Source organism: Felis catus, chromosome B4, assembly GCF_018350175.1.
Source record: "Felis catus isolate Fca126 chromosome B4, F.catus_Fca126_mat1.0, whole genome shotgun sequence".
Classification (NCBI taxonomy): domain Eukaryota; kingdom Metazoa; phylum Chordata; class Mammalia; order Carnivora; family Felidae; genus Felis; species Felis catus.
Genome location: NC_058374.1, coordinates 44,294,073 through 44,414,509, shown reverse-complemented (window position 1 = coordinate 44,414,509; position 120,437 = coordinate 44,294,073). Strand labels below are relative to the sequence as shown.

The 120,437-nt window shown below is 39.8% G+C and overlaps 4 protein-coding genes across 12 annotated transcripts in view; 2 read left to right on the top strand and 2 right to left on the bottom strand.

Moving 5' to 3' along the window:
• Positions 1-44,839: 44,839 nt before the first annotated feature.
• Positions 44,840-57,672, bottom strand: CLEC12A (C-type lectin domain family 12 member A). Of its 3 annotated transcripts, XM_045061354.1 has the most exons (7): positions 57,460-57,605; positions 55,138-55,371; positions 52,160-52,258; positions 51,675-51,863; positions 50,344-50,495; positions 48,859-48,965; positions 44,840-46,084 (listed from the first exon to the last, which is right to left on the bottom strand). In XM_045061354.1, the coding sequence occupies exons 2-7, from the start codon at positions 55,154-55,156 to the stop codon at positions 45,907-45,909; spliced, it is 744 nt and encodes a 247-aa protein (XP_044917289.1). In that variant the 5' UTR covers positions 55,157-55,371; positions 57,460-57,605; the 3' UTR covers positions 44,840-45,906. The 3 variants fall into 3 exon arrangements, with proteins under 3 accessions (XP_044917289.1, XP_003988454.1, XP_044917290.1); XM_003988405.4 differs by lacking the exon at positions 55,138-55,371 and having other exon boundaries at positions 57,460-57,672; XM_045061355.1 differs by lacking the exons at positions 52,160-52,258; positions 55,138-55,371 and having other exon boundaries at positions 57,460-57,672.
• Positions 57,673-69,143: 11,471 nt separating this feature from the next.
• Positions 69,144-78,419, top strand: LOC102902233 (early activation antigen CD69-like). Of its 3 annotated transcripts, none has more exons than XM_006933507.4 (5): positions 69,146-69,324; positions 69,853-69,942; positions 75,447-75,634; positions 76,534-76,640; positions 78,259-78,419. In XM_006933507.4, the coding sequence occupies exons 1-5, from the start codon at positions 69,249-69,251 to the stop codon at positions 78,371-78,373; spliced, it is 576 nt and encodes a 191-aa protein (XP_006933569.2). In that variant the 5' UTR covers positions 69,146-69,248; the 3' UTR covers positions 78,374-78,419. The 3 variants fall into 3 exon arrangements, with proteins under 3 accessions (XP_006933570.2, XP_006933569.2, XP_019690053.1); XM_019834494.3 differs by having other exon boundaries at positions 69,147-69,324; positions 69,823-69,942; XM_006933508.4 differs by lacking the exon at positions 69,853-69,942 and having other exon boundaries at positions 69,144-69,324.
• Positions 78,420-80,512: 2,093 nt separating this feature from the next.
• Positions 80,513-99,276, top strand: CLEC2A (C-type lectin domain family 2 member A). 5 transcript variants are annotated; one of them, XM_045061353.1, is made up of 5 exons: positions 80,513-81,301; positions 91,645-91,719; positions 94,575-94,744; positions 96,642-96,745; positions 96,989-97,022. In XM_045061353.1, coding segments are annotated over exons 1-5 (405 nt in total). In that variant the 5' UTR covers positions 80,513-81,246; the 3' UTR covers positions 96,990-97,022. The 5 variants fall into 5 exon arrangements, with proteins under 5 accessions (XP_044917288.1, XP_019690046.2, XP_044917286.1 ...); XM_019834487.3 differs by lacking the exon at positions 96,989-97,022 and adding an exon at positions 98,761-99,276 and having other exon boundaries at positions 80,526-81,301; XM_019834493.2 differs by lacking the exon at positions 96,989-97,022 and adding an exon at positions 98,761-99,276 and having other exon boundaries at positions 81,270-81,301; positions 94,660-94,744.
• A 5,320-nt stretch (positions 99,277-104,596) lies between these two features.
• KLRF2 (killer cell lectin like receptor F2) overlaps positions 104,597-120,437 on the bottom strand; it is a 16,357-nt gene continuing 516 nt past the window's right edge. Inside the window, exons 2-6 of the mRNA XM_023256764.2 lie at positions 117,434-117,532; positions 113,320-113,367; positions 108,804-108,952; positions 108,423-108,538; positions 104,597-105,652 (exon numbers count right to left, since the gene is read on the bottom strand). Of these exons, the coding sequence (XP_023112532.1) occupies positions 105,535-105,652; positions 108,423-108,538; positions 108,804-108,952; positions 113,320-113,367; positions 117,434-117,532 (530 nt within the window). The 3' untranslated portion in view covers positions 104,597-105,534. The remainder of the gene's footprint in view (positions 105,653-108,422; positions 108,539-108,803; positions 108,953-113,319; positions 113,368-117,433; positions 117,533-120,437) is intronic.

Genomic DNA, 120,437 nt, shown 5'->3' with positions numbered 1-120,437 from the left:
CTCTCCCTGCCCCTCCCCTGCTTGTGCTCTCTTTCGCTTTTTAAATAAACTTTAAAAACATATATATATATATATATATATATGTATATATATATATATGTTTTTACATATATGTTATATATATATTAAATATATATATTTTAAATATAAAAACATATTTTAAAAATATTTTTATATATTTTTATATATTTTAAATATTTTTTATATATTTGAAATATAAAACATATATATGTTTTTATATATTATATATATTTTTATATTTTTATATATTTTAAATATTTTTTATATATTTGAAATATAAAAACATATATATATATATATATATATATATATACACACACACACATATTTTTTTTAGGTGGAGAAATTCAAGTCATGAAAGACCAGAAAAGGCTTCTAAGCTGCACCAGCAGGAGGCAGCAGACTGTCAGTGAGAGGGACAGGTACGCACCAGCTAAGGAATTTGAATTTTGTTGTCTGACATTCCGGATGTTTCTTCCACTTCTAAGGGATTCTCATAATCGGAGAGAGGAAGGGGTTGTGGGATTTTTTTTCAGCATAAACCAAGATTATAACAAAAACAGCCATCTCCGGACTGTTAAACTAACAGCCAAGGGGAAAACTTCCAGACACTATGCGCTGTTTTTAATCCGAGCCCTCAAACAAACAGTACTGGGCAAAGGTAAATTATAATTGGCATGATAGAAAGAGCATTTGTTTTTTTTTTTTAATTTTTTTTCAACGTTTATTTATTTTTGGGACAGAGAGAGACAGAGCATGAACGGGGGAGGGGCAGAGAGAGGGAGACACAGAATCGGAAACAGGCTCCAGGCTCTGAGCCATCAGCCCAGAGCCTGACGCGGGGCTCGAACTCCCGGACCACCAGATCGTGACCTGGCTGAAGTCAGACGCTTAACCGACTGCGCCACCCAGGCGCCCCTAGAAAGAGCATTTGAATTCTTATTGGATTCGTTTGGTGATGATGACAAGTTATGAATTTCTGGTCTATCTCCTTGATTCTCAAGTCTTTTATAATTGTTTTTATTACAGGAGTAATATTCCTTAAGTGCTTTGCTCCATCATTCAATCAAGTAATTTATAACGGAATAATCAAAATAATCTACCCTCACAAAATCAGATAATTCTCCATAAATACAAAACATGTGAGTACTTAGAGGAGGCCAATAATTCCTTTGAAAACATAAACACATATCTTTGACTCAATTCTTCCATGATATTTTGTGATTTTCATTCAGAGAAGAGAACTTAAAAATATTTCAATTCATGAACACAATTTAAAAACTTGGTTGAGGGGCGCCTGGGTGGCGCAGTCGGTTAAACGTCCGACTTCAGCCAGGTCACAATCTCGCGGTCAGTGAGTTCGAGCCCCCCGTCAGGTTCTGGGCTGATGGCTCGGAGCCTGGAGCCTGTTTCCGATTCTGTGTCTCCCTCTCTCTCTGCCCCTCCCCCGTTCATGCTCTGTCTCTCTCTGTCCCAAAAATAAAATAAAAACGCTGAAAAAAAAAATTAAAAAAAAAAAAACTTGGTTGATAACTTGCAGATGTCATAGTGTTTTATTTTGTTCATTTCTAAGTAATAACTGTAGCAACAACCGCAGCCTGTGAGATAAAAGATTTTTTTTAGAAATAAGAGAAATTTTTAAAAATTCTTTTTATTGAAGGAAGAATTGTGATAGACAAATTTTAATATCTGTGCCTTAGAATTTTGGCTGTTTAAATATGGATATTACCTCAGCCTTAAAAAAAAAACCCTAAAATTTACATATAAATGTGGTTTACTGCATTATTAATTCATCTTTTAGTTTAGTGTGTGTTTGAATAGAGATTCAACCTAACAGACAAGTATTGATTTTATTCTACGGATCCAGATCTGAACTTTATCTCTTGGCAAAAAGTGGTTGGTCCAAGTTGTGGACATGTGACCCAAGCGAGATAAATCTGAGTTCATTGATGGGTATTGAGGAGGGCACCTTTTGGGATGAGCACTGGGTGTTGTATGGAAACCAATTTGACAATAAATTTCATATATCGAAAAAAAACCTCGGAGTTCATGAGTTGATAAATGGAAGTTGAGAAATAGATTTTTTTTTTTAAGTTGGGGTTTTTAGTTGGGTTTGCTACTTGCCGTAACAATCCTCCCTGGAGAAGGTTAACTACAGTAAGCGAGCAGAACTCAGATTCAAACAGAAGCAGAGAATAGCACAGTGCAATTTCATCTGCGGAGACCTGAAATCCGTAGCTTTCTTCAGTTTTCTGTACCACCCTAATCACCTTCCCCTCTGTGAGATAACAGATGCCTTCATTTGTCTAGGCTATTTAAATGGACTCAACTTTCTATTAACCATAACTAAAGAGACCTGACCAATAAACAATTTTTTTAGTGTTTCTTTTTGAGAGACAGCGAGAGAGAGAGAGTGCCTGTGCAAGTGGGGGAGAGTCAGGTAGAGGGGGACAAGAGGATCTACAATGGGCTCTGTGCTGACAGCAGAAAGTCTGATTCGGGGCTCGAACTCAAGAACTGTGAGATCATGACCTGAGCCAAAGTCGGATGCTTAACCGACTGAGAAACCCAGGTGCCCCCTGACTAATACAAATAACAAATAATAGGGGCGCCTGGGTGGCGCAGTCGGTTAAGCGTCCGACTTCAGCCAGGTCACGATCTCACGGTCCGTGAGTTCGAGCCCCGCGTCAGGCTCTGGGCTGATGGCTCGGAGCCTGGAGCCTGTTTCCGATTCTGTGTCTCCCTCTCTCTCTGCCCCTCCCCCGTTCATGCTCTGTTTCTCTCTGTCCCCCAAAAAATAAATAAACGTTGAAAAAAAAAACAAATAACAAATAATAACATACAAATAACAAATAATAACAAAACCCTTTCCCAAATTCCATGGGAGCAACATTTAGTCCAAATCTGCCTCATCCTTCAAAGGTATGTAGGGATTATTACCGATATCAAATATTTTACTACATTCTATAGCCTTTTGGTTATATTACACAGTCGTATTACAGTGTTAACATATACGTAGCTTTCTGTCTTCTATTCCCGTTTAGATGCCAGTGGGGTTGTAATTCATTTGGCAGAAATCCAGCACACTGTGAATCTTACATCTGTGCTCTAACTTTAGAAATTCTGACGGCAAATAAAGTATGAATATAGCTTTTCTTCTGGTTGTCTGTGCCAGAGGAGAAAGCAGGCCTTAGGAGACAATTACACATCAGAATTGCCAAGACGTTACATGCTTAATCATGAGATGAACGAAAAAGATCACATCAGAATTGCCAAGACGTTACATGCTTAATCATGAGATGAACAAAAAGGATCACATCAGAATTGCCAAGACGTTACATGCTTAATCATGAGATGAACAAAAAGGATCACATCAGAATTGCCAAGACGTTACATGCTTAATCATGAGATGAACGAAAAGGATCACATCAGAACTGCCAAGACGTTACATGCTTAATCATGAGATGAACGAAAAGGATCACATCAGAACTGCCAAGACGTTACATGCTTAATCATGAGATGAACGAAAAGGATCACATCAGAACTGCCAAGACGTTACATGCTTAATCATGAGATGAACGAAAAGGATCACATCAGAACTGCCAAGACGTTACATGCTTAATCATGAGATGAACGAAAAGGATCACATCAGAACTGCCAAGACGTTACATGCTTAATCATGAGATGAACGAAAAAGATCACAGAAAATGTCTTCTGAGGTATGTGTAGGTGTCTCGATTGTAGGTATTCTAACAGCCCCAACCTCGCCTCCAAAAATGTTCCCAGGAAAGCACACTTCACATTCTGCATTTTCCCAGAATTTGAAATCGAATGGACCAGAACTTTAGAAACTCAGTCTCAGGCACTTTGTGAGAAGAGAGGTAAACTAGTGTCGTACCAATGATTATCATCATGGCCAAAATAATCTTAGTGTTCCCCTTATTTTCATAAAATATAATCTGTACACAGAACCTTCTACTTATTCAGAGGACTAAATAGCAAATCTATTTTACGACAACAAACCATAGTGGTTGAGAGAACAGACGTCAGTTCAAATCACAGCTCAGCAGCTTACTAGCCCTGTGATCTTGGGGAAGTTACTTAACATCTGTTTGCTAATTTGTTTTCATACTCAAAATAGACATGATAGTAGTTTTTTTTTTCTTTTACAAGCTTCTTGTTAAGATTAATTAAGTTAATATTAAGCTTTGAGAAAATCGTCCAGCAAACACCAGGCACTATTTGTACTATGACTGTTGTCGGACATTCCGGACAAAATAGAAGTTTGCTGAATGAATAAAGTTGGGTTTCCTAATCAATGTAAACTCTGGCATTTTTTCACTATTTGTCTAAAACAGCTGTCAAAAGATTTCTTAAAACTGTCTGCTTATTTGAGAGAGAGCGAGCAAGCGAGCCGCAGAGGGGTAGAGAGAAGGAGAGAGAAAATCCCAAGCAGGCACCTCTCTGTCAGCGCGGAGCCGGGCTCAGGGCTCTGTCTCGTGGGGCTCAGGGCTCATGAGATCATGACCTGAGCTGAGATCAAGAGACAGAGGCTTGACTGACTGAGCCACCCAGGCGCTCCAAAAAGATTTTAAACTTTGCGGATTTTCACCCAGCAGCACGGAATAGGATATCCTGTTGTTAATGTTTATTTATTTATTTTGAGAGACAGAGAAGGAGAAAGCATGAGTGGCCGGGAGAGAGAGAGACAGAGAGAGAGCACGAGAGAGAGAGAAAGTCCCAAGCAGGCTCCACGCTCAGTGTGGAGCCCGAAGGGGGACTTGATCTCATGACCTTGAGTTCACTACCTGAGCCGTTATGACCAGATGCTTACCGGACAGTCACCCAGGCACCCTGAAATAGAGTGTTCTTGAAATGCAGTTGTATGTTTTTATGAAGTAAAATTGTATCACAGTGTGGCCTGTAGATAAATGTTTCAAAAATGTATGATAGATCTTTATAAGGTTTATACTTGAAAGCATCAAGAGTATACATTTGTACTACTTTGACAAAACAGTTTCATGAACAGTGTATTTTCTACCCAGTCTACCAATCTAGAAGAATTCTACCTTTTAGGAGGTATTTTAAATTCTAATTGTGTGTGTGTGTGTGTGTGTGTATATACACATATATACATATATATATACATATATATGTATATGTATATGTATACATATATGTGTATATATATGTATATGTATATATATGTATATGTATATGTATACATATATGTATATATACATATATACGTATATGTATATATATGTATATATACATATATAATATATGTATATATATGTATATGTGTATATGTATATATGTGTATATATATATACACACAAATACATATATATAATATTCATACACGAACATACATGATTAGAATATATATATATATATATATATATATGGCACATACATATGACACAATTGGCTCAGAAAATACCATTCACACACGCACACCCACAAATAGTTGAAAATAGAATTTGTGTAATTCGCTTCCCCCCCCCCCCGCCGCCCCACCCAGTTCTGTGTATGTTTTTTTGTCCCCTAAAGAAGAATGTTTTGTGAGGCTGGAAATTCCCAAGAAGCCTATGTCCCTTTAAAATATTTCTGTTTTAGAAGGGCCTGATTTCTCTCTCTAGCTCTCTCTCTCTTTGTGCTTCCTCTCCTCCGCCTCCTTTTCTTTCACCAGGGACCCTGGGGAGGGCAAGGAGCGGGAGAGGCATGATCTTGGGAGAACAAGGCATCTGCCTTATTCCAAGCCCTGTCCTACATGCACAGTTGGGCATGCACCACTGAAGGCAGAGCTGGAGGAAGTCGGACTGCCTGCCGGAGTAGAGGTTGGGGGTTGGCTGCGGTATTCTCCAGTAAGGAACTCCCGAAAGCCCTGCTTGCTAGAGAGTCGCAAGAGCCTATCAGGCAGCAAGTTCAGATAGGGACAAACGATTGCCACTTTGCAGCTGCCAGCTGAGAATGATTTTCATGGGGTAGGTCCCCTCCACCCCGGAGGCTATGCAGATGGTTGTGATTGGGCTCTACCTCCATAGGTCTAGAGAGGCCCTTGCTTCCCAAGGCCTACTGAAGGGTTGCCATTTCTCCCCTATGCCTACTCTGCCGTGCAGTTCAGTGTGGCCAGGGACCTGGAATAAGACAATGGTCAGGAGAGACTGGGTCACAGGAGAAGGCTCTTGAGGGATGAGGTGCATACCTACTCCAAGCCCCAATCTACCCAATGGAGAATGTTCCCCCTGAAGACAGAGTTCCACTTTACCCAACCCTTTTGCCCAAGAAGGGCCAACCTAAAATGGTCAGAAAGGCAATAATTAAGCAAAAGTGTTTATCTGGGATCATAAGCTGCAATTCAGGGTACACGAGTTTGGGTAGCAACCCACATAGTGTCTACTAGGGGGTGAAAGTCAAAGATGTTTATAATTTTTTTAATGTTTATTTATTTTTGAGACAGAGGGAGACAGAGTGTGAGTGGGGGAGAGGCAGAGACAGAGGGAGACACAGAATCTGAAACAGGCTCCAGGCTCTGAGCTGTCAGCACAGAGCCCGATGTGGGGCTCGAACCCAGGAACTGTGAGATCATTGACCTGAGCTGAAGTTGGGTGCTCCACTGACTGAGCCACCCAGGCGCCCCAAATGCCAAAGATGTTTAAATACAAAACAAGAATGCTTATATACATTGCTCAAATAATTCTTTTTTTTTTTTTTTTTTTTTTTGAGAGAGAGAGAGAGAGAGAAAGAGAGAGGGGCACCTGGGAGGCTCAGTCAGTTAAATGTGTGACTTCGGCTCAGGTCATGATCTCGCAGTTGGTAAACTTGAACCCCATGTCAGGCTCTGTGCTGACAGCTTGGAGTCTTGTGCCTGCTTCGAATTCTGTGTCTCCCTCTCTCTCTGCCCCTCCCCTGCTCATGCTCTCTCCTTCTCAAAAATACGTAAACATTAAAAAAGTTATTAAAAAGAGAGAGAGAGAGAGCATGCCCAAGAGTGTGAGTGGGGGCAAGGCAGAGGGAGAACAAGAGATAGTATCTTAAGCAGGTTCCATGCCCAGCTCAGATCCCGACATGGGGCTTGATCTCACAACTGTGACTTCACCAGCTGAGCCAAAATCAAGAGTCGGTCACTTCACTGACTGAGCCGTCTAGGCGCCGCTGTTCACAAAGAATTTTGATGGACTCTGGCAGCAGAAAACTAATCTTGACTAAAAGGTGGCTAGGGCTTTCGCCAAGCAAAAGTTGTAGCAAGTGGCAGATTGTTGTGCAGAGTCCTTGGAATATTTGCGGTTTGGCCCAGTTCGGGAGGACGTGCATGAAGCCCACATCCTTAATGACCTCCCAGGTCAGTTTCAAAACCCCTTGACATAAGTGACTCCATTTTATTTCATCTTACACACACACACACACACACACAGAGAGAGAGAGAGAGAGAGAGAGAGAGATCTGGGAGCCCTAGTTGCTGGAGAATCCCAGAAACTCCATCAGGCAGCAAATTGGGACTGTCACCAATTTATAGTCGCTGCCTGGAGCGATATCCAGGTGGGGTGAGTGGGAGGGGCCTCAAGCACGCCGGAAGCTCTCTAGTTGTTTTGGGGGTGGGCCTTAGCTCCCCGGTCTAAGAGGTCTAGGCTGCCCAAGGGCTACTAAAGGGGTGCCTAATGCACGTGCAATTGCAGTACAGTTCGGCTTAGCCTGTGACAGGGCAAGGGTCAGGAGAAGCCTGGTCACAAGAGGCTTGGGAAGAAGGCATCTACTTAATTCCAAGCCCTACGCTACAAAAAGTGTGCCTATTCCCCAGGAAGGCAGTGCTGGAGAATGCTGGACTGCCTGGCTGGGGTCCTGGCTGGGGTTTCCTTTATATTAAATTTCCAATTCTGATGAATGTATCTACTCATTTCTAGCTGCTGGCATGAGTTCCTGGGCGTGCACTGAAGAGTTGATTGAGGTTGGGGGCAAAATTTGTCTCCTGGGTAAACTTCCGATTGTTGGAAATCTGCTTTTCAAAACACAAGACACATCTCCCGTCTTCAGTCTTCTCGGGCCAGGGGTATTAGCAGCCAGCAATAATAACCTTTAAAAATAAATCGCAACACTTTATTTCTTAGGGAAGTTTTAGCTGTAGAGGTTGATCCTGCCCTAAATGGTGTCTCACACTTCCCTGGGACCCACGGAGCCCTCGAGCCAGTGAGAAGCACCGGGCAGAATTAGCAGAGAAGGGCAGTCACACGCTGCAAGGTGGAGGACATTGCAGAGGTGACAGGAAATGAACAGGGGAGCAAGAAATGGCCACGAAGGCCTCCTGAACAAACCCTCAGACCTATGAAAACTCTGAAGTATCCAAAAGCTACCAAAATATCGTCAATGTATGTTTTCATTGTATCCTGATTCAGCCAGAGGAAGGGTTAGCATTTAGATCCTATTTAGGGAATAGGATCAATGTTCACCAGCTGAAAAGTGAGCCTTCAAAAATGTATCCCTCACCAGAGCTACTAGTACATTTACAAAATAGCACCGCGATAGTTTGTGATTCAATCACTAATTTCATTATATACTTGTATTTTTATTTATTTATTTATTTATTTATTTATTTTTAATTTTTTTTACGTTTATTTATTTTTGAGACAGAGAGAGACAGAGCATGAACGGGGGAGGGTAGAGAGAGAGGGAGACACAGAATCTGAAACAGGCTCCAGGCTCTGAGCGGTCAGCACAGAGCCCGATGCGGGGCTCGAACTCACAGACCGTGAGATCATGACCTGAGCCGAAGTCGGACGCTTAACCGACTGAGCCACCCAGGTGCCCCATATACTTGTATTTTTAAAAAAAGGAAGAAAAAAAAAAAGAAGATAGTCTCAGAACTCATGGATATTTCATTTTAAACCCCTTTGGCACTTAGCAGACATAACACATAACCAAAACATATTGCTTTTGAGATAAGGAACCAAAGAAAGAGAAACAAAACAGCAAGTAATGTTTAGTTTCGGCTTCACGTCAGTTCTGGTTAATCTATGACCGGTGCTTAAACCACAAGACCTGTGAACTTAAAATATTTTAGGAAAAAATCTTTCCTTAATAATTTAACTGATGGGGGCGCCCGGGTGGCTCAGTCGGTTAAGCGTCCGACTTCGGCTCAGGTCATGAGCTCGCGGTCCGTGAGTTCGAGCCCCGCGTCAGGCTCTGTGCTGACGGCTCAGAGCCTGGAGCCTGTTTCAGATTCTGTGTCTCCCTCTCTCTGACCCTCCCCCGTTCATGCTCTGTCTCTCTCTGTCTCAAAAATAAATAAACGTTAAAAAAAAAAAATTTAACTGATGAAGAGACATCAGCAGGATGGCAGAATAGGAGGTTCTTTGTCCCTTAACAGCAACACTAATTTGACGACCATCCGCACATAAAAACGTCTTCACGAGTGCTGTAGATTCCGGGGTGAGAGATTATAGGAAGGAGCATGGAAATAAGAAAAGACGCATTGATGGGAGTAAGGAGGACAGCCTCACTTTGTACACATCAGCCTTCCCTGTGCCCAGGAAGTGCAGTATAAGAGAGACCCCCTCCACCTGGTAAAATACCGGTAATCACCTCTAAAGAAATAGAGACATCCAAACTGCCTGGCGAAGAATTTAGAAGGGATGGGAAATGTTTTTAAACATCGTGCATTTGGTGAAGGAACTACCTAACGGAGAAACTGCTTTTTGAGAAATGCTTGATTGGTGGAAGCTACTCAATTCCCTGATGTTGTTCAGATGAACTGTCATTCTCTTTGAGGAGCCTTTCCTTTAATCCTCTTCCCAGAAATTTGTCGATTACATTGGGGTTTCCTACCCTGGACCAGTTCTCGTGGATTTTCCATTCCTGGGCCTGTGCTCCCGGAAACTTAGATTCTCTGTATCCATTTTTCTACCTCTTCAATGTACTGTGTAGTGACCTGTGACCTCAGTTCCCTCATGGATTAAAGAAGAGCTGTTAATTTTTAATTTATTTGGCTTTTTTTCTCGTTGTGTGGATGGCAGTGATCATTTCTAAGCTCCATATTTGCCAGACCAACACCCAGAAGTCCATTGCTAATTGTGTAATCTCAGGCATAATCATTTCTGCAGTTAGAACAGGCTCATTTATTGAATGGATGGACACTGAATAACTAAAAGAGTGATGGGGCGCCTGGGTGGCTCAGTCGGTTGAGCGGCCGACTTCGGCTCAGGTCACGATTTCGCGGTCCATGAGTTCGAGCCCCGCGTCGGGCTCTGTGCTGACGGCTCAGAGCCTGGAGCCTGTTTCGGATTCTGTGTCTCCCTCTCTCTGACCCTCCCCCGTTCATGCTCTGTCTCTCTCTGTCTCAAAAATAAATAAACGTTAAAAAAATTTTTTTAAATAAAAAAATAAAAAAAAGAGTGAGTATAGTAAGAATTAAGTAAAGTGGAAACAGCTAGAGTCATGACGTGACAGAATGTTTTTATTCCCCTAAAAACAGCATTCAGTGGATCCATAAAACAATCACTTTAGTTCGTTTGTTTTTTTTTTTTTTTTAATAAGTAGGATTCGTTAGGAAATAGACTCTGAAATTCTGAGATTTCTGGGTAGAAGCTTTAATGCTAAATGCTTTTGAGAATGAGAACACTGAGGGTAAGGGGAACCATGCTGGGTAAAGGAAGAAATTGTGCATCCACACAATGTAGTTGCAACAGAGGTCCCAGCTGATCCCATGGGGGGAATTCTGGGACTTGGCTGGTCCTTCCAAGTTGCACTTCTTGAAATAAAAGGGCTGGGTCTGCATACCCCCCCTCCCCCAGCTTAACCAGTCATTTGATTTGGGCTGTCCTGAGACGGTGACTTTCTTTGGCAGAGAGCAATTCCCAGTAAGAGACTCAATTGAGAGAATTCATTTGCCAACACTCCCAGGAGCCTGGGAAGTAAATACCTCAGTCCTGAAGGGGGTAGTCGGGCAACACACTAGAACATCTACGGCAACCTACTCTTGCACTGTTTGGATCTGCTTGGCTAGTATAAAAGTGTTCCATGACTAGCTCCTCCAGCATTCTAGTCAGTCTCTTTTCTTGGTGAAACTTACTAGTGAGACAAACTCTTCACCCTGTCATTGCAACTAACATTTACTACCTTCTTACCTCACTACCCATTCTAGACGCCGCTCACCCTTGACCGTGCTCTCAACTAGTCTAGGTGTTTTACCTAGTGGGGTGACCATGATACTCATTGCTAAGGTATCTAAGACTCTGACTGCCAAGTTCTTCTCAGATCACTTCTACTGAACTTACCTATTAACTGTCAAAGTTTAGCGGGGAGCTTGCAAGAGATATCCTAGTGGGTCACCTTGATGACAAACATATGCTTCACCTTCCCTCTTATGCAACAACAGCCCGACATTCTCCTGGTAATCAGACTGAATTAACTTTGTCAGGATTGTGACTCATTGCTTTTCCTGCTGGGCTCTTGGCATAAAAACCCCAGACTAGCAGCCATAGTTTATGCTTTAATGAGATTCTGATTGTTTGCCTGATGAAAATGCTCCCGCTGTGGAAACCAGTGCTTTCAGACCTGCATATCTTCAGATATGTTCAGATTATGTTCAGATATGTTCAGATAAATTCAGATTATGTTCAGATATGTTCAGATAAATTCAGATTATGTAAACAAAACACAAATTCCCCAAACCGATGGGAGCAGTGGTAAACAGGGTCAATCCTATTTCCACCATTGGTTCCCAGATCTGTGGATTCTACTTACTGAGACATAGAAACATGTGATAATTGTTGATTGAGAGTGTTTTCTGTTAATCCGATATTCTTCATGTGACTCATGAGTCTTAAAGACTCTAAAACTGTTGAGAAAGGAGGTGACCTTCTAAGTAAATAACCCACAGTAACAATTGTAACAGCAATGATATTTTCCGTAGTGAGTTGTGATAGCTAATTTTATGTGTTAACTTGAGGACCATGGGGGCACCCAGACATTTAGTTAAACATTATTCTGGGTGTGTCTGTGAGGGTGTTTCTGGATAAGGTTAATCATTTAATTGGTAGCCTGAGTAAAATAGATCGCCTGCCCTAATGCGAGTGGACCTCATCCATTCAGTTGAAGACTAGAATTTTTTTTTTTTTTTTGTAAAGACTGAGTAAAAGGGAACTTCTCCTGCTTGATTGCTGAGCTGGAACACCAGCCATTTTCTACCTTTGGACCGAAACTTACAACATTGGCTGTCCTGGGTCTCTAGCTTGCCAACTGCATAGCTTGACACTTTTTCAGCCTCCATAGTCATATGAATCAATTTCTTGTACCTATATCCTATTGGTTCTGTTCTTCTAGAGAACCCTGAATAATATAGGTCTTGGTACTAAAACTGGTTAAGAGAGACAGAATGTTGAGGATAAAGTTTCTGAATTAGTTCTGGAGTTTCTGAAATTGGCTCTTGATTTGATTAGATTTAAAGACACTAATGACTCTTTCCAGTTGTAAAGGGGGCGTTGATAGTCCACAGTGTGATGTGGCAATGGATATACAAAAGCATCACCACTGGATACTCATCATCAACCACTTAAAAAAAAAAAAAAAAGAGGAAGCTGGGTGACCATGAGACTTTCATGTTTTTTTTTTTTTTTTTTTTCTAATCAAACTAACAAATGTAACAAAACTGGTTGGTTGTTTGTACTGGACAAAGTGGAGAAAGAAAAGGATGAGCTCAGGGATTTGAACTTCCAACTCAACTGCTGCATAAATGATCTCAAAACCTTATGTATGCCGTGAAGGACACCCTTATATTCTCCAGACACAGGGTCGAGATTGTTGAAAATCCAACCTAGAATCTCATCCTATGATTATTGAATTACTACAGATATTGAAGTCCCAGCTTCAAAGAATATCTACTGTTAAAGAGAGAGTGTTGAGTGAGGATGAATGGAGTCCTGAAAGTTGGAATGGGGACACATGGGAATATCCCAGTGAAGCTGGGGATATTGAGCCTCTAAATTCTGATGGATCTTATTTACCACTGGAAGAGATCTCCCCATCCCCAGAGGGAGCAGCCTTTCACCCCCAGTGGGAGTAGCCTCTCTATCCCCTTCTGAGAGGATTCACCCTACGATGCTGAGGAAACTGTACAGACTCCCTGAGACAGCTGCTCAGCAAGACAATTCTGAATATCCTCCGGACCTCCCTTTCACTCTTCCTTACTTCTAAACTTACAACAAGACTCAAGTCCCAGAAGGTGCCTAACGGTACAAAGTATGATCCATGAGAAGGTGAGCTCTACTTCAAAAGAACAACTGGAGTTTTCTAATTTATGCAGATGAAAATCTGGGAAGCATGTGTGGGAATGAATACTAAGGCTGTGGGATTTTCCCACTAGATGAAAGGAACATGAAGTTGGATTGGGTCAAATTTATTAATATGAGCTCACTAAGCAGAGATTCTGCATTGAATATCGCAGTTTGGAGAGTTAGAAAAGACTCTAACAATTTGTTTAGTTGGTTGACTAAAATATGGACCAAAAGGTGGCCTGTCATGAGAACATTGGAAATACTAGAGCTGTTTTAGTTTAATATAGAAAAAGCTGAAGGAGGTTGGAATGTGAGAGTGGATTTGTTATTTAAAACCTACTCACCCACACTGGGAGGGTCTGGAAGACATACATCCCTTTCACCATGGGAGATAAATTTGTGAGGGGAGTCCCTAGCATCCTTGAAGAACGCTGAGATCGCTCTTCTCTGGAAACTAGACTTACTGTAGGAATTGCAGTCACTGAATTGGGAATAAAAGCAAGGAGGCTAATTGGATCCAAAGTGGCAGTGGCCGAATGGCAACATTCAACTGCGAAGGAAAGCTGAGTGTGGTTACCATGATGGGCAGCACAGCCAAAGCAGCCATCAGAATACTCTGACTCCCATAGACCTGTGGCCTTGCACAATTAACTAAGGTGTTCCTAGAAGTGAAACAGATGGGAAGGCTACTAAGTCGTCACTCGATCCGTATAAGCAGAAAAGTTCTAGGTCAAGTGAACCAAAGTCTACCTGGATCATTAAAATATAGAGTCACGGTTCTTCAATCGATTTCCAGACTTACGCCAGTTTACAGACCCAGAATGAAGAGGAGGACCGGTCCCCATGAGGAAGGGTTTCGGTATATTGTCTAAAATTTATACTGTTAATCTTTTCCCCAACCTTCCTCAATGAGACCTACACCTTTTTACTAGGGTAACTGTGCACTGCGCAAAAGGAAATAATCAGAACTTTCAAAGACTGTCTGTTGGACACTGGCTCGGAACTAATTCCAGGAGACCCAAGACCTCACTATAACCCACCAGTCAGAGTAGGGGCTTATGCAGATCAGATGATCAATCGAATTTTAGCTCAGATCCCACTCACAGGGGACTGGGTGGGTCTCCAAACTCATCCTGTGGTTATTTTCCTTTTCTGGAATGTACAATTGGAATAGATATACTCAGCAGCTGGCAAACTCCCCACATAGATAGGTTCCCGGACTTGTGGAATGAGGGCTATTATGGTGGAAGCTACTAGAACTGCCTGCACCTAGGAAATAGTAAACCAAAAGTAATACGACATTCCTGGAAGAATTGCACAGATTAGTACTACCCACCATGAGGGACTTAAAAAATGCAGGGGTGGTAATGCCCATCTCATTTTTCCTATTTGGCCCGTGAAGAAGATAGATGGATCTTAGAGAATGACCAGAGAGTTTTGTAACCATCTGGGGATGATTATTCCAATTGCAGTTGCTGTACCCGATGTGGTGTCATTGCTTCAGCGAATTCAATACACCCCTGGTGTTTGGAATGCAGCTACTGACCTGGCAAATGCCATTTTCGCTCTTCCTGTCAATAAGACCAATCACAAGCAGTCTGATATCAGTTGGCAAAGCCAGTAATACACTTTCACTGTTCTACCTCAGGGGCATATCAACTCTCAAGGTCCATATCATAATTTAATGTGCAGAACCAATGATTACCTTTCCTTTCCACAGATATCACACCGATCCATTACATTAATCGCATTACATCATTAAGTATAAACATTTCTAATCTGTAAAAAAGAAAAGAAAGTAAAGAAAAAAGAAAAGAAAAGAAAAGAAAAGAAATTGTTCTTTCCAATCTCTTATATTAAAATTTTGTAGTTTTAATACCCCAAAGAAAATTATTTTGTTCACTTACTGTATTTGAAAGCAATACGAATTCATTTCCAAAAATTTGTGTACATATTCCCTTTTAATCTAGCCTTAAGTATTTGTTCTCCTCTCTACTTATTCTAAACTATATACAGACAAAATTAAGATAGTTGTTATGAGAAAACGACTGAGTCATCAAAGGCGTCCTCTGTGCTAATTTCATACCAGCTTGAGTAAGTGTCTTAACCATCCTTTGAGAAACCACAAGTATTTCTAAAGGATTCTGCTAGACTGAGTGAGGCAAACATATACCAGACATTTCCTGGACTGAACTTAAATGCATGTTCTATGTTTCTCTTTCTTAAGAGTTCAAGTATTAGCAACCAAAATTGTATTTAGGTATTTGTTTATAATCAGCAAGCAGCTTGCCTGAAGTGGATGGAGGGAAGATAGATATGTAAAATTAAAATATGTAAAAATCTTCTTTATTGAGAAACCAAAAGTGAAATATAGCATTTTTTTTTTCTTTCTGTTGCTGTTGCAAGGGTCATCACTCTCTTTCTTCTCTTAAGCAGTAACAATGTGACTTAAGTTTATTTTGATTGGCTACAGGATTTCGAGATGTTCCAATAACATTAAATCACCTTCGCTAGGTGTGGAAGGATGATTAGGAATTAATCAGGAAAATATCAATATAATATTAAATATAATATGTTGCAAGGAGCAACACAGACAAAGGCTTGGAGGTAAGATATCTATCTGGTGGGTTTTAGAAAAGCAAGCATGATAGGAACTTACATTATGAAGCCATGTGGTACATAATAGCATTGGGGATTTGTTTCTTTCCCATATGATTGAGGGCTTTATATGCAAGATATGCAGAATATTCTGGGAGAGGAGACAAAGGGATGGAAGACATAAACACTAATGTTTTTAAGTTTATTTTTTTTAGTAATCTCTACACCTAACATAGGGTTCAAACTCACAACACCAAGACCGAGAGTCACATGTTCTTCCAACTGCACCAGTCAGATGCCTCAACATCAAAACTATTTTACGCGAGAAGTGTACGTGGGAAAATAGGGAATAACTGAAAAAATTAAGGAGGTGTGAGTTATCTCAGATGAATGGTTTGCTATGCAAATAGTATAAAGACATTAAAGAGTAAGAGGGTCATGTGTCCAGATCGTGGACGTTTATATAACTTAATATGCTTAGGCATAGTTCTATGTATTGATGTCATGGTATATAATTAAAGTCCTTATAAAACATGCTAAAAAGCTCATTGACTAGGGATTTGAAATTTTCTCATGTTCTAAAGAAAGATTAATCTAATAAATAGGAGTTAGGATGGCAGAGATATGGAAAACCGCATTATTGGTGGTAAGAGGATTAGGACCTAGAATGAGCTAACATGGAGAATAGAATAGAATAGAGTTAGAATAGAAAAGTTCCTAAAATAGAAATTATTTGGTTTTACTAGAGGAGGGGGTATTGAGGTAGGAAGCACAATGCTTCTCATATTTCTACACTGATATATAGGAGTTGGTATAACACATTTATCTTTATTTTGTCTGTTTTTTTTTTTTTTTGATTAATCAGAGAAAACTGTTCAATTGGGTAGATAAAAAGTTTGCTCTAGAGGTTAGGAGTGAGGTCTACTTGAGATAATGATGTGGCCTTCATCCACATTTAAATAAATGTTAATATATTTGGCATATGAAGAAAAGGGCATATATAAAAAGAAGGTCTAACATAGAACTTCAAAGAAAAACATTGGAGACAGAGAGAGAGAGAGAGAGAGAGAGAAAGAGAGAGAGAGAGAGAGTCCAAAGAGATAGAAAACTAGTCAAGAAGCAATATGACCACAATGGGGGAGGTTAAAGATGAGAGCATTTTCAAGAGGCATTAGATATCTATACTGTAAAATGCTCCAGGACTATAAATTGCCTAGTTAATTGGCAGTTTATGATCAATGGTGACCTTAAGTGTGACTGAAGTCCCTTTACTGTTACTTTTAAGAATTTTACAATTTTTAGTTAGCTTTTAGTATTTTTCAGATTTTTATGCTAACATAGCCTGTCATTACTAAAAACTGAAAGTGTCTTTAGAGACCTTCAGTTTGTTAATGCACATTTTTCATGAATATTATTTTTAAGTGTGATACTGTGGTTTATAATAAATATGCATTTTGGTCCTCCATCTACAGTTTCTGGCTTACAGCGCCTAAACTCCTTGGAATTTCCTAACTGATAAATACAATGGGAACATCTTTTATTATAACATTTGGTCTCTGGTCCTCAATTCCTGAAATCAAGCCACTTCAGAGCCCTAAAGGTAAAAGGGGTATTTTGGTATTTGTAACAAGTTCCTTTCAACCAGGAAGGCTTGACAGAGTTTATGTTAATGAGTTGTCTTGAGGAAATCCCCAGGCCTGGGGGGGAGGGGGTGGTTGCCAGGGAAACCAACCACGAAATGAGGGTTGGAACCTTCAGCCCTACCCCTGGACTTCCGCAGAGGAGATTGAATCTACCAATGGCCAATGATTTAATTAAGCCTGCCAATGCAGTGAAGTCTCTGTAAAAACCCAAAAGGAAGGAGTTTGAGAGCTTCCGGGTGGGTAAATCAGAAAGTTTCTACCTGCCATTATGCCTGGCCCCAACCCCAAATGCCACAGGAACAGAAGCTCATTTGGTCGGGACCTGGCCGTGTGCATGTCTCCATCGGGCTGTTGATTTGTATTCTTTAATATTCTTTGTAATACACCAGTAATCTAGCAAATAAACTGATTTCCTGAGTTCTGTGAACCCCTCCAACAAGTTTATTGGAAGCCAATAAGGGGATTGAGGCACCCTTTGATTTATAGCAAATCGATCAGAACCACAGGTAACAGTCCAGGCTTGCAATTAGCATCTGGAGTAGAGGCAGTCTTGTGGGACTGAGCCCCTAACCTGTGGGATCTGATGATATTTCAGGGCAGTGTCAGAATTGAGTTAAAAAAAAAAAAAAAAAGAAAAGAAAAGAAACAAAAGAAAAGAATTGAGTTGAACTGTAGGACACCCAGCTGGTGTCCAATTGCTTGGTGATATGGGGGAAAAAAATTCCACCACATTGTAATTGGTGAGCAAAATCGTAATAAGTATGTTATATTTTTGTGGTTATTATTATTACTATTGTGAAGGACACTTCAGGAGTCCTGAAGATAAGAAAAGTGTTTTGTTCCATCACAGGTCTTGTAGTAGAATCATTTCTATGAATATATTTTCTAATAAATTGTCCTAGCATGACTAGAATAAAGCACGTGTGATAATATCTTAGTCTTCTATGATTCTGAAGGGTTGCATTTGCAAATGCAGCAGAATCAAATTTTCACTGGAACAAAAGTCAAATGTGTATGTGTGAAAATACATCTTTCATTTACCTATAATTTAACCTACCTTTCAAGTCCTTATTCCCGTAAAATACCCAGAAAATTCAACTATGCCAATTTGCCAGACAAATCAGATTATATCTGGCCTGTTGTCAGTATCTTACCTCTCATTGGCAAATATTCAGTAAATTCACAATTCTCTCATTTTTTTCCTTATGACATATCTCACCAGGCAGGTATAGTCAAATACTATATTTTAATATCACTTAAAACAATTCTTATCTTGGTGTTTATGCTGCAAAATAGGTATATATTTAAGATTATTTACTTTAGTTTGGTGCTTTTTTTTCTTTAGGAATTGTTTTTTATTTATTTTTTGTTTCTTTTTATTTATTTTGAGAGAGACATAGAGAGCAAGTGGGAGAGGGGCAAAGAGACAGAGAGAGACAGAATCCCAAACAGGCTCCTGCTGTCAGTGCAGAGCCTGATGTGGGGCTCGAACTCACGAACTGTGAAATCCTGACCTGGGCTGAAATCAAGAGTCAGATGCTTAACCGCCTGAGCCACACAAGCACACAGGAATTACCTTTTTATTGCTTATATAAAATATCTGTAGGTCTAAAAAAACCAAAACTATCATGCAAATCTAGCTTTTATTATTTCTCCTACCCCCTTCCTTCATTAGTTGTGGTTTACCCTAAAAAATTTTTTTTATTAAAAAGCAATGTTTTGGAGCACCTGGGTGGTTCAGTAGGTTAAGCGGCCGACTTCGGTTCAGATCATGATCTCGCGGTCCGTGAGTTGGAGCCCCGCGTCGGGCTCCGTGCTGACAGCTCAGAGCCTGGAGCCTGTTTCGGATTCTGTGTCTCCCTCTCTCTGACCCTCCTCCGTTCATGCTCTGTCTCTCCCTGTCGCAAAAATAAATAAACGTTAAAAAAAAATTCAAAAAACAATTTTTTAATGTTTATTCATTTTTTCAATTTAATTTTTTATTTTTTTTAATTTACATCCAAATTAGCATATAGTGCAACAATGATTTCAGGAGTAGATTCCTTAGTGCCCCTTACCCATTTAGCCCATCCCCCTTCCCACAACCCTCCCGTAACCTTCAGTTTGTTCTCCATATATTCATTTTTGAGAGACAGAGACAGAGCGTGAGTGGGAGAGGGGGAGAGAGAGAGAGAGAGAGAAGGAGACACAGAATCTGAAGCAGGCTCTAGGCTCCCAGCTATCAACACAGAGCCTAATGCGAGGCTCGAACCCACAAATCTTGAGATCGTGACCCAAGCTAAAGTCAAACACTCAACCGACTGAGCCACCCAGGTGCCCCTATAATTTTTTTCTTCTAAAAATTGTAAGAAAATTACCCATAAGTATGTGTGTATGCAAGTATGTATTTAAATTGTAGCCCTCCCCACAATTTCCTAAGCAAAAGGCTATTTACTATAAATATTGTTCTTCTCCTTGCTGTTTTCATTTAACAATATCTCTTGAAGACGATCTATGACAATATAAGAAATGGGCTCTTATATATCATTGTTAAGTGGCATATTACCTTACTTTATGAATATACAGAGTCTATTCGATCAGTCACCTATGGGTGCACATTTGGGTTGCTGATACTTTTCTTATGGCAAAGAACCAACAATGCTGTTAGGAATAGCCTTATGCGTATCTTTTTGTTTGTCACTCTACTTTGAGTATAAGATTTTTGGTTTGTCACTCTATTTTGGGTATAGATTCTTAAAAGTAGAATTTCAGGGTCAAAGAGTAAATGTGTATGTCATTTTGCAAAAGGCTCCTCACTGGGGATCTCATCATCTTTCAGTTCTACAAGTCACGTATGAGTTGCCTGTTCCTCCATAATCTCACCAGCAGACTATTTGTAACACTCAGAAGATTTGTTACACACACTTTTCTTACTAAGTGTGCCGTTAACTTTTTTCATATGTAAAACTTAATTGTAATGAATCAGTAAGGATATTTTCACCAAAAGAGTGAGAAAGAAGATAAGGGCTAGACCATAAATTCCTGAAGTATAAGCTTTATTATCTTGAGAAAGCTCTCATAGATTTCTCATCGATGGAAATATGTAGCGGTCTGGGGAAAAAGGTTGATTACATGATTATAAAACATAGCACACCTTAGCTGTTCACTTTTATTTATTAATTGAACTTATTTTTAAATATCAGAAATAACACATGTTTACTGTAGAAAATGGTAGGAAATACATGTGATGTTAATGAAACTAGTCCACTTAGCCAGAATCAACATGGGACTACATCCAAAAAGAATTCAATTTTCTTACACATAAAAATTGAAAAAGTAATATTAATTCTAATGGATGTTTTCCAGAATTTTTATTTTGATTACATTTAATTTATTGATGAATATGAGAGGAGTAATATGTTTAGACACTGAAATTTCTATCTAAGAATAAATTACGTTACTCCTTTTGTTCATCTTGCCATCTTTTACTACAATTTTAAATCTTCATCATTTCATATCCCCTATTAAATTTTTCATCTGAGTTTTATATATTTGTTATGTTGGGCAGTACCTTTTCTCTCATGGGAATGACTTGCTTTTCTAACAGTTTTTCATTTGTGTGTAATAAGGTATATGTCTTGGATATTTGTCATGAGATTGGCCACCATAACTTTCAGTCATTTTTTTAATATCACTTTTTCTACAAATCCACAATTAATATTTTGTCATTTATAATCAATTGTCACTAATCTTTTAACTTTTCTCCTCTTCACTTGCTAGAATACAGGGGCAATGTTAAATAAGAATGGTGATAAACACATTTTAGTGAGTACAAAATATATAGAATCATCATTTTGTGTCATTTTTGACAACAATTTTATTCTTTTATTTTTTTATTAATTTTTTTTATCATGAAATTTATTGTCAAATTGTTTTCCATACAACACCCAGTGCTCATCCCAACCGGTGCCCTCCTCAATACCCATCACCCACCCACCCCTCCCTCCCACCCCCCATAAACCCTCAGTTTGTTCTCAGTTTTTAGGAGTCTCTTATATTTTGGCTCCCTCCCTCTCTAACCATTTTGTTTTCTTCCCCTCCCCCATGGTCTTCTGTTAAGTTTCTCAGGATCCACATAAGAGTGAAAACATATGGTATCTGTCTTTTCTCTGTCTGACTTATTTCACTTAGCATAACACTCTCCAGTCCCATCCACTTTGCTACAAAAGGCCATATTCATTCATTCTATCTCATTGCCAAGTAGTGTTCCATTGTGTATATAAACCACAGCTTCTTTATCCATTCATCAGTTGATGGACATTTAGGCTCTTTCCATCATTTGGCTATTGTTGAAAGTGCTGCTATAAACATTGGGGTACAAGTGCCCCTATGCATCAGCCCTCCTGTATCCCTTGGGTAAATTCCTAGCAGTGTTATTGCTGGGTCATAGTGTAGATCTATTTTTAATTTTTTGAGGAACCTCCACACTGTTTCCGGAGCGGCTGCACCAGTTTGCTTCTGCTATCTTCATGTCACATCCACGAATCCAAGCATAAATGAAATCCAACATCTGAAAAACAAATGAGGAAAGTCTATTAAAGATGTGATATTGACACACACACATGCATAATAGGTATGCACAGATATACTATAGATTAGTATATACATCAGAATTTACAAACATTTGCATTACATATTGAAATGAGTAACAGAAGTTATATATTGAGTGAGATGATTGCTTACAATATGAGAGAAGGAAGAGACTGCAATCTGAAATGGAACGGGATTTGGATCTGGAATAATCTGAAGACAGAAGCAAAATCATAGTTATAGATAAAGAAAAATGATGAAAGGATTATTAAAAACACCCAGAGAAAACTTAAGTATGTTTGGAAGGCTGCAACAAGACCCTGGTCCATTGTATTGTATTGTATTGTATTGTATTGTATTGTATTGTATTTATTATTATTGTTGCGGAAACCCTATCACCTCACTGTTCCCAATGATCTTTCTATAAGACTCTGTTTTAAGTGGTCCAATATTTTTCTGTAGCTTTCAGATTAAAATTCAAACTCTCCCCATTATCTATGGGAACACTCATGACATTCTAATTTTATCCATTAGTTCATCTAGCTCCCTGTCAGCCATTCACTTTGAATACCTTGACTTTTCCAAGCACCCCGTGCTATCCCTCACTAATTTTATTGCAATATGCCTCCTCTCCCGGCATTGAATATTATACACCCATCCAGTCTGGACTGTTTTCTCCAACTATTTTGTTTCTTACACTATATTTATGCTTACAGGCACTTATTACACTGAATTATTTTTTGTTTACTTGTCTTCTTCTTATATCATGGGTTACTCAAGACAAGGGATAGTTATAAAGGTTAAGCATAAAACTTTATATTCTCAAAGGTGTGTTGACACAGAGTGAAGTGATTTCCTTTATTCCTTTTTTTTCTTTTCATGAAAGAAGGTAAGAAAGGAAACAGTGAAGAAGAGAGGGAAGAAAAATTCATCGGAGGTTACAGAATTTTCAGGAGAAGGGATATGGGTCCTCTCAGAGCTTCCACTGTGATTACTTGTATCACCCTTTATATCCAGCCTCATTTGAAAAGGAAAGTTCATACACTCCATCTTTGTCTTCCACCCTTAAAATATCCTGACAGATTTCCCACTTTCACAGAGATCTAATGGAAACACTATTCTCTTAAATAACAGTAGAGTCAACCCACCCCAACTGCCTTATTTCTTCTTAGCAAGGATCATAAGGTATATAAGAGCCCCAACACATGAAATATAATTTTATGAAAAAAAATGAAAAAGAAAGAAAGGAAAAGAAAGGAAAGGAAAGGAAAAAAGGAAAGGAAAGGAAAGGAAAGGAAAGGAAAGGAAAGGAAAGGAAAAACTACCTCCTTTCTCCCAAAAAAGAATTTAGGAAAGAGGAGAGTAGTATTTTAAAATACTCCTCTAATTAATATACTTAGAGGACTCCAAAAGATATTATCTGTGTAAGGTACAAACAGGATGCTACAAAAACTAGAACCCTCAAGAATCATATAAGGGTTTATCAGATTAAAAATATGATTGTTGAAATAATAATCAGTAGAAAGATTTTAAAAAAGAATCTAAAACCTAAAAAAGACAGAAAATACAGAGAAAAGATGCTAATCTGCAAATCTTAATATTTGAAAAAGAGAAGTCATGAAAAGAACAGGAAATAGAGTGGAGGAAAAATAAACCTAGAAGTCACAGAGTATATTTTTCCCTAAATTTGAAAGACAAACTTTCAGATTGAGAGGGCCAGAGAGTGCACAGCAAATAAATGATTAGAAAGCACTCATACCCAGAATATCCGAAAGTTTCAGCTCCCCAAATGAATAAAATATCTTTAAAAGCTAAAATCAGGGCATTTTTATGGCATGAAATTACACTGGGAGCAGACTTCTCATCGACAACATTGTTTGCTAAAAACAGTGAGGCAACTCTTGTCACACTCTCTAAGAAACTAATCTTTAACCTTTGAATTTACACCTAGCCAAAATAAAGACCTTTTCAGGCATGCATGAAGACAGAACATTTATCTTCCATGCACCCAGCTAAATTCCAGTAGAGCTAAACTCCGTTAAAATGTGAGTGTAAAATGTGAGTGTAAGAAAAGGAAGAAGGAGGGGCGCCTGGGTGGCGCAGTCGGTTAAGCGTCCGACTTCAGCCAGGTCATGATCTCGCGGTCCGTGAGTTCAAGCCCCGCGTCAGGCTCTGGGCTGATGGCTCAGAGCCTGGAGCCTGTTTCGGATTCTGTGTCTCCCTCTCTCTGACCCCCCCCCCCCCCGCCCCGTTCATGCTCTGTCTCTCTCTGTTCCAAAAATAAATAAACGTTGAAAAAAAAATTAAAAAAAAAAAAAAAAAGAAAAGGAAGAAGGAATTGCAAAAACAAACAAACGGAATCTAACCCAAGAAAGAGTGAGGAAGAAGGAGAAGGATTAGTTTGATAAAAATAACCATTAAACACATAAAGAAACTAAGTCATAAAAGACAAAGAAATGCTTTTTTAATAGAATGTATAAATGATTACAGTATTTTCATGTTCCTTTATTTCAGATATGTTCCAAGATTCTGAACCCAGTAAAGATTCGAGGGGAAAATGGAGAACCCGGTTACTGAGGAGACTATATGAAACCATTTCACTCACAATTTTCCTCCTCCTTTAAGTCTTCACAGTATTTTGCAGTGAAGTTGTTCAGCTCGTGTAATGTGTCTTCTGTCATCTTTTTGAAACTGAGATGCTCATTTGAGGTATTATTACATATATTCATGTATAGTGTTACATTTTTCTCCCATTGTTGTATTATGCTTTGTTGAATGTAATCCACTGTTCTGTTGCCAAAGATGAGTTCTTGGTAATCTATAATTTATATCAGGAGATGAATAACTTTAACATAGTCAAACTTTTCTAATAAATTATATTAATGTCACAATGACAATTTAAAGTTTAATGGAATACTCCTATTAAAATGATACCTACATGTGTGTAAAATACTTACCATATGTACTTTTAAGATGAAAACTCATTTGAGATAAAAAATGTTTTATGTTACTCAATGGAGAACTAGTTCCTTGTTTAAGGAAATGCCTGAATAAGCTTAAAAAGAAAAAAAAATAAAGATTTCTGTGAAGCAGAGATTTCAAAATAAGAGATGATGCAATTCTGTAGTTAGTTTACAGAAATGGACATCACACTTTTGAAATGAGGAGGCGCCATAATATATTGGTGAGTCTCTGCTGTAGTTTGAGTTTCTTGGACAGATATAACCATAATTTAAGGGTGGAGAATTGGTAAACAGCAGTCTCAGGATTAAAAAAAAGTTCAGAACCCAGGGATCATGTCTCTAAGAACATCAGAAGAGTCAGAAAGCTTTATAACTTCTTCATTTTGTAGACTGTTTTGGCATATTTTGGCTTTTCTATGTAGACCAATGTTAGTTTACCCGGGAACCCTGCAACTTAATAGAATCTTTAATTTTTAATTTGAGTTTTATGAGGATTAAATTAGATAAAAATCACAAAGAATGGATGCTCAAGAAATGTTAGCTATTATTATAATCATTCTCTCACTTCCTCAAGATGCCTTTGTGCTCACTATTGTAGGAGGGAAAAGCATCTCCTACTAGCATCCAGTCTTGGGAAGAGATGCTCCCCACATATGGAGTGCTTAAAAGAACCTTTTAGGGGCGCCTGGGTGGCTCAGTTGGTTGAGCGTCTGACTTTGGCTCAGGTCATGATCTCACAGCTCGAGAGTTCGAGCCCCGCGTCGGGCTCTGTGCTGACAGCTCAGAGCCTGGAGCCTGCTTCGGATTCTGCGTCTCCCTCTCCCTCTGCCCCTAACCCGCTCGCATTCTGTCTCAGTCTCTCTCAAAAATAAATAGACATTAAAAAAAGAGAACCTTTAGTTATCAAATAAGTAATTAATAGATGTTTAAAGAAACAAATTATCATAGGGTTTGGGAGTTTAGTCAAAGAATAGAAGAAAACACGATCAATGTAGCAAAGAACAGAAACACCAAGGAAAGGTAAAGGGACATTAAAACCATACAGTGTAAAATCAAACGATAGACGGATGATCAAATATTCCCTCCTGGTCACTTCCAGACTACACAGAACTGGAAAAGTACTTAGGGTTCTCTGACCCTGGAAATTAAAGGTAAACATAATCATTCCATCATTAGCTATCACTTTTGGACTTGCCCCTAAAATTCCCTTTACTTTGAGGTCTAATTAATTGCTTGTATATCTGGAAATTGTCTTCCAGGTTTTTCTCAGATGAAGTATATGACTTTTTATTTTGTTAGGATGGATGAATTATATCTTTTGTGAAATTCAAGATAGACGAATGGTAGTTATTTTCTCTCCATACGTATTCAGTACTAGAGGATGTCTGATTATTCTTTAATTAGATCTTTGTTTAAATCTGTTGTTCTTTTCTCTTTATAAACTCTTATTACTTACATAATAAATCACTTGGATAAATTATCCAAGTCTATTATGATGTTCATATCTCTTTAATTTTGAATAATTAAATTTTAATTTCTTATTCAATTTTAATTTCCTCTGTATAATCTTCCAAAACATCCAGTTGGGCCATAATGAGCTCCGCTCTCTCTTTTAACTCATCTACTGAAGTCATTGCGGTGAAAGTCACGTTGTTTCAATTTAAAATTTTTTGATTCCATAATTTAATGTCTTACATAATCCCATTATGCTGGTTGTTTAATTTGGTTATCTTTCTCTTCCAGGCATTCTATTTTACTAGTAGCTATCTGTTTGGGGCCTTTGGATTTTTCCTCCTTTGGCCTCTGGGTCCTCTAAAATCAATAGCTATTTTTATTTTCCCTTAGTTTTATTTACTCTGGAGTTTGAGATCGAGCTCTGGAATACTTTGACAAGTGTCAAACCTACGTGTAATGGAAGTCACACTTGTTCCGTCTGCTATATGTCAATGGCAGGCCACATGACAAGTTTTAATTCTATGTTCCATATAAAGGGAGACACCTGGGGCGCCTGGGTGGCGCAGTCGGTTGGGCGTCCGACTTCGGCTCCGGTCACGATCTCGCGGTCCGTGAGTTCCAGCCCCGCGTCGGGCTCTGGGCTGATGGCTCAGAGCCTGGAGCCTGTTTCCGATTCTGCGTCTCCCTCTCTCTCTGCCCCTCCCCCGTTCATGCTCTGTCTCTCTCTGTCCCAAAAATAAAAATAAAAACGTTGAAAAGAAAATTAAAAAAAAAATAAAGGGAGACACCTGGTCCAATACCTTCTCAGACACAAGGTCTAGTACTCTGTATGATTTAGAATTACAGGACCTTTTGTGCATGCCAATTCAGCTTATATACAAAACCTTTGAGATCAGAGAGACGAGCGAGTCCTTGAAGACAACACAAGAAGGTTGGTACAAACTTTCTGCCATAGTCAAGAGACTAGGGACAAGAGAGGAACAAGAGTGGAGTAAGAGAGCCCTATCTCTTCCCCTAAGCCTTTTTTTTTTTTTTCTTCTGTGAAAGAGCCAGGCTCTTAACTATCACAGAAGTAAACAAGTACATCACCTCCTTTTTACTGGAACCTTACAAGAGTTTTGGACATAGACATATTTTTTTTAAGTGTTTTTGTTTGTTTGTGTTGTGTTTTGTTTTTTTAATTTTTTTTCAACATTTTTATTTATTTTTGGGACAGAGAGAGACAGAGCATGAACGGGGGAGGGGCAGAGAGAGAGGGAGACACAGAATCCGAAACAGGCTCCAGGCTCCGAGCTGTCAGCACAGAGCCCGACGCGGGGCTCGAACTCACGGACCGCGAGATCGTGACCTGGCTGAAGTCGGACGCTTAACCGACTGCGCCACCCAGGCGCCCCTGTTTTGTTTTGTTTTGTTTTGTTTTTTAGAGAGAGTGTGTGTGTGTGCGTGGAGGAGAGGCAGACGGAGAGGGAAAGAGAGCATCTTAAGCAGACTCCGTGCCCAATGTGGAGCCTGACATGGGGCAACTGGCATACTTTCAATGTCTTTTCTATTTCTAGCTCCAGTTAGGGGAGGGACTTGATACTAAGAAATGGGAAGGAAGGGCAGAATAAAAGTGAATTCGGGCTATCTGAAATGTTAATGAAAAATCACTGAAATTGATCATTACAGATAGATCTCATTCTTTTACCTTGTTTTTTTTTTTTTTTTGTTCTAAAAGTTCTAATAAAATAAAAGGAGGATAAAGAAGGCATAGATTCACAATAATAAGGAGAAAGGAAACCATAGAAATGGCGTTTTGGAAGGTGGATAGCAGAAGCTACTGGTAACTTCATGGGCTTTGGGAAAGTGAACCAAAGTCAGCAGTGAGAAAATAGAAAAAAAAAAAAAAAACTGCTGATCCTCATTTAAGAATCCCAAAAGCTCTTTGAATTGGTGACAAAGTCATACTTTATTATTCCAAGTGGAGGTGTGGGGAAGCCTGAAAACTGGAAAAGTACCTGAGTATCTATAGATGATTCAGATACTCCTTTTGCCCCATATTTTCTCCCCGATTTCATACAACCGAGTTACCCTCTGTGAGATAATAGAATATATATATGTAAGTCTGTATCTGTATCTATACCTGTATCCCTCTATCTGCCCTATTTTCTGTCACAGAGCTTCTAAAGCCCTGATATTTTCCGAAGTAATAAGAACACTAGGAACATCTCTTATTCTGACATTTGATCTTTGACTCTGCCTCTGACATAAGGATCTTAAGTCCTTATAAATTCCCAAGTGATAAAAGCCCTAGGAACATCTTTTGTTCTAATGAAGTGACTCTGAGCAGGCTCATGGGAGCTGGTCACTGGAAAGACCAAGCCACGATAAGAAGCTTGGAAGTTTCAGCACCCTCCCACCCTCTTGAGAAGGGAGACGGGCTGAAAAGGGAGTCATTGACTCCATCCATCATGCCCATGGGATGAAACCTCCCTAAAAATCCCAGAAGTATGGGGTTCAGAGAGCTTCCACGCTGGTGAACATAACATCCATAAGGTGACATAACCCCGGCTCCATGGGAATAGAAGCTCCTGGGCTCAGGACCCTCGCATGCCTCACCTTATTATCTCTTTATCTGGCTGTTGCCTCTGTTTCCTTTATCATATCCTCCGATAAAATGGTAAACCTAAGTGTTTCTTGGAGTTCTATGACCTACTCTAGCAAATCAATTGCCCCTGAAGGGGTAGTTATGAGAAACTCTGTTTTGTCGCCAAATCTGACAAGTTGTGAGTAATCTGGCCACCTACAACTTGCCATTGGCATCTGAAGTAGGGTGGGAGCAGTCTTGTGAGACTGAGCCCTTACACTGTGGAACTGGACCACTGTCTCCAGGGAGACAGTATCGGAATGAAGTTGAATTATAGGGCATGCAGGTGACGTCACAGAGAATTGCTTGATGAGGGAATAACCTACAACACTTTGATGCCAGAAGGGTCAGAAGTGACGTGTTCTTTGTGAGTGTAAAGGAGACTCACAGGGAAAGAAACTCATGGTAAAGAAGAACTGTTTGTTTTTTTCCCACAACAGGTGGAAATGGAGTTTTCTCTCAATACCCTCTCTTACCCATTCCAATGAAAAACTGTCTGGGGAAGAGTATTGGAGGATTCCTTTTTCAAGGAACTAACTGGCCCAAGAGGGGAAATGAAAACAAACAAACCAATGCAGATATTGACAATTGGGTTCCTCAGTGAAATGCCCAAGTCCACGAACTCTACGTATGCACCGACGTCCCACTCAGTTGATCGGGTATCACACTCTTAAACGAGTACGGGCGACCAAAGATCACCAGATATTTGAAAAAAAAGCTGCTACCGTGAAAGACTGAGAAAAGAATATAACACACACAAAACGGACGAAGAAGAAGCAGAGAGAACGCAATGAGAATACTCAACAAATTCTGTAAATAAACTAAAACTCTCTTAGATTTCTGGGGGCGCCAGGGTGGCTCGGTTGGTTGAGCTCCTGACTTTGGCTCAGGTCATGGTCTCTCAGTGTGTGGGTTCTAACCCCATGTCAGGCTCTGTGCTGACAGCTCACAGCCTGGAGCCTGCTTCTTATTCTATCTCCCTCTCTGTCTGCCCCTCCCCTGTTTGCACTCTCTCTCTCTCTCTCTCTCTCTCTCTCTCTCTCAAAAATAAATAATAAACATTAATTTTTTTTTAATTTTAAGCTCTTAGATTTCTGATGGAAGTATAAAAATAAAAAACAAAGTTGAAAGTTTCTTATAGTTAAACGTACCCTATCCAACCCAGAATTGTACCCTTACGTATTTATGATAAGATTTTTATTTTTTTTACTTTTTTAAAATGTTTATTTATTTTTAGAGAGAGAATGCAAGCAGGGGAGGAGCAGAGAGAGAGGGAAAGAGAGAATCCCAAGCAGGCTCCATGCTGTCAGCACAGAACCTGAGGGGGGGGGGGCTCGAAGTCACAAACCAAGAGATCATGACTGAGCAGAAACCAAGAGTCAGAAACTTAACCAACTGAGCCACCCAGGCGCCCCTACCTGATAACATTTTTTTTAAATGTTTCTTTATTTTTGAGAGAGAGAGAGCAAGGGAGGGTCAGAGAGAGAGAAAGAGAGAGGAAGGCGAGGGAGACACAGAATCTGAAGGAGCCTCTAGGCTCTGAATTTTCAGCACAGAGCCTGATGCAGGGCTCAAACCCACGAACTCTGAGATCAGGACCTGAGCCAAAGTCAGATGCTTAACCAACTGAGCCATCCAGGTGTCCCCTGATAAGATTTTTAAAAAATATGTCTACATAAAGACTTGAACATCATGGTAGCTTTATTTATATTAGCCCCAATCTGGAAGCCACCGAAATGTCCACCTACAGGTGAATGGATAAACATTTTGTGTATTCATACTATGGAATACTACTCAGCAACGAAAAGGAATTAGCTACTAATAACACATAATGCGAGTTAATCTCAAAAACATGCTTAATGAAAGGAACCAGTCATAAAAACCCATATATAAGGTTCAAGAGCAGGCAGAATAGTGCAGGACGACAGAAAGTAGATTAGTGATTACCAGGGGCTAAAATTGGTGGTGATGGCGGTGGGGGTAACTTTGAAAGGGAAGGTTTTGTGTGTGTGTTTGTGTTTCATCTTTTGTTTACTTTTGGGGAACCCTGATTAAGAAATTTTATTATGGAAAATTAATGCATCTGATGTCTCCAAATACATTTGTAGCAATAGACACACAGGAGACACAGACAGTAGTTGCTATATCATAGCCTTGTTCCTCCCAAAGGATAAAACGGCACTCAAAAATGGGGCGAGGGGGCTGAAAGGGAGAGAGGTGGTTAGAGGAAGTAGGTACCAGCCTTTTGATTAAAAGTCACACAAAGTGGGGAGCCTCGGTGGCTCAGCTGATTAAGCATCTGACTCTTGATCTCGGCTCAGGTCGCGATCTCATGGCTCATGAGTTCAAGCCCCACATCAGGCTCTGTGCTGACAGTGCAAATCCTGCTTGGGATTCTCTCTCTCTCTCTCTCTCTCTCTCTCTCTGCCCCTCCCCCACTCACACACACACTCTCTCTCTCAAAATAAATAACTTTAAAAAAAAGCACACACTGGGCACCTGGGTGGCTCAGTCGGTTAAGTGGCCGACTTCGGCTCAGGTCATGATCTCGCGGTCCGTGGGTTTGAGCCCCGCGTCGGGCTCTGTGCTGACAGCTCAGAGCCTAGAGCCTGTTTCAGATTCTGTGTCTCCCTCTCTCTGACCCTCCCCCGTTCATGCTCTGTCTCTCTCTGTCTCAAAAATAAATAAACGTTAAAAATAAATAAATTAATTAATTAAAAAAGGCACACCAGGTATCTTTTTGAATTGGCAAAAATGTTGTATATCTTGATTTTGATGGTTACGCAGGTTTATGTTTGTTAAATACAATGAACTATACACTTAAAGTGGGCGGGTGTGTTATTTTGTATTTTAATTATACTTCAATAATGTTGAATTGAAAAGACAATTTTTAAAACCTCAGAGAAGTAAGATATGATTTTGTACCTATGCCCAAGAATAGGATGTGATACAAGAAGACTTTAGAAAACAACAAACGTTTATTGAAAATGAATGATGCCAGGAACACATTTTTGAATAGGAAAACTAAAAGGTAATTTTAAAAATCATCCATGAAACAGGACAGAAGGATAAAATGAGGCAAAACGGGAGGAAATAATATTATAAAATAGGAGAAATCCGGAAACAGATGGAAATGCTGGGGGTGGATGGAGAAAATAATAAAAAAGAGAGGATTTCCCGTAAATAAGGGATATGAGTTTTATCACCTCTTGCTTATCCTCCTTAGTTCCTTTCTCAGATGCTTCCCATCTTGTATCTTTAAAAATAATCTTGGGGCGCCTGGGTGGCGCAGTCGGTTAAGCGTCCGACTTCAGCCAGGTCACGATCTCGCGGTCCGTGAGTTCGAGCCCCGCGTCGGGCTCTGGGCTGATGATGGCTCAGAGCCTGGAGCCTGTTTCCGATTCTGTGTCTCCCTCTCTCTCTGCCCCTCCCCCGTTCATGCTCTGTCTCTCTCTGTCCCAAAAATAAATAAACGTTGAAAAAAAAAATTTTAAAATAATCTTGAATTTTTATGCCCTACTGCCTCCCACAAACAATACCCAAATTAACTTTCTCCTTGACACAGTGGCTGCCTTTATTCCCTGAGGGCTTACCTGCCTCAGCTCTGCTCTCTGCCAGCCCAGCTCTGCTCTCAAGTCCCTCTGCTTTATTTTCAGTTTCACCATCTATCGCCATGGCTGGCAATTCATGGTTATCTTTTCAGGAAAAAAAAAAGGGGGGGGGGAAGGGAAGTCCATTCTCTAGTCTTCTTTTTTCCTCTCTAACTCTCCAGACATTCCCAGGGTCCTTGGTCTGATTCTGATGACAGATATATATATTTTTTAATTTAAACATTAAAATATTTTTAAATTAAATTAAATAATCAGTGAAATTAATTAATTAATTAATTAAAAATAATTTTAAAAGGGCAATATTGGTTTCAGGAGTAGAATTCAGCGATTTCATCACTTACATGCAACACCCAGTGCTCATCCCAGCAAGTGCCCTCCTTAATGCCCATCACCCATCTCCCCCATCTCCCCACCCGCTCCCCTCCATTAACCCTGTTTGTTCTCTATCATCAAGAATCTCTTGAGGTTTGTTTCCCTCTATCCTTCTCCCCCACTTCCCATGTTATTCTGTTTTGTTTCTTAAATTCCACATACGAGTGAAATCATATGGATGAAGCAGATGCGGTATATGTACACAATGGAATATAACTCAGCCATCAAAAATGAAACCTTGCCATTTGCAATGATGTGGATGGAGCTAGAGTGCGTTATGCTAAGTGAAAGAAATCAATCAGATAATAGATATTGTATACAAATATCTTTTATAAAAATAAAATGAAAGTAACATACACAGGTGCATACAAAGGGAAAAAATTATTTTATAACAAAACGCATTAGAGAATATATGACAGAACATAAATTGCATCTCCAGCTTTATAAGCAGCTCAAGCCAGTTGCCTATTATATTTATTGGATGGCAAGGATGTTATACTTCTCCTCAGTACTTACAGTGGGTTTGTCAACATCATAGACACAGAGAAGAGGACTGTATTTGGGGTCCCTGGTCCTTAAAACATTATCCACAAACCTGATGCCTCAAATTATATAACCAGAGATTTGTTCACAGATGTGATTTTTTCTTCCTCATTTGAATATAACATACTTCGGGGTAAATTCAAAAATTAAAACTTCCACATACACATAGAAAGTATAATTTTATATTAAGATCAAGAAGTCTTAAAAACAAACACAAAAGAATAAAAATAATGTAAATAACAAATTGTTAATGACAAAAAGCAACCCCAGGGAAAGCATAAGAAACCACGTATCCTATAGCAATAAAAAAATTTCAGTACCTATGATCAAACTATCTTTCTACTGTTCCATTGTCACCTAACTTTCTAGGAATTGAGTTGCTGGATGAAACAGACTGAAATTAAGCAGCCTGGAATGATACCATGCAGAGATGAGGAATCTTCAGCCTTGTTCCTTCTCCGCAAGAAGCAAATGTTTATCACATCATCACTGACTAGTATCCCCGGGGTCCTATAAATCTCATAGTATGTGTCTATTTTATGTCTTCTGGCAGTTAAATAAAAATCCTGGATAGTTACGTTCATGCTAATACTGATTTTCCTTCCCATAAGAGTCTGTATGTGAGATCATCCTAAAATGCCTAAAAAACAAGAAATGCTCTTTTGGTGACAGCAGAGACCTGGATTTCCAGAGGCCTAGACCACCATCCTTTTTTTTTTCCCCCACACACTGTGTACAAAACGAAACTCTGACATCGTAACTTCACTGTGGACTGGGCACTCCGTAGCGGGAATCCCTGGAGTCTGGCGGCCTTGAGTTGAAGGCAAGAACTCACCAGTGTAGGTAAATAGTTCTCCAGTGTGTCTGATCCTGCATAGAGGCTCTTACCGGTTCTCTTGAGACTGTAGCTCTCTTGGAATTTCTTCTCCTTGGAAGGATCTGGAACGTGGAGACTAGCATTAGTCACTTCTTCAGGCACTACTGAACAAATAAAGCACAATCACCGTGTGCGGTGCATCTCACACGGAACTTCACAGAAGCGACTCTTACGGCGTGATCTACGCATGCAGAGGCCAAGTTCAGCGATCTACCTTCTTAATAAACACCAAGCAAAATTATAGTGTCAGAAAATAGACTGTGTCACTGAGAATTTCGGAATTGCTCTGTTCTCACCTGCACGCACATCTCTTTCTTTTCTTCACTTCCTCTAGTAAAACACACAGCTGAAGCAATGGTCCGGAGAGAAAAATGTGGGTCTTAAATATAAACATTCTTTTTTTTTTTAATTTTTTTTTTAATGTTTATTTTTATTTTTGACACAGAGAGAGACAGAGCATGAGCGGGGGAGGGGCAGAGAGAGAGAAGGAGACACAGAATCCGAAACAGGCTCCTGGCTCTGAGCTGTCAGCACAGAGCCCGACCTGGGGCTCGAACTCACAGACTGCGAGATCCTGACCTGAGCCGAAGTCAGACGCTCAACCGACTGGGCCACCCAGGCGCCCCTCTTTTTCTCACCAAAACTTTGTCTCCTGCCTTTTTCCTTCCTATTTTTGTGGACTGGAAAGGGCTCTTGGAAGTTAAGAGCAGAACAGTGACGGAGTAACACAAAATCAAAAAAGTGGTACTAAGAGTAGAAAAAACTACATTTGAGCTACGCTAAATATTGTCCCCCACACCCCCGCCCTGCACACAGAACAGCCGTTGAAAAGAAGGGAGATGTATTTTGGAAGCGACAGTTCTTTCTTCAGACTGTACCCATCGGGTTAGGATCTGAATTCTAATAACTTGAGTTTGGGGAGGAAGGTAAGGTATATAGGTATATTAATCTAGTTTATAGATTGGGGAGTCATGCCTTGGTCACAGTCCAGCAGAGATTAGTCAGTGGCGAGCATACTCTGTATCCTGAATATCTAGGTTAGCAACAAACCATAACAGATGTTGTCCGTGCCTTTAGTGGATAAGTTATTAACTCATTCAGAAATAATCACACCATTGCTCAGTAAAGGGCAACAGTTACATACTGGCATTAATAAGAACACCTTTATTGAGTCGTAAGAAAGATCGGGACATTGCGCAGTAGGCTGACATAACCACCTCCCACAGAGTTTCTGTTTGTTTGTTTGTTTGTTTGTTTGTTGTTTTTTAACTATGTAAGAAGTACTTTTAGGAAAGAGAGTGTTGGGCAAATTGGTATTAGGAAAAAGACACTGCCTTATACCACAGAGTTTGAAACATATTTTTTAATGTTTATTTATTTATTGAGAGATGGGGGGTGGGGAAGGGGCAGAGAGAGAGAGAGAGAGAGAGAAAGAGAGAGAGAGAGCGAATCTCAAGCAGGCTCTGAGCTGCCAGCACAGAGCCCGTTGTGGGGCTCGAAATCACGAAACCATGAGGTCATGGCCTGAGCTGAGATCAAGAGTCAGAGGCTTGGTATCCCGACTGGAGGTTGAGGGTGGGGGCGGGGATGGGGCAGGAAATCTGTGGGTAACACGAGCTTTAGTGCTTTCTCTAAGATGAAGCAAATCAGGGGAGTCTCCAGGCCTCACTTATCAAAGACTAAACGCATCGACCTAAAGCTTTTGACCAATTTGTCCAAACTTTGACGATTCTCTTTCCAAGAACGAATGTATTTGATCCTTCTTCTGAAGTCTTAAAATATACGTACATTCGCTTCGAACCAGTGATCTCACTGTCTGGACCCCGACACAGAGATAAACAAAGATCCATGCACTTGGCACGTTGATCACACTGTTATTTGTGCGTGAGAAATGATAAAAGAGTTAAATACTAAGCCAAGGGAAAAATTGAAATCCTTGATTATTCAGGTAATGAAATCAGACGCCCAGTAGATGTTTTGTGCCTCTCAACAGAAGACGTTGCACAGTGTCTGGATAAAAATGGGATAAAATAAAAATACTACAAAGGTAGAAATTAAGGACTATTTCACACGGTGTTGAGAAGGAGAAGATTATTTTTTTTTTTTTGGAGGAAAACCACATTCCAATGTGTAAACTTTGATAACGTTAGAAAGCTCCAAGACTCCCGCCGAGATGCTCAGAATTCTCAACGGCTTTAATTTGCTCTGGAGCAAACAGATGTTTCTCCCATCCTCACAAATGTGCTTGTATTCGTAAGGAATTACCTGAGAAAAAAATCATCCACTCTTCCAATCGTCTTGCTGAAACCTTAAGTGGTAATATATCCCCTACATCTTCGAGGCTCAGATGTCTTCTCACAGGTACAGACTCTCATCCCCGCCCCAACCTGGGCACGTTGTACTTGGTCTCCAGAAATAGAAATGCAATGCAGTTGATTTCATAGGTAGGTTCTGCCTCTTTCACTCTGAAAAATAAAGTAAGTATTTTTACCTGGGAGTTCAGAAATGTTAACTTACTTATGTATTCACTTCTTTATTCAGCTAATTAATTGAGTATTTACTGTGTGCTATGCATTATTGCAGAGCGAATGATGGACACATTTTCGTCCTTAATGTGGCTTACATTCTACGACTCATTTTTTGTAATATGCTTTTATGTTGATGTTTTTACATATTTATTCATGGATGAGTAGTGTGACGTAAAGTAGTGACAGTGCTCAGGACAGGAATAAAGCTGGGGGAAAGGGTGGCAGAGGAAGGAGAGAAGGTTTGTGTTAAACAGGGAAGCCCACCCTGCGGAGGTCTCATTTGGCACAGAGGACAGATAGTAATAACAGCAAAAACATTACTCTTCAAAATATGCTAATTGAATACTATAGTATTTACTGTGTTAGGTATTGAAATCATGAGTCGGAATAATTTTTTTTTTTAATTTTTTTTTTCAACGTTTATTTTTGGGACAGAGAGAGACAGAGCATGAATGGGCAAGGGGCAGAGAGAGAGGGAGACACAGAATCAGAAACAGGCTCCAGGCTCTGAGCCATCAGCCCAGAGCCCGACGCGGGGCTCGAACTCACGGACCGCGAGATCGTGACCTGGCTGAAGTCGGATGCTTAACCGACTGCGCCACCCAGGCGCCCCCAAAAAGCAGATATCTGCTTTTTAAAGTAACTTGTCTGCTCTTTCAGCTTCCAAGTTTTCAGTATTTTTTCTAATGTTTGTTTATTTTTGAGAGAGAGAGAGATTGCAAGCGGTGAAAGACAGAGAGAGAGAGAGAGAGAGAGAGAGAGAGAGAATCCCAATCAGGCACAAAGCTTGACATGGGGCTGGATCCCACAAACCGTGAGATCATGAGCTGAGCCAAAATCAAGAGTAGGGTGCTCGACTGACCGAGCCACCCGGGCACCCCTAGATTTCAGTATTTTTACATTTCCTCTTTCTTTGTAGTTTCATCATAATATGTTCCCTCTTTTCAATTTCTGGGCCAAACTCAAACCCTTGCCAAATCTGACCAAGGCAGGAAATATGTCTATACTGTGTCGTCATCTGCTCTAAATGGGAATTAATTCAGTTCTCCATCTCTGGACCCACTCGTCTAGTCCCAGGACCTTGATACACATTGACTTCTTGGGTGTGTTTCACTACCAATAATGCTCTGTCCTGAAACCCCGAATCAGAGCCCCTTCATCACCACTTATACCCAAAGTGCCCAATTCATAAACAAACCCCAGAGGAAAAAAATGACAACAGTCGAGAAAAAGAAGTCAGAAAACGGAATACTGACATATGTAGGATCTGGCGAACGGTAGACAATACTCAGGAGAGTAATGACAAAACGTCCCGGGATGAACATCATAACAGCTCTTGTATAATGCTAGGCTGGAGACTGGGAAGGAGGGCTCTGAGAGAAAGGGATGTATCGCAGAAAATACAACATGGCAGAGAATCTAAAAATCTGGAGGATATAATCTACATATTTTTTTTTGCAAGTTGGAATGTTAGGTAAGAAGAAAGGCACTTGTAAAGGGAGGTTTTGTGTGTCTTTAATTTCTCTTTCTGGGACTTTGTTGTCATTGTGTAGGGATGCAGGGTATTAACTTTGTATCCTACCACTTTACTGAATTCATTTATTATTTCTTGTAGTTTTTTGGTGGATCTTTAGTAGGATTTTCCATGTATAGTATCAGGTTGAGTACCAATAATGATAGTTTAACTTTTTTACCAATATGGATGCCTCTTAATTCTTTTTCTTGCCTGATTGGTGATGCTAGGATGTCAGTACTATGTGGAATAAAGGTGTTGAGAGTATACATCTTTGTCTGTTACTGGCCTTAGAGAGAAAGCTCTCAGTTTTTCGCCTTTGAGGATGATATTAGCTGGGGGGTTTTCATATATGGCCTTTATTATGTTGAGGTACATTTCCTTTTTTTTTTTTTCAATATATGAAGTTTATTGTCAAATTGGTTTCCATACAACACCCAGTGCTCATCCCAAAAGGTGCCCTCCTCAATACCCAACACCCACCCTCCCCTCCCTCCCACCCCCCATCAACCCTCAGTTTGTTCTCAGTTTTTAAGAGTCTCTTATGCTTTGGCTCTCTCCCACTCTAACCTCTTTTTTTTTTTTAATTTTTTTTTTCCAACGTTTATTTATTTTTGGGACAGAGAGAGACAGAGCATGAATGGGGGAGGGGCAGAAAGAGAGGGAGACACAGAATCGGAAACAGGCTCCAGGCTCTGAGCTGTCAGCCCAGAGCCCGACGCGGGGCTCGAACTCACGGACCGCGAGATCCTGACCTGGCTGAAGTCGGACGCTCAACCGACTGCGCCACCCAGGCGCCCCCCTTTTTTTTTTTTTTAAATCTAGTTTGCTGGGAGTTATTTTTATCAAGAATGGATGTTGAATCTTGTCAAATGTTTTTCCCACATTCATTGAGAAGCTCATATGATTTTTATCCTTTGTTTTATTGATGCAGTGTATGACATTGATTGATTTGTGAGTATCGATCCATCCCTGCCTCCTGGGAATAAATCTCACCTGATTAAGGTGAGTGATCTTTTTAATGTACCGTTGTAAGTGGTTTGCTAATATTTTGTTGAAGATTTTTGCATCTATGTTTCCCAGGGATATTGGCCTGTGGTGTTTTGTGGTCATTGTCGTTGTTTCTTTGTTTTTCAGTGTCTGTCTGGTTTTGGTATCAGAATAATGCTGGCCTTGTAGAATATATTTGGAAGCTTTCCTTCTTCTTCTATTTTGGGAATAGCTTAGGGAAAATCGGTATTAATTCTTCTTTAAATGTCTGGTAGAATTCACCTGGGGATCCATCTGGCCCTGGGCTTTTATTTTTTGGTAGTTTTTTGATTACCAATTCCATTTTGTTATTTATAATCAGTCTGTTCAGATTTTCTCGTTCTTTCTAGTTCAGTTTTAGAAGACTGTAGGTTTTTTTTAGGAAAGTGTCCATTTCTTCCAGGTTGTTCACTTTGTTGGCGTATAATTTTTCATAGTATTTTTTTAAATTTTTTTTATGTTTATTGATTTTTGAGAGAGAGAGAGAGAGAGAGAGAGAGACAGAGCACAAGCAGAGGAGGGACAGAGAGAGAGGGAGACGCAGAATCCGAAGCAGGCTCCAGGCTCCGAGCCGTCAGCACAGAGCCCGACGCAGAGCTCGAACCCACAAAGCACGGGATCATGACCTGGGCCGAAGTCAGACGCTCAAATGACTGAGCCACCCAGGCGCCCCCATAGTATTTCTTATCATCCTTTGTATTTCTGTGGTGTCAATTGTTACTACCCTCTTGTTTCTGATTTTATTTATTTGGGTTCTTTCTCTTTTCTTCTTGATGACTCTGATTAAGGGTTTGTGAATTTTGTTTACTGTGGGAAATAAATTTAAGAATTCTGTACGCTTACACCAATGGGTTAACAAGGCTTAGGGTGTAAAACCGCTGCAGGGGGAAAGCTCCCAAGGTTAGCTAGTGAGACGAGTAACTTGTTATCCTTAAAGCTGCATGCTCCATCCATCTTAAACTTGAGACACAACGGCCAATTAGTTGTACCGCCTACAGGAAAACGCTTTCCAACTGGTGTCAGTATATCATTTTATTCTTTCTGGTGCAACTGTAAGTTGCTTTGATCACAACTTCGTACTCCACTTGCCCCCCAAACCCTTTGCTTCTTACACACGCAAGTTAATGGTTACTATCTGATTGTTTTCTTCTGCATGTTCACCGCGTATGTAAACTCTCAAGATTCTAATACATACGGAGAAAGGACACTTGCTCAGGGCTCTTGTCTCCTCCCTCCCCCCCCGCCCCAGACATTAGCCTCTCTCATTTTCACTTCTGTGTCTGCTCTCTTGCTGGACAAGAGGGAACTCCAGACTCAAAGTCTGTGACAGTTTGTCTTTTCAAAGAATCAGCTCATGGTTTCATTGATTTATTTTTTAGTCTGTATTTATTTCTGCTCGGATCTTCATGATTTCTTTTCTTCTACTCACCTGGGGCTTTCTTGGTTCTTCTGATGGTCCTTTTAGAAGTGAGGTTAGATGGTATATTTGATTTTTTCTTGTTTATTGAGGTAGGCCTGTATATACTTCTTTCTTAGAACTGCTTTCACTGTGTTCCAGAAATTGTGCACCATTGTGTAGTCATTTTCACTTGTCTCCATATATTTTTTCATTTCTTCTTTGATTGCTCCAACGACCCATTGGCTGTTTAATAGCATGATGTTTAGTCGCTGTGTGTTTGTGCTTTTTTCCAGTTTTGTTCTTGTGATTTGTTTCCAGTTGCATACTGTTGTGGTCAGAAAAGATGCGTGGTATGATTTCAATCTTCTTAAATTTACTGAGGTGTGTTTTATGGCCTAATATGTGATCTATTCTGGAGAATATTCCATGTGCACTTGAGAAGAATGTGTATTCTATTATTTTGGGATGGAATATCCTGTGTCTATTTATTATGTCCATATTTGTCAATGTGTCATTCGAAGACATTGTCCCTTCTACATGGCAAAGGTGGAAGGAATAAAGTGAAGCAAAATATGCAAGGACATATAAAATTTCTGAAGGAAGTAGCATATTACTACATCTGTTTGCAATTGTTTGAGCAAATCGTCACATGGCCAAAAGTGACAATTAGCTGAGAAAGTGTACTCCTACTAAATAAACACAGCAAAGGTGGGGATGTATGATATTCATAAGAGGAAAGAGCAGAGAGTTGGGAACCATATAGTCTCAAATGATGGAAGTTCTCAAATGATGTGATTAGATTTAGGGCCTACCTCGATAATCCAGGATAATCTCCACATGCCAAGATTTTTAATGGAATCACACCTCCATTGATCCTTTTTTTTTTTTTTCCTTACAAATTAACATTTGCAGGTTCTAGGGATTAAGTCCTATTATCCTGAGTTTGTCATTTTTCAGTCTACCACAATCTGGACGGGGTAAAATTCCAAGTGGTCAAGTTCATCTGGATTCCAGATTGGGACTGCAAAACAGGAGCTTTAGGAGAAGACTGTGGAATCTACTCCTTTGTGGAAGCCACCTTTGAAGGAGATGCTACCTTTGAGGAAGCAATTGTGTCTGTGGAAAATGGTTTCTCCACAAAAGTCACTGTCTGTCAGGAATCACCATGTCTGAGGAAGCTGCTTTGTGGGACTGAAGTCACATACCTGTTAATAGACCTTTAGGTACTCTTGGTTGGCAGAGTAAGAATTGATAAAGATGGAGTAACTGGGTGTGGAGAAGGAGGAGATAGATGATGGTCTGGGGCCTACCAGACCCTTCAGCATCCACCTCCCATTCGGTTTGACTCCAACATCCTTTTGAGATTAATGATCTCTGCCTCAGTTTTATCTTCCAGTTATCCCTTGAGTTCCTCTCATGGCCCATCTCTGACAATGACCTAAACAGGGAAAGGGATTCTGGGACATGTATTTCCCAGACAGGAATTTTGATGCTAATTTGACCACAGAAAATGCAGCATATAACACATTTCTGTTGATATTTAGTGTTGCCGGCCTTCAGTTTCAGCCATTTTGGTAGGAGTACCAGGACCTCACTGTATTTTTATTTTCAATTTTTTATATGGCGAATAATGATGTTGAGCACATTTTTTCCCCTATGATTTCATGGCCATTTGAATGTCTTCTTTCAGGAAGTGACTCTTGAAGTCTTTCTGCCCATTTTTAAAAAATGTTCATTGAGGGGCGCCTGGGTGGCTCAGTTGGTTAAGCGTCTGACTTCACCTCAGGTCATGATCTCACTGTTCATGGGTTTGAGCCCCGTGTCCGGCTCTGTGCTGACAGCTCAGAGCCTGGAGCCCGCTTCAGATTCTGTGTCTCCCTCTCTCTCTGCCCTTCCCCTGCTTGCGCTCTGTCTCTCAAAAGTAAATAAACGTTAAAAAAAATTTTTTTAATAATAAAATAAAATAAAATTAAAAAGTAAAATGTTCATTTATTTTGAGAGACAGAGCCTGAGAGGCAGAGAGACAAGGAGAGAGAGAATTCCAAGCAGGCTCCACACTGTCAATGCAGAGCCCAAGTGGGGCTCAATCCCATGAAACATGAGATCAGGACCTGAGCTTAACCTACTGAGCTTAACTTACTAAGGTGCCCCATTTCTGTCCGTTAAATTTTTTTTAATGTTAATTTTTTTTTTAGAGAGAGAGAGAGAGAGAGAGAGTGTGAGGAAGGGTCAGAGAGAGATGGACACAAATCTAAAGCAGGCTCCAGGCTCTGAGCTATCAGCACAGAGCCAGGAGTGGGGGCTCGAACTCACGAGCCGTGAGATCATGACCTGAACAGAAGTCAGATGTTTGACAGACTGAGCCACCCCGACACCCATGCCCACTTTTTAGAGTTTTTTTTTAATTACTAACTTGTAATTCTACCCTGACTATAAGTCCTATATAAATTTGGATATGTGTGTATTATATTCATTCAACCCAGCACATACGTGTCTTTCCAAGGGTAACTTGCATCTTCCCTTTTTTTTTTTTTTAATTTTTTTTTTCAACGTTTATTTATTTTTGGGACAGAGAGAGACAGAGCATGAACGGGGGAGGGGCAGAGAGAGAGGGAGACACAGAATCGGAAACAGGCTCCAGGCTCTGAGCCATCATCAGCCCAGAGCCCGACGCGGGGCTCGAACTCCCAGACCACGAGATCGTGACCTGGCTGAAGTCGGACGCTTAACCGACTGCACCACCCAGGCGCCCCGCATCTTCCCTTTCTTAACACTGTTATTTTTAGTGAAGCCTAATTTTCCTTTCTTTTTATTGTTAGTGTTTATTTCATCCTGAGAAGTCTTTGTCTGTTGTAAAGCCATGAAGATATTCTCTTATGTTTTAACTAGAAGCTTTATAGTTTGAGCTTTCAGATTTAGTTCTATGATCCATTTTGAATTAATATTTATGTATCGTATAAGGTAGATAGGATGTGTCATTTCTTTCCATGCTGACATTCAATTGATTCAACTCCATTTATTGAAAAGACAATCATTTTCTACCTCTAATGGCAGCGATAACTATTTTTGTATACAAATAAGCCAATTGTATGCACATGAGCCTTTTTTTTTTCTTTTGGATTCTTCGTCTAGTCCTGTGGATATATATCTATCCTGGTATTAAATCATTCTGGTTTTTTTTTTTTTTTTTACCATGGCATTAAAGTAAGTATTGGTATTCGATACTGTAATTTCTGCAAACATTCTTCTTTCCAATGTTGTCTTGGCTATTCTAAATCATGCATTTCTATGCTAGTTTTACAATTGGCATGTCACATTCTAAAAAAAAAAATTATATGAAATGTTCAGGGACTGTATTGACTGTAGAGGTAAATTTGGGAGACTTTACATCCCAAGAATATATAGAGTGTTCCAATCCAAGTGCATGGTTACCTCTCCACTTATTAAGGTTTTCTTTTATTTTGTCAGCAACACTTGCATGCTTGGTTTCCCAGGAAGCAGATTCTGAAATCAAGGTTAGCGAGCTGGGGTGGGGGGTGGTTATTAGGGAGCACCCTCAGTGCAAGAGAGGGGAAGGAACCAGGATTGGGCAGAATGTTTTCCGCATTTTATTACATTTATGACTATTTTATTTTGGGATGCTGTTATAAATGATATTGCTTTTTAAATTTTTTTCATGGTTTCCTGCTAACCTACAGAAATATGATTGATGTTACACCCTGACATTGTATTTTGAGGCTTTATCCAACAACTCTGATAAATTATGTATTCTAATGGTTTATAAGTTATATCGTTTTTACGCACACACATACGCAAATATATTAGCTACAAATAAAAATGTTTTATTTCTTCCTTTCTCATGTTTTACATATTTAAATTTATTTTCCTTGCCTCATTTTACTGCCAGGGTCTCCAGGTTACTGAACAAAATGCTAAAGGCCATTCTGATCTGGGTCCGGAGCTCAAAAGCAAAACATTCACTTTTTTACCACAAGCATGGTGTTAGGTTTACAGGTGGTTATTAGTCCTTTGTTTGGTTTGTTTTTCTTTTCGCTCTTTTGATGTCACCTTCCTTTAGCAGATTAGGAAAATCTGCTTCAAGTTTCCTGAGAGATTAGGTATTACGTTTTCTCAAATGCTTTTCCACATCTATTAAAATAAATTTTTTCTTTCTCTTTCTTATGTTTTTTTTCCTAACATGTAAGTCAACCTGTATTGTAGCAAGATTCTCGCACAGAGTTGTAACACTGAGGCTTTTGAATTTCCAGGAAGCAACTTTATTCGTGCCAGCACTGCTCAGTTGGGTTCGTACCCGAAGAACTGAGCACCGAACGTCATGTGGCATAGTTTTCTATTTCTTTGTTTCCCATATACGGCAACACACACAAACATATAGTCGATTAAGTAGTCTCAGTGTACAAGGTCACGAGAGATATTGTCACGTAGGCGCATAGCCAGGTTACTTTTTTTCTCTCTCCTTAGGGAGGGGACCCTACCACAGTATTACCAGCATAAATTCCAGTTGCTCGTGATGTACTGTCCTTTCGATACAATTAATTCCTAGTTTTCATTTTCCCTGATGTTCTATAAGGTGGGTATTTGCCTTGTTATTTCTGGAAAAGCGGGAAAAGTTAGCTTCAGTTTTCTGTATATTCACCCAACCCACTGAATTCGTGCTCAACATAAATTGAGCCTGTATCTAGATGATAAGGTATGACTTTAGGCTCCTGTTCCATAGCCAATGAGGAGAAAGAAGGTTTACAAATGTACATGGTTAGGAGAGAGGCAGAGATTTAGTCTCATAGCATCTGTACTCCATTTGTGCGGGCCACAAGATGTATGCTCCGTGCACTTGCCTAAATGGCAGCATAATAGCAAATTACTTGCACTAATCATATTTTTCATATGGTATTTCACTCATTAGTGTGTTCTCAATCTTCACTGGGTTAGCCAGCTTCTCACATATAATATTCTTTGAGTCAGAGCAGAGTGTATAGGAAACATATATTGTGTCTATATATCCACAAAACATGGTGTCATCGACGTCCTTTGTATTTCCTACAAACCTAAAAGAGAAAAGAAAGAATGCGCTCAGCAAGTAGAAAGTTTGGAATGGATTCACAGGAAACAAAATTACTTTTCCACCACATCATTGCTCCTGGGTCTCCCTTGTCTAAAATACATTTTAGGGGCGCCTGGGTGGCGCAGTCGGTTAAGCGTCGGACTTCAGCCAGGTCACGATCTCGCGGTCCGGGAGTTCGAGCCCCGCGTCAGGCTCTGGGCTGATGGCTCGGAGCCTGGAGCCTGTTTCCGATTCTGTGTCTCCCTCTCTCTCTGCCCCTCCCCCGTTCATGCTCTGTCTCTCTCTGTCCCAAAAATAAATAAACGTTGAAAAAAAAATTAAAACAAAAATACATTTTAATTATTATTTGGAGCATGAAGAGTATCCCGGCTACTCATATGTATCAGCAGATATGCAATAGCTAATGCTATCTTATTTCAGCCTGCCTCTTCTGTTTTTTTACACCTGGAATATTTGCTGTCTTTTACTTCCAGATGGTACCGCCTCCTTTCTCCAATACTTAATATGATTTAGAGTAATACAATTCTATTAGATTCTCCAGTCTGGCCGCAGTAGTAAGTCTTCGACAATGTCTCTTCAAATATTTTTCATAATCACTCAAATCAAGAATTAACCTAATATGTGACACCCTCAGTTCAACATCGTCTCCAAGTGACATTTCCCCCCAAGCCATTTTTTCAGAGATTTTATTCTGAAGTTCTGAATAATTACCAGCTCCTAATATAAGGCAAGGACTATGCATCCAAGACAAACTTATAGATTGAAAATATTATCTTTTGGGAAAAAAATGTAGTATCAATGCTTGGGTCAACAAATAATGATCACCAATAATCATTATTAATGATTAATAAGTAAGCTCATCAGTTCATAACAAATAAATAAGTTCATCAGTTAAATTTTCAAAAGTGAAATTTCCTTATTGGAAGTGACATAATACAGATGTCATTGATCACAACCCCTTTCCAGAAATAAATCGCAAAAATAACATTATTAATAAAAAACAAAATGAAATATACATTCATATATACACATGTATATACATTCATATATACATACATATATGTATATTCATATATATTCATATACATACATATTCATATATATTCATATACATCCATATATACACATATATACACTCATATATAATTATATATTATATACGTATATAAGTATATAACGTATATATGTTATTATATACTTTTTTATTTTGGTGTTATTTCTTAATAATTAAAAATATATACTATGCTTTCTACTCCACCATAGATTATCTTCCCATTAGCAATAATAACAAATAAACTCATGGAAATTCTTCTTTTTCAAAACAAGATTTCATCTGTACTCTCTCCTGATGTACGCATTACCTTTACCGCTAGTCCTTTACCCCATATGAGATTTTAAAAATATATATCCTTCTGTCCTCCGTTTGTACACATAGTATCACCCCCTTTATTCCGTCATTGCAAACTCCCAAAGACACAGCTGCTTAGTCTTCCTGACCCATATTCTTACATCTACTATTTCTATCTGAAGGAAAACAAAAAAACAAAACAAATACATCAATACTTGCATTTGCTTCTGGCCCACTGTGAGGAGTGTGCAGGAAACTCAGGGTACTTAGTGTGGCTGGACCCCAACATAACTGCCCTGCAATCATACCTGCTTGACGTGTCCTCAGCCGACAAATATGTATAAATGTGTGGGCTTGTGGCAGTATACTGCAGGTTGATGTTCTGGTTTCTTTCTTTAGTCTAATCCTGTCTCTTTCCCAATTTTCAGGCATTATAAAATACAAATGGGAAATTTGACATTGTTTTTATATGTGCTTTGTCTGTCTCTCCTCCCCTCATTACGGGTAGAACAAATATAACATATGAATCAATTTATAACGGTATAGTTATGAGCACTTTCTTTTTTTTTTTAATTTTTTTTTTAACGTTTTATTTATTTTTGAGACAGGGAGAGACAGAGCATGAACAGGGGAGGGTCAGAGAGAGGGAGACACAGAATCTGAAACAGGCTCCAGGCTCTGAGCTGTCAGCACAGAGCCTGACGCGGGGCTCGAACTCACGGACCGCGAGATCATGACCTGAGCCGAAGTCGGCCGCTTAACCGGCTGAGCCACCCAGGCGCCCCTGAGCACTTTCTTAATATATTACATGACAAAATATTTTATGTATGCCATATATGTAATATACCATGCCCATGCTCATTTTATCCTCTTTGCTGGAAGTGTTTTAGTCTATCTCTAAATTTTTCACTCAAAACGGCCATTTTAAATGTCGTTTACAACACAAATTTCAGAGCTAAAATTTATCTTCGGTTGTTCTATGTATTCTTACTGAAGGATTTATCACATTCTGTCCTTTTTATATATAGAATTGTTTAGTCTGTACATATAATCAATGGTTAAGTAATGAAGGGAAGAATCAGTCTTTCTTTCACCTTTGAATCTCAGCACTTAGTCAAATTTTAAGCACGAGGGTAGAGCCCAGTGAATTTTGTTGGCCTCTATAATTTGCTGAGTTAAAAGTCTCACGAGAATTCCCTTTTACTGTACTACTACAAATACGTTCACTAGTGACCTGTCAAGATAATGAGAAGACGTTTGTGGGCAATGTTTTTGCATCATTAAGCGCATTGAAGATGTTGAGGGTGCAATTTCAACCACAGCTCGTTTAAATTGTAATCTATAATGCTAATGGAGAGCACACCTTTACTCCAACCAACTACAAAAGTTCAATAAGAATAAAGACTTACCAGTCAGAGGAGAAAATTGTCTCATCCACTATCTTGTAATCTGCATAATATTTTCTGGGAGATAACCCCAGCCAGTATTTACGTAAGTTCCTGGATTTTACAAATTCCTACAAGAAATAGAGGTTGAAAACAAAAACAATTGTCTCCCATTTCTGTGTATTACTTCACAACATAATTTGTGACAAATTACTATTTTAAGGTAACGTCTTTTGACATTATACTACTACTTTTTGAGGTCATTAGAAAACAAAGGAAACAAAGTGCCCCTTACTAGAAGATTCCCTGCAACACTTATATATCATTTACTGCTTCACTTGGGAAAGTATCTACCGGTCCATGCATTACTTTAACTTAGGCTCTGTGAAGTTCACCAACTTCAAGATTCAAATATAGAGCAGTAGTCTAGGGGCAAAGGAGGTGGTTAACCACTAAAACACAAGTTAAGAGAAACAGGAAAAGCAGGAGAAAAACATAGCAAAGTCAGACGAGAAGTGGTTACAGACTAGAATTTAGATCCAGTCCAGACTTTTGTAGCCAAAGTAAGGTTTTCTCACTCATATCCAGACATTTTTTTTTTTTTTGAGTAAACAACTATGAGTGGATCCTTTGAGAAGGACGGGGTGTAGAAGCGACCATAGTTTCCTTTCCCCTGTTGCTATCAAGGCGGACAAAGATTGTCATAGTAGGGAAGCCGAGACTTTTGGGAACATGAGTTTTTTTCCTTAAATAATATTATCCAATATTATCCAATTATTATTCATAATAATATTATGAATATTATCCAAGAGAACAGAAATGCCGAGGAATACGTAATGGTATGGAGATACCACTTAGATATTAGAGAAAAAGAAAATGAATAAATATAAATACATAAGTACACACATACATCTTCTACAGAACTCACTTTTCTTGGAACCCAGGGAATCAGTATAACATATCTGCTTGGCACTTGCCTTTGACATCCCATCTTAATCCCTACTATTTTATACATATGTTATCCAACCTATCTTCTTATTGTAGGTTGTGGCGTTGACTTTTTCTCTTAGTTAAAAAAATACAAAATGGTAGAAACAAAGAATCTTCTCGATGTAAATTTTATGGAATTGGTAACCCTTAAGAATGATTTCCAGGTCTTCTATTTTTTTTAGGTAAATTCTCAGAAATCGTGTTCTGAGAGTTGATTCTGAAGTTGTGGTTTGGAAAGGCTCACAGCCCAAAAGATTCTGGGTACCCCAAATCTACCCATCTGCCCAACCTCTGAGAGTCCATGGATGTTAAGGTCCTAAGCTACGGTTTGGGATCACACCTCGGATATACTACCTCGCGATAAACGTCCTAAGTGTCAGTCACCTCACACCCTAATTAAAATAAGTGAGAATCATGTCTGGATTAGCACAAATTTTCTCCAACACGCCTCAATCCTCTCTATTCTATGATGGGAAAAGTGACTTCCTTCTTCCCAGGCAGAGATACAGGGGATCTTACCAATACACTTTTGTTCTTAATCACCAATAGGCTGGCATTTTGAGCAGAACAGAACATGGCATTCTTTTGCCATGTTACATAATTCTTAGTTACTAGGTAACAGCTGTCCTCGTGCCATATCCACTTCTTTGGGCAAGGTTTACATTTGTGCTCTGAAAGAAGAACGTAGTTTCATTTGGTTTGGGTCGACGATCTTCATTACTCTCATTATTCCCATTGCCCTCTGTGTTGAATTTACCAAATTTACTTGTCTTTCTCGCTTTTACATGAAAGGTGAAGAACCTGGATCTTGTGTTCCAGGTCCCTGTATACCACCGCGGTGCGTCCAAAGCATAATCTGAACAATACGTTTCAAATTAAATGTCCAGGGTATTCCAGTGTATTTTCTTAACTCCGGAGTCCAGAATAATGATGAATTAATTTACTTGTCTCTCTTTGTCATTTTTTAAATTACTACATGGCAATGAAAGCTAATCACAAGAACATTGTGTGGTAAGAATCAACCCCGCAGCCTGCATCAACCCATCTCCAACTAGGGCGTTTCTGGCTGTCTGACATTGAATACTTGGGGGGGGGTTTTCAAAAGCACAAAGAACATATTTTAGTTATAATAACTATAGGAACTTTAGAGATATTGAAAGACCAATTACTCCCGATTCGAATGGCAAGACTTAACTAAGTTTTCTTTGCTATTGATTCTCATCAAACATTGACTGACGTTTAGGAACAAGGTCACCTATAAAGACCTTCTCTTCTATCCTTTAAGAAGGATATAAAGAGGTGACTTATCCTCTCCTTCTTATTTTCTATTGACCTCAGTGCCGAGAATAATAGTAAATTTCAGATTAGAGAAACTGTATGTGGTCTAATATTTTATTAGTTGCTATCCTCTGATAATTTGGGGCCTACAGTTGTTATTTTCTTTTTTTTTTTTATAAATTTTTTTTTTCAACGTGTATTTATTTTTGGGACAGAGAGAGACAGAGCATGAACGGGGGAGGGGCAGAGAGAGGGAGACACAGAATCGGAAACAGGCTCCAGGCTCTGAGCCATCAGCCCAGAGCCTGACGCAGGGCTTGAACTCACGAACCGCAAGATCGTGACCTGGCTGAAGTCGGATGCTTAACCGACTGCGCCACCCAGGCGCCCCTACAGTTGTTATTTTCTTATTTTTCTTTGCACAGTGAGTCCTTTGTCAAGTACGTTTAATTCCTCTCTCCAAATAATGGCATCCCAGGGAAAGGCTGCTAGCTTTTGATGAAATAATTCTCAGTGACTCCAAGGTTTTGTTCATTGTCTAATAAATAGCTCACAGAGGAATATAGGATTACCTGGTTCTCTTTGGTAAAGCTCATGACATAATTTGGTGGCTATTTCTTGCAGTGTGAGAGATAGGTTCCTGATCATCTGGGAACTATTCATGCTATGCATCAATTGTACAGAAACATTTCTCTGAAGTTCTTCTTTGATATTTTGTAGTTTATTCAATTTTCTCATTTCTTTCTTCAAAGTTATGTAAACTTGAGGTTAAAAAAAAGAAAAAGAAAAGAAATGACAAAATATTTTAATCCCTCAACCCACCCATCACCTCCTTTCTGCTGAACTAGTATTATGCCCATGGGCGATGGAGGGAAGGAGTCACTTCACGGGAGTGAGGGAAACAGACTACCGTATTTAAGTACCTAGCTGTCAATACCTTTTGTGGGTATCTCACCTACAATCATCCCAAAGCCTCAAATCAAGAGTATGCTGTCTTGTGAAACTCATAGAATTCTAAGTGTCTTTCCCTTTCCGTCAAAACATAGGTAATACGTACATACGCTTCCTAAGATTCCTAGTCCAATCAGCAGCAGAAGGCATAGGAGAATCAGAGCCAAGGCTCTCTGATGCCACACATGGGAAGTAGCAGCAGGTGCTGTGGAAAGCAAAATGAGGAAACAGGCCGGAAATGGTATGTATCTTCATTTGAATAATTCATTCATTCATTCATTCATTCATTCATTTTGCCTTTATTTCTTTCTGCCTCTGGAGTGAGTAAAAACTCCAGGCCATTTAAAAATAGCTTTTCAAAGAATAAGTAAAAAACATGTTGCTAATTGTTTTGCACGCAAACTCGTTCTCACAGGAGAGGCCGTTAATGGGTAGGCTGATCCAAGACACAAGGAGGCAAAGATGGGATTTAAAAAGGAGACTTGAGAAAACCAATGTATAATATATAATGTATCTTTTCTGTACAAATGTGGGGGAAAGGGGGAGCTGGTGACTAATAGAGAGGTCAATCAGAGCAATCCTGTCTTGAGTAGATGATTGTGATGGTCAAAGAAAATCATTTGTTATTTAGGTTCTTCCTCCCCAGATCCTGAGAATTTGGCTGTGGAATTGATAATAATTGATAGACTGTCTCTTGTAATGTCTCCGTGTGTCCTCCCTTCAGCCAAACCGTAGGCCAGATCGATATCATTTCTACATCCGAATTTCTTCATATTATTAGCAACAAACTTCTGTTGGATGTTTCTCTTTTGCTAAACACAGAAACCCTCAAATAGATCGTTTCCCTATTTAAAAAAAAAAAAAAACAAGAATTGCAAACTTTATATTATAAATTATTCATTTTTAAATCACTACCTGATTTAAATTATCATCATTGGTATATACATGGATACTACGTGTTTCCAAAAATATAATTCAGGAATAACATGATAAGCTCATTATATTTCTGATCTGTGTTATGTCCCACATCTCTTAGTTGCTGCTGTAACATTGTGAAGTTTAGAGAGAATTGAAAGTATAATGTAAAACAGATTTTTAGACTTTGAACAATAGTTAACGGTGAAAGAACTATATCGTCAAGATCTTATTTAAGGTGAAAAATATGACTTCAAGTGCTATCTTCGTAAGAATTATGTTCTCGTCTATTTATGTATTCAATTAGTCAAAAGTTCTGTTCAACAGGAAAGGTTTAATGAAGACAGGAAAATAATTGAGTTGTGTTTTGCTTGTTTGTTTGTTTTGTTTTTTTGGAAAGATCACTGTTACTGCCTCTGGACAACAAATTCATCATAGGGCTCAGTGTTGGAAGCAGGGAGAACAGCAAGAAAACTATTGTAGCATGCCATTTGAGAGAGGATAGTAGTTTGTTTTACTAGGAATAGAGAATGTGATGGCCCACGAATCCATTAAGAATACATTTTGAAGTTAGAATCTATAGGCCGAATTTATGAAATGTTTCCAAGACGTTTTTTCCTTGACAGAGGTGGTAGATAAGAAACATACACACTTAGAGGCAGTATAGTGAAGTAACAAAAAAAAAAAAAAAATGCGCAGCACATTCCTAGGGCTCGGGTGCCTGGGTTTTTTTTTTTTTTTTTTAATTTTTTTTTAATGTTTATTTTTGAGACAGAGAGAGACAGAGCATGAATGCGGGAGGGTCAGAGAGAGGGAGGCACAGAATCTGAAACAGGCTCCAGGCTCTGAGCTGTCAGCACAGAGCCTGACACGGGGCTCGAACTCACGGACCCTGAGATCATGACCTGAGCCAAAGTCGGACACTTAACCAACCAAGTCACCCAGGCGCTCCCCAAATGACATTTTTTTAAAATTTTTTTTTCAACGTTTATTTATTTTTGGGACAGAGAGAGACAGAGCATGAACGGGGGAGGGGCAGAGAGAGAGGGAGACACAGAATCGGAAACAGGCTCCAGGCTCTGAGCCATCAGCCCAGAGCCCGACGCGGGGCTCGAACTCACGGACCGCGAGATCGTGACCTGGCTGAAGTCGGACGCTTAACCGACTGCGCCACCCAGGCGCCCCCCAAATGACATTTTTTAAAGTTTTCTCTGTCTCTCTTTTTTCTCTCTGTTTCTGTCTTTCAGACACACACACACACACACACACACACACTTTTCCTCCCCTTTCCTTTCCTTTCCTTTCTCCCTCTCCCCCCTTCCTCTCTCACCCTCCCTTTCTTTCTTTTCTTTCTCTTTTCTTTTCTTTCTCTTTTCTTTTCTTTCTCTTTTCTTTTCTCTAATAATTAGGCTTAACATACCAGAATTGTGGTGTGTGTATGTATATGAGTATTTTGTAGCCTCCAGTAAACATTGTTTTTTCCTTTTCTAAATGATGAGTTAGATTCTGGAAACATTAACTGCATCATATGGCTATAAAATCACATTGAAATCAAGTATCAAACTATTAAGTTCTGCTGAACAGTTCAACCAAAGCAGTCACTTCTTTTTAAATTAAAAAAAATTTTTTTCATGTTTATTTATTTTTGAGAGAGAGAGAAAGAGACAGAGCACGAGCGGGGATTGGGCAGAGAGAGAGGGAGACACAGGATCCTAAGCAGGCTCCAGGCTCCGAGCTGTCAGCACAGAGCCCGACGTGGGGCTGGAACACACGAACGGTGAGATAATAACCTGAGTCCAAGTCAGACGCTTAACCAACTGAGCCACTCAGGCGCCCCCAAAGCAGTCACTTCTTAAATGCCATATATAAAATGAGAAAATTTAATCCAAAATGTAACCCATACTAGGGAAACTAAATTAAGTAAAGATTTATGAAAAAGAGCTCTATCCCCATTCAACCATAATATTCCCTGAGCTATTATCTCATCATTCAAAGAATGAATAGACCTAACAGTAAGCTAATGAGATGTGATATAATCTGATTTTATGAATAATATGTCTAACAGTGTGATAACACGTTCATTCACAAAATTCGAATTTGTAGATCTAAACACTATTATCTCACTCTTTATCTACCATTATAGTTTAATGTTAAAGAAAACTTCCTCACCTTTCAGTCTGAAGTTCATGCACTCCTATGTAATTACATATTGCTACAGAGGACTGCTTAACATCCTTCTCTGAACAAAATTTGATTTCTCAGATGGTAATGGTCAAATTGGAGCAGTTAAAAGTAACAGAAGTTAAATTCCTTTTAATACGCCTTTCCGAAAAATCTTCTTGACCTTATTTATTGTTGTCATTCTTTTTGAGAGCCTCTCATTTTCATTTTTGGCACCTGGAACTGAAAATATGGTTAACTTGGGGCACCTGGGTGGCTCAGTCCATTAAGCGATCGACTTTGGCTCAGGTCACGATCTCACAGTTTGTGGGTTCGAGCCCCGCATCGGGTTCTGTGCCGACAGCTCAGAGCCTGGAGCCTGCTTCGGATTCTGTGTCTCCCTCTCTCTCTGCCCCCCTCCTGCTTGCAGTCTGCCTCTCTCTCTCTCTCTCTCTCTCTCAGAAATAAGTAAACATGAAAAAACATTAAAAAAAAAACAAGTGTGGTCAACTTTAAATATTAAAGAAATATGTACTAGGTTAAATGAATAAGCAAAAAATGATGAATGAAATCGTGGCCAAGAAGAAAACATTTTACCGGCAGTTGGGTGGCTCAGTTGACTAAGCTTCTGACTCTTGGTTGGGGCTCAGGTCATGAACTCGCAGTTTGTGGGTTCAAGCCCCTTGTCAGGCTCTGTACCGGCAGTGTGGAGCCTGCTTGGGATTCTTTCTCTCTCTCTCCCTCTCTGTCCCTCCCCCGCTTCTCTCTCTCAAAAAGAAATGAACATTAAAAAAAGAAAACCTTTTATTGGTGTATTTCCCATCTTTATTTATCTATCTTTCATTGAAACCTCACAAAATAATCATTAAACATGTTAGTCTTTTTCAAAAGGGCACAATTAGCATACACTAAATTATGGCTGCAAGCTCATAATTAAGCAGGTATTGTTATCCTATTTTAAAATTTTTTTTTCAACGTTTATTTATTTTTTAGGACAGAGAGAGACAGAGCATGAACGGGGGAGGGGCAGAGAGAGAGGGAGACAGAGAATCGGAAACAGGCTCCAGGCTCTGAGCCATCAGCCCAGAGCCCGACGCGGGGCTCGAACTCACGGACCGCGAGATCATGACCTGGCTGAAGTCGGACGCTTAACCGACTGCGCCACCCAGGCGCCCCTTGTTATCCTATTTTATAGATGAGAGCACAGAGCTTCAAAGGGTCAAATGAGTTATTCACCTCTGATCAGTTCCGAACCCTCTCCTCCATAATTCCGGCAGGTCAATAAAGTAGAGAGGCTTCCCCAATCCCCAGACATACATGTGACACTCAAGCACACCCTGTCCTCACTGAACCCTTGTTTCTCTGCTGAAAAACGGCGATGCCCAGGATTATGTCATAAGACAAATAGGATAGTGCTTGTCACATGGGCCGGGGGGGAATGAGAGCCAGTTTTCTTATTGTATTTGTGACTAGCGTTTTCTTAGCAAAAAGAAGAATATGCACGACCATGGCTCTCCTGGGCAACATGTGCTTCTTGTTCTAAGACTTCATTTCACTGAGGAAAAAAAAAATATTTCACCATCCAGTAAAATCAAAATATGAGTCTATCCCAATCATCTTGAGTGTGATGTTAAAACACAGAAAATTCGCAGAAGATGGAGGGTTTGATGTACTAATTAGCACCTTTAAGAAAAACCCTTTAGGGGCGCCTGGGTGGCGCAGTCGGTTAAGCGTCCGACTTCAGCCAGGTCACGATCTCACTGTCCATGAGTTCGAGCCCCGCTTCAGGCTCTGGGCTGATGGCTCGGAGCCTGGAGCCTGTTTCCGATTCTGTGTCTCCCTCTCTCTCTGCCCCTCCCCCGTTCATGCTCTGTCTCTCTGTCCCAAAAATAAATAAACGTTGAAAAAAAATTTTAAAAAGAAAAACCCTTTATAATCATTTTGTACATTAGTAGCTTTGGTCAAAATGAGAGGCTTAATTTAAAATTTCATGGAGGGGCACCTGGGCGGCTCAGTCGGTCAAGCGTCTGACTCTTGATCTCTGCTCAGGTCATGATCTCACAGTTCGTAGGTTCGAGCCCCAACGTGGGCTCTGTGCTGACAGAGCAGAGCTTGCTTGGGATTAATCTCTCCCTCTCTCTCCCTGCCCCTGCCCCGTTTATGCTCTCTCTCTCTCTCTCTTTCACTCTCTCTCTCGCAAAATAAATAAATAAACATTAAAAAAAATAAATAAATTCACACTGAAGGATCATGGTCAATTCACTAATACCTAAGGCCTTCTACCCTTCCACTCCTATCAACCTGCAACACCTCCCAAGCTCAGCGTCTTACCTTTGATTCCAACTGTGCCAAACTCCTGGATACTTTTCTTTCTACCGGAGTCCTGAAAATTGAGGTCTGCGTAAGTAACCTCTTCAGACATCGAGGCTATGAAAAGGAATCCCCCCCCCAAATTATTACTCTTTTAAAAAGATGAAAGTGAACTAACGGAGTTGAATGTTACACAGGAATTGTGGCTTTGAACTTCTGTGTGTAAACCAAAACTTACGCTTAGAAGCTTACACTTCTCTTTTCGCTGTACCAATCCTGGGAGTCTACAGATGAGCTGCAGCCTATGAGAGGCCTTAGACAGATACAGACACAGTTGCAAGACTGAAAGTATTTTTTTTTTCTTATCTCTTCCTTTTTCTCATTTCTCAATATCTACCAACTACCAAAAGTGGCTTTCAAAATTGTGTTGGATATGATCAGTGTCATGCAAGGGGGCACGGGTCACCAGCAACACAGGTGCAGATATACAGAATTTATTGGAGAACAACCTTCCAGCAAAGAAATAACAAAAGGACACAGTCCTCCAACACTCGTTGTTCTACAACAATGGCCTGGCACAGACGTTCTCTGTGGGTCCGGGCCTAGGTCCTGATAGGATTTGCCTTTTTGGGAGACCGCACAAACCCAGAGCACCCCCAGGGAGACACAGAGGACAAGCCCCACTCTGTAACTCTGTTACATAGGAATAGGTTAGCCTAAGAGGAGCGAGGGGACATCTAGTTTCTCTAGTGGCAAGAAATAGATTAAGGGATCTGGGGCCCAGGAACCACACCACGGGGTACACATGCTAACGGCCAAGGTGGGTATATCAGAGGCCCCAGAAATTGCTTTGTAGTCCGGGAAAACCGAAGTCCGTCTTGCTGTCTCTCCACAGACTGGCTCATTCTTTTGTGAGCCAGCTCTCAGCTAAAGCCTACTAAAAAGGAGATGTAAATGAGTCTCCGGGGTCATGCAGGTCAGGATCTCCTAAGGTTGATGCAGTCTTCCTAGGAGGCAGGGGTCCATTCATTTACTGATCAAGCGTAGAAAGTGAAGGTGGAAGTCGGGGCATGACTGTTTCTGAGTAAGTTCTTTCCTCATTCTTATTAATGAATCTGATGTTTTCAGTTGCATAATTGAGGAGTTGAGAGACCATAGTGAGAGTGCCATACTCAGGTTCAAAAAGGAGACCCACAGTCAGGATCCAAAGACAAAACGCAAGTATGTGCATTAAAAGGGGAGTTTGAAGGGAAGAAAATGAAAGGACAATTTGTAAGATGTGGGTAGGCTCAAAAGAATATAATAATAACAACAATAATATTTATGTATTATATAATATATAAATATAATTATTATGGAATATATAAAATTATTATTATTATTTTCCCTTGAGCCTATCCACATCTCGCAAATGGTCCCTTTACTTGTATTTACTATTTGAATCTGTCACTGTGAACAATATTAACTGTTGCTTTAGGGGCGTGGGAAACACTGTCGCCAATAGTGACCTGCCTCAATTTCCAACTTAACAGAACCGTGATTGTGCTCCTTCTACACACACCAAACACTCCAAACCCTAGTCTGGGGAACCCGCAGCAAAAATTCGTCTCGTGAGCTCTCACGTATCATACATAGAGCAGCTACTTCTGCTTCCAAATCAGTTCCCAGACAACACGCTGTGAATATAGGGCGTTGACCATATTCCGACAGGTGTTTCCAAGCATGTACAATAGGTTATAAGGGGGCGCTCCAAACCCCCACACGACCATCTCCCAGGTTCTTAAGTCGTCAAAAGCATTCCAGTCATTTCTCTGTTCTACCAAGCTACCTGTTCTGAAGAAGTGGGCCATCCATTAAGTCCAGCGAGTTGTTATTCACGGCTCCCTTCCTTTGCCTTGAAATTAATTTCTTTGTCAGGAGGCATGTTGTAAGAAATGCCATGGAGATTAAGAAATTGATCTGTAAAGCCATGACTAATGGGGCTGTCTGATGCTTTGACTAGAAGAAAGACAAATCTGGGTCTGCATCAGTGTTCCAGTTTTTTTTTTTAAACTCAATTTTCTCTCGTTCCTCAAATATCCCGCACACGCACGCACGCGCACACCCACACACACCCTCCCTTTAGCTAGAGTCTCATCAATCCAGTCCAATCTGAATTCTTCTCTTTCATTTAACCAAACAGCAAAATGGATCTCATAGTTAAGATCGTACTTTCACTACATCCATCGAGTATTTCTCATATATCATCTTAACTTACAGGTAAGAAGTTTATCTGGCACAACATTTCCTAGGAAAGAGTATCACAGATAAGAAGCCATCGCAGTTCCTTAACTTTCCTTTCTTAGAAGTATTTGAAGCCAATGGCTGCTCCTTTCTCTTTAAACACTTTTCTTTTTTGGATTCCATCTTGCCCTCACTTAATCCTCAATCAAATTCTTCGTAATTTCAGTTATTATTTATTTCTATTCTAGGGTTTTCATTCGACTCTTGAATTATTTCCATGCGTTGACTTTCTTTATATTTTTTTTCTCTTCACTTAAACACACTAACCATTTTTGTTTTAAATTTCCTGCCCAATATCATCACTATCTGAAAGCATTCGCAACTCATTTTTCTTTTTATTAATATAATTTATTGTCAGATTGGCTTACATACAACACCCTGTGCTCATCCCAACGAGAAGCTCATTTTTTTCTCAATTTGGCTTGTCAATTGGTGTTTTGCCAGTTAGCTTTTTCTTTTTTCTTTTTTAGGATGCCTCATATTTTTTTTATTAAATGCCCGATATCGTATGCAAAACCAGCAGAGATTATGAATATTTTTTTTATTAAAAGGCGGGTTTTGTTTCCTGTATTCCTGGCAGGCAGGTACAATGGAAGCAGTAAGCCTTGATCGGTTCGAGTCCCTCAAGTTCTGTCTTGTTGGTTCTTTTTATAAATTTTGTTCAACCTTTATAGTGATCATGTGATACCGGCCATGGTTCTATGGCCAGAACCTGAGATCTCCTGGTTGCTCACTGTGTAAAACCTACTGAATACATGTATACGTGTATAAGTGGTCAAGCAATGCATCTACTCCGTCTTTTTTTTTTTTTCCGAAACGACCCATACTAGGGACAGTATCACAGATGCAGAAGCATTAGCGGTGACCGTACTTCCCTGTCACCTGTTACACTATAGGGTCATGCACAGGAGTCCGGCAGGTCTGGACGTGTCAGCCTCCAGGTGGGAGATTTCTGACGCTGTGCGCGGTTGTTACAGGTGCAAGGCTGGGGAATCCTCAGCCCCGCTGCGGGAGCCAATGAAATTAGCTAAGAAATTTGGTCACGATGTTATGACATCGTGGTCAAGACGTCTCTGACGCTGCTGCCTCAGTATGTTCACCACAGAAACCGCCAGCTCACTCCTTACGTCTGTAACTGGAAGAGGTGTCGTGATTCCTCCCGCCACCCACACGGACTGTCTTAATCACTCGACCTTAGCCGGTTAACTCTGCAGATTCCCGGAAGCTAAAACGGAAGCAAATCCGTATTGGAGGAGGGAATGCTTTCCCCTCCTTCTTGTCCTGACTCTAAAGGGTGGCTGACGTTTATTCCACCGCAGCTGAGCAAACATTTCAAGCTGGAAAGGCTGCGAGGCTGGATCACTGGGACTGGCAGCCAGCCCCTGGAGGGGAAGACTCAGTTTCACTTAGTGTGTAGAAAGCTGGAAAGGGCGTCACTCCTGCTGTTACAACAGCGTCCCTCTGGATGATCTGCAAAATGCATAACTTCCCTGAAACCCCTCGGAGACCTGAGGTCAAGGGCGGACAGCTAAGCTAAACTTGTAAGAGGCAGGGCTTACTTACTTGGGGCAAACACTCAACTCGTCTAAGCTGATGTAAAGAATGAAGCTAAAGTTTTTAACAAGTTGCTTAAGAGTGTGGGTTTCTATGATTGCCTCAAGACACCAGGGTATGTCATACCCACGTGCAGGCACTTTACAGACCTCACCAGATGCTGGAACTTTGAGGACGGTTCGGGCAACATTAGACAGTTTCCTTTATGTTGAAAGGTTGGGGGGAGGTGAACAGCCAGTCATCGTACAAAAGACGTGAAGTCCCATCTGGAAGTGTCTCCCCTGCGGAACAAAAGCGTCCCTCTCAGGCCACAAGTGGACTAGGTGCAGCTCAAACTGAGACAAATGTCTCTATACTCCCGGGAGGGGGCGGGAACTGGAAAGAATCCTGATAGTATTCACACCCGCTTCTAGACTTACTCTGCTAAATGACGCTCTAGGCTCTAGTTACTGACAGTGGCTGCTCGTTTGACACCCAATCTGTCTCACTTCCCGTTTCTTCAGTGTTTCTCTCACCTTCCAGAAAACACAGCCTGCGCCAGCTTCTTCGGGTCTCCTGTTGCCTTTTTCCATTGTCCCTTTCTTGCGCCCTTTCCACCTTTGAAGGGGCAGCAGGGCATCTTTCTTGCATAGTCCTCGCCTATCCTCAGTCGCTGGGTTGTGTCCCGATGTGAGGGTTCCCAGAGAGCTGTAAGAAGGGAATCAAGAAAAACCCCACACCAAGCCCTGGAGCACCGACCCATTTCAAAGATAAGAAAAATCGTTGCGCCCTGAATAGGGATGCCCGAAAAAAGGCAAGACCTCTAGTGCAATCTGAAATTCAGCCCCGAAATGGTTTATTTATGTCGCGTGCAGTGTTTTCATTTGTTGTGTTTGTCCTATTTGTTGTTGATCTGAAATTCAAATTTGATCGGGAATTCTATATTTTAATTTGCTACGTCTGGGCACCCCTCCGTAAGCGGGATGGCTAGAAAAATGGAGACAGGCATGTAGAGGTTGTAAACATTCTTTCAGTGAGAAGGAAGGTTTATCCTGACCACTCGCCCTACGGTATGTTCTCCCTACACCCCTGCACACACTTATCAGTCGACCTATCCAATACCCGAGCCCGTGTTTTTTCATGGTATTTACCAAATACCTAGGTGTCCAATTAATAGTTGCCGAGTCACTGAAAGGCATCCAGAAATCACTGTGCTTTGTTTTGTTTTGGTTTGTTTTGTTTTAATGGAATGGCTTCTTGCTACTTTAGGCTCTGCCCTTCACAAGTCACAGAAAGCTTCCTGAATGAGGGAGCCCCACAGCCACTGAGGTGTCTGCCCAGTCAGTTTTCCAGGAAAAGAAACTATGTAGCATGAACCTCTAAACCCAGCCTGTCACAACAAGTGGAATAAAATAGCGCAAAATCGAACCTTGCATACTTCTGTACCAGAGAGCTTTATCCGATAGTGAACATCTCTACCTTCGCTTACGTCTCAAGACAACTGGGGACCTGGTGGGGGACAAGCACTCCACAACTGCAGCGCAGAATTTGCTGGAGAGGAGACTGGCCAAGGGAATCTTGCCAGGCAACAGGCTGAAGCCTAGACCGTATTCGGATCATTACTCAGGAGACACTGGTCAAGCTCGTTGCCTGGAAACACTCTCTTTGCCAATTTCACCCTAGCACCTGTTGCAACACCGTCTTCTTGGTTCCCGCGCCCCAAAGCAGGTGGATTTCACATTTCGCGAAATGTTGCCCTGAGTAATATAATTACTTTCTCCTTTCTACTTGGTATCCGAAACGTTGAAATGCTCATTGGAAAGTAGCTCCGCTCAACACCCAGGACTGTAAACATGAGCAAAATGAGGACAAAAGGTTTAGAGGATGCGGTACGTTCTGAAAAATCTGAAAACACTTCCTTAAGGGAGAGTTAATGAACTAAACAGAAGAAAAACTCAGCCATGAGATTCCAGGAAAACACTGTGTGCATTTCAAACGTAATTTGTACGGCTGGGATGTTTTCTTACGGGTCTGTCGGCCTTCGCTCCCGCCTACCAGGAACTGATCGCCAAGTTTATCGTCAAGGAGGAACCGTAAACCTGCAACCTTCAGCTACGTTCATGAAAATGGGAAGAATGTACAGACAGGGATCAGAGGCTAGGAAAACAGATGAATCTGGTGTTTTGTGAGGACTGTAGCTCTGCGTGTGTGCACAGAAATGAACTTCAGTCTTTCACTGCATAAAACTCTCGGAGACTTTTCTCCCCCCGCACCTGAACAGTTTGGGGTCAGTCTCGTAGCTTTCGTGGTTCTTTTCAGAAATCATTAAGAGTCTCATTTCAGAAATTATTATGTCCAGCAGAATCTCCAAACTCCAAACTCTTCTATTCAAACCTAAATGTAAACCTCATGTTAAAAACACTATTCTCCTCTGCGTGGGTGGCTCCGTCGGCCAAGCATCCAACTTCAGTTCAGGTCGTGATCTCACAGTTCGTGGGTTCGAGCCCCACAGCGGGCTCTGTGCTGACAGATCCTTTGGATTTTCTGTCTCCATCTCTCTCTACCCCTCTCCCGCTCACACTCTGTCTCTCAAAAATAAATAAACATTAATTTTTTTTAAGTGCAGTCTTCCTCCAGCCTATACCACTTCAGACCTGGTAGCCCACGGGAGATGGGATGGGCTGTGTGTTTCCAACCTCACATGGTGGAAGAGAAAGTTGAAGAAGCACAGATGTGTGCTGCTCAGAGCTACCTTCCTGAGTGATTCCGTGGGTTTTTCAGAAATCACCGTATCCACCTGCTGCTTACTTCCTGTCAGAGATTTTTCTGCCTCACCTTTTGGAGTTTTATGGATTCTCATTTATGAGGGTTTTACTGCCTACAGTCCTCTTCGGTACCATTCTAAACATATTTGTGGCCAAATACACATAATAGAAAATTTCCCATCTTAACTGTTTTGAAACATGTAGTTTAGTACTGGTAAGAGCATTCACACCATTGTGCAACCAGTCTGCAGAACCTTTTTCATGTTGCAAAACAGAAACCTTAAACGCCTTAAACGCTAACAACTTTGCACTTCCTCCTCCCCGCCCCCTCAGTCCCTGGCAACGACCATTCTACTTTGGTCTCTATGAATTAAACTACTCTACACACCATATACAAGTGGAATCACACAGTGTTTGTTTTTTTCTGTGGCTGGCTTATTTCACTTAGCATTACGTCCCCAAGTTTCATCTACGTTGTCAGAATCTTCTGCTTTTTCGAAGCTGGGGACTATCCCATGGTAGGTATATATCACATTTCATTCATTCATCCATCGATGGGTCCTTGGGATGCTTTCACATCGTGGCCATTGGGAATAGTGCTATTATGAACATGGGGTTTACAAATATCTCTTCAAAATCCTGCTTTTAATTCTTTGAGAGTATATAGCCAGAAATAGAATTGCTGATTCAGATAATAATTCAATGTTTAATGTTTTGAGGCACCACCCTATTGTTTTCCCTAGTAGCTGCACCATTTTATACCCCCACCAATACTTACCATAGTGCATACATTGTTGTAATGCACCTTTAATGTGCCCTAATCATCAGATAAGTAGACAAAAATAAGCATAGATAGGAAATACACATGCGCACGCGCGCGCGCACACACACACACACACACACACACACACACTCCATTATGGGAACTCTACCCCCATTATCTCATCTAAACCCAATTACCTCTCAGAAGCCTCATCTCCTAATACCATCACATTGAGGGGGTAGGGTTTCACCATATGAATTTTGTAAGTACACATTTAGTCCATAACATAGGTATAAAGTATATATGTGCATAATGTGTGTGTGTGTGTATATATATATATGTATATATATATGTATATATACATATATATATAATGTGGGTGTGTATGTATATATATTTTTATTTTTATATGTAGCTTTATAAGAGAATGTATGTATGTGTTAGGGGTGATTGTACATTACTTTTTACGGTCTGATAGGCACAAAATTCATCTATCATGGTTGAGTTAAATAACACCAAGTTCTAGCTACATGTTTCAAATTTTAGTTTTTCAGTATAGTTATGCATATTTATAATATATGCATGGTATATTTAGTCTAATTGTATAAAGTACAAACTTCACTGCTCGTCTTTCAGCCTGCGAATCACGATGTATAAAGTAGATATGCATGGTGATCAATGACCAATCATGTAATGTCCTTGTAAGTCGGTCAATGACTAATTAATGTGCATCTGTCTTTAGTTAGCACCTAGACAATTAAGCGTCATGTCACGTTACCGCTTCATCTCATAATGATAAACTCATGTGATATCTTACAAAAATAAATAAGCAAAAGAGGGAACTGGTCAAAAATCATTCAAATGTAGCCAAGAAACAAAAAGTGATAGTGCTGAATGAAAGCCAAAGTCAAGTCGAAAACAGAAAGTCGAGTAAAAGGAAATAGTTGATCATGAGCATATTAATACCTCCACTTTTGGAGAGACTCTAGACATGCAGCCAGAGGAATTTTGTTCCAGATGCAAAAAAAAAAAAAAAAAAAAATGAAACGTGGAAAGCCCATACTTAGAAGTATCAAAGTTTAAGAAAGCATAGAAAAGATGCTTGGACCATGTTATCGGTCACACAGCAAGAAGGCAAGACTGTTCAACTTTTGTTTTAATGCAAAACTTTTTTTTTAATTTTGTTTTTTTAATTTAAAAAAGTGTATTGAGGTATAGTGGGCATACAATATTGTATTAGTTTCACGTATACAATAGAGGGATTTGACAATTCTATAAATTATCCAGTGCTCACCACGACACGTGTAATTATCATCTGTCACCATATCATTAGAATATTATTGACCACATTCCCTATGCTGTACTTTTCATCCCTGTGACTTATTTATTTCATAACTAGAAGTTTGTACCTCACCAACAGCAACCCCCTTCCCCTCCCCTCTGGTATCCCACTTTATTATCTATATTTATGAGTCCATTCCTGCTTTTTTTGTTTGTTTATGTGGTTTGTTTGTTTTTTTTTTTTTTTTTTAGATTCCACATATAAGTAAAACGATATGGTATTTGTCTTTCTCCATCTGACTTCTTTAAGTGTTTATTTATTTATTTATTTTTGAGAGAGAGCAACAGAGTACGAGCAGGGGAGGGTCAGAGAGAGAGGGAGACACAGAGTCTGAAGTAGGCTCCAGGCTCTGAGCTGTCAGCACAGAGCCCGATGAGGGGCTGGAACCCATGAACCATGAGGTCATGACCTGGGCCGAAGTTGGGTATCTAACGGGCTGAGCCACCCAGCCACTCCTCTCCATCTGACTTCTGTCACTCAGCATAATACTCTCTAGGTCCATCCATGTTGTCACAAATGGCAAAATTTCATTCTATTTTATGGCTGAGGAATATTCTATTGTGTATATGCTATATCTTCTTTATCCATTCATCTATCTATGGACCCTTCGGTTGATTCCATATCTTGGCTATTGTAAATAAAATTACAGTGAACATAGCACTGCACATATCTTTTCAAATTAGTATTTGCATTTTCTTTTTTTTTTTTTATTTTTTTTTCCAACGTTTTTTATTTATTTTTGGGACAGAGAGAGACAGAGCATGAACGGGGGAGGGGCAGAGAGAGAGGGAGACACAGAATCAGAAACAGGCTCCAGGCTCCGAGCCATCAGCCCAGAGCCTGACGCGGGGCTCGAACTCACGGACCGCGAGATCGTGACCTGGCTGAAGTCCGACGCTTAACCGACTGCGCCACCCAGGCGCCCCTAGTATTTGCATTTTCTTTGCATAAATACCCAACAGTGGAGGGGCACCTGGGTGGCTCAGTCAGTTAAGCCCCTGATTTCGGCTCAGGTCATGATCTCACGACTTGTGGGTTCAAGCCCTGCATCGGGCTCCGTGCTGACAGCTCAGAGCTTGGAGCCTGCTTCGGATTCTGTCTCCCTCTCTCTCTGCCCCTCCCTGGCTCACACTCTGTCTCTAAATAAATAAATAAATAAATATTAAAAAAATTTTTTTAAACGCCCAACAGTGGAACTACTGGACTGTATGATATTTCTATTTTTAATATTTTGAGGATCTTCCTTCCACACTGTTTTCCACAGTAGCAACACGAATTTACATTCTTACCAACAGTTCACAAGAGTTCCTTTTTCTCCTTGTCCTTATCAATACTTGCTATTTCTTGCTTTTTTTTATACTAGCCATTCTGACAGGTGTAAGCTGATATCTTATTGTGGTTTCGATTTGCATTTTCTTGGTGATTAGTGACACCGGGCATCTTTTCATGTGTCTGTTGGCCATCCGGATGTCTTCTTCGGAAAAATGTCTATTCAGACCCTCTACCCGCTTTTAAAAATATGATTATTTGGGGGGTTTTGGTATTAAGTTGTATGAGTTCTTCATAGGTTTTGGATATTAGCCCCTTATCAGGTATATCACTTGCAACTATCTTCTCCCATTCAGTAGGTTGTCTTAGCATTTTGTTGAAGGTTTCCTGGGCTGTGCAAAAGCTTTTTAGTTTGATGTAGTCCCAATAGTTTATACGTGCTTTTGTTTCTCTTGACTGAGTAGGCATATCCAGAAACATGTTGGTAAGTCTAACGTCCAAGAGATTACTGTTCACATTTTCTTTTAGGAGTTTTATGATTTTAGGTTTTACACTATGTCCTCAATCCATTTTGAGTTTATTTTTGTGTATAGTGTAAGAAAGTGGTCTGGTTTTATTTTCAGAGTACTCTTCATAGGTTTTTAGGCTTTTTAAAAAACAAAATAAAACAAAAGACTTGAATTCTCAATGTTTCTGATGTTTTTTAAAAAAAAATTTTGATTTTATTAAAAAAATTGTTTAATGTTTATTTATTTTTGAGAGAGACAGAGGCAGAATGCGAGTGGGTTAGGGCAGAGAAAGAGGGAGACACAGAACGGGAAGCAGGCTCCAGGTTCCCAGCCGTCAGCACAGAGCCGGATGTGGGGTTCAAACTCACAGAGCTGTGAGATGGTGACCTGAGTGATGTTGGATGCTCAACCGACTGAGCCACCCAGGCGCCCCTTAAAATTTTTTTTAGTGTTTATTTATTTTTGAGAGGAGAGAGAGACAGAGTTTGAGCAGGGGAGGGGCAGAGAGAGGGGGAGACACAGACTCTGAAGCAGGCTCCAGGCTCCGAGCTGTCAGCACAGAGCCTGACGCGGGACTAGAATCCACGAACCACAAGATCATGACCTGAGCCAAAGTCGGATGCTTAACTGACTGAACCACCCAGGCGCCCCTCAGTGTTTCTGATGTTTTAAATACAGTGTTGTAAAAGAAAATAGCTTTATTGGTTTTTTTTACTCCCTGTATGTTTTTGAGGGAGAGTAACAGAGTTTTCAATATTTCAAAAAAAATTTTTTTTAATTGAGGAACAATCATAATTTCCCCTTTGATTATTAGAGTAATATGGCTTGGGTTTTGCCTGTGTGTCATTTTTTATCATCCCATTCCACTGCGGAAAGGGAAGACTGCCTATACATGAAACTAATTTTCATTCAAGCACTGAAATTTATCCAATTGTTCCTAAGCAGTCCATAGGGGGAGCTGGAACTCAAAAACTGAAAAGAATCGGTGGGGGGGGGGGGGGGTAAGTATTTGAAAAAAGTAGGAGGGATAGCCAAGCCACCTCGTGGCTAGGTTTCAGGCTGTCGGTCCACATGTTATAAAATTGTCTCAGATTTGAGATTTTAGGGTGACTACATAAAGCCGTCCAAAATGAGGGGAATCGCCCTCCCCCTGCCCAGCTGGGGGGTTAGCAGGTGGGAGGGAAGGAGCCAATCAGAGACTGAGTTCTCAGAGTCGTCTCTGTGGTCCAGCCAATCCCAGGCTGTTGAGCCCCGGCCCCTGGGATAAAGGTAGCGGTTGATGCCTGCCCGCAGGCCGTTACTTCCCCAGCCTCATAACAGAAGAGCCTTGTCCGTGAGCCTCGGAGATGGAGGGCAGTAGGGTTGAGCATAGCGATGGTACTGATGGGATGCAGGCCATGGAGCAGAAGGTCACGAGGCCAGGTAAGGGGCGCCACGGAGCTTGACCTTGGGTACAGGAACTGAGCTCTCCCACGATTAGCCTACCCTCCCTTCTGGATCCTAGCTTGCAGTCCGAGCAGTGTTTCTTTAACTGCCCATAACCTGGCCCTGAAATAAAAGCAGGCATCATTAATAAAACAAAAGATTCAAAGAAACGGTGGATCCACCCCTCTGCACCCGATTTTTTCCTTCTTAGAAGAGGCAGAAATTCATTAAAAAGTCCCAGGATGAAGTTTGGTTTTCTATTCTGGAACCGGGGCAAGAGCACTGAGTCAGGAAAATAATGGTCAGAAATGGCGCCAAAAAGTGGAAGCCAAGCACTGCTGGGACTTTTGCTGCTGAAAAGGTCCAGCTCTTAGTACCCTTTCTCATTCTCCCATTTTCCAGTTGCTGGGTTGTAAAGCACCTAGAGCAGGTAGAGAAAAAGACAAATCTCACGCGAGTTTTCTGTTTGTTTGCTTGTTGTTTCTTTTTCTCTAGAAGATAAACAATGATATGCATCTTCCTTAGGTATAGTAACAAAGAAAATGCTAGTCATATCAAGTATATGTGGAGGCATCGCTTTACTTCTGTGGGTAATGTTAGAATTTCCTAGAAAATGTAAGTAAACAATTTCTGCTAAAACTATGTTCATTGTATTATCATTGATTCAGTCTGATACCAGTGACTACTAGCCTGTTCTTCAACTGGCATTGAACAGTTGGAATCAGAAAGCATTCTCCTTGCCAGAGCATCTGATTGTTTTTCAAACCCAGTCATCTGCTTTGCCTTCTAGAATGTTCATTGTCTTAATATCTATTGAACTTCAGGCGCGGTGCTAGGTGATGATGTTACCAAGATGAAAAAAAAAAAAAAAAGAGAAAGAAAGAAAGAAAGAAAGAAAGAAAGAAAGAAGAAAAGGTGGTGGGGGGGGGTGGATTTTGGCCTGAAAGGAATTAATACTTGATGGAAGAAACAAGCATCTATGCCGATACTAACTGTAAAATAATTGTTAAATACAAGTATGTTCAATGTGAAGAGGAAGAAAAGGAGATTATGAATCTGCGCTTGGTAGGTAAGACGTTATGAAGGTAGGGGTATTTGCGCTGAAACTTAAGGTCAAGTAGGTATTTAGGAGAGAGTGCCTTTGATGAGAGAAAGAACACGAGTGTTAGAGAATCACACCAGGAATAACTGTGATAAGAGTTCAAAAAATTGGAGTGAGGACTGACAGTCGTATCACGTTTTCGCTACTGCGTTAACTCTCTCCCATACATGATTATTTTTTTTTTATAACATTTATTTATTTTTGAGACAGAGAGAGACAGAGCATGAACGGGGGAGGGTCAGAGAGAGGGAGACACAGAATCTGAAACAGGCTCCAGGCTCCGAGCTGTCAGCACAGAGCCCGACGCGGGGCTTGAACTCACAGCCCTCACGGACCGTGAGATCATGACCTGAGCCGAAGTCGGCCGCCCAACTGACTGAGCCACCCAGGTGCCCCTCTCCCATACATGATTATTGTATACTTTCTCTTTTCTCTCCAGACCTTTCATGCCTTTTTCTTCATCTTCACTCTCGAGTCTATGTTTTGCTTTTCATTTTACTTCATCAATTGTAACAATTATTAGAAAACTCCCAAAGACTCCCATGACCACATCTACTTTTTTACCTCTATCCCTACCCATATACTCTGTCTAGATTCCTGGTACTGTAGGTGGAGTATTCATGCCCCACACTAGATTCTATAGCCTCTCACCGATCAGTTATATTACTCGGGTAATATTCCCCTCTCTCCTACATTATAGTTTTTTCACACTCAACTGAAACGTCTCCATCAGCAATACACAATAGTGATATCTCTCTTACCTTGAAAATAAAATTCAGGGGCGCCTGGGTGGCTCAGTCGGTTAAGCGTCCGACTTCAGCTCGGGTCATGATCTCATGGTCCGGTCCGTGAGTTCAGGCCCCGCACCGGGCTCTGTGCTGACCGCTCGGAGCCTGGAGCCTGTTTCCAATTCTGTGTCTCCCTCTCTCTCTGACCCTCCCCCGTTCATGCTCTGTCTCTCTCTGTCTCAAAAATAAATAAATGTTAAAAAAATTTTTTTAAATAAAAATACAAATAAATTTAAAAAAATAGAAAATAAAATTCATTAGCCCTTACTCTTTCTTTAGCTACCAATTTCTTTCTTTTTTTTTCTTCTGTTACAGCAACCACCTTGAATTTTTTGCTAATTTTTTTTCTAAATTCTACCTTCCCATTTTCTGTTAAACGTACTCTGGTCAGGTTCCACTTCCTTTTCTGTCTACTGAATTTGTCTTTCAAGTTCATTGGCAACTTCTGTGTTGCCGCACGGTATGCTTTCTACCTAATTTACTGGCTTCTTCCAGCTTTACTTTGCTTATTCTTTCTTCTCTCCCTGACCTCTTAACTTTGGGGTGCCTTGGGGCTCAGTCCCTGAGCAGGTCCCCTCTGTATCTACCCTTGCACCCTGGGCAAACTGAACCATGCTTACAACTCTAAATGTCCTATCATTCTGATCGCCTCCAAATACACATCTCCAATCTGGGCTTCTTCACTGAATTTCAAATATTTCAATCCACCAACTTGACTGTCTGATACATTACCCAAGTCGAAGTCTCAGTCTGTGTCTCTCCCATAACCTCTTCTGTCTGGGTCTTCCTTACCTCAGGAAATAGCAACTTGGTCTTTCCAATTTTCAAACCAAAAATCTTTTTTTTTTTCCAGTAAAATTTTTTATTATTTATTTATTTATTTATTTATATTTTATTTTTTAATATATGAAATTTATTGTCAAATTGGTTTCCATGCAACACCCAGTGCTCATCCCAAAAGATGCCCTCTTCAATGCCCATCACCCACCCTCCCCTCCCTCCCACCCCCCATCAACCCTCAGTTTGTTCTCAGTTTTTAAGAGTCAAACCAAAAATCTTATAGCCATGTTTGACTCTTTTTCCCAATCCACTAAGCCTCCAAAATAATCGGCAAAGTCTTCCTGGTCTCTCAAAATATAACTAGTATCTGAGTCCTTTTCCCCACTTCTACTGTTACTACCTCGTACCTTGCCAGCATCCTCCTTTCTAAATGTGCTTCCCTCTCCCAGCCTTTCCCTCTTAGAGCAAAGTTATCCACTGAAAATGTGATAGGGACCACAGACGACACATATTTTAGAAGCCCCACTAAGAGAGTCAAAAACAAATGAAAATTGGTTTAATTGTATTTTGTATTTAACCCAGTGTGAAAACTGAAATAATATGGGGTCATTTGTGTCAAGGTGTTTTAAAAGGCATCCAGGAGGTCATTAAGGAGGTGGGCCTTATGCACGTCCTCCTGAACAGCTGAACTGGGCCAAACCCCAAATAGTCCAAGGACTCCACCAGAACACCTGCAATGTGCTACAGTAATGGACTTTTGTTCAGTGACAAACCACCTGTGCTTAGCCAAGATTAATTTTTAGCTACCAGCACCAATTAAAATTCTTCGTAAGCAATATATGCTCTCGGGGCGCCTGGTTTGTCATAAAATATATCAGAGTGAAGGCGGTTAGGATTATTGGTGGAAAGACTTGCAATTTTAACGCAGTAGTCAGGATAGGATTCAACCAGAGGTTAATATTTACTAAAAGTTTGAACCAACTGAGCTAGTGAGGAATATGCACATATAGGGGAGATTTTCCCAAGCAAAGAGGAAAAAGAAAAAAAAAAAACCGTACAAAGGACCAAGGTGAAGTGCCTGGCTTGTTAATAAAAGGGTGAGGATGCTTGAAGGTGCCCGGATGGCTCAGTCGGTTGAGCGTCCGGCTTCGGCTCGGGTCACGATCTCACAGTTTGTGGGTTCGAGCCCCGCATCGGGCTCTGTGCTGATGGCTCAGAGCCTGGAGCCTGTTTCGGATTCTGTGTCTCCCTCTCTCTCTCTCTCTCTGCCCTCCCCAGCTAGCATTCTCTCTTTCTCAAAAACAAATAAACATTAAAAAGTTAAAAAATTTAAAAAAAAGAGAGAGAGTGAGGATGCTTGTATAACTGAAGACGACTGAGTGAAGAGGCAAGTAAGTAGCAGGGGATGCGATCACAAAGGTAATTGGGTGACTGGACCCAACAGAGCCTGGAGGCCATCTGCAAGAATGTGGCATTACTCCAACTGAATGAAAAACCAATGCAGCATTTTAAAGAGATCTGATTTGTTTTTTAAAAAATGTGTTTAAAATATATTGTAGAAGCATACTGAGCAGTACGGTGGCCACTAGCTACACGTGGCTATCAATCATTTGAAATGTGGCCCGTCCAATTACAAATGTCCCAGAAGCATAAAATACACACGGAATATCAACAACGGACTACAACAATTTTTTTAAATATCATGAATGATTAATCTATTGATACGTGGTGAGGTGATAATATACTGACCATACACTTGTTAACCTGAATTTTTCAGGAGGCAATAATCAAGCAAAAGCATTGTTGTGGAATCAAAGAGTTGCAATTCAGGGTACACAGACTTGAGTACAATCCAAAATAGCATCCCACTTGGGAACAAAAGTCAGGGGTTCTTTAAGATGAGAGAGCAAGGTTTTTTGCTTTTTTTTTAATATTTTATTTTATTTTATTTTATTTTATTTTATTTTACTTTTGAAGGAGAAAGAGAGACAGAGCATGAGTGGGGGAGGAGCAGAGAAAGGGAGACACAGAAACCAAAGCAGGCTCCAGGCTCTGAGCCGTCAGCACAGAGCCCGATGCGGGGCTCGAACCCACAAACTGCGAGATCGTGACCCGAGCCGAAGCCGGACGCTCAACCGACTGAGCCATCCGGGCACCTTCAAGCATCTTCACCCTTTTATTAACAAGCCAGGCACTTCACCTTGGTCCTTTGTACTGTTTTTTTTTTTTTTTTCTTTTTCCTCTTTGCTTGGGAAAATCTCCCCCTATATGTGCATATTCCTCACTAGCTCAGTTGGTTCAAACTTTTAGTAAATATTAACCTCTGGTTGAATCCTATCCTGACTACTGCGTTAAAATTGCAAGTCTTTCCACCAATAATCCTAATCGCCTTCACTCTGATATATTTTATGACAAACTATATAATACAGTAGACATGCAAGTCCCATAAAGCAAGAATTTTCTTTTTTGCACGTACACTGTCGTATTCCTAGAGCTACAAAAATATCTGCCACATGATAGAAACTCAACTGGTAGTTGTCGAATGAATGAATGAATGAGTGAATGAACGACAAAACTTGGTTTTCTGGTGACCCAGGTTCTGAACCAAACACTTGAGTTTTGCACAAGCTTTTTATTTCAACACCAAACTTTAACATCATTTTGAGCTTGATACTTTCAGATAATTTTGGTGACCTGATTTTTCCACTTGGTTTTTACACCGGGGCTCATATGAATAGTCCTACACTGCTGTTTTCTTTCCCATTTGAAGATTCTCTCATTCATAGGCCTGACTATAAACCCGTCATATATTTCAGATGTGAAGAGGTGTCCTTTTGGTGAGCCTTCTGTTTCTCAGGGCTATACCTTAACAAGTAACTTCATCTATCTAGTTGCAGTAAGTTGGAAAATAAAAAGTGGATGGTAGAAAGCTCGTAAAATCCTGATCTTTATTTCCCTGCATTCTTTTGTGCTTAAGAACAAAGGAACACCTCCAACTCCTGTGGGAATGTTGTTCTTGAAAGACAGTCAAGTTTCAACTAAGTCAGCAATAGGAAACCACCCCTCTGATGCTATGGATATAGACAATTGGTTTATTTACAGTGGAAAGGAAGTGGATGAATAGGAAAGAAATGGATGAATAGAGAAAATGCCAGTAGTATAAAAAATGGGAGGAAACTGGCTAAAGATTAGTTTCTGGATGTTTATGTGTCTATTATTGCTAATCTTAAACTATACATACACCTTCATTCTTCAATGCCGATTTCTTTCATTCTATGTTCTTGATCTTTTCTTTTTTTGAGCTGAGGTTTGAAGTTAAATCATTTGAATTGAATATGGAAGTAAAATACATTTTCTCAATCTGAAATATATCTTTTACCCTAAATGTGAGACTCTTCCTTTGTCCTATACTTTCTTCATTTTTTTTTCTACCATTGTGTTAATTTTAGTTAAAAAGCCAGAGATACTTAATGACAATACATGCTCTGAGGATGAAACTATATGTCCACAAGACTGGAACCAAATCAGTAATAATTGCTTCTTTCAATCTGAACGTGCAAAAACTTGGATAGAGGGTCAAGAAAACTGCATAGCCTATCGTGGATCTCTGGCCATATTCAACTCCAAGAATGAAGTGGTTAGATTTCTCTTTCACAATATAAATCTCATTTAATTTATTGACTAGCTATTATATGACAAGTATACTTCAAGGGTGTGATAGATCAGTCAAGAAAACAAAGACTTTTGCCTTTATGGAGCTTAGATTCCAAAGGAAGCAACAGGGAATAAAACATAATTGTAATAAATATATTAAATTACATAGTATTTTAGAAGGTAGTAAATTTTTACATACATATACATGATTTATGGATATTATATATATGAATATGATATGATATGATATGATATGATATATGGTATGATATAGATATATAGATATAGCTATAGACATAGATATATAGATAGATACATAAGCAATATTATGAGTGTCCTAGGTGGATAGGCTGCAAGTAAGATAGTCTTATTTCATTGAGATGATGGCACTGAGCAAAACTGTAAAGTAGTTAAGAGAGTTGGTTAGAGGAATATCTGGGGGATAAGCTTCCCAAGAAGAAGAAACATCTGGAGCATGGACCTTAAGGTAGGTGTATGCCTGGAATATTCAAGGACCAGAAAAAACAAAACAAAACAAAACAGCCAATGTGCCTAGCATGAGGGAGTGAGTGAGGAATGTGGATGATTAGGGTCTTGGAGGCTATTGTAAATACTTTGGTCTTCCTCCAAGTAAAATTAGGGAGATATTGCAGAACTATGAACAAAAGTGAGACATGATCTGACTTGAGTTTTAAAAGAATCGTTTGCTTTGCTGTGATGAGCTAATGAGTGGCAAATACAAAAGCAGAGTGCCATGCTACAAGGCTATTGGGATAACCCTAGCAAGAGGATAATGGGCCCGAAGAAGGACCATAGCGTTAGAGGTAATGAGAATGAGAAAACTAGGTGAGATCCATTATAACACCCTGTATTTCATAAAAGGAAATGTTGATGCCCCATCTGGGAACTTCTGCCTATTGGATTGGACTGAAAAAACTCAATGCAAGCACACCCTGGATGTGGGTAAATGGAGATGCATTCAGCAATTGGTAAGCCTTCATGGCATTTATTATTGAATGTGTTAAGTATAGTAAGGATTCTGAGTCTATAATCAGCTACCCCTATAGTTGCCTCCACATTATGTCCCCAAAGGCTGTCAATCTATGGATGCCATATTCAGACAAATATACAGTCTTTAGTCGGGGTTTGGCATTAAATATCAACATCTACTTCTATAAGGTAAGTTGGACTATATATACGACATGTGTACCCCAAGTATTGTTTTTATCCTAGACTAGAGAAAAATCAAACTAGTTTGATCCTTGACTATTTCCTCTTGGGGTTTTGCCTTTGTTTGTTGGGGGTCTGTCATTGATAGGGGAGTCTGAGAAAGTATACTCAAGCTTACACTTACCACACACACTAGTGGCCTGAAATGGAAGGGAATGAGTGAGAAAGAGAAAATGTACGCTCTAATTTTTTTTTTATTTAAAAAAATCTTTTTAATGTTTATTTCTTTTTGAGAGAGAGAGACAGAGAGAGATAGAGTACGAGCCAGGGAGGGGCAGAGAGAGAGGGAGACACAGAATCCGAAGCAGGCTCCAGGCTCTGAGCTGTCAGCACAGAGCCCGATGTGGGGCTCGAACCCACGAACTGTGAGATCATGAACTGAGCCAAAGTCGGACGCTTAACCGACTGAGCCATGCAGGTGCCCCAATGTATGCTCTATTTTTAAATAATAGACCTTTGTTTAAAATTCTTGAACTTCTTGGGGCGCCTCGGTGGCTCAGCCAGGTCACGATCTCGCGGTCCGTGAGTTCGAGCCCCACGTCAGGCTCTGGGCTGATGGCTCAGAGCCTGGAGCCTGTTTCCGATTCTGTGTCTCCCTCTCTCTCTGCCCCTCCCCTGTTCATGCTCTGTCTCTCTCTGTCCCAAAAATAAACGTTGAAGATATATCAGTGTTTTAAATGTGTGCAGGGGGATTCAATAAAATATCAGTCACACTCTCCCTGTATGTGATCTTTAAAAGGCTGAATATATTTATTTACTTATTCTTATTTCAGTGTATAAAAAGAAGAATCTAACCCTTCACAAAGTGATTTTCCATGTTTACTACATTATAAAACAGCATAAAGTTCCAGGATTCTTTGTTGTTATTGCAGTAAAGTTGCCTGGTGTTCATTTCTTCCCATCCTCCCATCCTGGGGAGAACTTTGGAGGTTGAAATAGAGAGAAGCAGCTAGTTTCATCCCTCTATTCCTTTTGCATTGCACATTTTGGTTTGTTTTTTTTTCTTTTCTTTCTTTCTTTCTTTCTTCCTTTCTTTCTTTCTTTCTTTTTAGTGTTTATTCATTTTTGAGAATGGAAATCTGTTCGAGAAAACAGAGAGATACAGAGGGCAAGCAGGGGAGGGGCAGAGAGAAAGGGAGACACAGAATCGGAAGCAGGCTCCAGGCTCCGGGCTGTCAGCACAGAGCCCGACACGGGGCTCGAACCCATGAACCATGAGATCGTGACCTGAGCTGAGGTTGGACGCTTAACCAACTGAGCCACCCAGGCACCTCTACATTGCACATTTTGAAACATAATCAGCAAAGTTACATATTTTAGGCTGTGCCCAGTTAGTTTTCATGAGGTTCGGTAAATAATCTCCTTATTTTGTTCCAGGTTCAATATTGAAGGAAGTGGAATGTGTGCCTTCATGCTTCACAAGAGAATAAACAGTACCAATTGTGATAACACAATGAAATATATATGTGGCAGAGAACCCCGTTGTCCTTAGACAAAGGGCTCCCCAGAATACAGCGAATAAAGTAATGAAAGGCAAACTTTTTTATTCATTGTACATTCATGTATATACGTTTTTCTTCTTATCAGACATATGTTTTAAGTTGCTTGGTGAAGTTTTCAATGACTTCTCTTCATTTAAATGGTAATTTAAGAAGTCAAGAAACTACGCTGAGGTCTTACATGACGTTGGTAAGCCACATAAGCTGGGGTGTCTAAGCCTTTGGGTACAACGGTGGTCGTGTTCATAACTGATTCAACAGCACGCCTCCGGGAACAGATTGGAGGGTAAAGAGAAGGCAGTGAAAGATTCCTCTACTCCTCTGAACTTCAACTACATCTGCCTACAAGAGATAAGACATGAAGCATGGAATGAGCATTGGGTGTTCCACTCAGCCTCCAGTGGTATGTTAACGCATTTAGAATTCGGAGAGAAGGCCACGGGAGAGGTGTTCAGAGATTAATTAAGGTTTCTGATTTTGCATCACCATCAAAGACCAAATCTCCTGAAAATGAATTTATACTGAGCCATGTACAATTTTTCACGGTTTCCTAGATCTTTATTCAGATTACCGAGCTGAAGAATTGTATCACACGGATTTGGTGTCGCTGAAGCCACGGAAGGAATCGGGCTTTGGGATGTGGGTCGTGGTGAGCAAAACATGAATATTTAGAGCGCAGAATGTGAGGGAAGATGCCCTTGTGACTTGAAGAAATCATGGAAATCTATCTTTCACAAATCTATGGGATTTAGAGCCCAGATCATATGTATTTTTTAAAGTTTATTTTTGAAAGACAGTGCAAGGGTGGGGGGGGAGGGGCAGGAGAGAGGGAGAGAGAATCCCAAGCAGACTGTCAACACAGAGCCCACCATGGGGCTTGAACCCATGAAACCGTGAGATTGTGACCTGAGCTCAAACTGAGAGTCAGACGCTTAACTCACTGAGCCACCCACCCAGGTGCCCCTAGATCCCAGATCATATTTAAATAGGAATCTGAGGGGCAGAGGGAGAGAGTCAACATTCTAGTTTTCATTATAAATCTGTGCACATCTTACTACTTTAGTCTATATTTTCTTTCCTTTTACATTTACAAACGCAATGAGTGATGAAATATTCTCAGAAGAAATTTTCTCAAATTTTTCTTAAACAAATGAGCAAACGAAAGCTTCGATTATTTGTAGGTTTTGTTAAACTACTCGATTGCCTCTGTCAGGCTTGGAGGAGAAAAAGAAACAGTAATTGCAAAGCAAAATGTGAGGTGCTTTAATATACGTGTGTGCAAGGTTGAAAGGGAGCATGTAAGGGGAGAAAAGTTGTTCAAGTTCACTGAATGTCTACCATGTCCTTTCTGTGTCCAGTATACTTCATGCCATCTCATTTAATAGACTTCCAAGCAAAATGAGGAAAGTATGTGTTTCCGCAAGACCTATAAAGGAAGCCAATGAAGGGAGTTCGTGTAACTTTCCAGTAGTCAAAACAACTAGCAAATTCTGGACCCAAGATTAGAATCAGGTCTTCATGATGCCAAAAATGGCTCTTTCCAAAAGTCCAGAAGGCATGGACCAACCATGCTGAAGGTATTCAAGCCTCCAGCGTGATTAAATAAAACTGAGGGGATGTCTGCTAGGGTCTGTAGATAAGCTTCTCAGTCTTACAGGAATGAACACAGGAATGGCTCTGCACAGAGAGCTGAGACAGGCACACATTTTGGTTGTCATAATTGGGCAAATTTATGTAACAAATCCAGAGAAACATACTGACTCTAACCAGTAAGTGGATCAGTGCTCCAACCAGTGAATGACTTCAAGGTATAAATTTTTAAAAACATAATACAGCTTCATACACAAAATCTTCGAGGAATATATAGTTCTATTTTAGTTCATACATATGCTATAATTCATAAGTAGGTTTTAAAGTGATACACGTACCAGAATGTGTGTGTGTGTGTGTGTGTGTGTGTGTGTGTGGATAGATGGGTAGATAGAAATAGATGATAGATAGATAGATAGATAGATAGATAGATAATGGATAGATAGACAATGGATAGATAGATAGATAGAAATAGATGATAAATGATAGAGAAAGAGAGAAAGAAAAGAAAGGAAAGAGAGGGGAAGGAAGAGAAAGAAAGAAAGAAAGAAAGAAAGAAAGAAAGAAAGAAAGAAAGAAAGAAAGAAAGAAAAAGAAAAAAGAAGGAAAGAAAAAAAAAAGAAAGAAAAATGCCAGGCATAATGCCAGGCAATGATTATTGTAAGCATTCTCCATGTATAACCTCATTTGATCACTGTAACATTCCTACAGGTAAGTAGAATTTTGCTCTCAATTTTACAGAAGGGAGAACTGAGCATCAGAGTTTAAATAGCTTTCTAAATGTCACACAAGTAATAACTGCATTTGAACCCATATAGACTGAATGTGTGTGTGTAGGTAATAACTATTAATGATTTGGCTTTCTATAAAGATGAGAAATGAGATAATTCCAAGAAAGAAATATAGAGTGCTATAAGGCGATGGATATTATTTTCCATGTGTTCCACTCAATATGCCACATAGGATATTTTTATTCTTTAAGGACAAAAATATTTTGCCAATTTCATGACACTCCTTTGCTTATTATGGATGAGTCAACTACCCACTTATCCTAATGAATCTATTTTTATCTCTGGTCTGAACTGGTTTGACAGTTTAGTCATACCACTTCTCCTTGGTTCAAATGAGCATTGCCAATTTTTCCACTACAGTTGGACATAAAAGCCTGCTGATTCTTTTTCTTTGTTAGCGATGTATGAGGTAGCCTTCTAGTTCTCTCCTGTTGATCTGGATCAATCTAGTTCTCTCCTGTTGATCTGGATCAATCACAGATGCCATGATCACCCCAGAGCTGCGTGAGTCAAGGCATGGTAACCGGATATGCAGGCAAAGTAAGTTTCCTTGGGTGACGGAGAATGAAGGGAAAATCAATAAAAAACAAAATATAGGACAGTCTAAAAATGCCGAACTCTTTCCTAAGGGAGGAAAACTACTCAAGTTTATGAGGTAGAGGAAGCAGCTCTGTAAAGTAATGCAAGATTGGGGAGAATGTGTGGAGTTTTATATCTGTAAGAGAGTGAGCATAAGCTTGTGAGAATGAAAATATTTGGGGTGAATTTTATGGTGTGTGCATTATATGCCAATAAAAAGGGGTTTTTTTATTTTATTTTATTTATTTTAAATTTTTTTCCACGTTTTTATTTATTTTTGGGACAGAGAGAGACGGAGCATGAACGGGGGAGGGGCAGAGAGAGAGGGAGACACAGAATCGGAAACAGGCTCCAGGCTCTGAGCCATCAGCCCAGAGCCTGACGCGGGGCTTGAACTCACGGACCCAGAGATCGTGACCTGGCTGAAGTTGGACGCCTAACCGACTGCGCCACCCAGGCGCCCCAAAAAGGGTTTTTTTTTAAATGTACTCTTACAACAGAGAAAAGTTATTTGCCACAGTTTTGCCCAATCCTGTAACGGAGATTGCATTCACTCTCTCAACTAGCACAGACCACGGATGGATTGAAGTAGCTGATGTCTTGCTAAAGTGAGTGAAGATATTTCTAAATGTTTCTGCTTGGGTCAGGGGGATTTTCAGAATCGTTCAGTGTCCAGTGTCTTTATTGTTTCCCCAACATCATCTGGATAAAAGTTGAGAAAATCTGGAAGATGGCTTGAAGATACTTATTAGGGCTGAAAAGGGCTTTTGAAGTGTAAGGATTGACTGAGCCTAAAAATTATGCTAATTTTAACTGGATTGAAATGCAAACAGGCAAACTAACAAATGACAATGAGGCACAATGAAATGAAACAAAACGCCACCATTCACGACAATTGATAGGGTTTCTGTTAGACAACATGAGTGAGCCGTTTTTGCCAAATTGCATGATCGGAATAGGAAACCTTTCAAAACTTCATGAAAAAGACAGTGAAGAGAAACAAATCATTTCTGCAGTTTACCGGTATGAATTCCGACAGCAGCTATCCAGCGAGTCTCTTAATAAACAAATCTAGTAATCTTAAAAGTGGAGGAGACTTCAGTAGTCACTTAATAAAACTTCTCACTTCGTGTGACATTTCTAGCTACAACATTTCTGGCAGAAATTTCTACGCCAGAATACTTGTAGTGATAGCATCTCTATCTTGCAAAGCGGTCTGTTTCAATTCCGAGCAATTTTAATTAGAAGTGTCTTTAGCAAATGCAATGTATTATTCACTTAAAAGCAGGTCAAAGGCTAAATTTTATTTTGTTTTTTACCACAATAAAATAAATTCAGTCTTTTCTTTTCAGCATGGCTTTTGAGCACTCATCACGCACCCTCGGGAGTCCTGGGTGATTTCTTGAGCACCAGAAAATGTAATAATTGTCCGAAGGCCAGAGGGAAGGAAGCAAAAGCAGAAATCCAAAACTTGCCTTGAACATATTTTCTTTTTTGTAGCCTTACGCTGCTGTATCTCCCAAATGCAAGCCCTGAGCCTTATCACTCTTAGCATTCGTGCACACTCATGCACACACACACCGCTCACATGTATAAACTAGCCTTAGATCTCCAAAGGGCTTTCTAGCAGTCCCTTATGTTGATTTCCCAAATCTCTGTCTTTCCCCTACCTCCGAACTTTCCTCAGTTATTTTTTTTTAAGGGTGGAAGCAGATATCTGCGGATTGCCATTGTCTCATCCACTAAGGAATTTGTTCAAGAATGGATTGCTAATAGAATAACTAATTTTTCTTATCAGATAGATTTTGTGTCCTTATGACGCTGAATAATTCCCTTTGATATCATTGAAAACTAACAAAACAGGGGCACCTGGGTGGCTCAGTCAGTTAATCATCAGATTGACTTGATCATGGCTCAGGTCATGTCTCACGGTTCCTGAGTTGGAGCTCCGCGTTGGGCTCTGCACTGACCCTGTGGAGTCTGCTTGGGATTCCCCACCCGCCCTCTCTCTCAAAATAAATTTAATAAAAGAGAGAGAAAGAAAAATAGTGGGACACGTGGATGGCTTAGCTGGTCAAGCGTCCGACTTCGGCTCAGGTCATGATCTCAAGGTTAGTGAGTTTCAGGTCACTGTGCTGACAACCCAGAGCCTGGAACTTGGTTCAGATTCTGTGTCTCCCTCTCTCTCTGCCCCTCCCCCGCTCACACTTTGTCTCTCTCTCTCTCTCTCTCTCTCTCTCTCTCTCTCTCTCTCTCTCAAAAATAAGCATTAAAAAAGAAAAATAGCACAACAATAAATGGAAGTGATAAGTAGAAAGTTTAGGGGCGTGGTACACAGAGGAGTCCCAGAAAGAGTGAAGTATAAAGGGACGGGGTTATTTTTAGCAGTAGCAGAAGAAAAAGTATCATAAGAGAAGAAACCTATGCTCCTCAAATTGGAAAAAGCATGCACAGTGATGAGCAGAAAGATTAAAAGGATGTTTTTGGTAATTTGATAACTGCTACTGAATTGCAAAACATCACATACAAAGAGGAAATCTTGGAAGCCTTCAAAGAGAAGGAAAACACACACACCGGATGAACCCCAAGAAACCGAAAATCCTCCTCTGGATGGTAAGTTTCTCATCAGGGACAGCAGCTGCGTAAAGAGAATAGTGCAACTTCTTCACGTGCATAAAGGGGTTTTCATTCAGGTTTTTCACCCAGTCTAGCAGATGTTTGAGCAAATTTGCAGACGTAAAAATTTTAAAATGATTGCGACGCGTCTCCCGAAATGAATTCACAGGAAACAAAATCAAACCAGAAAAATACAAAAAGACATAGGGCACAAGAACAATTAAAAAGCCAGAGGACCGAAACCACTAAGTACAAATAAGTGATTGTTTTTATAGTACTGCAATGACCTCGGATGAAATCATTAGTCTCTCTGAGCATCAGTGTCTGCATTTATAAAACAAGGATAATTCATCTTGTCTCACGGACGTTGTTATGAGGAATGAGTCAGGTTTTCCGTGAAGAGTATCTGGTTCATTGCCCGATAAGCATTCAGTGCTTAGGAAAAGGTAACTCTGCGTATATATACACACTTATGCATATCTGGCCTTACACACAGATGGATGAAGCAATACACTGAAATCTTAAGCACTCTCCCATGCTACCTTCATATCCCTGATTATCTTCTTTTTTTTTTTTTTTAATTTTTTTTCAATGTTTATTTATTTATTTTTGGGACAGAGAGAGACAGAGCATGAACGGGGGAGGGTCAGAGAGAGAGGGAGACACAGAATCTAAAACAGGCTCCAGGCTCTGAGCTGTCAGCCCAGAGCCCGACGCGGGGCTCGAACTCACGGACCGTGAGATCATGACCTGAGCCGAAGTTGGACGCTTAACCGACTGAGCCACCCAGGCGCCCCTAGATTGCATTTTAAAATAGTACCCTTGCAAGCTAGCCAGGAACCTTATTATATTAATTCTTCTATTTCCTCTCCTCACAAACCCCATGGATTGGGATTATAATGTAAAAAGATGGCCTTCTCCAAGTACTGCTTTTTTCATAGCCTTTAAGGTTGAATTCTGGACCAGAGAAGCTTTTCTGTGAGGTAGAAACAGAAAGGGGCTGCTGACAGTAGTCTGTTGTGTTTATAACTCACAGTCTTGCACTCCAAGGTCATGATGTCTCCTCAAATTAAAACATTGGCCTTCAGGGGCGCCTGGGTGGCTCGGTCGGTTGAGCATCCGACTTCGGCTCAGGTCATGATCTCACGGTCCGTGAGTTCGAGCCCCGCGTCGGGCTCTGTGCTGACAGCTCAGAGCCTGGAGCCTGTTTCGGATTCTGTGTCTCCCTCTCTCTCTGCTCCTCCCCTGTTCATGCTCTGTCTCTCTCTGTCTCAAAAATAAATAACGTTAAAAAAAAATTAAAAAAAAATTGGCCTTCGGTCATGATACTATATGAGGTCACTGACACCTGGAGAACATGTAAAGTAGCTGGGGACCTGAAAAGGTAACCCCTCTAAAACGCAATAACTCCTAGAATATTCCAAGAAGAAAAATCGAAGAGTTATTATGAGAATTAAAACATAATAAAAACATTCAACAAGATTAGGAAAACCAAGTGGAAATATTAAGCATGGAAATATATTTGAAATAAAGGACATTTTGTAGAGTTGATCAGTAGAATTGATGCCATTAAGAATGAATTAGTCTAAAACACAGTAGAAAAGAAAACAAAATGGAAAATACAAAAGAAAAGCTGAGCGATATGAAATGTAAGTAGAAATGCCAACTCAAGAGAGTAAGAGAAGGAGGATCTGAGAAGGAGAGATGGAGAGAGAGAGACACAGAGAGAGAGAGAGAGAGAGATGAAATGGAGGATAAGTTAAAGAAAGCCAGGGGCGCCTGGGTGGCGCAGTCGGTTAAGCGTCCAAGACTTCAGCCAGGTCACGATATCGCGGTCCATGAGTTCGAGCCCCGCGTCGGGCTCTGGGCTGATGGCTCAGAGCCTGGAACCTGTTTCCGATTCTGTGTCTCCCTCTCTCTCTGCCCCTCCCCCGTTCATGCTCTGTCTCTCTCTGTCCCAAAAATAAATAAACGTTGAAAAAAAAAATTAAAAAAAAAAAAAGAAAGCCAAACATAGAATTATGGGGTGCCTGGTTTCACGGTCCATGAGTTTGAGACCCACGTCGGGCTCTGTGCTGACAACTCAGAGCCTAGAGCCTGCTTCGGATTCCGTGTCTCCCTCTCTCTCTGTTCTTCCCCTACTTTCACTGCCTCTGTCTCTCAAAAACATGAATAAAGGTTAAAAAATAACAAAAAAGAGAGAGCCAAACACAAAATTAAAATTGGCATTAGGGGGTGCCTGGATGGCTCAGGCAGTTAAGCATCTGACTCTTGATTTCAGTTCAGGTCATGATCTTACAGTTCGTGGGTTCAAGCCCAGAGTCAGACTCTACACAGACAGCACCGAGTTGCCTGGGATTCTCTCTCTCCCTCCCTCTCTACCCCATCCCCTGCTCTCTCTATCTCTCTCTCACAAATAAATAAACATTTAAAAACCATAAATATGAAAATTTAATGAAATATTTTGAAAATGATTCATCAGTTGTTACAGGTTGAATTCTGCCCCCCACAAACTCATAGGTTGGCATCCAAACCCCCAGTATCTCAGACTGTGATCTCATTTGGAGATCGAGTCTTTATTAAATTAAAATGAAGTCAGTGGGGGTGGACCCCAACCCATTATGACTGATGTCCTTATTAAAAGAGGAAATTTGGGGGCGCCTGGGTGGCGCAGTCGGTTAAGCGTCCGACTTCAGCCAGGTCACGATCTCGTGGTCCGGGAGTTCGAGCCCTACGTCGGGCTCTGGGCTGATGGCTCAGAGCCTGGAGCCTGCTTCCGATTCTGTGTCTCCCTCTCTCTCTGCCCCTCCCCCGTTCATGCTCTGTCTCTCTCTGTCCCAAAAATAAATAAACGTTGAAAAAAAAATAAAAATAAAAATAAAAAATAAAAGGGGAAATTTGGAGATAGACTCACATACAGGGATAATGCCCTATCGACATAGTGATAACTATAAGCCAAAAAAAAAAAAAAAAAAAAGCCTAGAACAGATCCTTTCCTTACAGCCCCCACAAAGAACCAACCCCACCAACACCTTAGTTTCAGACTTCCAGCCTCCAGAAATGAGACACAATAAATATCTGTTGCTTAAGCCACCCAGTCTGTGGTGCCTCATTAGGGCAGTCCTAACAAAGTGAAATACCCATGCATTTATCAACTTAGATAACAGAGAATCAATAGATTTGGGGGAGAGATAAAATGCCAAAACGAAACGTGAAAAAAGAAATAATTAAAGTAAATGTGGAAAGGGCACCTGTGCACCTGGGTTGAGCAACCAACTCTTACATTCGGCTCAGGTCGTGGTCTCACGGTGCGTGAGATCGAGCCCCGCTTCCGGCCCCCGCTGGCAGCAGGAAGCCCGCTTGGGCTTTTCTCTCTCTGTCGCTGCTCATCCTCCACTTGTGCTCTTTCTCCCTCTTTCTCTCAGAAATAAATAAATAAGCAGTTTTTTTTTAAAAAGACACCTTTCTCCCTTTTGCTGGGATCATGAAACTGAAGGAAACCAGAATGCGTATCCCCAAATATGTCTCTTCGACGTAAAAAATATTCTGCACCGAAAGCAATCAGGAAGCAATGAACACGGGAGAAACTCACCCTACTCCACCTTTTCCACCTAAAGATATAAATTCTCCTTTCACTACACCAATTCTTATCAGCCCCTGGAAAGCAACCCGTACTCCATTAGCTTCCCACAGAGCGCCACCTTTGGAAGAAGACTAAACCTGCTTTTGCTTCTGCTGTTACTTCTCTCCAAAAGTATTGTTCATTGTGGAAGATGCTAAGTAGGCTGGCTTTCTAAAATCCCCTTGGATTTCCGCTTCGTTTTGGCTTCTCCCATGTGATGGGTCAGTACCTTGTTTTTCCCTTATGAATCTTTTTGTTGAAAAGCCCAGCCCAGGGGTGCCTGGGTGGCTCAGTGGGTGAAACCTCCGAGCCTGGAGCCTGCTTCCGATTCTGTGTCCCCTTCTCTCTCCGCCCCGCCCCCACGTGTGCTCTGGCTCTCTCTGGCTCTCAAAAATAAATACATGTAAAAAAAAAATGTTTTTTAATAAAAATAAAAAATAAATAAATAAATAGCTTTCATTCTTTTTATGCCACTGTTTTCCAGAGTGGCTGTGCCAGCTTGCATTCCCGCCGACCCCGTAAGAGGGGTCCCCTTCCTCTGCATCCTTGCCCACACCTGCGGTTTCCTGTGTCATTCATTTTAGCACGTTCTGACAGAGTGAGGTGATGTCTCATTGCAGTTTTGATTTGCATTCCCCTGGGGATCATTGATGTTGAGCATCTTTTCATGTGTCCGTTTGCCATCTGGACGTCTTCTTTGGGAAATTGTCTATTCATGTCTTCTGTCCATTTTTAAAGTGGATTATTAGGGTTTTTTTGGAGGGGAGGTTGAGTTATATAAGTTCTTTATATATTTCGGAAGCATTTAGTCTACTTACATTCAAAATAATTGTTGATAGATATGTATTTATTGCCATTTTATTACTTGTTTTGTAATTGTTTCTAGAGATTTTTTCTGATCCTTTCTTGTCTTTGTCACTTTTGGTCTCTCCTTTGCATTTATTTTATTTTTTTTTTCAACGTTTATTTTATTTTTGGGACAGAGAGAGACAGAGCATGAACGGGGGAGGGGCAGAGAGAGAGGGAGACACAGAATCGGAAACAGGCTCCAGGCTCTGAGCCATCAGCCCAGAGCCCGACGCGGGGCTCGAACTCACGGACCGCGAGATCGTGACCTGGCTGAAGTCGGACGCTTAACCCACTGCGCCACCCAGGCGCCCCTCTCCTTAGCATTTAAAGAGTCTGCTTTAGTATTTCTTGCAGGGCTGGTTTGTGGTCATGAACTCCTTTAGTTTTTGTGTATCTGGGAAATCCTTATCTCTCCTACTCCAAATGATAGCCTTGCTGGATAGAGTATTCTTGGCTGCAGATTTTTCCTAGTCAGCGTGTGGAACGTATCATGCCCTTCCTTTCTGGTTTCCAAGTTTGTCCTGGAGAGATCTGAATCTAGCCTTAAGGTTCTTCCCTTGTAAGTTAAGGACTTCTTTTGTCTTGGTGCTTTTAAGATTTTTTCTTTGCACTGTATTTTGCAAGTTTAATTACAATGGGCTTTGTTGTTGGCCTGCTTTTGTTAATTTTGATGGGATTTCTCTGTGCCTCCTAGATCTGGATGTCTGTTTCCTTCCCCAGATTAAGGAAGTTTTTAGCTGTTATCTCTTCAAATAAGTTTTATGCCATCTGTTCTCTCTTCTCTGGGACTCCTATAATACAAATGATATTACTTTTGGTGGAGTCACTGAGTTCCCTAAGCCTATTCTCATTTTCCATAATTCTCTTTCTCGCTATTGTTCAACTTCATTATTTTCCATTATTTTGTCTTCTAGGTCACTAATTCAGTCCTCTGCTTCTTCCAGCCTGCTGCTCATTGAATCAAGCCTGTGTCCAATCTTGCGTATTGCACTCTTCATCTCTGATACTTTTTTGACTCTTTGATTTCTGTGGCAAGGGTCCCACTGATGTCTTCCTTTTTTTTTTTTTTTCTTCTCAAATCCAGTTGAATATTGTTATAGTTGTTGCTCTAAATTCTGTATCAAGCATGTTACTTGTATCTGTTTCACTTAGATGTCTGGCAGTGGCCTTACCTTGTTCTTTCATTTGGCGTTTTGTGTAAGTCTCTGCTTTCTTCTTTGTGTTCGAAAAGCCGGTCGTGTCTCCTGCTCCTAAAAATAGTGGCTTTATGAAGAAGGAGTCATGTAACGTCCAGGGCCTGATGCTTCAGGGAGGATCCCTGGTTTGTGCCGCATGTGCTCTGCTGTTGTGTTTTGCAGGGGCTCTCCTTCCCTACTGTGGGCAGTGTTTGGTCGCTGGCCTGAATGTGGTGAGTTTTAACTATGTGTGCTCTAGTCTGCTGTGAAATGAGACCCGTCACCACCCGCACCAGAACGGAGGCCCTGCAGAACTCTCTGGTCAGGAGATGTGGTCTGGGCAGGCATTTGTGCTGATCTTCTCTAGGAGGGGACCGGTGCCCTGGGACTGATGTAAGCATGACTAGGAAGGGCAGTCCTGCCAGAGTTCAGGGGTGTGGGACTTGATGTAAATAAGTCAGGCGGACAATGTTGGCATTGCATTGTTTCTTGCAGATGGCTCTGTCTTTATGCTGAGGGGCTGGGGGCGTGGGGAGGGGCACACACCAGCATCTTTGTTCCTATGAATGTTGACTCTCAGTAATGAGTTCTGAGAAGTGTAAATAATCTCCCCTTTGTGTGCCCCTGCATTCTTGCAATCACAGTTTCAACATTGTCTTCCTCCAGATTGTCTGCCTGTCTTGTCTCCAGGAGCAGCGCAGTGCCCTCAAGGCTCTATGCCCGCCAAGCGTCCCGACCTTTAAAAACCCAGGCTTTAAGCCCCACTGGTTGCAAGAACTGATGAAATTCAGCCCCTCTCATTTTCCAAGCCAGTGTCTTTGGGGAGATGTTCTCCTTGTGCATTCTCCTATGTGCTCCCCTCTCTCTCCCTCCCTTTCCTGTGACCAGTACTCCCTCCCCTCCATAGCACCCTCCATCTATTTCTCCCTTAAAACATGTCTTCCCACCTTCTTCAATGTGGCCTCTTCTCTCCCTTTACTTGTGGAGTTTGTTTTGTCAGTCTTCAGGTCAACTTCTAAGGTATGTAGGACAATTTGACAGTTTTCTTTTTTAAACTTTTTTTTAACGTTTATTTATTTTTGAGACAGAGACAGACAGAGCATGAACGGGGGAGGGTCAGAGAGAGAGGGAGACACAGAATCGGAAACAGGCTCCAGGCTCTGAGCGGTCAGCCCAGAGCCCGACGCGGGGCTCGAACTCACGGACCGTGAGATCGTGACCTGAGCCGAAGTCGGCCGCTTAACCGACTGAGCCACCCGGGCGCCCCTAATTTGACAGTTTTCTAGTTGCGCTTGTGAAATGAGAGGAGCCCGTGGCTCTCCCACTTCTGCCACGATCTTCCTGACTCTCCAAATCCTTTTTCCTGATATTTAAATGCATGTGAGTGAAAAACATTCTTGCCAGATTGTTTCTACATTTGCTAAGTAAGTGTCAGAGAAGATCACTGGTAAAAGTATTACTGCTTGTTTTAATCTCTTAACATTTCCATGAATGCCAAATCGCCTCTCTAATTCATTCTGCTCACCACAAATTACTGCTTTTATCCTGCCATTTCCTTGCTTAAATGCATTAAATTTCTCCCTACTGCTTACAGAATCAATAAAAACATTTATCTTAATTTTTCCACTGTCCTATGATCCTATGACTGTCCTTTCTCCCCTATCTTTGATTTTGTTGATTTATGTTGTCTTTTATAGCCACTTGTCTGATCATAGCCCTCTTGTTGAACCTTGGACTTTCTTGATTACCATCCACCATTCACACTATTTCTACCTTTTGAAATAACCTTGCATTTCCTCCCTCCTTCCACCAAGTCTAAGTGATCTCTCCACTGCTGATGCCCCATCTGAACAGCTACAGCGGTCATTGGCACTTCTCTTCTTTGCCCTTTATAAGGTCATTGTATCCTTTATTACTTTAAGATGTAGATGCTTTTAATGAGAGTTTTTAAATTGATTATCATAAAGAGGGATAAACGAAAATAAATATTCAGGCTAGGTTTCTCTGGACATTTTACAAGACACATTTATTTGTTTTTGCAGTTCACAAATTGAAGAAAGGCTGGATGTTACACCTTTGTATGTATCTCTCGCTCATACTGGCCATTGCCATAGTAGGTGAGTAGCTTAGCTCATAAACTGTCTATGCTTCTCCATGCACAGTAGGGCCAAACATATCTCAGACTTAATCTTGGATTTCTCGGTCCTGGAGTAATAAAAAGGTCTTGTAGACACAGAATCGGAAGCAGGCTCCAGGCTCTGAGCCATCAGCCCAGAGCCCTAGCAGGGCTCGAACTCACAGACCGCCAGATCATGACCTGAGCCGAAGTTGGACGCCCAACCGACTGAGCCACCCAGGCGCCCCTAGTTTTTAGTCTTTGAGTAAGATAATCATAAATTTTCAAATGACCACCAGATAACAACACCAATAGTCATGGTTTTTTTCCAATGTTTGTTTGTTTGTTTTTTATTTTTTAAAATTTACATCCAAATTACTTAGCATATAGTGCAACCGTGATTTCAGGAGTAGATTCCTCAGTGCCCCTTACCCATTGAGCCCATCCCCCCTCCCACAACCCCTCCAGCAGCCCTCAGTTTGTTCTCCATATTTATGAGTCTCTTCTGTTTTGTCCCCCTCCCTGTTTTTATATTACTTTCGGTTCCCTTCCCTTATGTTCACTTGTTTTGTCTCTTAAAGTCCTCATAATAGTCCTGTTTGTTTTAATTGAGAGTACTTTGTGCAAGTTAAAGAACCAATTTCAGTGACACCTGGGTGGCTCAGTCAGATGAACGTCTGACTTTTTGGTTTCTGCTCAGGTCATGATCTCACGGTTTCATGAGTTTGAGCTCCGCATTGGGTTCTGCACTGACACTGCGGACCTTGCTTGGGATCCTCTCTCTTCCTCTCCCTCTGCCCCTTCCCCACTCATTCTTTCTCTCTCTCAAAATTTTTTGTTTAAAAAAGAACCAATATCACATACACTATACTTATTATTTTTATTTAATTCTCACAAGGCCATGACGTAAGTATAATTATGAAATCCATTTACAGGCACACAAATAGAAGCCAGAGTGAATAAGCTGCCTCTCACAAATGACAAATTCCAGAGCCAGAATGGAGACTCTTGTCTCTCTGGTTCTAATTCCTGATATTTTAACCACCAGGCAACATTGTCTTTATAACTTCAGTATTTCTTGGCTCTAATTTCTTTTGGATCAAGATTAAGTTATATTAACAGTTGTTCTAGGAAACATTTATGATGTAAAAAAAAAAATGTCATAATGGCACAAGTGATTTGTTGCAAGATTTTCTCTGTTGGAGCAGCTTTGTGAAAATGAAGATTTTCACAATTTTCTTCTGGACACTGTTGGTTCGTTTTGTGAGAATAAGTCAAAGGTAGATTTTTAAATTCCTGAGCAGTGACTTAATAGTCTCAGAACTTGATCTTCCATTGTATGCTTTGCTTAATACAGCACTTAATTTAGGCCTTAAGTTAAAGTAACACTTAGCACCCTTGGGGCACCTGGGTGGCTCAGTCTGTTGGGCATTCAACTCTTGATTTTGTCTGAGGTCATGATCCCAGGGTCATGGGATCAAGCCCTGCATTGGACTCTGCTGATTGTGGGGCCTGCTTAAGTTTCTCTCTCTCTCCCTCTGTCCCTCTCCCCTGCTCACACTTTCTCTCTCTCTAAAATAAAAACATAAAAAAACCAGTAACACTTAGCACTCTTTATTCTCGTTTTCTTTGTCATTCACAAGAGTACTGATATTCTTTTTTTGTTTTTGTTTTTGTTTTTAAATTTTTTTTCAACGTTTTTATTTATTTTTGGGACAGAGAGAGACAGAGCATGAACGGGGGAGGGGCAGAGAGAGAGGGAGACACAGAATCGGAAACAGGCTCCAGGCTCCGAGCCATCAGCCCAGAGCCTGACGCCGGGCTCGAACTCACGGACCGCGAGATCGTGACCTGGCTGAAGTCGGACGCTTAACCGACTGCGCCACCCAGGCGCCCCTGATATTCTTTTTTTGTATAGCTTTCTGTCACTATTAGAGTCCTAGGAGTGTAATGTTACTGGTATTTAATTATCTGACAGTTAATATATTTATAGAGAAGTGTTTCTATAAGAAGTCTTTACATTCATTCATTAATTGATTATTTAAAAAAATTAAAACACAATATATTTCATTACCTATCTATGGTAGCCTGAATCTGCCTCTAAGTATTACAAAAAAAAAAAAAAAATTCATGGCAAAGTGAGGCGAGAAGGCTTTGGATTTGGCCTGACATTTAAACATTTACTTGGTTCTTTGCCAGTTACATTAACTTATTCAGCCATTTGGAGGGCAGGGACTTTATCCTTTTCTGATTACTCATCACTTACCTGAAACCTTGAAACATAAAATTCTCAAAACATTCTGTACAGAAATAAATTCACCATTATTCCAGCTTCTTTGGCACTGAATATTGGTGAAGGAGAAAAAATTTTTACTAACTCATATTTCAGTGATTTGTTGTCATTTATGGTGAGTTTTACTTCCCTGTCTTGGATGTCCTTTTATGTCTAGGATCATTCATTTCTGTAAGGAAAGACAAGCCTTCCTTTATTACCCTGGTCCGTGAGACCGAAATGGTATTCATGCCTCTAGGTCTCTGTCGAGTGCTAAATTTTATGCATTATTCTGGGAGGACGTCAATATAGACTATGAGAGGCTGGTAGTTCCATTCTTCAGAGTAGAAGCCAAGGAAATCAGATGAACTATGGACTGCTCAACCCTTGAATGGTTTTCTTTACAGACAGCAAGGACTGAATTCATCCATCATTCCATGAGTGAATTTAATTTTAGAGACTGCAAACTGTGGGGGTAAAAGTGAAACTGATTCATCAGAATGAATAGAAACTCTCTTCAACTTATTTTTTGATTCTTTCTTTCTTTCTTTCTTTCTTTCTTTCTTTCTTTCTTTCTTTCGTAGCAACAAAACATTCAAAGTGTTCCCGAACTATGGCATGTGAGGATGAATGGATTGGATTAAGAAAAAAGTGTTTCTATTTTTCCAGTGATACCAAAAATTGGACAGCCAGCAAAAGATTCTGCAGTTCACAGGGATCAGAACTTGCTCATATTGATACACGAGAGGATATGGTAAGAAAAGGAGAAATTTCTCAATCGTTTCAGTGCTTAAGTGTTACTAAGAGAGAATTAAAATGATAAAAGTGAATACTCCAGACAGTGTTCTAAGCACCATAACTATAAAAACTCATGCGATCTTCAATCCTGGTCTATGAAGTAAATACGTAAGTACCCCTATTTTAAAGATGAAGAAAGTGAGGCACAGAGATGTTGTGTAACATAGCCTTTGTCACAGAGCCATAACTTGGTCAACTGGGATTTGAACCCACACAAATTAGCTAATCATGCTAGGTCCTTAATCACAATGCATATTGTTTATATAGCTAAATGTCTTTATTTAATGTTTTTAGATTATTAAATAGATTGTTTTAATACTTTTACATTTTGATTCTGCCGAGAATAGCCTGGAAAAAATAAAACAAATAAAAAAGATATGGCTCTTGGAATTGAGGATAAGGATCTGAAGGAAATAGCACAGTTTGAAGGAAATGAGACAATGAATAGAAGTGAAAGAGGGCAAAGGAAGGGAAACTTGGGCAGCAGGAGCCATGAGTGAGGGAAAGGGTTTGTTTCTAAAGAAAGTTGACTAATGGGTTTGTGGTCCAATACCAAGGAGCCAAGAGAAGAGAAACTAAATCCATCACTCAATATATTTTGTTGCAATAAATCACATTCATCCAGAAGTTAGTCTGATTTCTGATTATATGAGAAAGCATACAATAGCAATAATATTCTCATTCTGGTATCTACTCAAAGGACAGTTGACCCTTGAACAACACAGGTTTGAACTATACAGGTCCACTTACATGCAAATTATTTTCAGTCATTACAGTAGGGCACTGAAAGTGTATTTTCTCTTCCTTATGATTTTTTTTAATAACAGTTCCTTTCTCTAGTTTGTTATAAAAAAATTACATAATGTATGTAGCATACCAAATGTGTCAGTTGTTTCCATTAGCAGCAAGACTTTCTGTCAAAGGTAGGCCATTAGCAGTTAAGTTTGGGGGGAATCAAGAGTTATACTTGGGGGTGCCTGGGTGGCTCAGTCGGTTGAGCAGCAGTCTCTTGATTTCAGCTCAGGTCATGATCCCAGGGTCACAAGATGAAGCCATGCATTGGGCTCTGTGCTGAGCATAGAGCCTGCTTAAGATTCTCTCTCTTTCTCTCTCTCCCTCTGGCCCTTCCCTGCTCATGCTCTATCTCTAAAATTAAACAAATAAATACATAAATACATAAAATTGAAAAAAGAGTTACACTTGGATTCTCAAGTGCATGGTGCCGTTGTTCAAGGATCAACTGTAGTTTATGACTGAGTTTTCCCATTTTAACAGTACTTATACTCTCCATTAAACTCTTTCCCCCTGAAATCCCTCCTCTGGTTTTTGAGAAAGGACCTGTGGACAAAACAAAATAGAAGCATTAGTTCTCTGTCACCCTTACAGAACATTCTGTGCCGGTTCCTACAGAAAGTGCTCACCTCCCAATTTTGTTATCCAAACAGACATAACATCATATCAGTTTATGGTCTTTGTCATTCACTCTGGAGCTAAAACGTACTGGTGGTCTATGCGTTCAAACTTGAAAGAAAGGAATTAAAATATGTTTTCCTCCTCAATAATGAGAAGTAGAAATCACCCCTAAAGATGACCCAAGAGAGTGTAGCTCAGAGGATTTCAATGACTTTGTGGAAGTCACTCTATTGCTTACAAACATTTAGGAAGTACAAGAGCAAAGTGAAAATCTTGCTGATAAAACTAACCTCAATATCCCTACCTGTTGCTATAGAAGCAGGAGGGCATGTAGATTAGGAGGCCAATCATGAAAGATGGGATAGTGGGGGTGAGAAGCATGTTCAGCAATATGCTCGAAAATATTCAGCAGCAGATAATGCCCTGACTTTTTGTGAAAGGATTTTTTGAGGAAGCATGCAGGAACTTCTATGCACTGGATCGGATTGAACAGAAAACAAGGAGAGTCTTGGAAGTGGACCAATGGCACCATATTCAATCCTTGGTGAGTTTCCAATTTAGTAGGAAAGGTTTTATGGCAGTGTTGTATACAAATTTAGATCATTTTAAGTTGTATTATTACAAGGAAATCTTTCTATTTGTTACGTGCAACTGCCTTTGTTAGTGTCCACCCTGTAACATGTGCCCTTTCACATTGAAACATACCTTAGAACAATCCATATCTCTTCCACCTTGTTTGTTTTTTTTTTTAATTTTTTTTTCAACATTTATTTATTTTTTGGGACAGAGAGAGACAGAGCATGAACGGGGGAGGGGCAGAGAGAGAGGGAGACACAGAACCGGAAACAGGCTCCAGGCTCTGAGCCATCAGCCCAGAGCCCGACGCGGGGCTCGAACTCACGGACCGCGAGATCGTGACCTGGCTGAAGTCGGACGCTTAACCGACTGCGCCACCCAGGCGCCCCTCTTCCACCTTGTTAAATGACACACAGTGAGGGGGGCCTGGTGGCTCATCAGCTAAACATCCAACTTTGTCTTGGGTCATGATCTCATGGTTTGTGGTTTGAGCCTCACGTTGGGCTCTGTGCTGACAGCTCAGAGCTGGGAGCCTGCTAAGGATTCTGTGTCTCCTTCTCTCTCTGCTCCTCCCCTGCTCATTTTCTATCTCTATCTGAAAAATAAATAAACATTAAAAAGTAAATAAATAAATAAATGACACAGTGATTTTTTTTGTTATTTTATTTTTTATTTTATTTTATTTTATTTTATTTTATTTTATTTTATTTTATTTTACTTGTATTGCCAGAGTCTTGCTAATAAACACTTCTCTTGATAATGCAAATTTAACTCATTTGCAAATTCTATTTTTTTTTTAACGTTTATTTATTTTTGAGACAGAGAGAGACAGAGCATGAACGGGGGAGGGGCAGAGAGAGGGAGACACAGAATCTGAAACAGGCTCCAGGCTCTGAGCTGTCAGCGCAGAGCCCGACGCGGGGCTCGAACTCACGGACCGTGAGATCATGACCTGCGCTGAAGCCGGATGCTCAACTGACTGAGCCACCCAGGCGCCCCAGCTCGTTTGCAAATTCTAAACCAAACCACAGGTATTACTTGCACCTTTTGAGAACTAATTGTATTTATACAAGATCTCTTTGTTTTAAAGAATTAGTGATCACATAGTTGTCTTTAACTTTCCAAATGTCCATCATAAACAATATTATTTAGTTGGGTAACCATTATTGAGTGAATGTTGCTTTCTCACTTATGTACTACTACCCCTGGAAACAAGGGCTGTGTGACTCTTCTTTTGTAGCCGTGTACTCCTGCCTTAGCATTTCATTAAGTTCTAGATAAAAAATGGAATGAATTAAATACTAAAATATGTGAGACGTGACAAATTACACTTACTACAGAAAATGGAAAAATCGATCATCAGCAGAGCAAATTAATAGAAACGATTGCAATTAGTCTCTTTGGGTTCTATCTCAGTATGTGTCAAATGCATCAAATGAATATAAAACTTATTCCTTACCTTCAAAAAGGAACACCAGCTAAAAACATGCCAAGAAAATGCTTTAAAAAAAAACTTCTAGAGATCTTTGGATTTAGCAAACACAGTCTCTCCTGATAGATGGATAGAAATAGACATAGATAGATAAATGTAGATAGATATAGATATGGATATAGATATAGAAATATATGATATAGATATAGATATATAGATGATATAGATACAGATAGATAAATGTAGGTAGATATAGACTTATATCTACACCTATGGCTTATCCATGTCTATCTATATCTATATGTATATCTGCCTTTCTACTTATTATCTTAAATAAGGTTACAGTTTATACTAATAATTATAATAATTAAGTATCTACCTTCAGTCTTCTATTCCTTTAATGTAGCAGATATTTTTGTATAGCATATAGTGATGGGTGAGTACGGAGCTGAATGTTTTGTATAAAATGTCCCGGATCACTTGAATCTTAATTTGATTTTTGATTACAGCTGTCAGTGGTTCCCAAACTAATTGTAATTATTCTTTTTCAGGTTTGAAATTAGTGGGAATGGATCCTTTGCATTTCTGAATGCTGACGGAGTCCGTAGTTCTAGGGGATTTATTGATATCAAGTGGATTTGCAGCAAACCTAAGTTTTAATAGAGCAAAGAACTGAAAAATGACTGTGGTACATCTAATGGCTATACCGTGGATTAGGAGATTATAGGGAATGCATTGCAAAGCAGAACACTGCTTTCTGGCCATGCTGAAAACAGCTTATCTAGTTAATGTATATCCGGGGGGGACACTACACTTTTCTCATCTAGTTAATGTATATCTAGGGGTTAAGTCCTGCGGATGCTCATAAATCTTTAGACCGTGGTATCACACGGAATATTTTATCCTATCTTAGCTTCTTTTCTGCACATTTTTGATATGTTCGTTCTGGCATGTAGCCCACTGATGTATTGCACATTGTTTCCCTGAATGCATGCTTAATAAATATGGGAGCTTGAGAGGACCTCCGGGAGACTTCCCTTAGTCTTCCTGACCTCTTTTGATTTGCATGGAGTCTTGAGTAATCCTTTCTGCCACCTTCCGTTTTGCTGGACGAAGCCAAAACCCAAACCCACAAATGACTATCACACTTCAGAGATAAAGGAAAGGCCTAGATAGGCAACATTTACTTCTCACTTGTTATGCTATTGAATACAGAATTTTGTGGGGCGCCTGGGTGGCTCAGTCTGTTAAGCATCTGACTTTGGTTCAGGTCATGATCTCAGTGTTCATGAGTTTGAGCTCCGTGTTGGGCACTGTTGGTAGATCAGATCCTGGAGCCTGCTTCAGATTGTGTCTCCCTCTCTCTCTGCCCCCCTGCTGCTCATGCTCTGTCTCTCTCTGTCTCTCTCAAATATAAATAAACATTTACAAAAAAAGAAGTTCAGAATCTTGAAAATATTAAACAAAGACACTAAAACCTGTTGAATAAATGAACCTCATTGATTCAAGACGCATAGCTTCCCATGACAAGCCAGGAAGCTTCCACTAAAAAGAACCAAATATAATAATCACAAACGAAGCGATAACCTGTACCTAAAATGATGGTTGTAAGCAACTTTAAAAAGATTGATATCAGTAGGCCAGCCAGCATTTACACAGCTTAAAAGATAGACAAATACATGTGCTCTGTATGTGTAAATATTACAAAATATTAACAATGGTAACTCTGGTTTAAAGAAATGTTACAAGAGAAACACCCATGAAAAGACACTTACTTCAATAGTATCCTGAAAATAAGGAAAGACCCACCAAGAAGGAGCCTAGTTCTATCAATATGAATCACTGATAAATGATCAGAATTATGCATTAAATTATAAAGCTTACTCAAAGTAATCTACAGACTGAATGCAATCTCCATCAGAATACAATGGCATTTTTCATAGGACCAGAACAAAGAATCTTATTTGTATGGAATCATAAGAGACCCCAAATAGCCAAAGCAATCTTGAGAAAGAAGAACAAAGCTGGAGGAGGCATACTCCCTGACTTCGAACTACACTGCCAACCTGCAGTAATCCGAACAGAGAAGTTCTGGCACAAAAACACATGGATGAGTGGAATCGAATAGACAGCCCCCAAACAAAAGCCATGCTTCTATGGCCAATTAATCTAGGACCAAGGAGATAAGAATGTACAATGGGGAAAAGACAAGTCTTTCAACAGATGATGTTGGAACGGCTGGACAGCTACATGCCAAAGAATGAAACTGGACAACTAGCTTACACTATATACAAAAATAAATTCAAAATAAATTAAAGACTTACCGGGGCGCCTGGGTGGCTCAGTCGGTTAAGCGGCCGACTTGGGCTCAGGTCATGATCTCACGGTCCGTGAGTTCGAGCCCCACGTCGGGCTCTGTGCTGACAGTTCAGAGCCTGGAGCCTGTCTCGGATTCTGTGTCTCCCTCTCTCTCTGCCCCTCCCTCGTTCATGCTCTGTCTCTCTCTGTCTCAAAAATAAATAAACATTAAAAAAAAAAAAAGACTTACCTCTAATACCTCAAACCATAGAACTCTTAGAAGAAAACATAGGCAGAAAGCTCTTTGACATTGGAATTTTTTTTTTTTTGGATGAGTCTCCTCAAGCAGAGGCAAGAAGAAGCCAAAATAAACAAATGACATTACTCAAACTAAATAGCTTTTGCAGAGTGAAGAAAACCATCAATGAAATGCAAAGACAAATTACTGAATGAGAGACCTTTGGAAATCATACATCTTGTAGGGTTAATATCCAAAAAACATAAAGAACTTCTACAACGTAATATAAAAATGATTAAAACATGGACCGAATAGACATTTTCCAAAGACACTCAGATGGCCAGCTGGCACATGAAAAGGTGCTCAATATCACTCATCATCAGGAAAATGCAAATCAAAACCACAATGAGATAGCGTCTCACACCTGTCAGATTGGCTATGATCAAAAAGAAAAACTAACAACGTAAGAATTATGTTGGCAAGGATGTAGAGAAAAGAGAATCCTTGTACACTGTTGGTGGGAAGGTAAATTGGTGCAGCCACTATGGAAGACAACATGGAGATCCCCCTCCCCCCATGTTAAAAATACAACTACCGTATGACTCATCAATTCCACTTTGGGGTATTTTCTGGAAAAAAAACCCCACAATTCAAAGAGATATACGTACCCCTATATTCATTGCAGTATTTACTGTAGCCAAGATATGGAAGGAACTTAAGTGTCCATTGATAGATGAATGAATAAAGGTGTGATATATATATATATATATATATATATACATATATATGTATATATATGGAATATATATACATATATATGTGTATATATATATATATATATATGGAATATATATACATATATATGTATATATATATGGACTATTACTCCATATATATATATATATATATATATATATGTAATATTACTCACCACATAAAAGAATGAAATCCTGCCGTTTGTGACATGAGTAGACCAGGAGGGTATTATGCTCAGTGAAATAACATGACAGAGAAAGACATATACCACAACGAGCTCACTTATATATGGAACAAAAAACATTTTTTTTGTTGTGTCTGCAAAACAGAAACAGACTTATAGATACAGGAAACAAACTGTTGGCTGCTAGATGGGGGAGATATGGGGGGGCAGGTGAGATAGGTGAAGGAGATTAAGAGGTACAAACTTTCAGTTATAAAATAAATAAGTTATGGGGATGTAGTGTACAACATAGGAAATAGAGTCAATAATATTGCAAGAACTCTGCATGGTGACAGATAGTAACTAGACTCATGGGGATCACTTTGTAATGTTCAAAAATATTAAGTCACTATGATATACACCTGAAACTAATATGATATTGCATGTCAATTATATTTCAATTTAAAAATTACAAAGCTTAGACAATAGAATATAAACTAGGAAAATGACATCAAAAGTGACCAAACAATCCAAGGGATACAGGTGTGCTGTTTCAAAGGGACACATGGACCCCCATGTTTATAGCAGCACTATCAACAATAGCCAAAGTGTGGAAAGAGCCCAAATGTCCATCGATGGATGAATGGATAAAGAGAATGTGGTATATATATACAATGGAGGATTACTCAGCCGTCAAAAAGAATGGCATCTTGCCATTTGCAACTACGTGGATGGAACTGGAGGGTATTATTCTAAGTGAAATTAGTCAGTCAGAGAAAGACAAATATCATATGACTTCACTCATATGAGGACTTTAAGACACAGAACAGATGAACATAAGGGAAGGGAAGCAAAAATAATATAAAAACAGGGAGGGGGACAAAACAGAAGAGACTCATAAATATGGAGAATAAACAGGGTTATGGGGGGGGTTGTGGGAGGGGGTGATGGGCTAAATGGGTAAGGGGCACTAAGGAATCTATTCCTGAAATGATTGTTGTGCTACATGCTAACTAATTTGGATGTAAATTTAAAATAAATAAATAAATAAATAAAATAAAATAAATTTTTAAAAAGTGACCAAACAATAAGTTATTAAAAAAAAAAGAATCAGTTTCCCAAGTAAGGCAAGGAAACGGGATGGACTTAGGACATATTCCTGAGTGAGGTCATAAAATTCAAATTCTGCAGGGCATTTGAAAGACTATATCAGAACCACCTATGTTACATTAGCTTGAGTTTAAATTCTTGCCTACGTAACTAGGAACTACTATGAGTAACTAGGTAACTATAAATGACTCATAATCTATGAGTGCAAGAAAGAATGTGAATGTAGGCAAAAGATAAACTGTTAGAGTAGAGAGGCTGGGAGAAAAAGAGTATCTACATTACAAACACATTACAAGCATACAAACAAGTTCTCCTCCCACATCTTTAACTGAGGAATACTTCTTCAGTTAGATACAGTTGGAACTCTCCGATAAATTAAAAGGAGGGGCGCCTGGGTGACTCAGCTGGTTAAGAGTCCGACTTTTGGTTTCAGCTCAGGTCATGATCTCACGGTTCCTGGATTTAAGCCCCGCATCAGGCTCTGTGCTGACAGTGCATAGTCAGCTTGGTATCCTCTGTCTCCCTCTCTCTCTCTCTCCCCCTCCCTGCTCTCCCTCTCTTTCTTGCAAAAATAAATAAATAAACATTTAAAGGGAGATTTAAGTGTGAGTCTACTAGTCAATGTTGACCCCAGTACCATATGGGAATACAAATGATTTGGCAAATATCAGCATGCTTTCAAGTATGTTGTCACCAAGAAAAGTGGGAAATAATGAATTTTGGGATGCCATTGTGTATTAAAATTGGATGTATTAAATTCTGGTTCAGTCTAAGTTCCAGTTTTCCTTGATTCATAATACAGGTTTTATTTTTAGTGTTGGTTCTTGGTTACAAATTAATTTTGTAAATTGCTTAGCAAATTAGAGTAAGCCATCTCCTTTTTTTAAATTTTGATTCACAGTTATTAGGGTATAAATTCTCCATGGCTTATAATTTACTATAGGCATCTTGGAGGAGTTAAGTAACTAACTACCTCACTTACCTGGTGGACACAAACTGTTGCATTTATTTTGAAATACAAATGTGTTTTATTTTTCATTTTTTATTTGTTTTTATTTTTATTATTATTATTATTTTTTTTTTTTTGAGTGAGAGAAAGAGAGCACAAGCAGGGGAGAGGGACAGAGGGAGAGGGAGAGAGAGAGAGAGAGAGAGAATCTTAAGCAGGTTCCCTGATGTCAGGGTGGAGCCCCATGCAGGGTGGGGCTCGAACTCAGGAACTGTGAGATCATGACCTGAGATGAAATCAAGACTGAGCCACCCAAGTGCCCCTACAAATGTGTTTTAAATAAACGAGAGGAAGGGCGCCTCGGTGGTTCAGCTAGTTGAGCATCTGACTTAGGCTCAGGTCATGATCTTGCAGTGAGTTCCGGGCCCCATGTAAGGCTCTGTGCTGACAGCTCAGAGCCTGGAGCCTGCTTCGGATTCTGTGTTGTGTCTCCCTCTCTCTCTCCCTCTGCCCCTCCCTGCTTGTGCTTTATCTCACTCTCAAAAATAAACATTATTATTTTTTTAAATTTAAAAATAAATAGGGGCGCCTGGGTGGCTCAGTCAGTTAAGGGCCGACTTCGGCTCAGGTCATGATCTCCCGGTCAGTGAGTTCAAGCCCCGCGTCAGGCTCTGTGCTGACAGCTTGGAGCCTGGAGCCTGCTTCAGATTCTGTGTCTCCCTCTCTCTGACCCTCCCCCATTCATGCTCTGTCTCTCTCTGTCTCAAAAATAAATAAACGTTAATAAATAAATAAATAAATAAATAAAGAGAGGAAAATAAGAAACTTCAGTTTGCACAGAACTTCAGTTAGAAAAGAAACGGAATGGGATCATTCATAGCATAATAATTTTAATATAAATTTGATTAAAGGAAAATAAATTGTGGAATCACCTTGAAAACAAGATTGTGTATTACCTCAAATAGACATCTCATGCTTACAACATCTGAGTCCTTTATCACCAGTTGAAAGTTTGATTTCTTTTTGATAAAAATTGGAAAACAACCTTGGGGAAAAGGCCCACCATGAAGAAAAAAAACGGTCTATCTGTCTGCTTAGGCTATTTCTTCACCAAATGCTCAGGATTTCAAACCCAATAGGACAGAGACAACGAATAAGGCAGGATTACAAGTTGAAATTTAATTATCTTTTTAGACATTGAAACAATAGGAAAGAGTGTTTTCTTGTTTAAAAATAAGTCATATTTCCTTATTTTGAAGTATTATTTCTATACGGAATATTTGAAAATTTTACATTTGTACTGTGAAAATAGAGACAACAGGCCCAAAATGGAGTCATTCATGCTAAGCACCTGTCATGAAACCAAAACTTAATACCTAATCTAACTGCAGCTTGGATCTCCCCAAGAATACAATCTTAACTGGTCAGTCAAGAATGTTCTGGTCAACCCTAATAAGGCAATCCACCTGATGGCCCATTTTCATGCCCCAAAGAAAGGTGACCTTGCCCCAAATAATCTTTTTATTGTTTCTGATTTCCTTCTGTCACCCCTGTATGCCTTTAAAAAGCCTTTCCTTCTCTGTAGCTCATTGGAGCTCTTTTTTTTACTTGCTTGGTGGGATGCTACCCAGTTCACGAATCATTGAATAATGCCAATTATATCTTTAAATTTCCTCAGTCGAATTTTGTTTTTTAATAGTATAGAAAGGAAACAAATTTGCATTCCGCTAAAAAAAAAAAAAGATAGGCACTATTATCCATATGCATTTTCTTCAAATCTTTGTTTAAATGCACAGATTTGTTTTTGTTGTTCAGACAGCATCTCTTTGGCAAATGCCATTAAAGTTGGAGTTACAGTCTTCAGAATACACCTGATTTCTTGTTGCGACAGCACAGCTTGTGTGATCCGTTGATCCAATCATGAGAAAACTAGGAGATAAAGCATAGACATTAGAGCATTTCTCTTAAAATGACGGTCCCATTTCTTTTTTTTTTCTTTTTTAAAAATTTTTTATTTTTAAATTTTTCCTAACGTTTATTTATTTTTGAGACAGAGAGAGATAGAACATGAACAGGGAAGGGTCAGAGACGGAGGGAGACACAGAATCTGTCAGCACAGAGCCCGATGCGGGGCTCGAACCCACGAACTGAGAGACCGTGACCTGAGCTGAAGTCGGACGCTTAGCCGGCTGAGCCACCCAGGCGCCCCTGTGGTCCTATTTCTTAACGTTTCCTCCAGCCCAACTTGTATAGGCAGCCGAGATGGAATGTTCCAGAGGTTTTAGAATGGACCCTTCTTTTGTGGTCAATGGTTGCATTTGGGCACTCTTGATTTGCATACCCTCCACACCCTCTCTTTTGGGATGACTCTCTTACCAGAGGAACATTACCACAGAACCTCAAGCCCAAAGATTAGAAGCGTCCCTGTCTCTTCCCACCCTCTGACCTTTTCAAATTGCATGTACCAGCAAATTCTGGTATTCTACATCGAGATTGGTCCTTATACCCATTCACTCCCAGCCTAGGCTGCGGTTGCCTCTCCCTTGTCTCTGATCACAGCCTTCCAACTGAACTTCAGTTTCAGTTTTGCTTCCCATCTATTCCTTCCCCACACAGCAAAATAATTTTCTATAAAAGGTAATTAGATGTTAAAATGTAAGTTTTGGGTAATGACTGCAAAGTGATAGATATCTTATACCAATGGGAGTTACAAACAGTAACCCGCGGGGGAAATGGCTTTTAAGTGAAAGTAAAACCTGTTTAGATGACTTAAATTCTTCCTTACCTTCAATAGTATGATGAGGAACATATGTCAAGAGAATATTTTTGGAGAAAACTATTTCCTTACCTATACTTTCTAGTTGCTGGTTAGTGTTTAAAAATAAGAAGCAAACACTATTATAACCATCTACATATAATTTTTCCTTATATAATTAAATGAAAGCTTTTAAAATTATTTTAGAGAGAAGGAGAGCATGTGTGTGAGCGGGTGAGAGGAACAGAGGGAGAAAGAGAGAAAGAGAGAGAGAGAGAGAGAGAGAGAGAGAGAGAGAGAATCTTAAGTAGACTCCACACTGAGCGTGGAGCCTGTCCCCAGGGCTCGATCTCACAACTTTGAGATTAGGACCTGAGCCGAAATCAAGTTGGACACTTCACCAGTGTCCAACCGAGCCACCCACGCACCTCTAAATGAAAGCGTTATATCATGCTCCAATAATATGTTGGTTTCCAAAAAAAAAAAAAAGTCTAGGTATTCCTTACCAATTTTCGTCTTAAGATCGCTAGCAAAGCAGGGCCCAAGAATAAATACTGCTTCATACTTTAGTTTTATGTTCAGGAAAGATGATACTCTGTGGAGAATGGAAGTGTCTAGGAGTACATAAATAGCCAGACCAAAATGGCCTATCGCTCCATGGCCTTTGCTTCAAACTTGCCACAAGCCGGGTGCTCTAGTGATGTGTAAAGAAAACAGGGGTGTACAAGAGAAAGCCTAAATATGTGTGAGAGTTTTAAAGCACCCTTGCATGCATTACCTTATATTGGTCACACAAGAACATTGTGAGGGAAGCTTTGCTATTCTTTTCATACAGACGAAGACATTGACGTCAACCAATTGGGAGAACATGCAGGGAGCAAGCTTTCAAATTCACACTTTCTCACTTCTGAGACATTTGTATACATTCTGGATGCTTTTATTTATAGGGGCGTTTGATCTGCGCATTTACTATCTACAACAAAAATTATTTTAAATGAGATTTAACTTGGCTTAAAAATTATCAAGTCGTTATTATTTCCTGACCATGAAAATTTCCAGACGTCATCGTGAGCACTTGCTAGCCCTGTTTCTCATTAGTGCTTGTTAAAAGAAAAAAAAAAGGGAAGCAAAAAGAAAGAGAAAAAGGCCTGAAAAAGAGAGATAGGAAAGGAAAAGGGGAGGGGGGAAGAAGAGAGGAAAGGAGGAAGAAATATAAAAAGACTGGAAAGTATGGAAGCTTATTGAAAATACTTTGGGGCACCCGGGTGGCTCAGTTTGTTGAGCACCTGACTTTGGCTCAGGTCAAGATCTCACAGCCCGTGGGTTCAAGTCCTGCGTCAGGCTCTGTGCTGACAGCTCCGTGCCTGAAACCTGCTTGTGCTCTGTGTCTCTCTCTCTCTCTCAAAAATAAATAAACATTTTAAAAAATTAAAAAAAAAAAACACCTTTGTAGGGGCGCCTGGGTGGCTCAGTCTATTGAGCCTCCAGCTATTGATTTCGGCTCAGATCATGATCTCAGGGTTCGTGGGATCGAGCCCGGGTCAGGCTCTGCACTGAGCTCAGAGCCTGCTTGGGATTATTTCTCTCCCCCTCTCTCTGCCCCTCCCCCCCGCGAAATAAATAAGTAAACATTTTTAAAAAATACTTGGAAAAATACTATCCTATAGGGGAGTCTGTGTGGCTCAGTTGGTTGAGTGTTTGACTCTTGATTTTGGTTCAGGTCATGATCCCACGTTCATTGGATGGAGCCCCATGTTGGGGTCCTTGCTGAGTGGAGCCTGCTAAAAATTCTTTCCCTTTTTCCTTCCCAACCACCCCCCACCCCCACCCCATGCTCCCACATGCTCTCTCAAAAACAAAAACAAAAACAAAAACATAAAAAAACCTGTCTATAAATAAGGCAACATGACTGCCACCATTCTTTCCCCCCAAATAATTACTTACTTGTTTTCTTCCACAAAAAGGTGTTTATTTATCCACATCCATTGTTTTCCTGGGGATGCAATATATAGTCCAATCCAAGCAGGATTTCCAGGTTTTAAACTCTTCTGTATGAACTCCTATCAAGGACATGGTGTATTCATTTATAAATTTATTCAAAAAAATTTCAATGCCCTCTATAGACTAAGGCACTGTGCCAGGCATTGATGGAATGGTAAATAATCATTTATTTCATAAGTGATAGGGTTTTTTTTAAATAAACAATAGTAATTATATCATAGCTACCGAACGTTCAAAAGCAATGATTCTAAACCACCCACACTTCTTATAACGGCACCTAGAAAGTCTTCCTTGGGTACTTAGATCCTGTTTTTGATTCCTCACCAGCTCTTTCAAACTTTGGATCACCGGTAAATGTGCCTGTAGGAACACACAATCATGTTTACTCTCATTCCAAGTTTTGGAAGGCATTGAAAACCTGTAGCATTTCCCTTGGTTCAGCAGCCAGTCTTTTGGGCACACATGATTATTTCCTGAAGGAAAATGTAGAGAAAAAAATTAGACTCCACCCTGAATAAAGTGGGAATAGTATCCTGTATGATTCAAAGGCAGCTCTATTAACAGAACGAGAATGAGACTGATTCATTAATATGTCTATTTCTGGAATGGGGGCAGGATACTGGGTGAGGAGTTGGGGAGAAAAAAGCATGCGAATTCTGACCCCCACAATTAGAGGACACCAATGTGTAACATTTTGATTATTTATAACTAACAGAAATAAGAGCCTGTTGTTTAAATCTCTCTACTGTCTGGTCTGTTTCCTTTTTCTTGAGGTCGTCTTCACAGCCTGGATTTCATTTCTATGAGATTACTTACCATTGACATTACTTACATGATTGCACTGGATAGTTTGATCCTCCTGTGCTTTTCATGGACATGGTCTCCCTAGTCTCGAATAGCTTTCTCTTCCTTCTTCTTCATCCAAATTATACTTATATTTTACTGTTCAATTGCATTTCCACCTCAAAAGCAAAGCCTTTAACCAGTCATAATTTCTGCTTCCTATGGCCTAGTCATTTGTGAACATCTCCTTCCTTGTCATTTACCTGTCTGGAAGGTTGTTGAAGTGACTGTCTTTGACTTTCCTACCATCTAACCCTTCTTAAAAATTTTCTTAATATTTATTTTTGAGAGATAGATAGAGACAGAGCACCAGTGGGGGAGGGGCCAGAGAGGGAGACAAAGAATCAGAAGCAGGCTCCAGGCTCTGAACTGTCAGCACAGAACCTGACACAGGGCTCAAACTCACAGACATCGAGATCATGACTTGAGCTGAAATTGGCCACTTAACCAACTGAATCACCCTCGTATAACCCTTTGATTTAATGGTTGATGTCATTGTTGATTGGTGATGACTGAATTAAATGCCCATACATTAAGGCATGTCATATTTTTCATTGCTAATATTTTAGTCTGTGCTAGATAAGCCTAAATCTTTGTAAAAAAATTATTGTAGGAAATTGAATGTATATTGTCCAGCTAAAATGGAAAATAAAAGTAACATCAGGAAATATGACTTAAAGAAAACTATCCAGGAATAGTTCTCTATATATACAACTTTACATATATTCTTAACTCATTAATACATTCTGTACCAGGGCAAGTATTGCCAATCCTGAATAATTACAGTTTTGCCAGAATATTTGAAGACTCAGGATAACTGGAGTCTCACTCAGTTCTACAAGTACATAGTTGTGTGTTAAAAAGTATAAAATAACCTCAAGTATCCTTTCCAATTTATGATTTGAAAGGGGCTATCTATTCATTATTATTATTGAGAAAGAGGCATTAGGACTAAGTAATTGCATTACGTGGCGATTGACAAAGTGGTCAATAAAGTACAGCTGTAGAACTACAAAGACACTCTAAAAATGCTCCAAATGATCAGTGTCACTGTTGACATATCAAAAAAAAAATGATGCAAAATGTGGATATTAATTGTCAAAAAGAGTTCTTACAGTTAATTCAGATTCAAGTGCCATCTTTTAAAACAAGAAGAGGGGCGCCTGGGTGGCTCAGTCGGTTAAGCGGCCGACTTCGGCTCAGGTCATGATCTCACGATCCGTGAGCTCGAGCCCCGCGTCGGGCTCCGTGCTGACAGCTCAGGGCCTACAGCCTGTTTCAGATTCTGTGTCTCCCTCTCTCTGACCCTCCCCCGTTCATGCTCTGTCTCTCTCTGTCTCAAAAATAAATAAACATTTAAAAATGATAATAATAAAAAAAATAAAACAAGAAGAAATATCCTAGGGATCAAGATGGAGTAAAACATTTAGTGAGCGACACTTTGTATCAATTCCTGTATCAGATGCTTTACATAATAATAACAACAGACACATAGAGGCACTATAGTGGACCAGGCAGATTTCTAAGCACCTAACATACTTAGTTTTTAAAACTACTTGATAAGACAGAGGAACATGTTAAATGGACACGAACATATGAATAAATACCATGGCCGTATGAACAGAAAAATCCAGAATATGAGAAATGATACATAACCACGATCCGTTTTTTTTTTTCTAACAAATAAATGACAAAGAAACTATAAAAGGGAGGTAAAGAGGACCTACAGATTAAGTGGCTGAAGAGACATTTTAATCAAACGCCAATTATGGTCTTTGTTCTGAGTCTGATTCTAACAAATCACATGAAAGAAAAAAAGACATTTAATTAAAAAAGAAATTTTTTTAATGTTTATTTATTTTTGAGACAGAGAGAGACAGAGCATGAGAGAGAGACAGAGAGAGAGAGAGACACAGAATCGGAAACAGGCTCCAGGCTCCGCGCCATCAGCCCAGAGCCTGACGTGGGGCTCGAACTCACGGACCGCGAGATCGTGACCTGGCTGAAGTTGGATGCTCAACCGACTGAGCCACCCAGGCGCCCCTACATTTAATTTTTTAAATGCTTATTTATTTTTTCCGAGTGAGAGAGCATGAGTGGGGAGGGGCAGAGAGAAAGGGAAACAGAATCTGAAGCAGACTCCACACTGTCAGCGCAGAGCCCGATGTGAGACTCAGTCTCATGAACCACGAGACCATGACCTGAGCCGAAATCAAGAGTCTGATGCTTAACCAACTGAGCCACCCAGGCACCCCAAGGGAAAAAAAAAAAAAAAAAAAGACAATTTAATGATGATTGGATCGTAGATGATCTTAAGAAGATATCGATGATTTTGTCTTAGGAATTAATGGCAGACAGAAGTCAAACGTTCTTAGGGAAATTTTTAAATCTCCCCAAATTCCTGGCATACCTGCTGTATGAAATTTGCTTTCTTTGGGTGTGAGTCAACTCTCTGAATATGATCGGATATCACTCCCATGATTAAGTTATGTCGTAGGATAAGATGAAAGAGTCTTGAAGACGAGAGAAGGATCCCCAATCAGTTGATTTTGAGTAAATGAAGAGATTATCCCATGTGGGCCTGGTTTTTTTGTTGTGTGTGTGTGTGTGTGTGTGTGTGTGTGTGTGTGTGTTTATTTTTTTTAGAGACAGGGAGAGACCATCTCAAGCAGGCTCAGCAACAGAGCCCAACGTGGGGCTTGATCTCACAACGCTGAGATCATGACCGGAGTGGAAATCCAGAGTTGAGTGCTCAACCAGCTGGGCCACCCAGGCACCCCCCCACCCTAGATGGACCTGATTTCACCAGGTACCAGAGCTCAAGAAGGGGACTGGGCCTTTTCTAAAGAGAAAGGTAATTTCGATTTTCTTCGAAGCATTACGCTTTCACGTCTTGAGGGCAGGTGCAACAGTTGACACGATGCACGGAAACACAGGGGCCCTTTTGGAGACTAGAGCAGCCCTGGGTGACAGGCAGCGAGAGAGCCGTGATCTCAGTCCTACAATTCCAAGTAACTGAATTGTCGCAACAACCACGTGAGTCCACAAGAGGAACCTCAGCTCCGGAAAGGTGTGTGATCTCATCACCACCTAAACTGTGTCCCGTGAGACGCGGAAGAATAGACTGAGTGGAGCCGTGCCCAGGCTCCCCTGGAAAGGGTGAGGTAATTAGCAGCTATTGCCTTAAACTGTTAAGCGAGTGTTAATTTGTTACGCATCCAGAGAAAACTAGCACAGGCTGTGTGGCGATGCCGCGTTTGCGTTTTGCAAAAGGAGCTGGGAATGGTAAGAATCACGTACTGATATGTTTAAGCATTAAGCGGCATATCTGACAATCGCTTTTAACGGAATCTGGTCTGGAGAAGTGATGACAGGAGGAGACGTAAATAATACTGATTATGTGCCAGTAAATGTTGATGCTGTTTGAAAGGGAATTATGGAGCTTCATTATAACAAGTCTCTACTTCCACTTTTATTTTGCATCATAAACGAATCTAAGAATATGATAACAGAAAATCGTATGAAATCGATTTTGTCATCTAATGTGCAGAACAGGCTGGCAAGCTGGAGCCCCAGGGAAGAGACGATATTGCTGTTTGTGTCCAAAAGCAGACCGGAGGTCAAATTCCCTCTTCCTCTGGGGAACCTTCGGATTTTTTCCTCTTAGGGCCTTCAGTGGATCGGATAAGGCCCACGCACATTGTGGATGGTAATCTGCTTTGCCCAAACTCTACTGATTTATATGCTAATCTCATCTAAAAAGTAATTTCACGGCAACACCTACGCTAGTTTTTGATCAAACATCCGGGTACCAGTGTGTGGCCGAGATGACCCTCAACCATCACAGTGCGTTTAACCGACGCTACATATTCTATGGTGTAAATATTATATCCCCACTTGAAAGTTGAGAAGACTCGTGGTTAATTTGCCTGAATTCGCGTGACCAGTTGGAATCTCTTCATTCAAGCATAGAGCAGACAAAAAAAGAGAGCATTACCTGCTAGACGGCTGATATTTACTTTCTGGGAGAAATCCTTTTTTTCCTCTGTACTCAGTGCAAAGAAAAAAAAATACAATGAGAAACATGCGAAAATGAATAGCCATCTAGGTATGTGAGAATAAAAACAGTAGCACAAAACGAAGACATGCAAATAAAAATTCACTCTCTCTTCTCATCTGCCCCCATTCCTGTCTTTGCCCGCTTTTAACCATATCTTTAGATGCCAATCACAATTCTAAATATTGTGTGCATTCTTAAACCTCGTATCTATTACTCTTTTGTAAATTATTTTCTTCTTATCAATGAATTTTTTAATTAATGCTATTTCTTCTCAGTCCGGACCACCCTCCCCCCTCCCCATCTCCCTTTTACTATATCAAGTCCCTTCAGTATCTTGTAGCATCATTTGTAGATTGTTTTTGTGTAGACTGAAATCATTGCTTTCCAGGAACGTAGAACACCTGATAACCTGAAATGGCTTTTTACCACATTCTTGGGCTGGCTTCAGTCTGTCTAAAACCAGCACATGCGCACACACACACACACACACACACCCTCTTTATTTGTTTAAAAGTATGCATGGAAAAATTATATTGCTTGATTACTCTTTTTTTAAAGTTAGGTTAAAATCAATTTAGCTCATAACTTTGAAGGCATTGCTACAACAGTGTCCTTTTATGTACATTTAAAACTCCTGGTGCCCATATGTTTCTCTTGGTTTAGGGAGAAAAGCAATTCTTTATGTAAAACTTTAGGGTCATGTCTTTGCCCATGGTGCCCTAAAATATGATGAGGATCTATCTATCTACCTATCTATATCTATCTATCTATCTATCTATCTATCTATCTATCTATCTATCATCTACCCATTTCTATCCATCCATCTTTCATCTTCTATCTATCTATCATCTATATCTATCAGATATCTATATCTATCTATCCATCTTTCATCTTCTATTTATCATCTATCTATATCTATCTATCTATCTATCTATCATCTATCTATATCTATCTATCTATCATCTATCTATCTATCTATCATCTATATCTATCTATCTATCTATCTATCTATCTATCTATCTATCATCTACCTATTTCTATCTATCCATCCATCTTTCATCTTCTATCTATCATCTATCTATCATCTATCTCTACCCATCCATCTATCATCTATCTATATCTATTTGCATATCCTATTCTGAATTTGGTAGGCTTGCATAAGCTGGAAACTCATAGTTTGGGGGTTTTGCTTTTGCTCCCCTGAAATTTTTTAAAATGTATTCTTTTATTATTTCACATCTACTTTCCCCCCTGTTCTCTTCTTCTGGGAATTTGTTAGAGAGACATTATCTTTTCTAGATGGACAATTTTTTGTGTTTTTGTCTCAGATTACTTCCAGGTGTTTATATTTATTGATTTTCCTTCTTGACGCTTTTCTGTACCCTCCGGGGTATTTTGTTCGCTATCATGAATTTTTAGATAGAAAGAAGACAGGAAATAGCCAAGCTATGTGGAAATCAACACACTGTACCCCTCTCCCATTCCGGTACAAAAATAAGGGGACACAGGCTTATGGCACCAACCACCACTCTCGAAGTGACGAGCCCTAAATTGTTCTGGTGATGTATCTCATTGTTTCTTTTTTTTTTTAAACTTTATTTATTTTGAGAGAGAGAGAGGAATAAGGAGAGAGAGAGAGAGAGAGAGAGAGAGAGCATGCCAGCGGGAAGGGCAGAGAAGGAGGGAGAGAGAGTCCTAAGCAGGCTCCACGGTGCCAGCACAGAACCCGATGTGGGGCTCAAACTCACCAACCGTGAGATCATGACCTGAGCCAAAATCGAGAGTCGGAGGCTTAACTGACTGAGCCACCCAGGTGCCCCTGTATCTCATTGTTTTACAAGGATTTGTTTTTGGTTTTGTTTTTGTTTATTTTGGCATGATATAGTAGCAAATGCTACCGTGTGAGTGGAGTAAGAGGTTGTCAAGACAACAGTCTGAACGAGCATTCCCTAGAAAGTCTTCTAGCTACTCATTTCCCTTTAGACTTCTCTTTACACTCTGTACTGTCCTTTCTGAAAAGAGTGCTGCCTGGGTTTTGCCGTGAGGAATAATTTCATCTACACTGAGCTGTGTGCTGTGCCTTCTCTACACTGATTCTCTCCGTTGATTAATCCAATAGCATTATCCTCTCTGCTTCTCATTTCCTTTCCAATTTTCTACCCTTCCCATTCTTTGTGCCTTTATTAATTTATTCTATTTTGATGTCTTTTACTGTTCTAATCCAGAATCTCAGGAGAGGGCAGATGTATGTATGTATGGTCAATACTTTGTTTTGAACGGGAGGCCATGGAAAATATTTTTAAACTGGTCAAATTGGAAGCACAAGGGACGCCTGGGTGGCTCGACTGGTTGAGCGTCCAACTTTGGCTCAGGTTATGATCTCACGGTCTGAGAGTTCGAGCCCCGCGTCGGGCTCTGTGCTGACAGCTGGGAGCCCGGAGCCTGCTTCGGATTCTGTGTCTCCCTCTCTCTGCCCCTCCCCCACTCATGCTTGTGCTCTCTCTCTCTCTCAAAAATAAATAAGCATTTAAAACAATTTGTGTAAAGTGTAAGCACAAATTTAATCTCACTAAATATCACTAAAACAATATTACTAGAAAAATATATTGTCCCTACTAATATTTCATCAGTGAGTCAAATTCTATTCATCTCTTCTCAATAGCATCATTTTCTAAAGCAATGATTATTGCACCAATTATATTATCATTTATATTCTACAGAAAAGATAACTGAGTTACAAGAGGTCAGTGGTAGCCTATATATACCGTATTTAGTGTCTAACAAAAGACCATTTGTTTCTGAATTTTAAGGACTTAAAAAAACTGATAATTATTACAGTATGCACAATTTCTTAGAATTGCTGGTTAAAAGACAATAATACTTACGGACTTATAATTACGGACAATAATACTTATGGACGTATGAAAACCAATATTAATAACCTAATATTGACTCTCAAATAGGCGGAGAATCTCATTTTATTAGTTTGATTTCAATATAAATTTGAACACATTTGAAGGATATGATTGGTTGGCAACTTCGCGGCCAAAATGTTGTGCAAAGTACAGAAAAACTAAATTAATTAGAATATTCATTTGGTCTTAGAAATAGCTGATATTTTCCCCCTGCTCTATCAGGAAAAAAAAAAAACTAATGTACTCGCCTGATACAAAAACAGACTCTTTATTTTTTGTCTCCCTCAGGGAAGTCGCCTTGGGTCTCACCCATGTTTAGCCCTCTCCTCTCAAAAACCACCAGTTTATGTTTCCATGTCAGCATTACATATAAAACAGAGCCCCTTTTAGCCCTACATTTTTAAGAATGTTTCAAAGAAAAACAGAAAATTGTCGAAATCCATGTATCGGTCTAGTTGCTTCAAAAAGAACAACTATAGATTATACACATTAAATATCACTTCAGGAAAAAGAAAAAAACACAGTACAGAGGTACATCTAAAATGGTTTTCAAACAGGTCCTTCGTCTTGTTCAACCATCACATTAATCACATTAGTACATTCAATCATTATCTCTGAAAATAATACCAATGAGCATTTTATAAAAATATATCACTAATTTTTTTATAAAATAAGTTAACTTTTTAGTAACTGCTCTTCATAAGAAAAGATGCCAAACAGATGCTAATTTTATATTTAACTTTCTTAATTTTTTAATTTGAAATAATTTTGAATATGACATATATGGCTGGTCAGTTTAATTTACCAATTTGGGGCTACAACATGGTGTTGATCTTGATAGTAAGAAGAATTAAAAATCGGGGCACTTGGGTGGCTCAGTCAGTTAAGCGTCCCACTCTTGACTTCGGCTCTGGTCATGATCTCAGGGTTCTTGAGACTGAGCCCCATGGCAGGAGTGCAGGGAGCCTGCTTGGGATTCTCTCTCTCCCTTTGCCCCTCCCTGGCTTGCACACGTGCTCTCTCTCTCTCTCTCTCTCAAAATAAATAAATAAACTTAAAAAATAAAAAAATAGAAGAATTAAAAATCAACATTTACGTTCTCAAAGTGTAAAAGTTAATAAAAACTCCATACTCACCCCCAAAGTTCAGGCAAATCAGTGTGATCATGATAATAAGGATCCCAATGCAGCCACATACTAGCATAAGACAATAATACGGTGGATACAGGGAACATTCTGAAATATTGAGTTTTTTTGGTGAATTTTAGAGTTCATTTGATTATTCACTTTATAAATATTTTCCTGTTTATTTTGATTACAAAAAAAATCTCTGTTCATTTCAGATATGGCACTAAAATTATGATTAATTGAAAATTTGAAATTAAAAAATATTTATAGTCCAGACACAAACAGATGTTACCGTTATTTAATGTGTTGGATTGTATTGTCATTGTCTTGCTTTGGTAATTATTTGGCGATGTTTTTGGCGACTTAAAAATGATTTATTAAATTGTATATATTATGTATTAATATCATACACAATTTATAGGTGGAGTGTTATATATATGTATATTGCCTATATATAATATTATATATTATATAATATCAATATATTACATATAGAATAATTAATTCTATATAAAATAATTCTAGATATAATATATATAATGTTATAATATTATAAATGGAATTGTTTTTATTAATTTTATTGTTGGATTTTTTATTGTCAAGTGTATATATGTTATATGTATTGTTTAATTTTTATCACAACATGATTTTTGTCTATTTGTGCCCTATTTTATTTTTTTAATTTTTTTAAGTTTATTTTTATGTAGTATTTATTTTAATGATGTACTGTTAGAAATAAGAGAAGGAAAAAAAAAAACATGTACTGAAGTTCTATTATGAACCAATCACGGTACTGGTGATATTCACGCTATTTCACTCTTACATATGCTATGTAGTATTTTCCTGGCTTGACTTTTCAGACAAGAATCTGTGTCAACCTAAAGCATCGTAGATCTTTAATTAAAGGTACTCGTATAGAAATTATGCCATAGTACTCCGCTGGATCAGAGTTGGGAGGAGTGGTCTCTTTACACAGGAGATAACAGGGAGCATCCAAAGACATTAAACAGGGATATTTGTTATTATTGTCCTTCAGTATTATCTATTGTCTTCCACGTCTGAGCACTTTTGAGTAAGTTAGATATATACACTCTTTCCACAAACGAAATCCTTTTACATGCAGATATCATTGGAACAGTATCTCAAACTGGCCATTCTAGCCCATTTGGCATCCGGATGGCCAAAGACAAAGTCGAATAATCTGATATTCAGATAATTATTCCCAGTTTCATCAGCTTATAAACAAGCACTTGGTTCCATAACCTTGGTTGTACATTTCACAAATAATCTGTCCTCTAAGTCGTAATAAAAAGTGCTATTTCTCAAATCTGGGTAATACGTGTACGTTTTACTTTCATTTTTATGGACTTAGTGTATCTGATTATATGTACAACACACACAGAATGTCCTGTATGCAGTAAAACTTCCGAAATTTATGAAACAATTGTCGGTATTACAGAATAAATCCAGAATACGTTTCTTTTTTTTTCCCTTAGCCTATGGGTATTTATTCTACTTAAGCAAAAGTGAAAAGACCTCTACTGAGCTGAAAGTACTCAAAATACATTTCTGCAATTTTATAAGAGACACTCGTCCTAGGCATACAGATCTGCAGTTAACTGGTTCCATATTTGCTGGAAAGGGAAATTTTAAACTCATTCCCAAATATTATAGCTATAAATTAAAACATGATTTTTTTTTATATATAGGCCAAAATATAGATGTTATATAAAGCCAGGTGAACAGAGAGCTGAGTGCATAGCGTGGATTGCCCTGGCCCATTCTGGAATCACTCAACTGGGTGCCATTGGCCTACGTGGGGTAATATTAAGAAATCACTCTGAAACCTGGTTTTGCTCCTGTAAGAACACTATTGTGTTATTTGTATCTGCTTTATGATGGGAAACTTTTCTTTTTGTTTTTAGTACCAAGATTAATCATATGTCTTAAGTATAGGTGTAACTCTGATGCAAGCTGAATAATTAGCAAGGTTTTTCTTATCAAAACAAAGAAGCTTAGAAACAAACTTACGACAAGCATAAACATGCTTATGTGACATAGTTTTTACTTGATTGCGGGTCTCATTTATGTTTCCAGCCCTATCCTTCTTTCACTCATAATTTAAATGTATGTTTATTTCATGTTTTATGTACTTATACTCAGATTTCATATATATTTTACTCATTTTATTCCAAGAATTATTTATTCCATTGAATTAGAAATTCAAAAAAACCTAGTAGTTTGGTTTAACACCCACATAAGCAATCACAAGATAGATCTGCCTTATTATAAGTGAAAAGTATGGATTTAAGAAGACAAAAGATTTTCTGCAAGGTGGTCCACTTCGTCTTTGGGCTTTGGGGTCCAATTTAGTCAATTTGACTCCAATGGTCCTAGTTTTTACTACATCAAAGTGAGTTACTGGTGAAAAAGGAAGTATTTGCATCAAAACTGAAACTACGAGAAAGACGCTAAGCCTTCAGATGATGAGAAAAGTATCATGTTTTTGAAAAAAAAAAAAACAAAAACAAAACACTTAAATTTGCGAGATGGAAACTGGAATAGTACATAAAGATGTTCAATAGAAGTCCACATGGCAGAGCTGTGGTCGTGACCAGTAATTCCAAATCCCTGGCCCATGTCATCCCTGCTTGGATCATGGCTATTTCAACATGATCATTATACAAATTCATTGTAGACAGACTGCGCTTAGACGTCAATATGTTATTTCTTAAACTTACCTAGAGAACCTGAGACAGATCTGAAAACAAGGATACGCAAAAGCAAACCTTGACCCAACTATAGCAGCCCTAAGTAGTGAGGGTTAGCTTCATTTTGCCCTTCTCTCATTTCCAATGGACTATCCTGCCAATCTTATGGATCTTTTGTGAAGATTAAAAAATACAATACGTATACATAAAAATGCTCTTTATGCTGTAGAACACTATAGAACCGTCCCCATCATTAGCACTGGATCTTTACCTTGCCAATATATCATGTATCTTCATATAGA

Coding starts and splice junctions, on each gene's coding strand:
- CLEC2A (XM_019834487.3), top strand. CDS start 81,247: ATGATCACCCCAGAGCTGCGTGAGTCAAGGCATGGTAACCGGATATGC. Junction 91,720..94,574: donor ACTGGCCATTGCCATAGTAG/GTGAGTAGCTTA, acceptor TTTCTTTCGTAG/CAACAAAACATTCAAAGTGT. Junction 94,745..96,641: donor TTGATACACGAGAGGATATG/GTAAGAAAAGGA, acceptor TTTTTGTGAAAG/GATTTTTTGAGGAAGCATGC.
- CLEC12A (XM_003988405.4), bottom strand. CDS start 57,550: ATGTCTGAAGAGGTTACTTACGCAGACCTCAATTTTCAGGACTCCGGT. Junction 52,259..57,459: donor TGGCACAGTTGGAATCAAAG/GTAAGACGCTGA, acceptor TGCTTTCCACAG/CACCTGCTGCTACTTCCCAT. Junction 51,864..52,159: donor AGGAATCTTAGGAAGCGTAT/GTACGTATTACC, acceptor TTTAACCTCAAG/TTTACATAACTTTGAAGAAA.
- LOC102902233 (XM_006933507.4), top strand. CDS start 69,249: ATGGAGGGCAGTAGGGTTGAGCATAGCGATGGTACTGATGGGATGCAG. Junction 69,325..69,852: donor GCAGAAGGTCACGAGGCCAG/GTAAGGGGCGCC, acceptor CATCTTCCTTAG/GTATAGTAACAAAGAAAATG. Junction 75,635..76,533: donor TCAACTCCAAGAATGAAGTG/GTTAGATTTCTC, acceptor ATTTCATAAAAG/GAAATGTTGATGCCCCATCT.